This window comes from Haemorhous mexicanus, chromosome 1 (genome assembly GCF_027477595.1).
Source record: "Haemorhous mexicanus isolate bHaeMex1 chromosome 1, bHaeMex1.pri, whole genome shotgun sequence".
In the NCBI taxonomy this organism is placed as follows: domain Eukaryota; kingdom Metazoa; phylum Chordata; class Aves; order Passeriformes; family Fringillidae; genus Haemorhous; species Haemorhous mexicanus.
In genome coordinates, this window is record NC_082341.1 from 11,847,022 (window position 1) to 11,991,200 (window position 144,179).

Genomic DNA, 144,179 nt, shown 5'->3' on the forward strand with positions numbered 1-144,179 from the left:
TAGTTATTCATCAGTCATCTGATGAAAGACCTCTACTAGAATACACAAAATAAAGATAAACCTTTTGAAAGCTGATGTGTTTTAGCTGCAGCCCCACCACGTTCCATCCCTGAATACACTCTCCAAAGCAGTTGAACCCAATTTTACTGGAAGGTACAATAAAATTCTAGAAAGAACAGGTATGATTTTGTCACAGAATATTACAAAATAATCCTGGCTATAAATGAATCCCTAAGATTTAGGTCCATATCTGCAGCCCCAAGGTAGTCAGTGGGCTCACACTGAAAGGTGTGATCACATCAAAAGGGCAATCAAGTCTGAAAGTGTTCCAGGCTCCAGCACTGATGCCCACTTTGCCCTGTTAGCACTGCTCACTCTTCAATCCTGACATGGCACTATGCTAGGACGGGACAATCCTCAATTTTTCTCTTCCCTAGTGGCTGCAGGTATCTTATGGTAAATATTCAAGCCCTGTATCCAGAATCTACTGCTGAAAAGATGCTCCTGAGACAGCTCCAAGACAAGATAAAATGAGGCCTGTTTTACCACACACATATAGTTATTCTCAGACAAGTGGCAGAAGTTGCCCTCACTTCCAGCTGTTAGGTTCATTACAGCTCCTGATGATTTATGAATGGCACACAGAGAACTGACATCCACTAGAACAATTAAAGTAAAACTATTGAAGATGGGGATTTATTCTGTAAAGGGGCAAGCTGACAAAGTACTACAGATGAAAGTTACAAATATAATCTTTATGTAATTTCCAGAAGCTGGATGTACCTAAGGACTTCTAAAATTACAACAAATCCACCCAGAAAGAGCTTCAAAAACCTTTCTGTCAGCAAGGGATGCAGTGCTTAACATTTGGCCAAACTACCACAGAGAAACTTCAGGCAGTAAGATGAAGGAGCTCAGACAGGTATGAAAAAACAAGAACTGTACAGTTGGGTGCTAGGCCTGCTTTGATTTTTAATGGGATTTAAAACTCCCAGGGAGAAAATGTAACAACATTTTATTATTCTTTCTATTATTCTTATTACTACCACATTTTCTGATTTTGTAGGTATTAGCTCTCTTGGAAGTTAATTCCCTTCAGTAGCCCAAACCTTCAGTAAAATAAAACTTTCTGCAGATTACTTCATAGTACTTGGTGAGGCTTTGGGAATTAACATGTCTACAATACATACATGTGACATGTAATGTGTGCATGTATGAGTTTGTATTTTGTATTCTGAAGTAAATATAATAATTATAGAACTATAAACTAAAAAGTTCACAAAGAAAGTACAGTTAAACTTTTTTAATGTTCAATTACTACAAGTACACACAAACCACATGGAGTAATTTATATGAAAATCTACATTTGTACTGTAAATACAGAAGGCAATATTGTTCATATAAAAGAACAGTGTGCCCTGTATTGTAACACCTGCATGTTAATATTTACAAACTGTTATAGATAAACTTATTTTAAAATCAAGTAAGATAAAAATGAACATTTTGTTCTACAGACTTTAGGGTTTTTTTCTGTTTAAATAAAACCTTCAAAATGTGCCACCCACATGCAGGCTCTCTGTTGCCTGGAAATCAACACACCTGAAAGGATGGAATACTGAAAGAAGATAGTTTCACTCTGCATCATCTACTGAGAATAGGTGGTCAGAAATTAATAGAGGTGGAAGACTATTTAAAAGGGACTCAGCTGACAGAATGGTACCCCAGGAGTCCTACAGAAGTGCACAACCAGGAGCTGAGATTTATCCACAAGGTAGGCTTCTTTGATTCTATTTCTGCTTTTTTCTAGATGAAATTTATTTACTCATTTCATTTTTTCTGTTTTACTTTACTCCCGTAACACAAAATGAGTTTATGAAAAAACTCCAAATAAAATACAACATAATATTTAGAAGAAACTGCTCTAAATCATGTTATGAATTAGAGGTAGCAAAGTTACATGTTAATATGAATTACAGCAAACCACTGGAAATCTGGAAAAACTCATTTTTAATTCATTAATTAGTACAAAATAGTTTATATTTAGTCAAATTTACTACAGTAAATAATGCCAGTTTTCTATATACAATATGTATTTATGAAAATAAGTATTTCAGAAAAACAGAAATGGATTAAAAAAAACCCTGAATATGCAACCCTTAACATAAATAAATATAATTATATATATAATTATAAAGAAATATTTATAATTATATATATACATATATATAGAAAGAGTATTTTAAGAAGGGTTTCCCATACAATTTTTTTCTGTTTATTCATTGGATAAATGTATTTACCTTTCAAATATCCCACCATAAGGTCTGCCCTTGTTAGGTCTATCACAGAACATCCGTAAATACAGAGCACAGTGAACAATCACCTGCACTTGTGTTACTCAAAACTGTCAAACCTTCCTGATTTTATAAAGACTCCTGTCTTCATCTCCTAGTTCCAGAATTTGACAATGTATTGCCCTGGGAGCTGCTTCTTCCTCTTAACTGCCTGCCTTATTGCTACATCCCTCGGCAATCCCCAACGCAACAGCCACCAGTGCTTCCAAAGTGTGCCGTGGAGTGAGGTTTTACAGAAGATTGAGCAACTGGTAAGTGAGAGAGTAAAACACTGCCACAATCTATAGATGTCATTTTCCATCTTTCTTCAGTTTAGCTGGAAGGAATTCTCAGATGTGTAACTGCCAGATTACGATTTTTTCCCCCACATAATTAAAAAGTTATGAGTCAGATGTTCCTTCTCTCCAAAACCAAAAGTCTTAAATTTAGATTTTTTTTAGTTTGCACCATCCTGTTGAATATCTGACATTTTTGTGCCTTCCCAAGAAGGGTGCAGAGGCATCTGGGAGTCCTTCTAATTGGCCCCAGCTGAAACTGTAACTCCATAAAGTACTTTACCACAACATAAACTCACTGAAAGAAAAAGACATCCACAGTCACAAAGTTTTTGGTACAAATACTCTATACAGCTGGTTTTGAAATCAGCTATATAGAAAGTTTCCTTTCCCACTTTGGCTTCTTTTGTGGCCTGCCCTTTCCTCAACTCTATTGACGTCCCTGGAAAATTTGAAAAAAGTTAAAACAAGCAGTTATACTTCCCATTTCAGACAGGCTAAGGAAGCAAATGAATCCTCTTCAAACTCATGAGATATAAAGTCAGTGTTGTCAGTTTTACACTTCATTGTTAAGAAACAAACTGAGAAGTGACTTCTATGAATTTTTTACATAACAAACCTGGTCTAACACATGCTTATAGTTTCTCCATTATGTTTTCTTTAAGAACAAAAGAGGCTTTTCCTTGGAGTGTGAGGAAGTGAGCAATGCAGATTTGTGTTTCCCTGAGCAAATGCTGAAAGCAGTAAGTAGAAAAACACATGTACTTGACCTTGACATTATCTCATCATAGTAGCTCTACCTCACATAGCCTATGTATCTTGTCATGAGACTTCTACACTAGAGTTGTGCCACATTGTATTGCAGGCTTAAATGATAACTCTGACTGTTGACTTTTCAGTCTAAATTATTTTCTGAAGAGGTTATTTATGGAAATCACTGTTTTCTTCCTTCTCCTGCTTTTAAGTCACAATGCCACTTTCATAGGGAAAGGGTTAGATTTTGCTTGTTAGTCCTGCTGTTTAAAGGGGAAAAATAAGTTAGAATCAGTCTGGTAGCCTGGAAACCACCAGAACAGCACACTGGCCTCAGTTTCAATCAGAAGTAGATCTCATAAAGGCAATGCAGGGGTAATTCCATTCAGCACATACATCACTTCATGTGCCCAGCTCACTTTGCATCCAGATCTGCAATGCCACAAAATACGGTACTGGCTGAGAATGTGGTACTGTGTTGTCACCATATTGCAAAGCTCTCATACTTCCCCAGTGATTTCTCATGGGCAGCTCCTTACAGCACTGACTCCTTCAAAGCATGGCTAACAACTCCAGCTCTCTGCACAGCACAGCCAACAAACTCCAACTCTCTCCTCAACCAGCTAACCCACTCTTTTGCAGCACTCTTCTTACTGGACACAGCTGAGGCCTATTAAGGGCAGGCCTGTTCCTAATCTTTGGTGATTAGTACAGCTGCAAATCCTCAGGTGTGAGACTACCTTCTACACTATTTATACACTACCTTTATACACTATTTACACTACTACTTTATTTTCTTACATTCTATCCCTCCACAATAGTGCACCCCAGCAATTCTTTCTGCCTGTTTCCAGCTCATCTCTCCAATGGATCTTCTAAAAGGCACCCGGGGAACGGGTGCCATCCTTGCCCTAAAAGGGCAAAGGATGGCAATATTGGCCTCTCCTGTATTTCATCTTCTCCAAGGTAGAGGGAGCTACCCTTCATCAGATAGGGACTGTGCTTGGGAGGAAAGCCCTTTACAGTCTGATGTCTTCGGCCTGAATTCAAAACATCTGCTTTTGCTTGTTGGCTTTATATTGACTATTGCTTATGCATTGTAAATATCAAAGTAGATAAACGCAGCCCAAAGAGACAAAATAGATTAATTTTACAAAATAGGGGTCCTCCTTATGAAAGCAACTAGAATTGGAGCAACTCATGTATTGCAACTACAAATTGAACATACAATTCCCAATTTTCAAATAAATGCCATCTTTGCAGTGCATATTACTAGCTAGAATTTTTGTTCTGAAAAATTTAGAAAAGCACAGGAAAGCAGTGAAAATTGTTTAACAACTTACGATAATTGGACTCAGGTTGAAAAATTAACTGATGTTTAAGTGCAGACTTCAGAAACTGAATTTGTTTATATTTTTTTTTGTCATCACAGGTTAAATATGATAATGCAGCCATTGTTCATATATTGCATGAAATTGCTGAGTTTTTCAAGAAATCAGACACTCCTTTTCAAAATAAGGACACTTTTCTAAGAGAAATGTATGAGACTCATGCTCAGCTCAAGACATGTGTAAGTACAATTTATTCATTTATATGGCATGATATTTAAGTCAGGTATTCATGGTGAATAAAACTGACAATATGTATGTTGAAAATGCAATAGAAAACTTAAAATACTACATTTTTAAATAATGATACCTAAATCTTATGTCTGAAAGTAAAGGAAGGCATCTTTCAACTCTTTTACTGACCTGTATGATACAGGCAATTTTAAATTCACACCTTTTATTTACGAGCTTATTGAAAGATGTGATGCCTAAAAACCAGTATTTCACTTTCTTCTCCTTAAAGACTGCACTAGTTCTAAACAGAAGTACTTACTATTTTAACTAAATATCAGTTTCATGTGTTTTTCTTCAAGTACGTATGACTTCTGACAAGACAAGCTAACATAAAGAATTACATGCAAGCTGTAGGCAAAAAAGTCTTAGGTGTGCATTCAGCCTATTTCAGCTGAGTGAACTACTTAAACATATGTGCAAATAGTTAACTCAGTTGGGGTCAGCTTAAGAACTATTTACAGAGGACAAAGCCTCAGATTTACTGTAGCTTCCCTTGCAACTAATGCCTATGCCAGGCACCAGATCTGCCAACAAACCTGCAGGAGAGCAAAGCTGGGCATACAAACGTACACCCTACCCATCTGTGCTGCAGGGGAGGGAACCCCCTGCTCAGCTGTACAGGGCAGAGAGCTTTCCACGGCTGGACACTGACCTGAGCAGGAGCACAGGAGCACTGACCTCCAGACCCACTCTGCTGCTCCTGACCAGGCCAGGCTCCAGGACTAAGCATGTACAGCCTTGGACAATAACCACTGCTTTATATATATATATATATATATATATATATATATATACACACACACATACACATCAATAATTATTTTGCGTCACTGATTGAATGTAATCACCTCTGTACATCTGTAACACTGAATGTCAGTGACCACCAGTTACCCTGACATCTGTTTCCTTCAGACAGCACACTCTGACAAAACCACTATTGCCACAAAAGATCCATAGACCCTTGCCTTGCCCTGAACACTGGTATATTAATTTCCTCATCTCTCTGCAGACACCGTGTGTGCTGCACTACCTCTAGCATTAGCCCACTCAGCAGGCTTGCATATGGCAGCAGTGCTCTCAGTTGATAACCATGTCCATCAGAGGGCACTGTTTGAACTTTTATATACTAGTCATTATTCAAAATAACAGCTCTCCTCTCCCCTCCTCTCTCCTTCTCCTCCCCTCCCCTCCCCTCCAGCTGAAGCCCAGACGTAACACTAGCCATGAATCTCTAGTGAAAGACTGCTTCAAAAAAATGGAGGAATTTGTGGCCAAGGTAAGTTTTTTTGGCTGTTTCTTCACAACCTGTTTTAATTTAAGGAAGTCTAAAGATAAAAAGCAGCTTCTTATGCAAGAAGTCCCACTGCTGATCAAAGCTGCACATAGCTGTGAAATTGTGCCCCACTTCCATGCACTATAGATTTTCACTCATTGAAAATCTTCTGGTCCACACTCATGTTAGGGCCAATGTATCATCATGGGCTTTTAAAAAACATTTCATTTTAATTCAGCACCAAAACCTATGACAGTCTGTGCCTATTTAGAAAAACTTTACATCACATTGGCCAGGATTAGCTGTGTGTCTGTTGGTGGAAAAGAAATGGTCATCATATATACTAAAGAACATTTAAACTTTAGGTAGACTTCCTAAAATTAATATTAATTTTTTCCTAAATTTTTTTAAAATAATTATATGCTTCTTCTCAACTCACATTTTTCTTGCCATAATATTGGATGTAATTTTTTTGCAAATCATGTAATAGACACTTCTTAATAACCTTTTTTTTCACAGTCAAATGACCATTGCATTTGGCAAGAGATCCATGCACATTCCAGAGAGATACTCCAAAGAATTGAAAACTACTCTTTCAAGAGAAGAGCAAAACATTAGCAAAGTCAGTTTCTATCATATACTTCAAGGATCTTCTATCAAGTCAAGATGTAAAAATTAAAGGAAGAAGCAAATACACTGCTTGCCTTTAAGACTATAAACAGATTAACTTATTTTTGTCAAGATATTTTTCTACACTAATATAAAAACATAAGCCTTAATAAAAAGGATGCCAAACCCCCTATTTGAATATATTTGTATTTATTTGTTTTACAAAAACAAAGGTGATATTTTTCACAAAATAGGTATCATGGATAAGGCCCTCCAAAACTGTTTTCAAGCTAAAAAGTCAGCATATCAGTTACACTATTTGATTCCACATCCATCAAGCTATGGAAATACAAATCTCTGACAGCCTAAGGCTTTTCCAATGCACATCTCACATTTGCACTCTTGCACTTTTACCACTGCAGTCACAAGGCTCCCTAACCATTCATGTGTGAAAAGATCAGCCTCTTTCCACAACACTGTGCTGCCAGGCTGCCACAGCCATTCAGAAATTCTGAGATGGCAGTTTGGTCATCCAGATGCATATTTTATATATGTACAGATATTTTAAAAAACAAACACAACAAAACAAAACACCAAAAAAAAAAAAAAAAACCTCCTCATTCTGTTGTAAAGATTAGGCCCTCTCAACAGCAAAACACCTTTAAATGCTCACATGTATCTAATAGGCACTGGCAGCACTGCACACTGGCACATTTTTCCAAACAGCTCACTGATTATTTCAGAGCCTGTAGAAGAAGATAACATCTATGAAACTGACAGTTTTGAAGGAGAGAAAGGAGAGGTACAGTGAATGAACAGTGTTTCGTAACATCTTTTATCAATGTGGTATGCCTTATTCCTGTGGTTCCTGATTTCTAGGCAATGGTTTTCAAGTTGTCTCTTCAGACAAAGATGTTAAATCAGGAGACTGCAAAAGATTCTAATATTTACACTTAGATTGCACAAAGATGAAAAGAGTAAAAATATTTGTAATACCCTACGTGTGTCATTTTTCTTGCCATTTTTGGACATTGGTTGTTTGGTTTTAAATCTGGTTCGGGTCATTAGAGGCAGCCTAGCACCTCACTTCAGTGTGACTTTCCCAAAGCCACAAGATCCCTTCATATCTCCTTTCAAAAATGGCTTCAGAAAAAAACCCCAAACTTTTATCTTTTACAAAGAAATATAAGAGTAACCAGTTAATCAATATTAACCCTTTTGGACCATCACTTTGTCACCAAGTTTAACACAAAGCACAGTTGTGTTCTTTCATGACATATTCATTATACTGCCCTGTTCATGCATCATCTGAATTGGAAAGTGTTCACTCAGCTGAGACTTGATCAGTGTGCACTGTTCCAGCTGAAAAAAATAATCCCCTGAAGTCACACAGAAATCAGTACAAGAATCAAAATTCTTCAATGAATAAATTCCACTAAGCAAAATAATACATTAAAATAATGAACAGACTTTCCACATCTTTGAACTGAGAGCACATTTTGCATTTATTACTTTCTAAGGCAAATATTATTACATATTAGTGTTATTTTTATTTAAATCTGGCCTTTCCATCATAAATGGTAAAGTGCCAGTGTAAGCATATTATATACACTTATAGCATCAAATACTTAAAAAGAAAAATATAGTAATAATAATAATAAAGTCTTACTGTCACTTTCTAATGTGTTCCCTTGATTATATTTCAATTTAAAACATACACATATTAATTCTGTAACATTTAGACATTTGTAAACTGAGTTTGGGTACAATGATTATTCTATGCACATGTCTGAATATTTATTTTAAAAGTGGTCATAACCTGTTTTAATCAGATTGAAAAGCACAAAAAGCATTTAAAATATTGAATGCAGAAAGTATAAGGGGACAAAAACAACTTTGGAAAAATAAAGGAGTGAAGAAATGCACTGGGCTTTCAAGTTTCAGATAAAGAAGCATTTGATGAATGCACCATTTTTACAATATATATCCCAATTTTCTACCATACAGGAAGACTGACTAGTATTAGGAAATTTTTAAGCATCTAGCAGTGACACTGTGCACTTCAAATAGCCAAGGACAGACACTAGTTTCTGATGGAAAAGTTGGCAATTTCTAACTTTCTTTGGTCTTCAATGAATAAACCAACGTGTGCTCTCTTCATAGAAACACATTTTTCTGTGTATTCATGGATTTGCAGGCAAGTTAGAGCAATATATGAAATTAAAGCATCTGTTATATTCTTTTTGGGGACATCAATCACAAGTCATGGTCACAATCCACACTGTGTGCCAGACAGTGACAGAAAGTATGGACCAGCAGATATAAATATATTTTTAAAATTATATATATATATATATATATATATATATATATATGTATAATTTTTATTCCTCCATTCTCAGGAAAACTCTCTACAGCACAAGGTAGTCCAAAAATACCTGAGCTAACTTTAAAACACTTGGCCATAGCATGATCAAAAAACGAGCTAGAGATCAATACTTCCCTTAGGCTCTGAAGAGCAGAATAACAACAATTTTGGTTTTATACCACAAAAATTTAACATGACTCAAAAAATACCAATTCATAACTCACTATTTATGAGTGGTTTATTCAAATTTTTATTTTTCCTGACAAACAGCATTAGAATTGCTAAAAATTTTTGTGCTTTGTGGAAAAAAAGACAGAAGCTATTTAGCATCTTCTAAATCACTAATTCCGCAGTGAGAGATAAAAGAGAAGGCTGAAGGAAAAAGATTTTTAAAAGGAAGAGAAATAAAAATATGAAAGAATTATCATGTCAAACAGCCTACACTTTTTCTTGGAAAGCTGTAGATACAGGATTATATATATGTTATCTTATTTAGCATATGTTTGTGAAGTATTTCAACATGAAAGTATTTCAGAATATAAATAAAGCAAGCAGTCTGTGCATGCTATGAAACAACATCTTTGGGATAGACTAAATTTATTCTTTTTTCTTCCATTTGAAGTTACTAGCGTGCACAAATTTAAAACTACTCTTCTCTAGTACTCTTTTCAACTACTTATGTCCAGCAAATATGATTTTATCAGCCTAGAGGAAATTGTAATATCAAAATTTAAGCATAGTTTATTTTACCTGCTGGGTATTCACACTCAAAATTTCATCTTAAAAGCACCTTTGTAAAACCTTATTCCTCAGTAGCAGCCTTGATAACTACAAGTGTGTATACCCTCAGATGTAGCAAGAACAATCTTTTAAGTAAAGAACACATTTTAAGGTACAATACTGGAAACCGACCAGTAATACTGTATTATATTAAACACCATTTTTTCTGAGACCAGATTAATGAGTCTCTAATTTCAACCTGTGAAAGAGATGAGAGTGGTCATTTTTTCCAAAACATGTGTAGATCCATGATGACTTTGAAGGTTTTCACACCTGCATTCTTATTTCCATAGGCTTTTCCCAATATCATGTGATATAATTTGATTTTAAACTCTTCCCTATTCTGTATTGGATAATCAGCATCATTAAAAGTCTAATGGTACCCTCGTTATAGTCTGAACTGATTAATTTAATGAAGCACATAGCACAGTTTGATTTGTCACTCAGATTCAGCGTGAACATTTTAGTGTACCTGATATAACAAGAGCTTGTAGCTGTCCTTGACCCTGCTATCGCTCAGGAGAAAGGCACCTGGTGCCAAACAGGAATAGCAAGAATAGTTTAAATGGACATATTTATGCTATTAGCATATGACAGCCCAAATATACACTAGTTATTTGATGCTTGAAGTTTTAATCCACTCCATTTGCACAGAGGTATCTCAAGAGGGACAGGGAAGAGCAGCACGAGGCAAAGGCACATATGGGAAAATTCTGCTTACTGCTGATTTTACTCAGCTATAAAAACTGAGCTGTTTAGGTGATAACACTGGTGTCAGTTGTTGTTCAGTTTTTAACATGAACTCACAGCTGAAAACAAGAAGAAATGAGTGCCATAAACCAGCTTCTAGACCTTAATGAGAATACATGGCTTTCAGTTTAATTTGAGCTAACCACAACATTGGAAGAAAGCAGCCTCACATTGCCTTTTGATGTGATCTTCACTCAGACATACCAGAGGGAAAACCCTTACTACAGCACTGCCTGTTACAGGCTGGAGCAGCTATCTGTAGCTAAAAAGAAAAAAATAGCTGCTTTGAATTATACTCCAGAGGACTCTTTGTTCCTGATCATAACAGAGAGCTTCCATTTAGCTTAAGCTCGTATGAGTCAGTCCACACTGCATATCAAAACACTAATAGCTTATGGTGCTGTGATGAAGGGGTAATCTTATACTGTTTTGTTGGACTTTGCTAAGAACACACTCTTCACGTGAAAATCTTATTGCTGTAATCATCCTAAGTCTAATTTGCTTTAGATAATTTTGAAATACTTAGAGGAAAATTGTAAGGATTTTATAACAACTATGTTGCTCTTTCCAAGTTACTTTTAAGACTTGATCCACTGTGATACTACAACATTATTAAATTCCACTTCTTGAAACCACTCAAGTCCAGTACAAGTTGATAGTCCCATTGTCTCTAGCTAGCTTGGAATACCAAAATGTTTTTTCTAATGGAAACTGTTCACAAACAATGCTCTTTCTGACAAACAAAACAGCAGTTCTGCAATAAAGAAGCTTTATAGCTAAAGCTCTCTCCTTTCCATGTTTTTATATTCCCACCCCATCCTTTTTCCTTTACTTGCATTTTCCCTGAATATACCATAACTGCACATCAGAAAAACCTAGCAAAGTCTAGCTGAGATACCAAGTTGTTTTCCAAGTAAGACTTTTCTTGCAGTATGGAGTCCTGAAAATAATTCCACCACCAACAATCTGAGTTCATAAGACAGCCTCACTAGAAATACAGAATTTAGCCTGGAACCCCAGCTTCCCCTCTAGAAGGGCAGGTCTAGCACAGAGAAACATGTCTAGCTTTTGTCCAGCTCAGCAGATTCACAATTCTTTCTAGACTCTTTCTAGACAATTCTTTCTAGACTCAGCCTTGAAACTTCAATGGACACATGGCTTCAATGTCTCTACTGCTAAACTTGCATAGGGGTCACTTCAAAAGCCATCTAGATGGAGAATCCTGTGCAATATTTTCTAGGATGACCCTGCTTGAGCAGAGAGGTTGGACCAGATAACCTTCCAGCTTTAGCCGTTCTGTGGTCTGTGACTTTCTTTTGTCGCAGAACTGTTAATGTTGTTGGCTGGGGTGAACTATTGATGAGAATGAACATTCTTCTCCAGCTATTTAAACACTGTCCATCTTTTTGTTTTGTGGATAACTTCTGCTTCTCCAGAAATATAGTTGATATACGTAAAATTGCCAGCGAATATTAAACATTACAGATAAAATAATGAAAATACTATTGCCATATGGTACTCGCTTACATCTGAATTCTTTATTCCTGGTCAAAGAAATTTTCTTATTAAACTCTCATATCCTGAAAGATATAACTAGATGCAGCACTCATTTTTAAGTACATTTTATAGGTGGCAAAATTATTTAAAGCTAATATGTAAACTACTTCAAATTGTTATCTATGTTATTTCATAAGGTTTAACTTTGAAGGCCTAACCCAGAGCAGAGGGGAAACTGTGCTGCAGACCTGATGATGTGAACTCATTACAAGGTTGAAAATGTTGTAAAACTGAATTAGCTCCACGATAAAGGACCAGAGTACAAATCTCCCATTTGCCCTCCCCGTGTGATCCATGTGCTGGATCCGTGCTCAGCAGCCTCACCCTCCAACACCCACACTACACCTTTCCTCTTGAGGACAGTTATTGCTCTTTTTCCAAGTGTTTGCTGGCTGACAATGCTCAAAGGTGCCATGGAAGGGATTGCTGCTCCAGACTTGGCTGCGTGCTGCCAGACCTACTCCACAAATCATATTCACTTTCATTTTCAGTACTGGCCTAACTCTATGGCAAAATCCCCTCCTTTAATGACATCATCTACAGCAGCAGGCACTGTGGCCTCTTCTCAGGGTGCATGGCTTTTGGGAAATTGTGGCCCTAACACCTGCAAAGAAAATGCCTGTAATTTCAATAATTTTGGCCACTTCATGCTTCTAACAATTCTCTTCCCTGGACAAGGAGGTACCCCTTGGGTCTGAATCTGTCAGCTATAAAATGTTTCCTCTTTTCTCATTAATCACAATCCTGCACTGACTCATGCTGTTTGCACAGTAAGAATTTCCTAACAGGAGCTCAAGTTTTTAAAACTACACTGGTTCTTTCTTAAAACAAAATTATTTTCAGGCTGGCTGCAACTCGCTTGGCAGTGGAACCATGTGTGTAAGCCCCACCTGATGCTTTTAGCCTGCAACTGACATTCTTCCCTTCCATGGAAGATGCTATACCGTATTCCAAAGAATATCCTACACTGGGACACAGTGGAGGACATAAGTCACATGCATCTTCTGATTCCCTGGATGAAAAAGGTTGAAGAGAACTGCACCAAAACACTTGTGAATGCAATGGGAGACCTGTACCAACCATCCTCCAACACTGAGATTCTAAAGGCAAGATGCTGTGTGAGGCATTTGGCCTCAGCAGCAAATGGAGACACTCAAGGTCAAAGAAACACTCCCTTCCTGGAAGGGAAATGAGCAGCTTAAGAAAATTGACTGTAAACATTAAACATTAAATGTGCCCCATCTATGCCTGATCAAACCAATCACCATTCAATTTACTCACAAAACGCTGTCTATTTTCACATAATGATCCTAATGGTATTACTCAAATGTATTTTGAAAGGACTTTGGTCACTTGCAAAAACAATAAAATAAATCAATTTTTCTTCATGTAAATTCTAAGGGGATTCAAGGAACTATTATGCAAGTAAACAAAAAAGAAAAACAAAAAGGCAAGAAACCAGATATTTAATATGGTTGTATATGGATATTTAATATATTTGAGCACTGGCTCAAATTCTTAAATTCTTCAATTCTATGCTACACAGAAGTTTACAACATTATTAATTCTGTAAATAAAAGCAAAACCAATCTGATTTGGGCATTTTACTCAGCTCTCTTCCATAGTTTAAATACGTCACTTAAATTCTCTGTTATGACAGTCAAACTATTCCTAAACTGTAGGTTCTGGCATAAGCAATATGTTTGGGCTTTTTGGGCTTTTTTCTTTTTGGGGGGGGGGGGAGGATTATGCTTGACTTTTTTTTCAGGGGGGACGGTGGGGGTTGTGCAACAAAATCTGAGATTTTTCCAGTGTTGTTCTGTGCGAGGGATGCATACAAATGCATTTTTCCAAGGAATTCAATATTAAATACATCTTTGCTAACTTATTAAATTTCAGAGACAAGGAGAAATGGGATGTTATTAATTCCCCTCACAGGAAGAAAGCAGATCACATTGCATAGGGCATCCAGACTGGCTTCTTGCAAATGAAAATGGCTCTGCCAGTTATTACAGGCTATATTTTTAATTCTGTAAGGGGAAACATTGCATATTTTTCATCCTCTGTTATGATACTGAATCAATGCCATAAAAATATTTAGAAGTAAGAGTATAAAAATTTTAGCAGGTAACTACTATACTAAATCTAACAATGGGGGTGAAAAAAACTCCTGTTATTCTTATCTTCAGTTTAAGAAGAAAGGAGAAAAGAGGTTGGAAGAAAGTGGTGAAAGCAAGGAGAAAAAGAAAACGGATGATAAGAAAATACATGAAAGGAAGGAAAGGAAGGGCAAAGACTGCTCTTGAAATGCTAATTATTTGGATGGAATACTTTCACTGTGATCTCTAGGTACTTTTTATCTCTCTCAGAACCTACTGGCTGCTAGCACACGGGCAATGATGATCCCACTCAGCTCTGGTACCTAGTCTAGTCTCCTCAGTCCTGCAAACACAACCCTGTGGCACTGTACCCCCAGAGAGTTTTTGAAAGAGACAAAAATGTCCTCTACACTCTGGAACACATTCCATTTAGAGCAGTTATGATCTCCCTCCACCTCACTGCCCCCCCAGATCAATGTCTCCATTAGGCTTAGGCAATTTTTACTCCTCTTTCAATCTGAAGACACCACGCTGTACAAGAGCCTTTGGAGGACTAGGGTCACAGCAAGTACAATAAAATCTGCAGTCATGTATCATTCTGTCCATCTGAGCAGTCTATCACTAATGGCTGCCTGAGGTCTCCACAACCACCTAAGTTATTTTAAGCATTGCTGGAGCTGCCATTTTCAGGCAAGGCACAAAACTGCAAAGAAAACATGCACAATCTCTATTGCAAAGAGTGAAATCTATCCTCAAAGGTAAAGTAAACCAACAAGAAATATATATCAAATCCATTGCTTAACAGTACAAAAAAAAGCAATATAAATTCTTAAACTTCAGCAAAAGCATTTGCTAAGTAGGAAGTTGAGTATTTACGCTGCAATGGACAACAAGGTTATATATTTAACTCTCATGTATTACAAAACATAAAAATTGCAAACTATAAACCACAGTTAGTTTAATTTTAAATAAACTAAAATTTTCCAGTATCATGAGAACTGTTGAATATTTGGGGGAACTGCTGCACAAACAAGCATTTGTGAGGACTGCATTCTTAATTCATCATATCTGTAACCAGGTAACTACATTTATAATACTTCAACTATACTGCCATGATAACTCTGTAAAATTCTATTCTTTGTGGAAGGGAATAACCGTTGTGATCATTGTGATGCTTGCAAAACATCAGAGCTTACATTTAGGAATGGAGTTACACTAACCAATCAAATGAATGAGATCAGATCATTATTAATGGTAGCATTTTTGATATAGTTATGAGTACATAATTTTAAGTAGAAAAACATTCCTGTGATTTTTTGGTTGCTTTTCTTTTACACATAAAAATGATCCCCAATGTCATAAAAAAGGGGAAGAGCCTACTGTCTCCTTGAGCAGCCCTAAGTTGCACAAATCACGTACATTCTTTATCTCTCCACAGTTCTTTCAGTATCTCTCTACAGTTCTTTCAGACTTTTCCCCTTGCAGGTATTTCCATCAATCCTGCTAAAGGCAGGAACAGAGAAAGCTTCAAGCCAAATTATCCATTTGGCCCCAATCCACATAAGCACTTAGCTGATGTGTTCTGTATTCATGTCTTTTCAGAAACAAGTGGCTAAACATTATCCTAACCAAACTCTGTCAAGGAATATGGTATAACAAATCTTCAGAGAACTCCTTAATATCAAAACTCACTCTTTAACATCAGTGACCTCCATGTAATATTCCACAGTGCACACCTTTATACATATATATATATATAAATATATATAGCCTAACAATTCAGACGTGACTAGGAAGCGATGCTCAATGAGATAAGTCTTGTCCAAGTACATTGAAGATTTCCTCCACAATCTGCCCCCAATCAGGAGGACATTTTCTTGACGGGGACACTCCAACACTCCTGGTAAAGCTGTTCCAAGGATTGACTAATTTAGAACTACTGTACAAAAGGATAATACCACCCATAATCAATTAGGGCATTCAACTTTATTTTGAAAGTTCTGCATTTTATACAATGGTTTAAGGTTATTGTTCACCTTTTTACACTGAGCATCAAAGTAAATGAACATAATTTAAGAATTATCCATGAATAGTAAGAATTCTCCTTGGTATCTCAAATCCTTTTGCACTGCTTAAGAGAAAGCTGCAGAAAGAACTCCCACATTCTGAGGACACATGAGTAGTCTATATCCTTTAAATGCAGACTATGAACATGTATACATGGCCCTACCCATTTCCCAAAGAGACATTCACCTTTTGTGGCTCATACTACAGCAAGTTTGCAAATTATCCTGTGGTGACAAATGATGGCTCACTGTGGAAGTTTTCTAGGTGAGAAAGCCTTGCATATTCTTCTCCCCAAACCTGGAGAAATAGCTTAGTCAATTGTATGATTGATTAATTGACTTATTAGCACAATGTTTCCTCTTATTGAAGTGTTAGGCAGGTTTTTTTTCCTGTTTCTAAGGATTTTTTAAACCTCTGAGCAATTATGATGCATGTCTGACTAGCATGGCGCAATTTTTCCAAAAAGAGTGTATCTTATACCATGTATCTTTCACAGTAACACAGATCCTCTTTGGTCTGCAATAATTTTGGGTGGTTTTAAGTTCAGTTGTGAATTTTCCTACCTAATAAAACACAAAGAAGAATGCACTTTTCAATTAAGAAGGGGACTCCAGGTCACATCAAACCACAGAAAGATGAGGTTTTAGGGGTTTAGAACTTGGTTGGGTTTATTTTCAATAATCAAAATTTGAAAGTTAGATAACCTAGACATGTATAGCATGTTGTTTGATGGTAGCATTAAGCAGTAAATTTAGGAGCGGGCAGCAGGAGGAAGGAAAAACATAATGAACCTGTTGGACACAAATTAAAAATGCGTTGTGTCATTTAAGAAATCATACACTAATTTACTGGAGAACAAATAATATCAAGCCTAAAGACCATACTGACATATTTTCCATACAACTACTTATAGAACATTTTCCATAAAACCCTGGAGGCTTCAAAACTACTATAAGCTGAACAATAGCTTTTGGTTTTAAAGCTATGTAACAACATTCCCATTCAAAATGTTTTGGCTAGGAGTTAATTTGCTACTTATTTATCATGTTTTACATTTAGATTCCAAGATAAAAACAGAGCACAAGAAATTACTTCCACAAAATACTGTTCAATCATTGTCTTTTTTATTTTAATTAAGAACAGTTATAATTAAGTAAACACAGGAATTAAATTTGTGCTTTTCATTTACAGAAGGCCAGATTAAAGTACCATTAAAAACTCTTGTACTTTTATTTCAGTGAGAATTTACTCAATGCCTTAAATTTGTACCTAATATTTCAACTGAAGAATCAGTTACAGCAAATTCAAAGCAACACCCATTTGACATTCAAGAAAAAGTTGTAGCTCATGTTCAATACATAATTTTTTTTCATGATGAATATATGGTGATGTTTTGTCATTCCTCACTGAAAACAATTAAAAAATCCTCTATAGCTGACATATAGGACCAGGAAATATTGTCATACGGGAAGTAGGGGAGTATTATGAAAAAAACCAGTCAGTTCTCTTAAAGAAATCACTGTCACCATCTGCTCAGAAATGATACCTAAATGACTTATTAGTTCCTTCTTTTCATGCTTATCTGCACATTCCATGACTAGCCTGCATAATTTTAAAATGCCAGAATTTCTGTAAATTTTTCCATCTCATTTTCAGTTCTCTGCCTGGTTTTTGATAATACTAAAAGGTTCAATACACAGAATTTATTTGTCTTAATGATTCCTAAGTCTCATAAAAAAAAGACAGCTGAGCAGAAAAAACAACTCCTCCAAGCACCTCAGACAAACTTGGAAGTGTGGGCTTATGTACCACAGATGCCAGAGAATCCACACCCAAGAAAGGTCTAGCTGTAGAAAACTGTTTCAGCTGGCTGGAAATCCATTCATTCAGTTCTGGTATTCATGCTGTAATGTCATTCTCTTTGGGCATAACTGTTCTTCCCAGATGAACCTGATTTCAATGGAAAATGCTGTGTTGAATGTGGTACTGTGGTATCACACACAGAAGATGAACTACTGTACAGTTTAAAGCACCTGCAATGATGCTGGTGTAGCAAGGGGAGGTGGGTAGTAACCCAAAGCATGTTAAAGGCTCAATCAGGATTGTTTAGGTCATGATAAGATTCAAAGATAGGCAGATATGTTTGACCTATATGGTACAGAGAATAAACAGGCAATGTGAAAAGGATGCACCAGACCACCTGCAATGATCAATATCTGAGAACAGTCAAACTCACCTGTCCCCTCCCTATTCCAGGTAAACTAGTTCCATTTAGTATTTCAGTAACAGGACAATTATAGCACCTAATGTAGTGTGCAAATGATCTGCTGAGGCTTTATTCAGATACACAGTTTATCAGTCTGCATATCTGAACAGAGCCTATTCTCTTAGTGTCAGTATGATTTATACATGTGTACCTAGCTGCATTAACAATATCCCACAAAGCTAACACTGTTTTCCCCAACAATCTTCAACACTTAAGCCATGCAGTCACTCACTCTTAAGATTATAGGCAATTGTATTGCTGGAATACATTTAAGTATATCAAGACAGCCTCAGGAACAAAGAGTTCCAAATCCTTTCCTCTCCTCCCACCTCTAAAAACCCAACACAGCCAAAACACAATTTTTCCCCGACAGCTCTGCTGAAGAACAAGGAGTAGCTATAATAAATGATGAAAACATTGGCAGATTCCTTGTTACACCAGGGAGAAAAAATTAATCACTTACAAGTTTATGTGCACAATAGAGCAATTGAAGAAAAAAATACTTTCAGAAAATAGGAGCTCCTTAGCATCGAGGTTGTATTGGGAAACAAGAGGGATATGCCTACTTCCAGACAAAGTATGAATGCTTTAGCTACAGTGAATAGCCATTTTTTAGAAATAGCTGCACCAAGTAAACACAAACAGCAAGAAGTTGTCTTTGTCAAAGTGCTCCTGAGATGACAATGGTCCTTGGTCCATGGTGCTAAAATAGTCATAATAGCTTCTACCAGCAAAAGATCTTCTTGATTTTACAGGTTTTGGATCAAGCCCTGAATCACTCAAAGACCTCAATTCAGCTTTTGCAGAGCTATTCTCAAATAAAATAATGTGATTTTAAATCAAATCAAAATCTTTTGAATGTGGCATGACTTTGTGGATGTTCACACATAACAGAAGTTCACCTTTATTATAATCTGTGACTCAAGACCTCAAATTCAGGAAAGAATATAGCAATTTCCATATAGAGATATTAATGTTCATGGTATGCAATCTATTTATCAATGGATCGTTTCTGTTGTCAAATCACACTCATTATAGTCTCAGTGAAGATTTGCAGATATGTGCTGCCCACACGCTAGGTATAAATATCCATTTTCAGGTATGGCTTCAAACACTTATCTATGAGTAATTTTGACTGAACTACTCAAATGACTGTACTTCCACTTGCGTCTGTGTGAAAGCTGACAGGATGAGCACGTGTATTTTTACGATGTGAGTTGTCTGTGATGTGATGAAGACGTTGAATAAAACCAGTAATTAACACAGCAATTAAAATATAAAACTTGAGTCAGCATTTTGATGCTGTTCTGACTCTCTCCTGCCTTCCTTCATTATTTCGTGCAAGTAAGTCGGCCCGATTTCGCAAATACTTTTACTTATGCAAAGTACCACAAACAACAGTATAAAGGGTAATACAGCTTTATTTGCTTAAATTACCAAAACTCGGCGCTTTTAATGTTTCTGTGACTACGCACGCTGCTATGATCAAGAGAATTATTCTGCCAGCGTGGTGTTACAAGACAGGAGTTTAAGAGCGCACTTAAGTAGTACTACTTAGTCCTAACCACTCCCCAAGCAAAAGCATCAGTGCATAACAGGAGAACGAAAAGAAAGGCAGGAAGATTGCGATTCCCACCCAGAGCAATTCCTCCGAGCTGCTTTGCCTCTGTTGCTCTCTGACTCAAACTCTGTCTCTCAGCCGCTAATACTCACAGAACTCCTGCTCCTACCGGCGCCTGAACGCCCACTGCGGGGCTGAGAAGCTGACACACCTGAGGATGAGAGGCCAGAAGAGCAGAGCTCGGGGCCTCAGGGTGTCCCTGCCCGCCCCCATGACAAGAATCCTGCCAGAGGCGGGCAGGAGCCGTCTGTCCGTCTGTACCGCATTCCCAGCGGGAATGAGCCGCGCTCTCCGCTCCCTGCCGGAGCATTCCGAGCAGCAGCCGGGAGGGCCAGCGAGCCCGAGCCGCCCCGGAGGCATCGGGCTGCGAGGAACCGACACGAGGGAAGCAGATTCCCCCCTCGAGCCTCCGGCAGAGCCGTGAGGGCGACGGGAAGCCGCCGGAGAGCCTCCGCTGAAGGAGCTGCCCAGGGGAGCCGCAGGCGCGACGAAGACACGCGGCGTTCCTCAGCCGCTACTGCGGGGAGGATGAGCCAGCTCTAGCCAACACAACTCCCTCCCCCGCGCTGCCGCCGTGCCAAGGCGCCAGCCATGTTCCCGCATCGCCCCCACCTCGGGCGCCGGCAAGGAGAGGGGGAAGGGGAAGGACGGCGGGGAGGCGGCGCCGGGACTCCCGCCCCGCTGGGGCCGCGCCGCCGCCCCCTCCCACCTGCCCGCGCCCCGCGAGCGCCCCCACCCCTCCCGCGGCGCTCGCGGCCCCAGCTCGGCCGCTCATTGGCCGCGCCGCCCGCCCGTCAGTGCCGCTCCCGCAGGGCTGAGGGGGCGGGGCCGCGCCGCGCTGTCAGCGGCGCGCGGGGAGGGCGCGGCGGCGGGGCAGAGCGGGGGGCGGCGGGTGAGAGGCGCTTAAGAGCTGCTGCTCTGCGCGCTTGTTTTTTTTTTTCCCGGGCTTTTGCACACAGTCTTGCCCCTTCCCTCAGGTTTTCTGCAGAGATTTACCTGTCGGTAACCACACACCCACACCGGGCTGCTCGGGCTCTTTTCCCGCAGAGGCCGAACGCTCGGTACAGCGGAGCGGGGGCAGACCCCGGCGGCCAGGGGCTCCCTCAGCGACCGCGCTCCGCCTCGCCCGCCGGTGCCGCTCCTGCAGCGCCATGGATCACCAGCCCAAGTTCTTCGAGAACCTCTCGGGCGCCGGGAAGGCCATCGCGGTGCTGACCAGCGGCGGCGATGCCCAAGGTAGCGGCTCACGCCGTTTACTCCGGGAGCACGGGGAGGATGAGGGGAAGGAGCCGAGGGGGAAGCAGAACGCGGGGGAGGTGCGGGCAGTGTGGGGAGTGGGGCAGCAGCAGGAGAGGGCGAGGAGCCCCTCGAGGGCGGTGTGAGGGGCAGGAAGGAAGGGCCTCCCCGGCTGGCAGGGCGCCCATGCGGGAGCCTGGGGAAACAGCGTGGGCTGCTTCAGGGCTGGTGTCGGCAATCCGCGGTGCGGCACATGGAGGGAGTGGAGAGAGGGCTTTGGGAGCGGTTCACACGGGATTGCAGTGGTGCTCGGGTTCCTTTTTCCGTGCTGGCCTTCGACCCGGCTTTTCTACTAAGCGCATTTAAAAGATAAATAATTTTTGCACGGCCTCGGCGCTTGAGGTTCAAACATCCCTTCTTCCTTTCTCCCCTCTTCTTCCCTCTCTCTTCCTCCACGTTTCCTCTGCCCCAGGCTGGGCAAGGGAGAGTGTAGAAACGCTGCAGTAACTTTTACTATCAAGATGTCTCGTTCTCTCGAGAGATGGTGGGGTGAGGAGGGATGGCTGATGCGAGCGGGGGAGGAGGAGGTCGTGCTGCCCTGCACGGCGGGTGGGAGGCTTGGCTGAGCTGCTGGGGCTCTGCCAGCTCTCGCCTCATCTGCTTTTCACTTCGTTTTGGCACCAGCAACACATTTATGTTCCTACCCGTGGTTTAGAACGCTCAGATGGTGGTTTACTTTCCCCCCGTAGGAGTATGTTAGAAACGTGTCTCGCCTTCTTAAATCTCTTCAGTGAAGAGGAAGTCGTAGCTACTACAGGACAGGGCGAACAAAAGACCTGCAGACATTAAGAGGGATGGGAAAGAAAAGAGGCTTGATCACAATATACCTAGTCAAGAATCCATTTTTTTTCTGCACTTTCGTTTCCCCTTTCCTTCCAGAATATCGTAACGGGCCCTTTCCAACTCAGCATATTCTGTGGTAATAGTTTGAAGTTTCACTTAAGATTTCAAGCACGCAATGCTCCGTGCTGTTCAAGAGGACTCTTGCTCTGCTTTATACGAGGAGAGTTGTTCAATCAATGATAATTGCTTTTAGCACCTTCTCTTAATTTACGGTTGTTTTACTTTTTTTTTTTCGCCGGGACTGTCTCGAGAGTACTTTCACTTAAAGAAGAAGCGGCACTCATTCGCGTTTGTGAAGAGAATGGGGGGTGGGAGCCTCTCCTTTCGTTCTGCATGAGCTCGGTGGTTTAGGGACCCAGTCTCTCCCCAGATTTTACGCGGGGAGGTGCCGGGACGAGCCCGCGGCCGGGGCAGCCTCCCCTCTCCCCTTACCCGGGTTTCCCAGCGCGTCCATGAGGTGGTAGCTTGCATGGACCAGTGTCTCCGCGCTCCCTCCCTCCCTCCGCCGGTGTGTACGTGATCCGCTGCGAGTCGCTGCAGATTCCGCCTCTTTGCGTCATCTGGGCTGGGAGAAGCATCCTCCCTCCCCCTGCCCGCAGGAATAACGGGGAGCCCCCGGGTTTACCTAGGATTATCCGAAACTCTAATCGGAATGAAAGGGATTTGTTACCATTGAGGAGGAAAATGTTACAGTTCTGGAGGAAAAAACAAATCGATGCTTTTAAATGGCTTCTCTTACCCCTCGGTGGGGCTACACTTGTTCAAGTTTTATCCAGTTTGCTCTCATTAACATCAGTTCCACTGCTAAATGATTCTAGGAGGAACTGAGAATCAGAGCATCCCTGTCTTAATGGTCTAGTGGCCAAATCGCCATTTTAATTTAAAAGTGTGGCAGGGCACTGCCTGAAGCAGCAGTAGCGTGCTCAGCAAGAGGCTGAGCCCCGCAACTTGCTTCCGCGTGGCTGGAGATTATATAATGCAGCAGCAGATGCATCTCCTTTTATAAAGTACTAATCTTCACTGGCCACTGTGTGAATTAAGGCATTTGAAGGACTTGCAGAATCCACGGGTAACATCTAGACTTTACATCTGGCAGATTGCCACAGAAGCACTGAGAGTTCCAAAGTAACAGCCTGTGAAAGTTACTGTCTAAGGAGTGGGGTTGTCACAAAGACCAAAAAAAGTAAACTGGATGCCTTCCAAGCTGTTACACTGGCAGCATTGTTGTCCTAACTTTGAAGAACAAGGAAATAACCTTCCCAGCATTTTAGAACTTGATTATTTCACCTGAATCACACAACACAGTGTGACCGTAATTCCTTACTATCTTGGTAGCAGCAGAGGTGTGTAAAATAAGCAGCCTCAAGTCAGTTTGAAGGTTAGGAGTTAAACAAGGGACAGAATGAGTCATGCCCTGTCAAGGTCATTTGCCCTTTGGAGGACAGAGTGTCAATGTGTGAGAGAAGTGAAGTCCTGAAGTACATGAAGAAGGAAGTAAGCTGCTGTTGCTGCTATTTGAAAATAATCTGTCCAAGCAAAGTGTAGGTGAGGCAAAGCTACTGACTCAGAAATAGGCAAAAAAGTTCTAGTATTAGGAATAAAGTTCCAATCTTCTGTTTTGTTTTGTTTTGTTTTAGATACGCCAGACACTAAAAGTCTTCAAAATATCTGTAATCCAAACTAAACTCACAAGCAATTGAGTAGGAAAAACACCTGTTAAACACAAAATCTTAATAGGTGCCGGTATTTAGATTGGGCTGTAAGTCTGAGCATAGACTAAAATATATGTGAAATTATTTTAAGGTGAAATTGATCCCTTTCCTGTTATTTGTACTTCTAATAATTTAAAAGTAGAGTTATGTAAATTACACAAAGTTTTCTATTTATAGGGCATGTTAAGTTTTCAGTTAGTTCCCCGCATTGGTGCTACTTCCTTGAAAGTTTCATTTTTCTTTTTTGTTTTTCTATCTGTAGAATTTTAAAGACTGGTGAATATATGTGTGTCATACTGGACTTTTTTTCTTTGAGGAGTTGAAGAATTTATCAGTGATCTGTTTCACAGGAAAAAAAGATCTCTATTTAGTACACTTATAATATATATAATACTAAACTTGACAGTCTATCACTTCAGCTAACCAGCTGTTAAATTGTGACCTAAAAATGTACTTTCCACTGTAATCAGAAGTACCTTGAGAGACAAAAGAAGTTCTGACAATCAATTCTCAATATTTATGGGTTAGTTCAATTTCAGGAGTATTTCAAAATTGTACTGGTTGCAGCTCAGGAAGGTGGTTTAATAAATGGGGTTTAATAAGTCACGCTTCTCACTTTGTGGGATTCTCTGGCCATTCTGCTTCAGGACATGAAGTACACTGGTTGAATTTTCTGTGGGTTGAGTTTTCTGTGGGTTGCCAGTGGCTGCCACAGACAGTTTTGACCACCGTAGGTCACTGACGTTCACGCAGCCTCCCAAGAGCCTATTCTGGGACCGTGGGTAGGTACGGCTCGGCGGCAGGAAGCGTCGTGGGGAAGCTGCTGACAGAAGGTGATTGTGCTCTCCTGGGGAAGGATGTGCTTGTGGCTGTGGAGCTGCTGCCCAGCCACCTAACTCAAGGTCGTTGTCTTTGAATAGGGGGCCATGTTGTTTTGCAGATAAACTCAAAGATTCAGTGTTGAGGAGGACAGCATAAGTAAGGGATGTAATGGTCTGGAATATCATAGCCCAACCTGCTGAAATAAAGAGCTTTGTATCTCTATGTTCAAAGCATTCCAGGCTTTCCAAAAACCAAACCAAAGCCAAACCAAAGTTCCAAGGCTTTGTTAGTAGCGTAGATATACAAGTCTTGTCCTGGTGACATAGATTGGAAGAAGAAATCTTGGCACTGAACAAATGAAAAAGCTCAGATCTTTCAGCATATACTGGGTTAAAAACAGCTTAAAAGGAACCCTGAAGAAGCCTTTTGGATTCCAGAGCTTTGGAATACCATCGATCATGATTGTGGAAGCAGAGATTTACATGTTTCTGCTCTTGAAGCATTACAGGCTGAGGATGTATTTAATATAGTAGTGTAAATGCATTGATCTTGTCTGGGTGGCAAAATTTCTTTTTCCACCATAAGCTTTTCAACTAATACAGTAAAATATTTAAAAAAAAAAGTCACAAAATGAAAACAACCCATGCTCTTCTTATGTCATCAAAATTAGAGTTTATTTGTTAACACATATGTGATTTGAACATAGTCACAAGGAATTTTTAAGTTCTAGCTCCCCAAAAGGCACTTTTCCCAGCTAAGAAAAGTGCATGCAAATAGACATGTATATGAAATACATACATATGTCTATAGATACGATATTATAAGTACTATTTGTATGTAAAATTAAAGAATGTAGTTATTAATGGATGCATGTAACTATTTCAATGCATTTAGTATTTTTGAGAAGCTGCTTCATAATTAGTGGATTCAATGGTTGAAACTGGTCTCTTAAGATTTTTATTTTAATTTTTAAGCAGGAGATACATTTGCCATCTAGATGTTCTGCAGTTGTATATGTTTGTGCAGTAGAATGTTTTGATCTAATACAGTTGGTGTTCAGGAAAACTGTGTAATTTCTTCATGTATCTACACTAATTATTGTGATTATATGCAATAAAATCTGTAATGTAATTAAAAGTAAATGAAACAAATTCAAGTTGTGTTTTTATTGATTTGTTCAGTTCTTGTATTTGACTGCTTCCTTTTTGATGATTATAGGCTCTTACTGACATAACCATTTACATATTTGAAGAAAATCTTCCTGTTTGGTAATGTTTAGACATTTTCCTTAGTGAATTTTGCTATATAGTCTTTTAAGTCTGAATCTTTATTCAGGGTAGCGCTGAAACATATGTGCTAAGTCATTAAGCCTGCATTAAAGCCAATATTTATCTTTAAAATTGGTGATACTTAAGTATTTCTTGATGCTTGTCCAAGATGCATAGTTTTGATTTTGCTTTTGAATGGTTTATGTTACAGTTATTTATTTAAAGGCATGTCTAACTGACTAAAGCAAGGCAAACTTGGCTTCAACACAAACTAATGTCGAACCTCCTCTGTTGTAGTGGTGCATATGTACATGGACCAGGATGTAGGCACAAGAGAGAAGTACTCTTTAGGAGGCAGAGAGAGCCTCTGAAATAATTTAAAGATTTCTGCAGTACTATTTGTAACCCTGTTATGAAAACCAAGTGCTCCTTTTAAGGACAATTGAATAAACAAGATCAAGGACAATAAATTATCAACTTTTAAATTAATTCAGATGTTATGTAAAGCCCTGAAAGTAGTTGCATTGCACTTAATCTTTGCTGAGTCCAAAAGAGCAAAATAAATATTTACCTCTTTCCAAGGCTTTAAAGCAGTACCAGTAGTAATTCAGAAACATTTTAAAAATTTCTTAAAATATTATTTAAAAAAATACTGGTTTTACTTGTGGCTTTCTTTTGAAGATGCTATTCTAATCCTGTCTGTTTATCAAACTGCATCTATTATTCAGGACTAAATCCACAGTTAACCTGCTAAATCTCTTATAAAGTAACAAGCATGCGTAATAACATTTCATGGTAATTACAGTAATTCACAAATACTTTTGTAAGATTCCACAAATAATGAAATTTTATTAGACAGTTGTACAGAGGCTTCATGATTTTTTTTTTGTTTTTTCTCGAATTACTGCAGTTAAGACAGCCAAACTGTAGAAGTCTAAAGCTGCAATGTGTTAACTGTATTTTGTAGGTATCAAATTCTAATATCCTTTAGTCCTCAGCCTTTCTGAAATGTAAGCCAGGAGCTTGCCAGTAGACAACCAAGTCGTTTTTCTCGATAAAATAAAAATAAACAATAAAATATACAACACAAAATAACAATAAAATGTAGGTTACCTAAATTTATAAAACTGGAGTGGTAGTACTGGGAAGATGCTGTCTGTCTGTAATCTGTGGGGTTTCAGATATTTTTTCCTGGGTTTTTTCCTTTTCACAGAGCAGGCAAATTGTGAATTTTACCTATTTTTCATGCAAGAAACATGGAAACTGAAAGGTATACACTAAGAAATTATATGGCTGTATTGAGGATTTATATACAAACTTTCCACAAACAAACTAAACAACAACAATCCCCCTCCAAAAAAAACTCCCAAAAGCCAAAACAGAACTGCCAAAAAACCTCCGTACCAAGCAGCAACAGCAAAAAAGCCTCCCACACAACATGAGCTTTAATAGAAGCAAGCTGTGGGCTTTGGAGAAAGGAGTACCTTGTGCTGAGTGTTCCTGTTTGTGGAAAATGGCAGTGCTGTGATGAGTTGTCAGTTTGTTAAAATTAAAGGTCTTTGTCTCTCAGGGGTGTTAATTTTGTTATGAAAACTGTTTCACTGAGGAGATAACTTTGCTCTGTTTGATCTGAGATTTATCATGCAAACTTTCTTTTCATTACAGGCTGTCAGATGAGATTCTCTGTTTTTCTTTGGCATCATCCAGTTCTTTGTCTAAAGCTGTCCTTTTAGCCGTCTTGGCATTTGAAAACTTTTTCCAGCTATGCCACAAGGCCAACTCTGGCTGAAAGAATTCTTGCTACAATTTCCTAAAACAGAACTTATGTGAAAACAGTGTTACTTCTGATTTTTGTCTTAAGTGTAAGTGACATCTACACAAACAGCAAAATCAACTTTTTGGTTTTGGCAAACTTAATTTTTTTTTTCATGTTGAGCAAGTTCAGGGACTTTCTGGTGTGCTCATAAGTAATGAATCTTTGAGAAAAAATCAGCCTGATTCTTTAGACAGGTTGACTTTTACAGCTTAATATTTTTTGCAGTAAAGGTAGATACTGTAGGATTAGATCTTTGTGACTTGCTGTGTTGTTTATATATTCTAGTTACAAGCTTTTTATATCTGCAGAGAGGTGAGCACTTAACACCTGTGTCAAGCTGCAGAGCTTACCTGCTACTTGGCTGTTTTGATATTAAATGCAGTAGATTTGGAGAGCTGGTGCCTAGCACTTTGGGTTGTCATCCTTCTTGCCTCCATTTTTTTACTGATGTGCCAAGACTATCAGTGTAGCATTACTATTTCTCTCCTCTTGCTTTGTGTGATCTCTTATGTCTGTTTTGGTGGTATGGAGGCAATTAGTTGATTAGTTCTGGAAAGTTCCTGAATAATGGGTAAGGTAATGCAATATCTGAAGGAATGACTTATAGGAGAAATTCATTTGGCCTGTGTAGAGGGACCAGTGGAACTTTCACTGTTGCTCAGGAGTTTAAGTGTTTTACCATGGGAAAATGGAAGATTTTCCTGGATTATTGTTTGTCAGATGTCTTGTGAGCAGGGAATTCCAATCAGAGCTTTGCATTTTTGGGACCAAAGTGGTGTTCTGACACTTTTCTGCCAAATGAATCAATGTAATTTTATTTATATTAATTTACTGCTACTTTTGTCTTTTTAAATGAGCATCTGTCCAGGTCACCTTTGGCTCTGCTCCCCACAAAATGCCGTTTATACACGTGTTATATTGGAAATCCCAGAAAAACTGTTCAAATATAATTTCTCATTCGAAGAATCTAAATTTTAGCTTGCTGAAAGTTTTGCATTTCAGACTGGAAACTAACCATTATTGCAAAATGAATTTACTTCGTTGTTCAGTAGCTGTAACTTCTACAATGCTATTTTGCAGTCAGCAGCAATTTAATCTCTGATTAACACACACACTGGCATTCACATAATTATTGTAACAAAGAATAATTCTGAACCCTTCATACTCACAGGCTGCTTACACTGTCATTAAGCAAATTTCTGTTTTAATGGATACTGGTCATTGTCTTTCTTTAGGAATGAATTAATGTTCCTTTTCTTTTCAAGACACAATACTTTTGCTATACAAAAAGTGCTGGATGACTATAACAATGTGATTTTGCTTTTTCTTCCCAGGTATGAACGCTGCTGTGCGCGCTGTAGTACGCATGGGAATCTATGTAAATGCCAAAGTCTATTTTATTTATGAGGTTAGTTTTGTTTCATTCATTCTGTATTTTGTCTTCTGACTAAACTTGAGTTTTTGTAAAAATACCATGGAGACTAAATAGTATAAATTAAAAAATTTTGTAGGTGCTATTCCTTTTCACCGTGTGTTTTATTTAGTACTTTTTATTTTTATGGAAATTGACATCTCACAAGGTATATTCTTAAACTATATAATTTGAAAGTAATTTCTTAAATATATGGAATTCTTTGTGTGCCACCAAAGACTTGAAAGCAGTTGTCACCCTGTAGTGAGCTACATATCTGTGCACTTGTTGGATGTTTGGCCCCACTTATTGTACTTCATAAATATTTTCCTAAGCCTGTTTAAACTGCTGATTGTTGAATCCTTTGACTCCATTTTCCTAGAGTATGATAAGGATGTATCCTCACCCTCACTTCACAGATTGCACAGCTTGGTTTTGATCAAGAGTACTGTGGCACTGGTGCCATCTTGCCTGGCTTATAGGTTGCAACTGAAGAAACTCAACCAACAAACAAAATAAAGCCACATCAAAAACTTGACCTTCATTGGTCTGTCGTAACATCAGAATTTTGTGGTTGAAATTTGTAACTGTATGTGCAGAAATATTGTAAATTTCTGTAGCAATTATGCAATAAGAAAAAAATATGGGGCAAGTTTAATGTCAGTGCCAAGGTGATGTTCCATGTATTTGTCTTCCTGGAAGACTTTTGCAGTTAGGCTTCCTTGTAAAGGACTCTTCCAGTTTTTATACAATTTTTGTAGATTAAACAATACAGCAAATGTATTGATTCTGTTCCCATGGAATTCCTGTACGTTTCATTAGTAGTTTGAGGTTATTACAAATCATAACAAAAAATTTATATGAGAGAAATCTTGGTAGGTCCCCAGTAAAGTCTAACTTTAATATAAAAATATGGAGTTCTAGAATTCATAGAAGTGCTTAGAAAATGCTTTTATTTTAGTTTTGTGCATGGTAAATACAGAATTTATCTTTAAAAAGTAGCTGTTTATCCATTTTTTTCCCTGTCTGTTATTGCTATAGCTCATTTACTAATGAGATGCAAAGTATATTGAAATGCAAATAAGCGGAGGACTGTGCTCCAAAATTCTTTCCTACTACTGTGCTAGGGCAAGTTGCTCTGAATACTTAGTGTGTGCTAATTACATGGCCAATCTCTGGAATTCCTTCAGTGTTCAGCTGTTTTGCAGGCTCACTGAAATGGGTCAGATACTGCTCTGTAAGTAAGGAGGGTGTTTTGGGCATCTTTAAGGCCAGAACTTGGATTTGAATTTATTTTTTAATCAAGCTTAAGAATTGCCGTATTTTTTCACCTTTTAAACATATTTGGTATCACAGAGTGATAAATTTCAAGAGAAATTTGAATATTTGTTTGTTCTGGACTGGACTTATCAAAATAGTGCTATTTAAGTTAGGATGTTCCTGTGTTTGGTAGAGTTGGCCAGTGTGAAGTCACAGATAATTCTGAATGAAAAGTGATTGTGAAAAAATTAGTCATTGTTGGGAATTTTTAGTTTCCCATATATATTGTCCTTCTATCTTCAGTGTAACAGCAGGGTCTGTGAGGAAATACACATTTCATTGCAAGTATGTGCTTTGAAAAAGATCTTGTTTCTAGATTAGTCCATTCAGTTCTGTATTTTGTAACGTACTGGACACTAAGCTTTATTCTTCTCTGACTGGTGATAATTGAAATATGAAGTCAGTTTTCCTTCACAATGCCTACAAGTACTTCAGACAAACAGAGTTGCAAGCATTGAAATAAAACAGCTGTTTAATTTTACCCCTTTGAAATGGGAAACAGATGAAGGTGATAAGTGTAATAGAGGTAAAAATCTTCTGATACTTGTCACTAATGTTCCCTGTTCTAAGCCTTTGCGTGATGTATAAAGAGGGGATGTATTTTTGGGTATAGTTTGAGTTATTTAATGCTTTTAATAAGGTGTTCCCTCTGAGTTATAGTTTATTGAATGTGACTTGTGTGTGTTAAGCAAAGAGGATAGTGTATCTTAAGCCTTCATTTTGAGCATTTTAACACGTAGGTCAGGATAAAATGATATTTGTATTGAAGCTGCTCCGAAATAATGAAGGAAAAACCTGAAGTGACCGTATCCAAAAGAAGAAAAAAGTATTCTTATTTAGATCCAAAAACTGAGTTATAGGTCTTTTCAAGCTTACTTTGCTGTAGTCATCATACACTGTTTCTCCTGTAGCTGTGTCTGTCAAATGAACTTTTTTTGCACTGCAAAACCATATGTCTTCTACAGTTGTGGCCAGCTCTAGTAAAAAAGTAACTCTGTTTTCCTAAGTAAAAAAAGTAACTCTGTTTTCCTAAATCCATTTTTCTTCATCTTGTTATGAGAGATTACTAAGATAAATGAATTAAAATTGGTAATGATAAGATCTAAGTAATTTTCTAGCCTTTTTAAAATTGGCTTTATGAAAGCCCAAAGAAAGAAACAGTTACATACTGGACTTCATGGCCTATTTGGACTTCAAGTCCCAAAAGGGAAAAAAGAATAAAATCATGTGAAAATGAATACTAGAAGATAATTTATATAAAAGCTATTATTTGTTATGTATCTTTTTTATAGTTTATATAAAACCTGTGAAATTTTAGCTGTAAAATTTAAAAACCCCTGTGTTTCTTAATTCACTGAAGTTAGCACATTTCAAAATTTTGCTATTTATTGGAAATCTATACAGTTCTGCTAGCTTCACAGTTTTGTAGTTTTTAATATTTTATTTTAGTCTGTAGTTGTCCTTCTTGACTATCATCTCATTATTCCTCAAATCTACTCCAGTCTGAATTAAAATTTGAATACCCATGGATTAATTTCAGGATAATTCTCCTATGGAAATCTAGGAGCTGGAAGTGTGTGTAGAGTATCAAGCTGTTCTAGGGAGCTAGTTTAATTTTTTTTTTTCACTAATCAGAAACTATTAAAGTCAGGTTAATTTTTGTTTTGTCTTGTTTTTCCTTTTTAATTGAGAATGTGAACAAAAAGCGATGCCTCTCATTTATGGCAGCTCAATTTTAGAAACTTGAGTTCTTAAATAATTATACAAATAACCTGCCCTTTTTCCAGGATTGAAGCACATAGTTCCCAGTGGATGCGTGCTCTTGCTACTAAGCTATGGAGCTTTTAGATTCTGCATCTTGATAAGAGTCTTTTTCTCAAGAGGCCAGCATTGGGAGTGCAATGGTACGGCAGTCATGGATCTCTGTGAGGCAAACGTCGTGTCTTTTCTGTGGGGGTTTGTGCTCTCAGTGGCAATATTATTTTACGTTGTCGAGCAATGGCTAAGAATCCTCAGGTAGTACATTCACAAAACTGTTAAAGCCCCAAATGTCTCGCATGTAACACATGAAAAGATGATTGTTCTTTTTCAAAAGCTTTTGTCTTCAGAGTTCGGGCTGGAAGTCATGTTTGCTCCTGCCATGCTGTCCTGGAGTTGCAGTGTGTGTGAATGTACCCTGTGAGCATTGGACCCACAGAGATTTCTTCTTCTTCTTTGAATATTTAGGTTTTGGGTATGTGAAGGATTAAACATAAAATGGAGCTGATCTTCACACACTGTGTGCAGTATTTTTGACAGTTCATTTTTTCCATTCTTGCCCCACAGTTTTAGTGTCTCAGTACCCAAGCACCTATATTTTTAGGATCTAAGTAAGAATTTACTTTTTTAATATAAATTGACAGATTCCCACCCTCATGTTAAGGTCTGTAGTCACATCTGCCAGCGATTTTTGGTAACCATACAATTGGAGCAGTGGTAAACCTTCAAACATACATTGTCCAGTCCTCATCAGTGTTTATCTAACTAAAACAATATATGGAAATCATCATCATTTATACTCAGTTGTAATTAGTATTAATTTTTTCCCCAATGGCTTTTTTAAAAAGCTGTTCTAATTCTATAGCTTGTATCTTTTAGTGGTGTGGAAAACAATGTGACTGTTCTGTCTACTTTATTCAGAGGTAGCATATACATACTTTGCAGACAACTGAATTAAGAAAAGTTCATATAACAGTTCAAACAGATCATGATTCCAAAGGCTCCCTGCCCTTACCTTGTAGTGCGAGGAATTGTTAATACATCCTCAGTTCTCATTTGTCTGCACAAAGATGAACTCCTGATCAAAATGCACAAATTCCTTCTATTTCAAAGAAGCATGGTGCAGGAATGGGTCATAGCTCATCCTTAGCCTAGCTCTAAGGTGTTTCATGTCTTACAGACAACTCATCTGCTATTTTCTCATTGCTTTTTTCTGTGTTTAAGATTTGTTAATCTGAAAATTGGGAATTTTATTCCATCAGTCTTATTTATGTATATATTTCTTATATGTAATACTTCTTTGGATGCACTTTTGTTTTTCCTCTCAAGTTAAAGTGGAAGGTGAATGACTTGAGCACACATGTACTGGATGTATTTTTGTCAGCTCTCAGTGCAGCTTACTGTAGTCAGTGTTACAAACTGAATTAAGATGCAACATTATACTATTTACTGCCAGTGGATCTCTTGAGTTATTGTAGTTGTCAATAGAAATACTTAGAGGAAAAGCTTTCACTCCATTACTGAATGATATAAGGAACATTGAGTTCTATGTTTAAAAAAAAGCAAACAAGCAGAGCTGAGGATGAATGAACTTAGTAACTTACTAGCCATCATCAAGCTTAGTTGTATCTACTGTAATGTTTCTTTCTGATGATCTTTGCACTTTATCTGAGGGAGAATCTTTTTTAAGTTGCTGTAGATTATTATTCCTTTTCCACTTTGCTCTAATTTTAACAAATCGTGTAAATAATGGCTTAGCTGTTCAAGTCATTGTGTGTGTGTACATTAACATAGAAATAGTATGTCCTGTATGTAGGGGCCCACAGGGGAGCTGGGAATATAGTTCACCAGGAACTGTAGTCATGGGACAAGGAGTAATGGGGGCATACTGAAAGAGTGGAAATGTAGGGCAAAAAAATGAGGGTGGAAATCTATATGGAGGGAATTCTTTACTGTGGGAGTGGTGAGTCACTGGAACAGGTTTCCCAGAGGAGATGTGGATGCCCCAACCCTGGCAGTGCTCCAGGCCAGGTTGGAGGGGGCATTGAGCAGCCTGGTCTAGTGGGAGATGTCCCTGCTGATGGCTGGGGAACTGGAAGGTGGTGATCTTTTAAGGTCCTGTTCAGCCCACGCCATTCTGTGTATATACATTAGATGCATGTCAAAGTTATCTGGAGAGTGCACAAGATACTGAAAAGGTCTTTAGGATGGCAGAAATTAGAGACATAAGTACTTTTCCATCTGGATATTTTTTGCTATTGCTTTATCATATTGTCTCTAAATTAATCAGTCAAGTCTCACTGAGCAGAAACTTTCATGCTTTCCCCTTCGAATCTGTACTGGAATCCTGAAATGCCTAATTGAGTAACTGGTACTTTTGCTGTGTCCAGATTATCTTTACATTCTTATTTTCTCGTGCTGGTGAGGACTCAGTTTGACATAAAAAATCATATATATTATATGAATACTAGACCACTTTAGGCTTAGTATGTTTCCAAGTTACTGCTTATTGAGTAAATTCTGCATATACCCTAAATTGTGCCAAATTAAATTTTTCCAGTTTATAATGTCAGTTTTGCTGTTTTCTGAACTCCCTTCTTTTTCTAGTTCCTGACTTACTGAAAAAAAACTGCACAGAGAAAACATGTTAACTAATTGTTCCTTGGTGTGGGGAATATGTACACATAATTTTAAAATGGAGATATAAAAATTGTCATGGTTATTTTTCTTTAGTAGTTTTTCTTTTATTTTCTTTAACATGTTATGATTTTCCCTGTGGATTTAAACAGATGTCCAAAAGTTGAGTGGCAATTCCAGTTTTATTCTGGTGTCTTGTCAGTTAGGGTTTTCCAAACTTACGACTTGGCTGCTTTTTCTTTTATTTTCTTCTTTTAGTTTATTGTTTTGTGGTTTTTTTTTTTTTTTTTTTTTTTTTTTTTTCTTAATGTTCACAATATCACCTAATGGAAAAGAATCTGTAATTGCCATTCTGCTAGTATTTTTGTAGAGAGGTAATAAAACAAAGCCAGGCAAAACCCTTTAGCTGCTTTCTGGTAGTTTTCCTTCTTTCAGATAAGTGTAGTTCTTCTCATATTACGGCATGCAGTGGTTTCAGAAGACCATTTAAGTTAAGATATTAGGAATTTCTTAAAGGCATCACTAAAAATTATATTTTTTTCCTATTAATGTCTTTAATGTATTGTGTTACTGCCTCAAAAAAAAAAAAAAAAAAAAAAGGTTGTGTCATCTGGTTTCTTGTTCTTTCATGAAAAAATTTTGGTTATTGCTCTTTATCTTGTTTTGCTTATTACCAGAACTGGGGGAAAAAATGTACAATGTGTTACAAAGATTTCCTAAGTTAGTGGCCCCAGGCTGAGGTTATGCTTTTAAGGACATATTTTATAATGCATTTCAAAGTTCTTTGTAGATTTTTTGAAAAAAAAATTATTCTTAAAGGAGAAGCACATTACCGTTGTAGTTTTATAGCTGAGTAACCTCTGTAAAGTATTACCTTATCTTAACATTGTTTTGGAAACTGATCCTTTAGGAAGAGGGTTTGTTTTGCTTTTTTCCTCCATGAAAGAAGCAGTGGTGTCTTCTTGAATATTGTTTCATTGAAACTGAGTATTTTTAAATTCAGTGGTTTTTAATTAAAGATTTATTAAAGTGCACAAAGTGAGTATTACTGTAGTGGAAATTTGATGTAGTTTTTAAAATCAGACTTGTGAAATACTCTCCCTTTTACAGGGTTACCAGGGAATGGTTGATGGAGGTGATAATATTGTAGAAGTTTCATGGGAAAGTGTTTCGAGTATCCTGCAAGTGGTAAGTGCTAAAGGGGTGAGAGTGGGACCCAAAAGCTCTTTATTCAAACAAGAGCCAAAATTCTAGATCCAGGCAACCCCTGGAGTTATGTATTTGGACTGTGTGATGACTGAGTGACCAGCATGTACCACTTCCAGCAGAGCCTGATTTCTGCAGTGACACTTGCTTAAGATCTTGGTGTGGTCTTGAATTTGGAGCCCAGAAATAATCTTGAAAACCTTTGTTCTAGATTTGCAATGTCACATGTTATTAGCCTCCTAAAGCCATATTGGCAAGTCTATATTTAATAAAAAAGACATTATAGGGCCAAAACATGAAACAGCTGTGTTTTGTAAGGCAATTAATTTCTTACGAAACTGTTTTCTTTCTGTGTAAGTGGATTTAGAATTATAGCAACGGATGTAATTACAGTGCAGTTCTGCAGAGCTCAGATACTGCCAATGACTTTGTACATTTTTATTACAACATTCTGCAGTGTGGCCTTTTGGATCTCCTCAGCTTTTGCTCAGCATGGTAATGTTGTTGCCTCTTCCAGAGCAGGTGCTATGTTTGGCAAAGAGGCCTTACTGCTTGCCAAGCTTTCTGAAAACTACCTTCAGGTGAAGCGTGGGTTTCTTTGGAGTTTTTTGTAAAGCTAATGGATGTAAAACAGTTAGCAGAAACAATTTTTTTTTTTAAACCAATGCCCTGGAGTACTGTGAGGTATTTTGTCCTCTGTGTTTGGTTGTTTTTCTTTTCTTCTTTTTTTCCCCCATGTCTATCTTGCAGAATCTGTAAGTAGAATCATGGAACATACCAAGGTGACAGGGACCCATAGGGATCATTGAGTCCTAAGCTAAACAGTATGACTAAGAGCATCATCCAGATGTATCTTACGATGACAGGAAAATTGAGTTCTCTTGGCCAAGCTACACAAAAGCATAGGCAGGAGCAGGATGTAGGCTCCTGTATATGTGTAGTGTAAAAGAAAAACATCTTTCTGAGCTTTATTGCTGAATTACTTCAACAGACCGACAATGAACCTCAGCATGTATCTTACAGAATGTGTTTAGTTGCTTTGATGAGAAAGGTTTTGCAGCTCATTATATATTTCTGTTTGTTCAAAACAAGTAGCACTTTGTTGCAAGTACAGTTTCTTTTCCTTTTGCAGCTGTTTTCTTCTAAGTATGAAAATACCTAGTTTTAGAGACATTTTTTAATTCTGATTTTTTTTTTAGCATCTCTGTGTGTACACATTTACCTTTTTGTCTGGAGACAGCTGAATTTTATTCCACTTTCTTTTTTCTTTCCACTAGCAGCTATACAACACAGATGGCAAACTGGCCCAAGAGCTGAAACATCTATTGATAGAGTGAATTGTGTCAGTACAGCCACTACAGATTTGAAGTTCAAATCTAGGTTGATGTGACAGATTTACTGCAAGTTAAAGTGAAGGGAATGTTTATGCGAAAGTGATGTAATCATCTCCAAATTTGCTTGCAGGGAAAAAAAAATAGTTTTTTCAGTCTTAATTGATACTACTTTTTACTGTGATAATAAATAAGGCAAAAATTAAACTTCTTGAGTGACTGAACAACATAAACACTGAAGATGTATAAATGACATGTGTCCAGCAAGACACCCAGCAGTTTTCAGTGACAGGGCAGTTCAGTTATTTTTAAAAGTACCACTGTTTCCAAAAGAAGCTTTTTAATTCATATTAATAAATGCAGCAGATAATCAATAAAAAAGGAAATGTAGCATCAGTCTGGTCTATAAGGAATTAAAGGCATTTATTTCCATAATTGTGTGGAATGACAATGGATGCCAATTTTTAATTTCAGGGATACATTTTTTCTCTTATTGTCTGTGTATCTTGTGATATTAGGGGGAAAAATACCACACTGAGGCAAATTAATGTAAATACTTAACTAGTTAATATTTCACTTTTACTCTTAAATATAAGTTTAAATATAAGTAGCAACCTATTTATTTTAATACTGCTAAAATTAATCCAATGTAATTTAACATTTTCCTTCCAGAGTAGCTCTTTACCTGTCATTTGAGTGGTTTCTTTTTTTTTTTCCTTGTGTGTGTATGATATGTTCTTGAACATAAATTCCCGCAGGTTTGATAATTTGTATATCATTAGTTCACTTCACTGTAAAATTAAAAGACAGAGGTTATGCTACAAAACTCATCACTAATCCATCCTAGAAATGTACAGCAATATACTGAAACACTAACTAAAAGTTCTATTCTTCCCTCTCCTAGGGAGGCACGGTGATCGGCAGCGCGCGCTGCAAATCCTTCCGCACGCGCGAGGGCCGCCTGCAGGCTGCCGGCAACCTGGTGCAGAGAGGCATCACCAACCTCTGCGTGATCGGCGGCGACGGCAGCTTGACTGGTGCCAACCTCTTCCGGGAGGAGTGGAGCGGGCTGCTGGAAGAGCTGGCACAGAAAGGTCAGTGTGCCTTCAGGCCCCCTAGACTTCCCCTCCAGTCTGCAGGGAAGTTATGAACCCTAACTGCGGGTGTGCAGACTGTATCCAGAGGGTACATCTAAAGTTTAAAAATCGAATGTATTTATTCTAGGAAATCGTGTGGTTCTTCATAAAATAATAGCTCTTGGTTTCTGTACATCCGCTCGTGTGTATTATAACGGTCCAGAAAAGTCCAAATAAGTTACTGGGCGACAGTCTGTGTGGCTTTTGTCCTCTATTATGAATCGTTTTTAGGATCTGAACTTCTTACCTTTTGCTTGAAAAGCCCTATGCCCTCATATCCAATCTGAGGTGGTAATTCATTTCCTACAACAAGCTGCACATTTGTATGTTATTGAATTACGATGCTTTCCTTTCTGTATGTCATTATTTCTTTAAGATCAGAACATTAAGTGGCTGTTGATAGAAGTACAGCCAGCCCAGTAGTTGTACTGATAGCATCCAGGAGAATGTATAGAGAAGAGTAATGATTAAAATAATGCCTATTGATGCTATGTGTTACTCATAATACATAAAAACTCTGATATGTTCCATCCATTTCTGTCTTCGGAGCTTCCTGAACCAGACGCTGTTAGCAGTCCTTAATGAATTTCTCTTTCATGAATGTATACAATCTACTTGAAAGTATACAGAATTTTTCTGAAAACATTGTGTAGCAAGGAGTTCTGCAGCTTCACTGAATAATGAAGATAGTGAAGAATCTTCTTCTGTTTATTTTGATCCTGCTGGCTTCTAGCTCATTTGATATCCATAGTTTCTGTGTTAGAATAAACCATGAATGATCAAGCCTGCTTCCTCTCTGCATGCCACTTGAGATTTTACAGCTGTCTTATTTTCCCTTCATCATCTCTTTTTCTAGATGGAAGAATCCTAGTTTGCTTAGTTGTTCCTTATATGTAAGTTCTATATCTTTGATCATCTTTGTTGCCCTTCTCTGAACCTTTTCCAGTTCTACCCTGTTTTGAGGTGGGGAGGACCACAACTGCACCCAGTATTCAAGATGAGGGCAAACCATGGATCTACACAGTAGTATAATGATCTTTGTTTTGTTCTCTATTATTTTCTTAATATTTTCTAATATTTTGATTTTTTTTTTTACTGCTATTGAGCACTGAAGCTGATTTATTAATGAAAACAGCATTTTTATATTATGCTGGAAATAGTGTTATTTTGTTTGTGATGTTAGGATACATTTTTTCATATGTCTTAGTTTACATTTATCTGCAATGAATTCCATCTGATACTTTACTGCTCACTGTGTCTTGCTAGTCTTCATTTCTTCTCAAACATGCCATACGTTTAGATCCAAGTAATTCAGTTTGATCAGTGAACTTTGGCACTTTGCTGCTCGTTCCCTTTTCCAGGTTATTGCTGAGTGTGTTGAACAGCGCAGATCCCTGTAGAACTCCATTGGTTACCTTCCTAAGATACAAGAATTTGTGTTTACCAGTGCCCTCTGCCTCCTATTTTTTACCTTCTGTTTCACATTATTTACTCTATGAAAAGCCTTCTGTCTTGTACAGTGACTGCTTAGTTTCCTCAAAATCCTTTGGCAAAAGACTTTGTCAATGGCTTTTTAGAAATCTAAGTAGAATATGTCAACCAGATATTAAGTCACATTTGGAACTCTAGAAGAGGTTTGTAATGCATGGTATACATTCATAGAAAACATTATGATCTTCTTCACAATGTTGTATTTAACTTCATGGACATTAGTTATATTTTTTCATTATGGTTTCTGCTGTTTTTCTCTAATGTAGACATTAAACACACTGATCCATAGTTCTTGAATCTCATATTAAAAATTTGGCATTATATTTACTACCATCCCATCCACAGATACTAAGGTAGTTTTAAGTGCTTAAGCAGCTAAGGTGTTTCATCCTTGAGATCCTTTAGAACTCTTGGATGATGCAGCATTTTCATTGCTGTCTTGGGAGACACCGCTCAGACATAGAATAGGAGCTTTTCTGTTCTGTTTGCTTATTAATCATGAAATCAGAGCCTTTCAGTGTTGCAAAAGGGAAGTCTTCAAAAGTTGGATGCTTTTTTCTAACTGTTTACATATGCACATAATCATATCCAGTTTGCATCCTTTTGCTTCTTCATTGCATGTTCTACACTGAGACTACAGTTTGAAGGATACTGTTTTAATTTGAAACCATCAATTTTAAGGTTGGTAACAAAACTTGATAATTATTTGACATTTTGAGATGGACTGAAAAGCTCTTATTTCCTTCCTTACTGTAAGGAGTTCCGTGCAGAATTCTTTTGTTTGAATGTTTGACTGGCTTTTGTTTGTAGTTTTGACTAACCTTGTTACCTAAAATATCTAAACATTATTTAATGTTTGGATATTTTAGTTTATAAAAGTAGAGCACCCAAGCAATACGTCCTAATTTTTTTTTTAGTAGTCTTACAGTTCTTTCTCTGAATACTTCTTTACAGGAAAGATTGATGCAGAGGCTGTTAAGAAATATGCTTACCTTAACATTGTGGGAATGGTTGGATCCATAGACAATGACTTCTGTGGCACTGATATGACCATAGGTACTGACTCAGCTCTGCACAGAATAATTGAAGTTGTGGATGCCATCATGACCACTGCTCAGAGGTAAATTGAGCATATTACAGAGACTGATAACAAATACACATATGTTTAAACTTTTGTTTAAGTTCATTTTAAATAGAGGTTAGGTAGATGGGGAAGATATAATTTCTTTTTGGCTGCATGTTTCAAACGTCTTGGTTTCTTTTTTTCTTACTAACTGCTTTTTCATCATTCCTGTCATGGCAGCACTTCAAGTATGCAATCATAGAGACTTCATCAGCCTTAGGGGCAGACTTGGTTTCAATGTTTTTAGTCTTTTTCAGACATAGTCTGTTAGAGGAGATCCAGACACATGGTGAAGCGTACAAAAATAGCATCTGTCTTATATAAGCTTTATTTCAGTAAGAATGAAGCAATTAAATTTATTTTTTTTAAATACAGCTATACCATTACAGCTCTTAACTATGGGTCTGCATCATTTACATTTCCAATAAAGCTTTATATCTTCTCTCATAGCTGCCCATACATATTTTGCAAGAAAGTAGTGAAAATGAATTATGCATTGGAAGATACTTAATTTTAAATATATTATTTAATATGACAATGATTTTGTTTTCCTAATGTTTTTCTGTTTTGCTAAGAAATTCTGAGTTCAGTAATCATGGTAAACACAAGCCGCTTCATGATACTTGATTCAGTTAATTTGTTTTCTTATTTTGACAGCCATCAGAGGACATTTGTTCTGGAGGTTATGGGGAGACACTGTGGGTATGTATTGTCTTCAGCATTTTGTGATTATACAGGTACAATTATGAAAGAAATCAGAACCATAAAAGTCTAATCATTTGTTCTATTTTTTAGCTATCTAGCTCTGGTTAGTGCCTTAGCCTGTGGTGCAGATTGGGTGTTTATTCCTGAATACCCACCAGAAGAAGGCTGGGAAGATACAATGTGTGTTAAGCTTTCAGAGGTAATTTGTTAATGTGTTTGTGATTCCCTGATGTCTTTGTGGATGTTTATTTGAAAACAGTGATTAAAAAGTGTGATCAGGACTTCAAGCAAGTCTTTGGTTTTGGTGTCACATAAAGTTCTCTGTGATCTTGAACATTTCTTTTCTTGCACTTGGTGATTGTTTTGAGGAATCATATGACCCGCCCTGGGAATTGCATAAAATTATATCTATATAAGCAGTATGTGTATATTTCCTCAGCAGTTTGGTGTTGCACATTTTACTTCATCAGTAAAAAGATGTGTATGAAAATAAAAGGTGTGAGAACACATCACGTATGAGTGATCAAATACAAGAAATGTTTCCTCAAATCCTAGCAGCTTAATGTAGAGCAAAGGATTATAAAATTATGTTGTAAATTACTCTTGGGGTTTTTTTTAAACGACAAGAATGTGCTTTTATTTTTATTACAGAACCGTGCACGAAAGAAAAGGCTGAATATTATTATTGTAGCTGAAGGAGCTATTGATTGCCACAACAAACCTATAACATCAGAGAAGGTTAAGGAGGTAAGTGTCAGCATCCCTATGATACAAGATTTCTGTTGATAAGATGGGGCTTATTGTTAACAATAACATTTCTGTAGAGTAAATCTGTTCCTTTATGGTTGCTTATCACACCATTGTATTTTATGCTTGTGCTTTGTTATCTAAAATTCCATAGTCAAATTAAAGGGCAATATTTTCAGTGGTATTTAACTGGAACCTTTTGTTCTTGTAGTATAACACAGCAGTTCAAAAGCATCTGCTTAATGGATTACTTCATTGATAGTTTGAAATCAGCTCAAACCTGTATAATCCTATTTTCCTTTGTATGTCTTGTAAAATTTTTAATATTGGTCTGTTTCACAGTGAACTAATACTGTGTGCTTTGGACAAAGTCTTGTCCAAATGGTTGCTTTGCTAAAAAATTCATTGGTGTTTAAAATTAAGAAAATTTTTAAGCTGAATTTTTCTCCCTTTTTTTTTTTTAAGGGGTCATTAAGAAATAAATTGGGAAAAAGTCATTGGTGGAAAGGAGCTATGATACTTTGGCTTTACCTGGGGTTTATCTGTCCTGTGATTATGAAGTTCTGTTTTCCATAGCTGTCAGTTTTAGAGAAACCTTTGACTTCATTTGGAATGGCAGTTTTATGAAGTAACATTTTGCACTAAGTGGTGTTAAGTGTACATGATGCTAACATACATATAAATAATGATAATGATAAGCTCACTGTATTTTGAAATTTTATGCAGCTTGTGGTTCAGCGGCTTGGTTTTGACACCCGGGTAACCATTCTGGGCCATGTGCAAAGAGGTGGAACCCCTTCAGCTTTTGACAGAATTCTTGTGAGTATTCCCCAAATAACTGCTCATGGCACCACATAGGACAACTGCATTTTATAATTTACTTGGGATGAGATGGTTCTCTACCTGATTAATTTGACAAATCCAACTGTTACCTCACACTAGCTGTCTGAATTGCTCAAATTCAGAGTAGTGAAGCACTTTGTGTGAAGGAATCTATGCATAGGATCAAAATGTGAAGCTTAATTGTCCGTATTTACAGGTGTAAACAGCCCACAACTTTTTCACCTTACCAAGGAGTGATTTGTGTCAGCTTGACTTATGAAGAAATCAGGACCATTCCTGTGATTGGAGGCCTTGTGCATTTCAGTGCTTGCTTGAACACTCCAATGTTCTCTACTTGCAGGCCAGTCGTATGGGTGTGGAAGCCGTGCTTGCCCTTTTAGAAGCTACTCCAGATACCCCTGCTTGTGTTGTGTCCCTGTCTGGAAACCAGGCTGTCCGTCTGCCTCTGATGGAGTGCGTGCAGATGGTGAGGCTCTGGCAAAAAGCCAGTTTATGTTATTTATTTACTACAACAGACTACTATGTACAATAATGGCCTGTTCTCATTAGGACATTGATGGAATGTGAACAGCGCTTTCCCATATTTGGGAATGAATAATGAAGTTCATCTATGTTCTCTATGTGTTATTATTCACTATTCATTTGCAAACTATTAAGGAATAAGAAATACATAGCTTCTTAATTTTTTCTAAAATTTCATCTCAGATCTTCTGTTTTTATTATTACAACAAAGTCTTCAGATGCTTGCATCCATTTACATATCATACACAAGTCAGGTTTCTTCACTAAAACTGCACAGCTTAAACTGAAAGAAGAATATGCATAACAGATACATTGATTTCTTTGTCCCATTAGGCCTTTAGGTATTTGTTTCTACTTCTTCTCCTCAACCCTAATCTGTGCTATGAGAGGAGGTAGCTCATAAATTAAGGAATTATCAATATTTCTTTTTTTACTGTGGAAATACATATGAACACATGGAATATATTAAATAATTGAACTCCTGTGTTTTTTAAACATACTGAGTAATCAACTTGTTTTTCAAGACTCAAGAAGTCCAGAAAGCCATGGATGAGGGAAGATTTCTTGAGGCTGTGAGGCTTCGTGGAAGGTATGGCCAATAGCTTATATCAGTTTATTTGCTGTAGAAAAGCATAATTGCTTTGCTGTTATGCTAGCACGTGACATTTTATTTTAAATATTTTACTAACTGTATGGTTTTATGGCTTTGAGAATGAGAGGAGACAGAAGAATTGCCTAAATAGAATAATTGAAATTCTTACCTGCACCAGAACATGCAAAACAAAGCAAATTGTAATTTTCTGCTGTGTCAGAATGGAAGCTGTTCCTAGGCTAACTGGTCACAAAGCAAAAAGCTGCTGTGCTGTATGACCTGACTGGTAACTGTCATAAGTTTGTTTATTCATGAATTTGAGGCCAGTCCTGTAAGCTTGTTTGTAAGTAGTTGGTAGTTTTCCCAGCAGTAATGTTGGAGGAGATATTCTTCAGTCCTGTCAGGGGAGTGATTTCTGTTTCAAGTCATCTGATAATAAAATGCTTTCTCTAGAAAACTAATTTGTTAACTGTATAGTTATTTTAATTTTATGACTCTTATCTTAAAGAATTGAATATTTTTCATTTTTCTCTCATTTCCAGTTTTTGACATGTTTTCCATTTGCAACAACGATGGTCTTAATGTTTTTTAATGTTTCTGAAAAATTCAAGTGTTCCTTTAAAATAGATGTGAGTTTAAGATTTTACTATTTTAATTGTTTATCTTCTTTGCTCATTTGTTTAGGAGCTTTGAAAACAACCTTAACACGTACAAATTACTGTCGCACAAAAAGCCAGATGCTGAGCTTCCAAAGGTGAGGGGGTTTGTTGAATGTGCAATGCATGTCTGCTTTTAGAATCTATTCATAACACCCTTCAAACCTCTATTATAGCATAGGTTACAAATTAAATATTATGGAGATGCTTGAAGCATACTAGTTTATTCTAATAATAAGTAACATTTTTAAAGTGAAATAAAATTGTAACTAGAAAATCGCTGTAGACAGTTTCCTTCTGTCTTGGATGTACAGCTGGTCCCAATTGTTAAAATGTCTTGTCCTAATAGTTACTGTTTTGCCCTCTGTTTCTTACCATGGAGAGAAAGAGAAGTGATAGTTTAAGATTATGATTAAGGCTCTGAAAGTCTTTAGATGAAGGAGGGTTCTATATTAAAAGAATTCTAAACCTTTCTTTTGAAGGGTAAAACCACGCAAGGGCAAGGGCAAATACAGCAATTTATGGGAAGCAGTACTGAGGACAGATCCATCACCTTTATGTGAAATCAGTCACTCTGCATAGTATAGTTGAAATTAAATAAATGGACATTTAGTTTCTTTATAGTTCCTAACATTTGTATAAGAGGAAATTTGGATTTATTTAGGAAGCAGACACTAAATTTTGTGTGCAAACCAATCTTAGAACGGACTTATTTTTGGTTTTATTAGAAGTTTATTGAAAATTCTGTTTGATCAGTTGGTGACTATGTCATCTCACTTCTTAATTCCTCTTTTAATTGTGGTTTGTGACCATTTGTTACCTTATTTGCATAATGATGTTGCTGTTATACTTTCTAGAAATCTTTTTCCCAAATAAATATTTGAGTAATGGTTACTGGTGGTAGCTTCTCAATATTATTAAGGAGCAAAATTGCATTGTCTATATAGTAAGGATTTCAGACTGACCTTCAAGAGATCAAGGAATTCAGGGTTTTTTTAGGGGGATATGTAACATTTTCTTTGTCAGATCAGTTGTTTGGGTGGTGGGGTTTTTTAATACAGCAATTCAAATCCAGGACTGTTAGCACTGGGCTTTTGTATTTTTATTTTTTTTTTTAATACTTCTGTAGTACCTTCTGTGATAAATGGCATTAGAAGGAAATGTAGGCCATGTGTAATTACTAACTACTCAGATTTGACCATACTAACAAAATCTGTGTGCCTTCAGTAAAAGAGGTTGAATAGGAATTAAAAAGTAGATGAAATGTGCATGTCACAGGAATTGAGGAAAGAGCTAAGCTGGTCGGATCAGAAGAGCCAGCTGAATGCTCTGCTTCAGCAGTGCTTCTGCACACATTATATTTTGCTGTTTGTGGTTACATTGCATTTTTCTACAATCCTTCAACTGTACCAGAACCGAAAAAAAAAACCCTCAAAAAAACCCCTACATATACTCTGGTTTGTGTCTCTTTTATTGTGTTTTTTTTGGGGGGGTTGTTGTTGGTTTGGGGTTTTTTGGTTTTGTTTGCTTGTTTTGGTTTTTAATCAGATGAGATTCCATGATAGTTACTTAACAACTGTTCTATTTTTTTGTTTTGTTTTTTTTTGTTCTCATCTTCCAGAATAAAGCTAAATAACTTCTACCTCTTCTGCAGGACCAAATTGTTATAATTGTCATTCAAAAATGTTTTTAAAACTTCCATAACGTGAAAATGTGTGGTGTTGGGAAAGATCCTGAGTGCTCGTGTTTGCTAATGTATTGTCAGCTGCTTGAAAAACCTGGCCAATAGCTTAATTTTAAAACTTGTCTGGTCCTCTCTACTTTGTACTGATAACACACGCATAAACATTGTGGTGCTTGAGTCAGTTCCTACCTTTTTTTTTCTTTTCCTATTGTTGGTGTGTTTACAAAAAAACCCCCAAAAATAAGTCTTGCTTTAGTAACATGAAGCTGGTTGAATAACAGTGGGCAGGTTTGGCGGAGCTCTGAGCAGCCTGGTCCAGTGAAAGGTGTCCCTGGCCGTATCAGGGTGTTGGAAGGAGATGATCTTTGTGGTCCTTCCAACCAGACTATTCTGTAATTTTATTTTATGTTTCTTGAACCTGGGCTAGAATATAAAACCCTGAATAATTTAACTTGTAAACCAAATGGAATTATGATAAAGTCTTATTTAAGAACAAACATTCAGTTTTTACATTGTTTGTCTCTTGGATATTCTGCAAGTGGGGAAATGTATCTGCACCTTGCAGTTAACTTTAAATTTTCAACATATTTAGGAGCTTTGAATTTTTTTTTTCCTGCATTCCAGTATTTAGCAACTGCATATGATGTACAAATTAACTATGGTGTAGAAATCAAAGTCCTTACTAAATATAATTTTTATCTTGCAGTCTAATTTTAATGTGGCAGTTTTAAATGTGGGGGCCCCTGCAGCTGGAATGAACGCCGCCGTGAGGGCTGCAGTGAGAGTTGGCATGACTGAAGGTCACAAAATATTTGCTGTCATTGATGGTTTTGAAGGGTTCGCTAGAGGGAAGGTCAGTGCCACGTGTGTGCGTTACCAAGTGCTCGGTACCCCATCCCACACCACCACCTTTGTTCATGTTCTTGGAAGGTATGCTCTGTCATAACTGCTGAGGGAACTGGCTCTCTAAGTGCTTTTATTCATAAAGATATGTAAAATCTAGATTGTAATTGTATTTCTCAACTAGTCAAGTCTGTAGAGTAATTTATTCTGAGTGGATCTAATCACATGATGCGGATCTACAAAATAGTTCAGATGAATCCTGCCTTTGAGTTTTGGTCAATGTTTAGCGTATTGAAGTTTTTTCACAGAGTAGCAGAATTATCTCTGATTCTGAACAATGAGCTATTGCACACGTAAGAAACTTTGCTGTAATAAACTTTGTAATGGTGCTTATTGAGGGAGGAAGCTTTTCTTTCCTTAGGTAAGTTAGATTCGTCTATTCACCTGTTTTTAAATGTTATGCATTGGTTGGTGTACTGAAGAGAAACTGAATGCAAGACTAATGATTTTGGTGCCTGGCTGGAGCCACAGATCCCAAAACTTACATCAAAGACCTAACTTTAGATTTTTTTTAACTTCACATTCAGAAGGAGAGGATGTGAAAATAGGATTGAGATATGAAACACAGACAGGGTTCATCTTGGTCTGGAAGAAGAATGGAAAGGACTTGCAGCCTAATGCAAGGCAGCAAAGCAATTAGGGTATCCAGGGTCCCCAAAAGAGATTGTAGTAATTCAAGAGAAATAGAGTTAAGCTCTGGATGCTGTTTTCTTCCTTGGCCTTTAGTTTTAGTGATGTCAGTCCCCAGCAACTACTTTCAGCAGCTTTTCATGAAGTAGTACCTGTTTGCTACAACTCAAGAGAAGTAATTGGATAATCACTTAACAAAATCTCTGTTTTTACTTTTATTCAAAGATAAAGGAAATTTCCTGGGGAGATGTTGGAGGCTGGACTGGTCAAGGAGGATCAATTCTCGGTACAAAACGGTAACATCAATATTTTTGTCAATTGATATGATGAACTGTAGTGCTTTATATAACCACTGGGTGTTCTTAAGTCCTTGATTTTTGTACATTGGGTTTTCTTGAGTTTGTTTTTTTGTTCAAATCCTTGTCTTCCAACTCGGGTATCTTTATAGTGCTAAACCAGCTCTGAAAAGTGGGAGTTGGGACCTCAACTTAAAAATTTCCTGGGGTCCTTACACTTTAAAGGATTTCAAACCTGCTGTTTCTTTACATTTGTCATGAGTCCTTATTGTTTGTCTGGAGGAGCTACTTGTATGGATAAATATATAAAACAAAAGCCATTGTGTTGCCTGCTGACTTTATGGTTTCAGCTTAGTAATGAGTTCTTAGTGCTTCAGAGTCTGTAAATTGTTTTTATTTTTCTTTTGGTTTAATGATTTTTAGTACTCTTCCTGCAAAATATTTGGAGAAGATTGCTGACCAGATGCGCACTAACAACATTAACGCCCTTATGGTTATTGGTGGATTTGAGGTACACTGAAATATCTAATTATGTCTAAGTAGACTAGAATTTCTAACAAAATTAATAGTTTGGTTTGATTTTTACCCAATCTTCATGTAAGATGCATTTGGTTCTATGTGTATTTGATGCACGACATAGATAGTGTTTAGAATCATGTGTTGTCGACCAGTGGTTCTCTGGAAAGCTGGCATTTAAGACAGTGAGTAGAACTGCTAAACAGATGTGCTAAATGGATAAATGAGATAGTGTTATAGGTTTTTTAATTAAAATAAGCTAATGACTTCTGTTTTGCAAGTTTCAGTCTATACTGTATCAACACTCAGAATATCCTTGCAGAAGTCCTTGACTCTTACTAGAAATTGCACTATGGTTCCTTATTTAAGCCACTCCTCTCACATAGTGCATGTCAAGATCTGTAATGGATCTAGAGAAGTATTTTTTTTCCCTGTATTTCATATTTGCTTTGTTCTAAAAAAAACAATTAATTTTGGAAATTTTGATTCAGGAAAGTATTTTGCCTACTCCTTGCAGAGAAGAATGTGCTCATTGCTTTGTGATAAAGAACTTATGTTCTTTTTTTGTCCAAGCTGTTAGCTATGACCCTAGTTCAGGAATATTAAGATTTTTAAATCAGGAGTAAACAGTACCTGAAGATTGGGAAACTAGTTTGTTTTGTTGAAAACCAACTTTCTGTGCCTAATTTATTCATTTTCAAGAGACCATATGCTCTGTTTATTGTTTTCAAATAAATGCCTGTTTCTAATGCTTTCTTTTTTGTCTGTGTTAGATTTTAGTGGTTCCTTAGTGCTCTGACTTGCTGAAGTGTGCTGTGGTAGAAATGGCTTCCCCTGTGGCCCTTCTCATTTTGTCACTCCCAACTCTGCCCTTCCTTTATTCATCCTAATTTTTCACCTGATGCCTGTGCCCAACAGGCTTACCTTGGACTTCTGGAATTGTCAGCAGCCCGGGAGAAATATGACGAATTCTGTGTTCCAATGGTTATGGTTCCTGCAACTGTATCTAACAATGTACCGGGTTCAGATTTCAGCATTGGTGCAGATACTGCTCTGAACACTATAACTGATGTAAGTCTGCTCTGGTGTGTGCATATACTAACAAAGCTGTTGTTTAAACTTACTCAATTGGCTACTACTTGATATTTTTGTAGACCAGAACTTCAGAAATGTGATCTGGGAAATTATAATTACTTGATGTGGCCACAGTCATGGCACCACTTTAGAAAAGAGAAAGTCTGGGATCCCAAATGCTTCCACTTAGTTTCTGCTGAAATTACAATGACCCCTAATTTTTTGAAACCTAAAGCTGAGACTTGGATGATCATATGCACTGCAGAGGGGAAAAAAATCCCTGTTCATAATATCGAGTTGTAGTATACCCAGCTTCAACAAACCCTGAAGAAAGGTTGCTCTGTTGAGAAAGAGATTCTTAGTTATGTAACATCTTCACTCCTCTAAGAGTATATGTAAAATCCATATTTCTCAATAATTGGCATTACATTTATTCTCCCAATAGCAGATTTATTGAAAAGAGTTGAGACATGTTAAGTAATTTTTAAAAAATCAAATCTAATAATACAACGTAAAGTAAAAATTGAATGTTTAATCTCTCATTAGGAAAAAGCTTCTCTTCTTCAACTGTGATAGAGCACTGGAAAAAGCTGCCCAGGGAGGTAGTGCAGTCTCCTGTGTAGGTAATCCAAACCCTCCTGGACTGTCCCAGTGTCACTTGCTCAGGTGTTCCTGCCTTGGCAGGGGGTTGGACCGCATGACCTCCAGAGGTCCCTTCCAGCCCCCGCCATTCCTCAATTCTCTAACACTAATTTCAGGTGAACAGAAAGCTTAGTCAGTCGGACAAAAAGAGTTTCAAGTTGCTTTTGAAAATTAAATTACAGTTCTCTTATCACTTACATTTATTTGAAAATTTTAATCATGATAGCTTTTTAATTTCAAGGATTCTTCAGATGCCACCAACTTTGAATACACTACCATAATTTTTTTTTTCCACCATTCCAACATAAATAATTTTAACTTCTGTTAGGAAAAATCAGCTTCCTGAAGTATTGCCTTGAATAAGATTGTAAGCTAACTAAAATTCACTGAATTGTTTATTGACAACTTGGGTTATATATCAAACAACTTGATGTTGTTTCCAGTTCTGGTAAATAAAAATATCTGTCCAAAATGACTGATCATGAACAAAGGTGAGTAAAATGATTGTGCATAACATCTGCTTTCCCTCTTTTCTTTTCTTCATAAACTTTGTTAACAAAACTGACTTCTTTTTATAGGTTTTTTCATGCAAAGGGGCTATATAGTAGTCAGTCAGTCTGTGTTGCTGTGGTTTGCTTTTCTATTTAGGTTTCTAGGTGTCATTTGCCTTCATTAGATAAAATGTTTGTATTTTCAATGCAAAAGTTGAAAACTTTTCAAAAGCTTTTTTTTTTTTTTTTTGGTAATGGCTTTCTTCTGGTTGTTTTGCATTTAATTTTGCCTAGAATTTTCTCTGGATTAAATATGAAAATTAATGGCTTTGCAGGATTTATATTCAATTAAGTGGAAAATTAAATTTGGGTTTGTTTTTTGGAGGGAGCAGACTTTTGCGTTCGGAAAACATCTTTTCAGTTTTTGCTCTGATTGTTTGAACATGATTCATAAAAACTCCCAGTGAAAAATACATCCTTTCATTCTTGTGCCATTCTCAAATCAGGTGCAGTTGCAGCTATGCCCCTGTTAAATGTGACCAGATAAGCTCAGTACATGTCATACAATTGACAGTGGTAAACAAAAGTAGGAGGTGGACATGAACATCCATTTTATCAAGTTTATAGATAGGTTTTATTCCTGTTACTGCAGTTAGGTCAATAAATGCATCATAGTTTGCAGTGCTGTCAGAGCACCAAAAGTGCTCAGTTTTTCAGTGCTGTCTGAACACCAATGTGTCATCACACTTAGTGTTTCTGTGGTACAGTTCTTACTTGCATGAGCTTGCCTACCTCTAGTCAGGTAAGTACAATTGTGCTGGTAATCAGGGATTGTTGCTCTTTGGCATCGTTAGGCACTTGTCAGTTGCTTTAACTTGTCAAGTGTAAATAGTATGCTGTAACATTGGCTGATAAAATGTGTTAAATTTATTGATAAAATGTGTTAATTCTGCATTTAAAAAGAAAAACAAAAAACAGATTTAACAGATAGATAACTTCTGAATGAGAGATTAGTAAAGAGTGTGCTCCTCACAAAGGCATAAACATTTCTCAATAACTACTTTAGATTCTATAATAGATCATGGGGACCCTTCTGAAATATTCAATTTTTCCACTTCTTTTTTAAAATCTTGGCTTCAAATTTTATTTTTCTTTTGAAATGTGTTTTAAATTTATGATAAACTGTATTTTTCACTTCACTTTTCAGAATATTAGAAAAACTGCTAATGACAACATAAAGTACCTGGGAAAAGCTGGATGTTTCTACCTAAGGAGGATGTGCTTAAGGCTGGTCTATATAGGCATAAAAAGTTATCCTTGTAGGATTGCAGGATAAGAACATGAACTTCAAATTTCCTATTAAATGAAACATCACTAAAATAACTACTATAATAAAAATATCTGTATTTTCAAGTATGTTGCTAATTCAATGAAATGAATAGGATGTAATTTTAGATGTCAGACCTCAGGAATGTGACGGCCTTGAAATGAAAGGAAAGGTATCAGCTAGATAAGAATAATGAAGCCTGAAAAAGGGAGAGGCTAAAACTTTATACTGGGTTTCTTTGACAATCTCATCTCTCTTTTCACCAAGGGAAAAGGGGGTACAGACTGATCATTTCATTTTGTGGGGGAAAAAAAAAAAACCAGCGTTCCCTGAGGAACAGAGAAAGCTACAGTCAGATGCCTTAAGGCAGTCTCCACACATTTCCTGTGGAAAACAGATGTCTGTACCCTCCCAGTAGCGTGTGTGGCTCCACATTATTCTGAACCAGGAAGCTGAAAATTAGCCTTGGCCACTAGCTAACCTGTTAATTTTTCATCTCCTTCAGTCCTAGTTACAGCTGATGTAGAGTAAGGGCAATAACTCCATTCCCTTCAGTGGCCATTTTTATTTAGATCATCTTAAAGTCAACAAACAGTAGTCTTTTCTTGACTGCAGAATTTTTATAAAGTATCCTTGGTTATGTTGGTTACGGCAACAACCTTTTTAGTAACACAAATCCAATAAAAGGGTAGGAAATTATTAAACCATTTTATTAACATAGTGCAGTATCCCTCTGTGGCCTTACTGTAGTAATTTAAAAAAAATACTAGCATAGCAATTGCTAAAACCATTGATCACTTATTTACCCTTTATAATTAAGTGACCATATATTAAAAGCATTTTCATGTTTTGCCACAGTGATGCAAAGATGTTGCATATAATCATCTAATGCTCATGCTTGGTGAAGGTACAGTCATTGGATATGTTGGCTGAAATCACTTGCATTAAATAAAATGGCAATATTTAATGCAAGTAAAACATATCATAACTGCATCTTAACATACCATACATGCAGACTAACCAGTTATGTTAGTTATTGCTCTACATCTCCCTTTGACTTGTTTTTCCAGAAGTCTTAATATAAAACCTTTTAGAGAAACTCATGTTCTGCAGATCTCCAGGAAGCTGTGTGGTTTTACCAAACCACTGTTATTTTTTATGTCTTTATTCTTTTAATAGAAATAAAAGATCCAAGCAGCCTGGGCCAGGAAATTACTGAAATTTCCTAAGTGAAGTCTCAACCACGCATAAAATCAAATCCCAATTAACCCCTCCCATTTGTTGCTCCTGGCTGTACTTCTGAGCTCTTTGGGTCTGAAAGTGCCATCTTTTAGGCTGTGTTTCAACTTCAAACTGAAAGAATAGCACTGAGCCGTTTCATTTGCAAAACAGTGAGAAGAGAGAGGTTTTTTAGAAAGTCAGTTTGCATTTATGCACCTACAGCCATAAATATCCTGTCTTCTCACTGAACAGGATCTGCTCTGTCTAGGACAAAAGCTCAGAAGGAGAACTCTCACAGGTAGGGGATTTACCCATAATTTTCTTCTAAGTTTTTCCTTAAGCCAGTCACTGTGCAGATATGCCTGGAGATACCTCAGTAGGTATCTAATTTTGATCTGCAGTAATTGGCTTTTCTTAACCAATTTGAGAAATCAAGAAAATGAGACTTCTGTGAACATCAGTTTCTGGGAGAAAGTCATGAAAACATTGTGTACTGCATAATCAGGCTTTCTGATGGAGACCAACATAGGCAGTTTGAAAAATTGCCACATTTCATTGCTAAAGAGTTTAGATTAGAAATAATTGGAATAATGTAATATATATTTACTTAAAACAGCTGCAAAATCTTAACATTTATTTTGACATCCACTAGGAGCACCTAATCCTTTTGACATGATAATATATTTTGCAGAGTTTAGAGTCTTTCCAAGAACCTAAAACTGCTTTTCAAAGAATCCTTGAACTATACTTGCAAACTTTATTAACCCATCCATGTGCATATGTTCCTGGATTTTTCTAGGCCTACATCCAGTCTGTGTTCACAGAGGCAGATGTGTGATGTTGATAGAAACTTTGAAGGGATGGGTGAACTTTTTTTTTCCTTTCTCTTGGTGGAAATAGATGTGTGTCTTGACTTTCTAGGATAACATAGTTTTTTAAAAGTGTCTTTCTTTAAGCATTTTCTTCAAGTGGCAAGGGTTTTAATAGTTAACTTTTTAAGCTCCTTAGCATGTTTCAGACTCTGTTATTTAAGTTCTTTCTTGTGGAATGATTTCCAGTCTAGCTTTTTGCTATCCTTTCCTTGCCATCTGCTTCAAACCTCTCTGCTGTACACACTTCACCTTCAGTCTGTACTAACTTGTACTAATCCTCTGCATTTCTTCAAAGAGCATTGTGCCAATGCAACCCCAGTGCACTGTTGTGGTATGTACAGGATATTTTCACCTCCCTCCCCCCCAAAATAATTTCACCAATTGTATTTACTTGGGCCAATGGACAGCCACATTTACCATCACATGCCAGGAGTCATTAGCAGAGCAGTCCAAAGACAAGGAATGTTTCACTCACACTTTTACCACTGCTTCAGGCCTTTGAAAGTTGTCTGCAGCTCTACGAGGCGCGTGCCAGCTTTGAGGAGTTTAGCGTTCCTATTTGTGTGTTGCCTGCTACTATTAGCAACAATGTGCCAGGCACAGACTATAGCCTTGGTGCTGACACTGCCTTGAATGCTATTGTGGAGGTAAGACTGCGTATCTTTTAAAAGTTAAGATGATAAAATGCATAAGATGAGGATACTTAAAGACTTTGAAATGTCTGGTTTTCTTTAATAACTCAGTTACTTGTGTTTTTTAATGGTTAATAGTTCAGTTTTCCAAGACTGATTAAAGGTTAACCTTAGAAAATATTATGTTAAAGGCTTAATTTTTGGGTAATCTCTTTAGTTCTTCAAGACTCCTGCATTAGTGCTTAGGGTATTTGCTTTTACTGAGAATCAAATGTTTTGCTTTCTTCAATTTAATTTTTATCTAGTTTTTACATATTACTTAGCTAAAAGAAGAAAGCACATATTTTATAAATAAATGCCCCATTTGTTGGATGAACTATTGACTGAGCTCAGTGCAGTAGAGCATTTTAAGAACATGATTAACACTAAACACATGAATAATCCCATAGACTCCATTAGGCTTAACATACATTAAGTGCATATAAATGCATGGATAGTATAAGCAGTTAAGTCTGTCACTGATGTTCAGCTAAACAGTGCAGGGTCAGAACAGTTACTGTTCTAGTTTTAGTCTACCATAGTTTTTCCCTTGGATACAACTGTTTTATGAGCCCTTTCAGTCCTATTTACTCTGCTTAAGACACAGCAAAGGGAACTGAGCTGAGATGTAATGCAAACAAATGAGTAAATCTTAGCAGCTCTGAGTTTTATCAAACCCATCATTAGCAAGCCATATAACTAATCATAAAGTAATTTGCCAAGGAAGTAAAATCAAGACTACAGATCCAGGGGGTTGGGAAAAGCAGGTTTGCTTTCCTGCTTTATACAGTGTTCTTACACAGCAAGTGAAAAAGCTCAGTAGTTAACTGGAGAGCTGTGGCAGAAAACAGGGTGGCCTGGCCTTTGGGGGCTGCATGCAGCATCCCTGGGCTGAGATGTCCTAAGGTGTCGTATGGGCTCATCATGTAGCAATGTTCATAGGCAGGACATGGGTACTTTACCACTCCTTTAGCTTTTTTCCCTTTTGGCCTGACATGTAGAGAAGTAGCTAAGTCTTATAATTGTGAATGATGCACCTTCAAAAGAGGTAACTTTGGAAACACAGTGGGGCAACAGATGATTGCATATAGTGCTTCCTCCTATGTAATTGTTTTTGGTACTAATTTAATTACAGTTTGTATAGATATCAGTGATGCTTTCTGTAAAAAAATATGGTTGCATCATTTGAATTTTATTGTCATTAGGATGTTTAGTTAATGCTAATAGCAGAACACTTGATTTGGTGTTTCAGACATTAGGATTTCTCATTAAGCTGGGTCAGTTCATGTGAAAGCTCAACTAGCAATAGAATTCCAAAAAGAGTTCTCATGCCTTGTTCATGATGTCTGAAACCTGCACCAGGCATTTGAGGTTTGGCTTTTCCAACCTGTAGTGTAGTGTATGAATTAATTATTCATTTAAGTCTACCTGTGCCAATTTCATATTTGGGTATTTCTGTCACAGTAATTCTGAGAAAGCAAGAGTAGTAGAAAGTTTGTACTCATTCTCTTGTACGGCCAAGGATAGAAACCCTTCTAAGTAGATTTCAAGTGATTAGTCCCATAGGCAATGACTGATTTACCTCCTTGCTTAGTACTTGGAGATTCTCAAAAGGCAGAAAATTTTGTTCTCCTGCCAGCAGGTGGAAAATCTTTTTATAAATCTTGGGGTTGACAAATATGTGAAGTCTCTCAAAATGGTGGGAATCTTCACATGTATCTTTATTGTCTAAAGACAAAGATTGTTTTAAAAAGTAAGTTAAAACACATAGTACCTATCCAGTTTCAGGCAGCTCTTTAAAAAATGAGTTAAATTGCTCCAGTGCTACAGTATTCTGCAAAAATTTTCATGAAACAATGTCTGCAAGGAGAAAGTAAAGTTCTTGGTGACACTGGTAATACCCAAGACACGTAAGTAAAAGTGTCATTTTGAAAAACTGACAGAAAGTCAACATAGACTTTAGTGACATAATTTTTTTATGGAAATACTTCTCTGCTTGGGAAAACAGAATATCCATATTCTGAATAAATTCATGTGAATGCTGCATTTTGTGTGTAAGCACATAAATGCATATATGCAAATACATAAAATATGTATAAATTAAATTACATGTATCTTTTGCCAGCTTGACCTTAATACATGCATACACTGGTCTTAGTCTTTAAATGCATTAAACTGTAACATGTTAGAAGTTCTAGAGTTTTTATATTAAGTTTTCTCATATATCAGGTAATGATTTGTTCTTTGATGTGTTAGGTATGGTTTTAAGGGCCATATTGCTCACAATCTGAATTTCAGATTGTAGTAGTATTTTCAGTTAGCTGAATGAAGTTCTGGTTTTAAAAAACTCTGAATTAAAAATACCACAAGTATTACAGCACCTATAGCTACTCATTCAAAAAATCAGTAAGTCATGGGGATTTTTTAATGTTACCATAATTCAGGTTGCAAGATGGCAAACTTTCCAGGTACTTTCATTTACATTTTTATTAAGCAGAACTGGTGTTGGGACACTACATCAGTTTCACAAAATTCTTCCTCTCACAAAGTGTGATATATCCTATTTATTTATTTGTTTCTAAGACAAAGAAGAAAATAGGGCCTCTTTATTTCTCTGACTTGCTTTCTGAAAGGAAAATAAATTAATCAATAACTTTAAAATAACTTCAAATGGTAGAAAAATTCATTCCAGGAGGTGAGTTTGTCAAATAAATTACTGAGTGTTACTAAAACCTAAAGGTGGATAATAAACTAGGTTTCTTTCTGCATTTTCCTGAGTTACAATGTTTTCCTAAGATTCCTAGGTCTTGCTACACTGGAGATTGCCTCTGTCTCTGTTACTTTCTGCTTCTCTTAGGCAGCTGTAATAAATATTGGTGTTACCAGGCTTCATGTAAGTAACAGATCTCCGTGTAGAGAACATTCCTTATGCTGGTCAGAGTAAGGTGCAAGTGGAGGTTTCAGTCTTGTTACAGTAACTATGTTCCTGTTAGTAAAAAAACAAAAGCATTTTAAAACATGCACCAGTACTGCTTGAAAGAATTATATTTATGTGGAATTCATTACTGGAAAGTAATTGGGCAGTTCATGCTCAGGACTTAAAAAGTTCAGTATAGATGGGAATGCAGTCAATACTAAGAAGAAGTAAGCTTAAGTAATGAATAAAGAGGAGAAGTTTCATACCACAACTTGAAAAGCTTCATTATATCTGCTTGTATCTGTGTTAGAAAATGCAGATACACAACAGTTAATGCCACTACAAACCAAAATAAACTCTTGTTTTGGTATTTGCAGGAAGCAAGTAGATGTTAAGAATTGCTAGTAGAAAAACATTTTATTTCTACCCTGGTAGAAATAAAAATATATTATTTCTAAGAAATCCTTTATTGGATAATTATTATAATTACATGGCCTATGCTGTTTCGGAATTCTTTAAAGATTCATTCTTTATATAAATGCTTTATTTTTAACTTTTTTGTTACCAGTAGGTGACACAAAGTTGCATGACATACAAAAACGTAAGCAATGAGGGGTTGTAGTGCATACTCAGGCTGTGGTGTCTCTGAGCAGACGTGTGACCGCATCAAGCAGTCGGCCAGCGGCACCAAGCGCCGCGTGTTCATCATCGAGACCATGGGCGGCTACTGCGGCTACCTGGCCAACATGGGGGCCCTGGCAGCAGGAGCTGATGCTGCCTACATCTTCGAAGAGCAGTTTGATATCAGAGAGCTCCAGGTATTCAGCACCTTTTGCTCATTCCTAAATAGATCTAAAGTTGTTGTAGGTGTGTATCATAATGTGTATACTTGAAGTAGATGGCTTATGAAAGAAAGAATGGCTGAGGTTGGACCTAAAATCTGGCTTGTCATGACAGTTCCTGTGCAATAACATTATATGAAGGAGTGTAGACACAATCACTGTTGACACTGAAGTTTATTATTGATTGCTCTGTGCTAGAGATGACTGCTGGGGATACTTCTCCTCAGAGACACCTTTAGCTCGCAGGCAGTTGCAGGCAGGCACTTGGAATGGACCCATACGAAGTAGGAACTTGGTTTACCTCTAGTGAAAAAAGTTCAGGCGATGGTGAAGAGAAAATGAGCGGGTTCTGCCGGAGAGTTAAATCCAGAGTTTATTCCAAGGTGACACAGTTCTGAATCTCAGTACAGTTCCGACAGACCCCGACCACATGGCCTCAACGCCTTTTAAGCTCACCGGGAGGTGGGAGGGAGAGGATAGGTAAGCCACCAACCAGGTGGGAGGGGGAGGGTCTCAGGGGACAATGACACCTGGACAGGCCAATGACTCCAGGTCTGAAAAGCATCTTTTGAACTTCTGCCAATCACATGATGCCCTAGCTGGAATGTGGAACTGGACAGACAGCCATTAGGAAGAGGGCAGGGGGGAAACAAGGAGAAAGCAGAGCTTCACACCACAACAGTTTATAGTAAGATGACAAAAATAATTGTAGTGGCCATTAAGCACTACTAGATTAATTGTTTCATTTTTAGTCTTCTGACTGAAATTCAAATTAATTGAACAGACCTGAGTAGTTTTAAAATAAAGCCAAAACCAAGAGAACAGTAGTTTTTCATTATGGCAGAGTTGTATTTAAAGGCTGTTCAGGACAAGAACTGACCGGTATGTCAGGTTTATTAGATACTGACTCTGTTACCCCAGCTATTCAGAGCATGTCTGGAAGTGTTACTAAAATAAAGCCCTCAGGCTTTAGGGATTACGGATTATGGTGTAGTACATACACAAGCTGACATGGAACTTGTCTGCTGTGAGGACTTTATACTTCTGAGATGGTTAGTGCAAGCTGCAGTTATGGACAAACACAAAGCTAAAAGGATAGAAATTTCCTGAGAAGCACAGAGATGTGAAATGAATCAGAATTTATCCCCATGCAGTTGTTGGCAGGACTGGAAGTAAGGGCAGGCTGTAAACTTCAGTGGCAATTTGTGTATTTTTATGTATATCAAGCTGGATGCTGTACCAGTATAGAATATAAAAGCCTCCTTTGATTTAATGAAATCTGTTATTTCTGATATAGAGAAATATGTTACTTTTAACCCAAGATGAATTTCCATACACAGCATGTTATCCTGCATCTCCAAAAATCTTGGTAATTTCAATTTGCACATAATGCTTTATGTGGAATATTCGACAGAAGTTCTCATGAAATGTAGGCTCATTAAAGTTGTTTCAGATAGAGTTCTGTATGGATCTTTAAGAATACTTTTGTTTCTAGGCTAATGTGGAACACTTGACTGAAAAAATGAAAACCAGTATCCAGCGTGGTCTAGTGCTGAGGTAAGTAAAAGTAGTTGTAATAGATGGCATCAGTGATACTGAGCATTCCCAGCCAGGTAGGCTGCTTGGCCACTTGCAATGACACTCCAAGTCCATATTCCTCGATTGTTCCTTTAACCTGAGATTTTTAGTAAAGCCGTTGCTCCAAAAGGCAACCTGTATGGGACCTGCCTGGAAGTGCAAGTCTAAAACTTCTTTCTCTGTAAATATATTTGCTCTGCAATCTAATACTTCATCCTGTTTTCAGTCTGTTTTCTCATTGGGTTTGTCTTTTATTCCAGATTCCTTCTTACTAAAGGTAGTGTGTCACACTGTGGCCTTTACTGTAAAAACCCTAAAAATGATAAGCCTGTTACATAAAAGTGAGTGTATGTGATCAGATGAAAATGTCCCAGCCAGGATCACTGCTATCAAGAAAAGGGAAAAGACTTGTCATTCTGTAGCTGCAAAGACATCCAGTGCTTTAGAGTAAATATGCTAACTATCTGGCCTTAATTGTTACAGAAATGAGAATTGCAATGAGAACTACACAACTGATTTCATTTATCAGCTGTATTCTGAAGAAGGAAAAGGAGTATTTGACTGTCGAAAAAATGTATTGGGCCATATGCAGCAGGTAAATACAACCCTACAGTTCCAGACAGCACTGACTTTGTATGCACAAAGTATATACACTACATTATTCAAGCATTTGAAACAAGTTGACTCAAGATTAAGGAAAAAGAAATGTGGATTTTTATTTGTAGGCAACTCAGAAGGATTTTTTAGCATCAGGTTTTATTGCAAACCCTTTTCAAAAATCTAGGAAAAACGCATTAGATTCTTTATGAGTTTCATTTTTATTCCTCTTCTGTCTATATTAATAGATAATTCCACATTTTGTCTTATATTTAATTGTAGTACCTTCTTCATAATACAATTATCTGCCCACCCATAATGTCTCTGCCTCTTCAACCCTCTTGAAGAGCAGAGATTTCATTAAGAAAATCTATGCAGATGGGTGTTTTTGTGGAAGAAACAGGAGCTACTCCTTTGGCCTGTGCTGTCTGCATGGCTTTATCTCACTGTGCAGCAGGGTGGTGGGCAAAGAGAGAGTTCCTGATTTGGCTACACTTATCACCAAGGCTGACCTTGAGGAAAATGCACAGTCCCCTCCATTCTTCTAAATGAGAAGTAATATTGATTCTCTGGGAATTCCACAGGTGCTGAACACAAATTGTAAAACACCTTAGACTGACTAATGGGGTGGGGCTTTTGGTTTGTTTTTTTAAGTGGGGGAAATGGAAATAAGAGGTAGAGCAGGCCATTAGCAGAGATAACTGCTAAAACAAACACTAATCCTGCTTTGATAAGCTAACCCAGAATTCAATTTTTGCACAGGGTGGAGCACCTTCACCATTTGATAGAAATTTTGGGACAAAAATTTCAGCAAAAGCTATGCAGTGGATCTCCAAAAAACTGAAGGAAACCTACCGGAAAGGTGCAGAAATGTTTGGTGCAGTCTCTTGTTACTGTCTTTGTCTGTCAGTATGTAAGACTCCTCCACTTTGCAAACATAGGATTATTTGTTAGTCAACATACTTCTTCCCATCTTAGTGTTTTTATTATTCAGTAGTGCCTTGCTGTGCTTTTTGCTGCATGAGCATTTCCACTTGAGTGAGGTCAATAATTCAGATAGCTGTTTCATCATCCTCTTAAACAAAATAGCCAGTGATGGAAGGTTTTCATGCATGCAAGATTTGATGCTTATGTAGTTACATTTGTTCTTTTTTGTTTCATGCTGCCTTCATGGAGACAGAAGGAGGTAATATTTAGTCTTTGAGAATTGTTATAAAGCACTACTTCCTAAAATCTGATCTAAAACTGGTTGCTAAAATTCAATTATTTTGTTGTTTAACTGCACTGTTATTTCATTGCTAATCACTGAAGTTAAGCTAAAAAGTGAAGATCTAATCCTATTAAAGCACTAATTTGATGTTATATCAATCTATTAAAAAATTAGTAGCTGAAATTAGGCTACTGTTAAGTTTTTGTTTAGTTTAATTACAGAAAAGCAGTATTTGCCCTTATACTTGTAAGAAAGATGCTGAATTACTTCATTCTATTTAGGAAAAGTATTTGCCAATACCGATGACTCAGTCTGTTTGCTGGGAATGAGGAGACGGAACCTTGTTTTCCAGCCTGTGGCTGAGCTGAAGAGTGAAACAGACTTTGTGTACGTATGCACTGCCTGGTGGTAAACACCTCACCACAGCCTGCCTTGCACCACTTCAAACAAACACTTCCCCACGCCTTACTGCTTTTGCCTTAGGCCTGAATTTTGCCAGATCCCCTTGGATTGTTCACTTCTCTCTTGCTTTGTGCTTTTACTTCATCCTCCTTACACTTGAAAGTCTCAGTGAAGTCCAGAACTGCTGTCCTTTTAAGTAACTTCCATGTGATTCCTTTGCCTTAATGCCTAGAGTTACTTCTGTTTCAGTTCAGTGGGGCAGCATTTTTGTGCCAAATTTGGCATTATGCTTAACATCTTGCAATAAGACCTGTTCATTTCTTTGGGATTCTGTCCTTGATTCTTCTCATTTTGTGTCTGTTTTACATGCCCCCATGACAGTCAATGCCTGATTCCATTCCTAAGGAAGGTGTTTGCCTTACCCCATGTATTTCACCTCCCTGTTTCCCCCCCAGACACAGGATTCCCAAGGAGCAGTGGTGGCTGAAGCTGCGACCGCTGATGAAGATCCTGGCCAAGTACAAGACCAGCTACGACGTGTCAGACTCAGGCCAGCTGGAACACGTGGCCATGCTCCCAAAGGAAGCTGAGAGCGGAGCCATCTAAACACACCACATTTAGATCGTTGTCATAGATGCACATTGTGAGTAACAATGCTTTAGAATCGTTAAAGCTTTGTTTTGTAACATTTAAATTATTGTTCCAGCACTTTATGTGAAACAAGACGTTCAGCTGTCACACAGATTTTGTCCTGTTTGTGTGTTATATTTGAAACAAACCCTTGCATCTAATGGAAAACACCAGTACCGATACAGCCCCTTAACAAGCAAGTGCAACACCGTTCTATGCACTCCGTAAGTTACTCATCTACTGCACTTTGTTTCAGAGTACTTACACCCAAAAATAAGTGTAGATGGCTAGTTCTTGTGTTGAGTTACAGGATGTGCTTAATGTTTCTGAAGTGAAATAAAATACTGTTGCAAACATCACGTGTGTATTCACTTGCTTTTAAGCAGCTGGGGGAATAACACTTGAAGGATTCTCTATAGACTCCAGTGAAGGAAAAAGAAACTCCCCTTTTCCTTCCTCAGCTCTGCAGGAAGTAGCCAGTCACACCAGGGCAAGTATTTTTTCATTGCTGCTTCAGGATCAGGCTAGGAGTTGGAATAATTTCCCCTTGTACAGGAAAGATAAAACTAGTTCTTGGGGGTGGGAGTGGTGAAGAACAGCTTTAGTGAGGTGAGATTCATAAGGGTGTAACCTGGCCCTTGCTTCATGTTTCCTTTTTCTCAGAGCTTCTTTAAGGTTAACACCCCCAATACTGATCGGAAAGGGTAAGGAGGCTGAAAACAGCCAAAAATGTTTTCTCATGCTAGTTTATGTTAGCTGGACCATGACAAGAAGGTAAATACTAAATCATGGCATACTAAAATCTGACTGAATGTTGCCCAAACTGTCAAGCTAAACTGAACTTTATGCAAAATAGGCTCTTCTGATTGATTAGGGATTTTCCCACGGCACTGCACACTCATCTTGGTGGAATGTACTGTTTCAGGCTGCTCAGGCTGGAGGTGGCTTATGCAAAGACCGCTGAAATTACCACACCACAGAATGAAATCCGTCAGTATGAGAGACAGCTCTTTATATACCCAACAGCAGACATGATTTCAAACAAAACACCATTTAAAACTAGAGTTTTACATATACAAAAATATTTCATTTATATAGTATTCATATGTGATTGGAGGAGTGGGGCTGCAGTAAAAGATTAAGGTCTGTCTTTACATGCTCTGCATGGCAATTCTTGCTCTCAAATACTGGATGGTTATAAAATTTTTCACATTGTTTTTTAAGAAGGGGAGCTTCTAACTGGTTTGGTGAGCACTGTTAAAAACCAGCAATGAATATTTCAGTTGGACCATAGCACTGCTAAAAGTTACTAAAAACCCCTAATGTTGTAGTCACACAGATTGCAGCTGAACACCCAGAGAAAAGCCAAAGTCATCGTTTGACCCATGAGGGATCTTTGGTGATATCTGCATTTTCTGGGCCAAGTACAGCTTGACCACGAGTGCTCTTCCCAGCTGCAAGGTACCTGGAAATAAAAAAAAAAAAAAAAAAAAACATAAATAAGTGAGAAACTGCTACATTTGGTTAACCACAGCTCTGCTGTCAAAGTTAAAAATACTCCCATCTCGGGAAGTGTCCTTTGCTATGTACAACTTGTATTGTGCCCACTCACCACAACAGTCTCCTTAACCCCTTACTTGGCTGTAGTGGAATTCTTACATCTACAGTGGAATTCAGAAGTCACACACAAAATGCTACAAGTGGAGTAGAACCAGCTCATATAGTGCACTCATACCTACTCATATAGTCTACCCAGACAGTTTCTGGGCCTTTCAAAAGTAAATCAAACCCAATCTCCCACAAACTCAGAGTGTTGGAGGGAATTACATCTGCTAAACATGCAATAAACAGGATATATTTAACATATCCTTTTCTAGGTTACAGAAGAAAATAGTGAAAGTAGAACAAGGGAAGAAAACCAGTAACTTAAATATGACAACTGAGCACAGGCTTACTTGTTTGATACATCAACCAAGTTATCACTGTTGACAGCAAAAAGTTGTTCTCTGTGTGACTGCTTCATTTCATCTGAAATGCCATACAAGAAATGACCCATTCCTAGGGAAAAGAAAACAAAACCACACACTGCACTGGTGCACTGGAATCTGTCACAGCCACATGCAGGAATGAGAGCAACCTACAATAGGAATGTGTGCTCAAAAGGAATAGAGGCTTCCATCAAACCATCATGCTGCAAGAATATCCAACTGAATCAAGCAGAGTAAGTTAAAAGCAGGGTGAGGTAGTAACAGTTTCCTATTTAGGAAAAAACAAATTCTATTTTGGCAAATGATTTAGTTTGTCAAAAATCTGAACGTAACGGTGGTCCAGGAAACTTAGACATAATTCATTCTGAAGAGAGTCTGTTCTAACAACTTTTTAAACCAACTGCATTTCATGAAGCTTCTGTTTTTGGAACTATTTTATTTCCAATCAGTTGTGATGTATCTGCAATGTGAAAGTTTGCTCACAGAAATCTGCATACAAATGCTTAAATGTTTTGTTCGAGTATTTGCCCACAGCATTTTAATTGCTCCTTGAACAACCAGAGAACTTCAAAATAATCACATAAAAGGTTTTTGTCAGGCAAATAACCATAGGGAAATAAACGTGGCTGGGAGGATTTGAGTCAACTTAGTCCAACCTCCTACCCAAGGCAGGGCTGACTTCCCAGCCAGGTAAGGTTTTCACATCCATCTGCAAAAGCATGAAGGGACAGGCATTCCTTGCACCAGTTCCCAGGCCTCTGGACAGAGCTCTCCTATTCAGTGCTCTGTTAAGATCTGTGTTCAAATGCCAAAGAATGTTCATCATCCCTCTTTGACACCAACACCCAGTGTGCAGGCACTGCACTCATGTCCACCTTGCACCCACTGCTTTTTAACTGCCCAGACCAAAACCAGATTCTGACAGGTAAAAGCTTAATTTGAAGTGTTCTTGTTTAAAAAGTCAGTGCTAATACAAGCACATTTTTTAACATAATGCTGGTCTTAACCTTGCAATTCCTTTGTGTATGAGAAGGAAACACGTTTTAACAGGGCAAGTTTTGGACTGAAATTCAGCTAGAGAGCAAGGGAGGAAAATGAGGACAGCAGAGCTACATGTCAGTAAACTGAAAAGATATTACCCATGCATCAGGAATGTGCAAATCTGCAAAGAAGCTAAAAACACCCTCCACCCCAGCAGACAGACTTCTGTGCTTTAACTTCTTCAGAGAACATATGCACAAAGGGCTAATGACATTCACAGTCAATATGCCTGCTTGAGTCAGGAAAGTAATCCCTCAGCTCTTTTTGAATCAGAGGACCATTTCTTTTCATTTGTCTGCATATAATGCTCTCTAAACCTAAAATAATTTCCTCAATCTACCTCCATGTGACACAGAGGAGCAGTAACACAAAACTTCAGCAGAACCTGAGTGGATGAGGTGTTTCTGAAAAGGAACATCAGGAAACAGTAGATTCACCAAAACTGCCATTATCTCTCATCTTCCAAACACCAATATTATCATCTAACACAGTTTAGCAAACTATTTTCTTCCCTTTAAACTGAAATTAAAAAGCAAACAGACACTGACAGGCCTGGGAGGATGATGAGAATGTACCTTTGTCTGAAGGAGCTATTGGTGCATCCACAGCAGCAAACACTGCTAGTTTAGCTTCATCAATATCTTGCTGGGTGAATTCTCCAGATTTGGCCCATTCGACTGCTTTTTCAAATGTTTTCAAGGTGGCTAATGAATTTGGATCTCTTAGAAGAAAAAGAAAATATAAAAATTGATTACTTCAGTCTTAAAAAATGAAAAACCAAAACTCCTTTAATTTCACTTCATTCATAATTTACTATGCATCACACATGGGGAAAAACAAATTATAAACTTCATTTTTTTTGGTACAAAAAGAGGTTCTGGGGTTTGGTTTTACATTTCTTTTCCAGAAGAAAGTAGTGTTACAAACCAAGCAGATTCAGAATTTTAGATACACAGGTACAGAAGTTCAGCTGCCTAAAAGTAGTTCCAAGATGGCGTAAAGAGAAGTGGTGTAATAAAAGCAGGTCAGGTAAGCCAGTGCTGTTCACAGTGGGCTCAAAAAGCACCACTGCCATTACTGCCCACACTAGGAATATTTATGATATGCCCTATCTTCTCTCAGTTGCTTTTCTTGCCACACCTGTTTTTACTCTCTGTAAAACAGGTGCCACAGGTTAGCTACTAGTGGCAAGTTGAGGACTACTGCCAGGACAAGTCCTACCAAGTTGAAACTTCACAGAAAGGCCAGACTGCTCAAACCTCAGTCAGGAACCCTGACCAAGCACTGTGCCAGCCTGCCTCTGGGCTAGGAAAACAACTGAAGCCAGGACTCCATCCACCCAACAGTGCTAGTGGGGATTACAACTACAATACCTCCAGCTGAAATTTCATCAGAAAGTGCCTTGGTAAGCTAAATACAGGGTAACTGTTCTGGACTGGCAAAAGAGAAGAAGAGAAAAGAAGGAGCAAGCAGTTCTAGCTTATCACCAGCAATACTTTCTGATGAATCTCTGATGATTTCAGCCAGTTGCTTTAAGGAAGATGTATATTTTCAAAGTCAGAACCTTAGGGAATATCACCATTCTACTTCATGGTCTCAAATTTAGAGTAATCTTAAATTTCTTTTTCTAGGGCCTCCTTAACCCAGAAATAAACAAGTGCAATCCAGTTATACATAAATCTGAGACTGAGACAGCAAACACCAAAGTGCAGAGGTGCAGCAGTGGTTGCTACCAGCAGAGATAAATTAAGATTTCCCAAGGATACAAACAAGATAAAGCAAGGATGGTTTTATTAGGCAATCTAACTTCATCAGCACTGAATCACTCACTTAATTTCATCCCTTTTATTTCACTCTTCCTGAAAGACTGCTATAAGGAAGTCAAAAATAAGACACAGCAAAATGTAGAAAGTGGTCCCCTCAACCATTAAGAGGAAATAAATGCACTGTTACCTGTAGGAGTAGAATGTGAATATGCCATTTTGACTAAGTTTAGCACCTCCACCATAAGCTCCTCCTTTCTCTCTGATTTCTGTATGTAGGAATTTAGCTGTCATCAACCGTGCGAGAATTCGAAGGCTGAAATGAGAGAAATAGAAGCAGTGAGGATGTGAACTGGGCAACAGTAATAGTCTCAACTGCCTCTAAAGCTCACCCAGATCCCCATTTGCAATGCACTGCTGCTTGTAATCTATGACACTTTCAACAGCAATGCTCACTATTTAATAACAGCTGAATAATGTCACATCACTGTAAGAGAGACGCTGAACTTTGTTACATGCAACAGGACTGTCAACTCAGGACACGTCCAAGTAGGCAGGACTGTTTATTCCAAGGTAGGGGACAGCAGCCCCTCATTACTTAATCTCTCAGCATCTGCAGGGCTGCTGTGGGCCCAGCCGTGCAACATGCTGTGTAAAGATTTTGTGACAAATGCACTGCAAATGATCTTCTATCAACAGTCCATTTTCTGCTTTGTGCTGTGCAGTGCAGAGAAGCTCCCTGATGTTCTGCTTCCCACCTGGCATAGTCTGCAGCCGTGTAGGGAACCGTTCGAATGCATTCCCCGATATAGTTCACTGGGAAGGGAAGTACAAAATGGGTCTTCATCTGGCATGGCTTGAAAGTAGGATCCTAGGAGAAGAACATTTTATTGTCACAGTTAGCAGCAAATACAATTTACCCATCTGAGAACTCTCACTTTTTTGAGAACTGGGAAATTCTGCCAAACATACAGATAAACAAATCCTAAAGCTGCCACTTATCCTACCCTGCAACCAGTGACATTTCCCTTGTGCCTGTATGAGCAAACCAGTACAAAGAATTGCCTTGGAAAACTAAAGGAGAGGGACACCATACATCACCTATCCATCCTTGCACCCCCCCTTCTCAGTTCTGCAGATTCTGAATCACTACCCAGGAGTTTGGATTTAGCCATGGATTTACTTTAATTGAAACATGTGTTCATTAACTCTCCACTTGTGTCACACACGTACATGTCACCACATCATATCCCAACCCATCCATTCTAGACGTTGAAAACAGAGTCAGGAAGTGTGTACCCACAAAAAAAGTAAGGTATTTATGACAGCAGCTGTAGTGTAAATTCCTGCTCAAGCATCCCCTGAAACAGACTCAATTCTTCCTTACAACCTCACTTCCAAACTTCCAGTCCCCTTCATGTCTCTGGGCCTCTCTGAGCTTGCTCCTTTGCCTCTTTCACACATGCATCTGTTTGTGTGCTCACTTAGGCACAAGCAGATCCCCACACACCTCCAGTGCCACTATTTCAGAACTCCCCATCCTTTCTTAAATTCAGAAATCCCATTCCCAGACCCTCATACAACCCTGACTGGGCCAAGCAGAGCAGTGTATTTGCAGCACTGGGCTGAGCTCTCCCTGCCCCTCTCTTCTAAACGGAGAGCTCAGGGTATGCTCTTCATTGCTGTACCCAAATACAGATCCTCATCTTCACCTAATTTTCACTAATGCTCTTCTGTGAGGTGTCACTCACATTCAGAATCATTTAGGGAGGAGACCAAGGAAAAGAAGGGAGTAAGTGGCACTGATTGAGTTTGATGGTTAATTGTGGAACTGAAGGGCATGAATTATGTTTCAGTGCTTCTGTAACAGTTTAAGATGGACTATTACCCTGTAACACCAATATCCCCCACCAATAATGTACTTACATTAACTAATTTCCTTGTGATCTGCAAACCAGTAAGCCTTTCACTTCCCACAGGTTTCACTTCTGAAGATTTCTACAAGAGAGACAGTTCTTTTATTAAAAGATGACTTAACAATTTAGACCAAGACTACTGCAAATGCAGCTACTTCCACTCAAACCTCTCTAAGGCAATCATCAAACCATGCCTTCACAAACATAAGCAAGGTACTCAATTGTTTCTTCATATTTCCTAAACAAATGCCAAATTATTTTTTTTCCAAGAGTACTCTGGCACTGAGAGACACTGAGACCTAGATTAAATGAGGCCCATAAAGTTACAAACTATCATTTCACTCACGGGTAAGGAACTGGGACCTTATTTCAGTTTCATTAGAAATTAAGACAGATCTGCATAGTGACAGAGCAGATCCTTTGTCAACTCCACTGAATCAAGCATATTTTGTGCCAAATGTCCTGAACACCCTGATAACAAAACAAACTCACATGCAACTGAGGAACTGCACATCATGCCCTATTTGCTTTTGGCCACCACTTCAAGTAAAGCTCAGCTATAAGTTTTATGCAACAAGGAAAGGAAGAAATTCTTTTTCCACATCCCACACTGAAGCAGTAAGGCTTCAGGGTAAGGTTTAACAGCTCATCTCCTGCATTTCTATTGTCCACCGTGCTGCAGTGAAGACACTCCATGGCAACACCCAGAGCAGCTGATCACAGAGATGTCTGGCAGATTTCTTCACACATCTCTACATGGACACAACATCTGAGTTCAAACTTTTCTGGTTGCACAATGGTATTGACATGATCAAGTCAACGGTGTTTGATGCCCTAATCACAAATGACAATTTCTCACCTCAATCACATGTGGACGAACAGGTTTTCTCTCTTTTTTACTTCTGGCTATGCCCTTTAGAAATTTCTCTACTTCTTTAGATGCTTCTGGTATCTGCTGAGGTGCTGCATTCACGGAACATCTGTCAAAAACACATATCAAGTTTTTAAGTATGGTTTTATGTTTTCAGGGAGTCTTTTATAATTTGTACCACTTTGTCTTTCTAAACATTTTCTATTAAATCATCAGAATGTTATGTCAGTGATCTCAGGTAATCATTACCAGAGAGAAAGGCAAAATATTCAATCTAGCATCTGATGTGAAAAAAAAAAAAAAAATTTACAATCCAATTGTTGCTGTTTCGCTAGTCCTAGAACACTTTCAGACCAAAAGTTGAGCAGTAGCAGTCAAACCACTTCTGTGCAAAAGAGAGGACTAGCTTAGTTTTGCAAATAAAAATGTCTCTGAAGGAAAATAATGCCCTCTATATCTTCTCTTTACAGTCAGGCCTAACATGGTTTTGAACACTACAGATATTTGCATAATTTAATTTATCATTTCATGCTTTAAAAACCAAAACTTTGCAACTTATGTCACTTTAAACAGACCCATTTTTGGAACTAATGCATCTGACAATTAACTCCTTATGTGCTCTCTTTACTTTTTCCAATAAATGCATAAAGCAAGTTTCAGAATGTCACTGCTTTCCTTTTAGGAGTGAAACAAAAATCCAAACCCAACTATATTTAACTGTTACAAAACAATATAACAGTATTTGTCTAATGGGCACCCTGAAAGGGAAAACAAAAGGCAGATTTTTGACTGTTTCTGTAAAACTGCACAGGTCACTAACAAGCTTTAAGTACAACTCTTACCTACAAAATTTGCTGTAAGTTTCTCAAACCATTTAAAAACTGAACAAAATGAGCTACCATAGCTACTGCTTTGTAAGCAAGGGGAATTTAAATTAAACATGTCTGTAGTTTTTCCATGAACATCCCATTTCATAAACCCCAGTACACCATGAGGTGCACTGAGAAAAGCATATTCACAGGCCATGGCCTCTCCTTAACCAAAACTCCCCTTTCTTTTTAGCTCACCTGATGTTGTCACTGTTTAATAAATACTTCTTAATGCGTGGTAGTTTGCGTAGCACTGGTTTAATATCAGGCATTTCTGCTATTCTCTTCATCAACTTCACCTGTGCAGGAAGGGAAGGCAGAAAGACCACAGATTAAATCAACAGGAAGAATTAACAAAAACCAGCCTGTAACTCCACAGTCAAGGATTTGGGCCTTGCTGAAGGGCATTATTAACTTCTCACCTGATCCATCCCACTGAACATTTCCTGCAGCTCTCCAGAAGGTGTAAGGTTTTTGCTGGCTCTAATAGAGGCATATAAATGCCCACAATCTGGAATGCCATTTGACAGCTCCTGGGCAGTCTTCTTAACCAGTACTCTGAAATGTTCTTCCTCCTCGAATCTTGGGCTGAAAAGGAACACAAACAGATCTCATGCAAAAGGACACCAATGAAATTTATTTTACTGAATCACTCATCATCCCAAATTCAACAAAGTGCATTTAAACCGTTGATTGTCCATTTAATCCACTATATAGTCATGCTTTTGGTGCAATAAGTAAATTTAGAAAGACAGAGATAGAATTATGAAAAAAAATCCCAAAGTAGGGCCGCTAAGAAGAGAAGAATGGTTGGGGGAAGAGTGAAAAAGAGAACCCCAAAACACATGCAAGCCCACAAACAAACAAAACCCAATGTACTGTACTTGTTAAATATTTCACTCCATAAATTCATCATGTCTGGCAGATTTCTATCCAAGCACAGAGATGAAAAGAGCACACCCTGAAGAAAAAAAATAAACAAAACACAAAAAACCCTTCACACAAGACAACCACAGCAATGGCCCAAAAAATGCACAGTAACTTCTCATGGACGTGATACAATGATGCCAATCTAATGCTACACATTACAAAGTCACTCTAATGCAGGCTGTACTACTGAAATGAGAGCAGACAAGAAATGTGATTGCTCTTCTCACAAAGCAAGCCTGGCATTTCCTCAATTTCTTCTTCTCAACAACAAGCAGCAGTTCAGACACAAAATTTTGTATTTTTTCCCATAAAGTGCAAGTTCTGTTCTAGAGTGCATCTTTCTCCAAAGGAATTCCCTTAATTTAACTCCAGGATCCATACAGAGCAGACCCCCAGCAAATTTGCAAAAATCTCAAGAAATATTGCAGAACTGTTATGCCTAACACATAGATCTAATGATGCTGCCAACAGTGACATAACACATTAACAGCAAACTCTGTGTGTAACACCACACCTTTCTGTTCCCTCCCTCTGCTTCCAAAGTATTTTGGAGCACTCAAAAATGTGGTGGCAGATGCTAGTGAAGCACTGCCTTAGACATCAAGCACTCCCCTTAACAAAAAACACTAAGTTACTGTAATTATCTAATTTATATCTTACAAGGACTTTCAATGCATGTTAGCTTGACCTGGAAGCCCTGACTGACCCTTAACTACAGAACTGTTACTGAAGTGCAACATCTGCAAGGTTATGATTAATTTACCTGTTCGTAGACATCCAGGTGTGAATCATCTGGAATGATATGTGGGCTGACAGACATACCCCCTGTTTTTAGTTCTATTTTCTGGGCTTGTTCCCTGTAATCAAGGGCTCCACATCCCATCCTGTGAAAAACAAGGGAGATTTGTTTCCCTTTTCAGTTTATGCCAAACCAAAATCCATGCAGCATTAGTAAATTAGTGTGTTTAGGACAATACTAATTTAGCAACTAAACAATTTGGAGCATTATGAAGCAAACATAATACTTCATGTCTTATAAAAGCTTCCCAGCAAGCTTTTCAATTAAAGCATCCTGCTAATTTAAAATGCTGTATTAAAAAGCATGCCTTATGTGCAGGCTTGCTACCAACATCCTTAAGAACTACATTAATAACATAAGCTGCTCTCATCAATAAAAGCAAATTCCTCCCAGCCCAGGTCACTTGTTCTGCTCTGTACTCCTCTTTCCCCTGTGATGGGGTCACTCTTTCTGTCCCCACAAGGCAAAGTGGCACCAGAAGTCTATTCAAGCAAAAACTTTAACCTCAGCTAGGCTATTTCTCATTTATAGAAATTTTCCAGTCTTTTGAGGGAACACTTGTGTTGACACTGGGCAAAAAGACTGGTGGAGAAGGGGAAACAATTTAGCAACACTGGGGAATAAAGAAGACATTTTTTCTGCAGGAAACCAACTTATCAGCCTTTCCCTTTTATAGTAAAAACTGATGCTGAATTATTGAAGTCAGTATTAGTATTTTGGCAAGCTCTATTACAGCCTGTTGCTTCAGCTTTTAAGATAGCAAACCTCTCACCTGGTAATGACATTGCAGAAGAGTGGCACATATGGCTTGAGCTCCTCAGGAAGTGTGTTCAGGCTGGAAACAGCTCGGAAATAAACCACCCCATTGGTTGGCTGAGCACAGTACTGGACAGGAATGTCATCAGCTGGGATAAAAAAACAAAAGCAAAGAATAACCAGCAGCTTCCTACTACAAACACACAAAAGTAAAATGATTTCTTACAAGAACATCCCATTAAGAATAATTTTCTGTTTCTGTTCTGAAATTTTCTGTTTCAGAGCCACTTCTTGTTTAAATTTTGCACATTATACTGAATGCTGGACCAAAGGGTTTTTTCTGTTTCTGTCCATAGTAAGGTAATGGACACCTGGACAATTTGAAAAGAGAATTCTTCTAACAAGAGAAATAACAAATCAAGTAAGTAGTAACTTGCTCCAGAACAAGTCAAAAAGTTCTTCTTCCTTATTTTTGCCTTCATCCGTTCAAAAATTGAAGAAACCAGCTTCTTGTACTGTACACTCTTCCTGAACCAGGCCATCAGAATATAGACACCAGAATTTTCCCCAAAACAGGTAATTTTTTGCATCAAAATTAAACAGTCTTGACACTTGCTGATAAAACAGAAAAATGTCTGATAGAAATATACTAAAGAACAGTATTTACCTGCAAAATTTTGACAGAAATGTAACAAAATTCAGAACTACCATCTCCTATCAGTCCCTGAGGAAAGCGCTAGCAAAGCAGGGACAAATATGCACTAAAATTATGAGGAATTACAGTAACTTTTTTTTTTTCCCATGGCTCCTGTATGTCATATTCTGTAAAAAACAGGTTGGGAGGGACTGCAGTAAGGAAAGCTTGCTGCCCTAGCTGCCAAGAGTTCTGCAACCTGGGTAAGCCTTTGGAAAGTGAGGAGATTGCCAGTCAGAGACTGCCCTGACTGCAGGGCAAAGTGGGAGCATGCCTGCAGCAGGGAGCTGCCATCAGGAGCTCCTGCCAGCCCTGGGAAGGCCGGGAGGCTCTTCCATGTCCACGCTGCCCCTCAGAGGCAACAGCTCTGTGGATCCACTGCCATGTCTGCCAGAGGTGCTGGGCTGGAGTGGAAGAAAAAGAGCACAACTATGGGCCACAAAGCCAGTCCATGTGCTGGGCAAGGGGCCACAGCCAGGCCAGCAGCCAGGGAACAACCCAACAGTGCTGCTCTTTGGGACAGGAGACAGTGGAGACACCAACCTGTGAGTGCTGTCTCCAGCACAGTGAAGGGGATTTGGGGCTCGATGTCAGACACTTTTAAAGCTGGGAGACAAGAGGTATCCTGAGGTTTGCTTTGAAGAGCAATTAATTCTAAACCTAGTAAGAAGAGAATAGCAAACTGTTATTTTCAGCTTGTAGTGAAAGTGCTGTCAAGACCTAAAACCTACTGAGATGATGCAGACCAGAAAAACTCAAGAGTCAAGTTTGGAGTCTTCTATCGGCAATTTTTGCAAATATTTTCCTAAAGCAAATTCTGCAGATTATCATGTAACAACAGCAAAGAAAACACTCTTGTTAGATTCTCTTTCCAATCCCCTCTTCACAACCTGTTTACAGTAACATGCAATTTAATCTTTAAGTGACACCTGCCAGTCTGTCCTGTCACTCAGCTCTGCAAGCATCGACCCAGACCTGGCAGATAAGAAGCTTCTTTCTAACCCAATCCGTTCCAGTTCTTAGTCAAGTGCTCTGTCAGAACACTGATGCAGCTAAATTGTTGTGATTACTTTCACATTTCAGACTTTCAGATACTAGCTGGTCACCTCTGAGTACTCTCCAATTTATCTCTGTAAGTAGAAAGCCTCCTCTGATTTCTTGCTCCCCTATCTCCTGTCACACACCAAAGCTTCAGAAGATTAATGCCACGTTTTTGGAGGATTTCTGTGACTAGACACAGCTTTAACAAAATTAGATGACTGCCCACAGTTTTCAAGCATAAGTTATTCTCCAGAGTAAGTTAAACCCAGCATTACTTTTATAGTTGGCTTTTTAACCAGAAAATATAAGAAATAGAATTACAAAATATAAGTTTTACAGGAGCATGGAGCAGACCTCATGCTCATAAATAAACAGCTTCAAGGCACATGGTAGGTAAATATCTGAAGGGAGGGTGACAAGAGGATGGAGCCAGGCTCTGCTTGGTGGTGCTGAGCAAAAAGACAGGAAGCAACAGGCACAAACTGATGCACAAAAAAGTTCCAACTGAACACGAGGAAGAACTTTTTTACTGTGCAGTGACCACAGAACAGAACAGATTGCCCACAGAGGGTGTGTAGTCTCTCTCACTGCACATATTCCAGAACCCCCTGCAAGCAATCCTGTGCCATGTGCTCTAGGATGTCCCTGCCTGAGCAAGGAGGTTGGCCCAGATGACCCACTGTGGTCCCTTCCAACCTGACCCATTCTGGGATTCTGTGAATTCATCTTCCACTCAGTGCAGGTTAACATAGGAAAGAATACACAGATTGATATTTTAAAACAATTTCTTTCATCCTGCTCTAATGAAGACATTGAGCATTCTATTTTTGACTGTTCAAACTAATGAAATATACCAAACATACACTGTAGTGTAAGCACTGCCCTGCATACCCTGTAACACAAACACACAAATCTGCAATGAAAAAACCCCACCCCTTTCAGAGCAAATGCTGGAGAGCACCTGAGAATTTAAGATATTCTACAGAACAACAGCTAAAAACCATTATACAAATAAAAATGTAAAAAAGCAAGTTAACCTTTTTCAAAGATTTGTGTTTTTTCTTCTTCAGAAAGTGCTTTGACCTTTTTTTCCAGCTTTTCTGCTTCCATTTTAGCTTGTTTATCATGGTAGTCTTCTTCTGGACTCATTGACAGAGTCAATTTGTGCGGATTATCCTGCAGAAATATACCCCAAAAGAAAGCATTAATTCTGAGGGCAACTTCCTTGCCTCAGCTTATTGCTCCATCAGCAGCAGATAAACAGCCTGTGCATCATTTGGCTTGCACGTTATCAAAAACATCACAACCACACAGACTGAACCCTTGGTTTCATACAGAACAAGCTGCTGTGGGGAAGAGGCTGCTCACCACTAGAACAAGCACCAACAGCCTTCTGCTAAGTTTCACTCTAGAGTCAGAATCCCTCAACAGCACACAGTACTCATCAGTTTAATTAAATCCAGGTAAAACAACTGTACATAATACTACATGCCATAAGTTTTATCTGGAGGGTGTTTTAAGATGGGGAAATTCTGTTAAATGCAGGAGGGTTTGAGTAAACAGTTCTTTCAACCTGCCCAAGCTTGAGTGCACAGAGATCCCAAATGATGAAGAATGTGCATGCCCCATCCTGCTCAGAAACGCTTTACACATCAGCCTCACTGCCACAGAACTCCAGGCATTACGCAAGTGTCATTACTGCCGTTGAATTTTTCTTTGTTTACACCAGACTGTGGAATTTTAATACCAAAATTACTCAAGCAGCTTCCATTTTCCACAATAGGAAAGGGAGGCCAGCCAAAAGACAGTGACCTCAAAAAATGTCCACGTCAATGTACGAGTTGAACAGCAACATCTGGCACTGACAGACACCAATGACTTGCAACAATGTAATCAGATTCTGTTCTATGAGTTTATCTCCCCCGTGCCTGCATGCAAAAACTACAGAAACCTGAGTACAGAGTTAAAGAGAGAAATGTGAGATTAACCAGCCACAGTAAAATGGACAGGATTAATAGCATTCTCCCCCTTGCTCCCTGCCTGCCTGCTTTAATAATTTCCCAGCACAAAGTACAACAGTGCATAACCTTATGATGTAAGAACATCCAATTATCCTCATCATTTCCTACCGAGATGTGCCTTTGCCTCAGCCCCCTCAACAGAACGGTACAGTAAAGCACATTCACAAAAATACTGCAACTGTATTTCTTCCCTAGAGAAGCCAAAACTTTAACAGCTCCCTACTACCTCCAGACACTAGTAAATGTTCTTAGAAAAAGTGGTTTCAAGTGATGCTTCTGACTCTTGGTTTTTTTTGAGTATATTAGAATCTAGCTTTACTCCAATCAGGGTGACAGTTACTTTTAATAAATCTGCCTTGCAAAACAAGCAAGGTGACTAGGAAAAAAAACCCAAACAAAAAACCTACCAAGAAAAGCAAGCAAACAAAACAAAGCCAAAAAAACCAAACAAACCCCACAAAAAAAAACCACACCACTTTTGCATTGCTACCACTGGATTGTTTTTTCTGGAATTATCTAATTCAGGACTCCAGAACTATTCAGCATTATAATGCCTTTACTAGATATTTTTTATTTCTGCAAAAACTCCAGAAGAACATATGGAGAGGAAAAGAAAAGAAAGAGAAGAAAGTAATTGGCACTGACAGCAGGATTCAGACAGCAGTTCAATGAACATGAGGAACACCAAGACAATCTTACTTGAAACCAAATCCTTTGCAAGGAAAATGAGCTACATCTTACTATGTCAATAATAAAGAACACACTAGGTCCAAAATTCTCTGTTCACATCTGAACTTCTCATCAGGAAGATGATGTGCCCTTCTACAGGAATCACAGTTTGGTAAAACATTAGCATTTTATCAGTATTCTATTAAATGTGGTTCCAATTGACCAGCCAGAAAATTTTTTCCCCTTTGAAATGTGGAAACTTAAACCATTAAAACTAACATGTTTCATTTGAACATGTTGCTGCTCAAGCCACACCTAGAAACAGGCAATATGGTGATAAAAAATTAGCCTTCAGTTTGACTTCAAATACAAAATTGTGATTTAAAAATTAATACAAGATAACTTTCTGTAGGTTTGCCTACCTTGAAGTATGTTTTAACTTTTTCCTGAAGAAATCTGGGATTTTCTTTAAGACACTGCTTGAACTGAGAGACTTTATCTGCAATCTTCAGAAGCTCCACTGGATCCCCATCTTGATTCCAGCATGAGGCTATGTACTGAATGGGAAAGAACAATTAGGAGAGCAGGACAATCCATCTGCATTTCTCCAACTGACAGCATCAGGGTTCCAAAACCACCTTAACACTTATACTTGCATAGCAGACACAGAGTGAGTAATCTTAACGTGGCTGTAGGGGGAAAACCATTGTTCAGATAAAGGTTCTATTCCATCATCACCTATCCCCTGTTCTCTCCATTGTTGCCTCTAATTGCACCATACCAAACCACCATTTTTTTAATTATTACCTTTTTTTTTTTTGCATAGCTGTGCATATCTAGAAATACACTGTAATATTATTTAGTCCCTCACATTAAAATTAATTTTTCAGCTCAAGAAAAAAGGAAAACAGAAACAGGTGTAGAGACCAAGTAGTACATACATACTACAGTTGTGTATCAGCTAGATGAAATGATTTATAGGAAGGTGACTCAAACACATAAAGAATGCAAATTAGATGAGACTTTGGAGAAAGAAAATACTAAATAACCAGAAATATCCCCAGGTTATTTCTTTAATTTTCTAATTTGAGTTTGCTCAAGTTGCTACTGAAAGTTTTCCAAAACAACACAAGTGCAAGATATCAAAAGTTTCTCCATTTCTACTCTGTGTGAATAGGGAAAAACACAAAACAAAGCAAAGTATAAAATCCCTGTCAAATCCACTTCTCTTTTCTTACCTCTTCAATTACAAGCAACTTCATAAGCCTTCAGCATTTTTCAGCAATAACTATTTTTACCTATTCTGTAGAAATTCTCTAATATGATACCAAGCAGAGTATTATTTTAGAACATGCTCGAGCTAATTGTGGACATGCAAGCAGTTGCAGTCCAATGGCCAGCATCCAAAGGGAGATCAGGAACAAGCACTGCCTGTCCCTCAGGGGTCTGTAATGGGTACAATACTATTGAACTACTTTATTTATTACACTGCCAGTGGCACTGAAGGGACTTGCAGCAGGTTTGCAGATGACACCAAGCTGAGAGGTGTGGTGGACACTCTGGAGGGAAGGGATGCCATCCAGAGGGACATGGACAGGCACGAGGAGAGCACCTACATGAAACAAGGCCAAGTGCAAGGTCCTGCACTGGGGCAATGACCAATAATCAGTACAAGTTTAGTGATTTAAGGTTTGAAAGCAGACCTGTAGAGAAGGGCTTGGGGATAGTGGTGGTTGAGAAATTGGAATTGAGCCCACAACGAATGCTCCCAGCCCTGAGAGCCAATTGCATCCTGGGATGCACCAAAAGAATCAGAGCCAGCAGGGTGAGGGAGGTGATGCTGCCCCTCTACCTCACTCCCATTAGAGCCAGCCTGAGGTACTACATCCAGCTCTGAGGCCTGCAGTGCAAGACAGACATTGACCTGTCAGAGAAGGTCAGAGGAGGACCACAAAAATGATCAAAGTGCTGGAACACCTCTCCTACAAAGGCTGAGACTTGAGGTTGTTCAGCCTGGAGAGTGAAAAGGCTTTGGAGGGACCTTACTGTGGCCTTTCCATATATGAAGGGGGCTTATAAAAGGACTTTTTACACATCCTGTACAGACAGGACAAGAAGCAATGGTTTTAAACTAAAAGACAGCGGATTTAGACTGGACATAAAGAAATTCTTTACTATGAGGGTGGTGAGACAGTGGAACAGGTCGCTGACAGAAGCTGTGGGTGCTCCATTCCCTGGAAGTGTTTGAAGACAAGTCAAAAGTGCTCTGAGTAACTGAATTTAGTGAATGATGGCCCTGGTTATGGCAGGGAAGTTGGACCTGGATGATCTTCAGAAGTCCCTTCCAAAACAAACCATTCTATGATATCTATGATCACTTTAGTTATAACTAGGTCCCTGTAGGCCCTCTTCAAAGCCAACTTCTAAAACATGACTTCAGGGAAATAAACTGAAACAATACTCCCACAGAGGAGAGTTATAACACTAAATGCTACAAAACAGGTTTTTAAAAGCAAGAAATATTCAAGAGGGTTTCTTTTCTACAATGAAGGTGTAGCAGCTGAATCAACTTCAAGACTTAAAAATATTGAGGGATAAAGTTATCTGCATAAATATTTCATCAGACAGAATTACTCACAACATCTGAAGACATGCCAGAAAGTACTGACTATTAAAGTCAGGCATATTTGGCCAGATTTATTATGAAACATGACAGGCACCTAAATATCCACAATTTGCCTATTTGGCTGTATGGCAATCTGATCTGAAACAGCTTTTGTTTGTGCTCACCCATTTACAAATCTCCTGTTAATCCAGGGCTCAGCTTTGCCTAACTGTATATATCTAGGAATGAAACCCTGCTGATGCAAAGAATATACATCACCTGAAAGACAGAAAGCAAAAGAGCCACTGAGGAGCTGAAGTTGCTGCAGAGCAGAAAGGAAGAGAGAAGATTAAGGAATGAGTGGCTGGAGGAGACTCTGATTTCCACAGTGACTGCAAATACTGCACCTCACTCATTCCAAATATAAGATGATTTGCAGACTCCTTCAAGACACAACATACTGCTGTGGAATGGATTTTCTGCAACAGTCTGGTATTAAAATTTGAGGCAAAGAACTGCATTACTGTACATTTTCACTTGTGAATCTAGAAATTAACTTACAGCAGTACAATCCTGAAGTCCACAGAAAAATACAGTCCTTCTATTTGGCTTTTAGAAAACACACAGGCATCTAGCCAAAACACACAGTTCCCAGAGCCAGTATGATATGCCCCTCACAGAATAACCAGTGCTACTGCAATCAAAGCTGCTATTGAGGCAAAGACAACAGGCTCACTGCCTGATTAACTCATACAGTGGGTAGTCCACAGACAGTTTGACAGCTACTGAAAAGAAAAATGTACACAATATGACAAAGGAAGAGCCCTTAAGTGGAAAGTTTTACCTATCAGGAGCTGAAAAAATGACCCTGTATTTTATAAAGACATAGGTAGTAGATTTTTTCAACTGTTCTTAAAAGAAACACACACACAGACTTACAGATGTCAGGGCAAGTCCAAAACTCGTCGACTGATGCTTCAACTGTATTTCAATTTTGTGAAGAAGAGCTTCAATTCTATCTTCCTCAAATCCTTTCCTTTGGGAAGGGGTGATGAGAGAAGGAAATCATATCCATTAACTGATCACTTTAAGTGAAGTTATGAAAATGAATTATTAGATCAATAAAGGAAGCATTACAATATAATGTCTTTCATATTGAATAAAAATTGATATGGAATAATGTAATCATGTTGTATCATTTAGAGAAACTGAACTAACATCATTAAACTCCTGAAGGTTACACTGATGAGAACAAACTACAATAAAGGAAGTAGAAGACACAAGTTGCAAGAGTATTGAACAATATTACTTCTGCTTTGATGCCTTTATTGTAATATAACTAGATCTTTAAGGCAAGTCTGTAATAATAAAAGTCTGTATTATTACAAGCCTACATATTATTATATTAACTATGAATATTCTTCAAAATTTAGCATTACTCACGCAATAACTTCATCAACTGTTCTGTCAATGATCTGTTTCACAGTATCAATGTCTCTTTCAGCAATACCCTGCAGACCCACACTGAAATAAGCTTCTCTTGTTGAGCCATTAAACCTAGAGAAAAACATAATCAACTCAGTGACAAGTACTAGAACATAAGCATTAAAGCTGCCAACAAAGGCAGGAGAAGGGAAAAAATATCCATTGTTTCCACCCATACACACAAGATTTAAACGCTAGATAGAAAGTAAAATAATTACCAAAGAGGAAAGAAATGGAACTTAAAAGCATTTTTTGTTCAATTTCAGCAGTAGTGGCCACTGAAGAAAACCCACAGCATATGGTTTTAGAGAAAGAAAAACAGCTACAGAAGTAAAGCTGGTATTTTCTGTTCATCTTCCCATTCATCTGTAATTTCTTTCAGGTACAGAAGTCTTTTTAAGGTGGAAATTTTAGCTGTGTGTAACACCAAACACATATATTTTACTTAAGCAGGTGAGTGGAACAGTACTTCTAAAGCAGTATTTGTTAAGTAAGTGGTTAAGGAGAAGTTTTCCACATTTACTGCAATTGTTATCAACTGTATTAAAAAAATTTATAATAGTAAAGACAATTCTGTCCAAGCTGTCAGGCAGGGTTAACCACAAAGCTCATCTTTACAGAGACAAAATGGCACTTGCAGAAATACAGAACACCTAGCAGTTCAAAGCCAACAAACAAAAAGCAATGGGTGCTCATTGTAAAAAACATGTCTAAAAACCACAGAAGGAATGCAGTGACAGGCTCAGGCCCTGGATTCTGCAATACTCATCTCTGGACTCAAACTTGTGCTTGTAGATTCATCACTACAGAGTCACTAAGACAAATTAAAGCCAGCTCACTGAACAGTTCAACTTTATGTCAATCCAGCCAACCTGGAAAAGAACCAGCTGACAAAAAAATACAACATAATCCCTACTTCAGTGTCTAAAAAAGGATTTCTACTGCCATGCTTTGGAATGTTAAGATGCCTACATGACACAGGACTTGCACAAAGCCAACTACTTCACGTAGAGACAGGTCAAGCCAGGCAGAGTAAGACACTAAAATTATGGGTGAGCACAGTAAGGTTTTCCACTCAAAACACCTGAGAATATACATCACCTGATTTTATACATCATTCTCCAGAGCCACTGGAGAAAAAGGCATTATTTTTGTCATCCCCAAGTCTAAAAATCAGGCAGATGAATCATGCCTGGAAAGCACTTCCTTCTTTGTGCTGACAAAAAAGGCAAAATGTGATGAGCAGCTGAGGCCATGTTCAGTGCAGATAATGCACCCACCCTCAGCCTGCAGCGCGCTCAGGAGATGGGCTGGGAGCTGCAGCTGCAAGCAAGGACTGGGAGCTCCAGTTGGAGCAAGTGTCAGCTGAAATACCCTTTTGTAATGACCCTGAGACTAGCTCAGTTGGTTAGAGCATGGTGCTAATATCACTGAGGTAGTGGGTTCAATCCCTGTATGGGCCATTTTTTTAAGAGAGGCACTCGATGATCCTTCCAACTAACAATACTCTGTGCAATATTCTGTACTGAGGTGATGGCAAGTTAACAGCACCTGATTGCACAGACACTTTTGTGACAAGCCTAACCACTATTAAACCATAGAATTAAAGCAATTAAAGCAACGTGGTTACAGAGAATAGCTCACAAACACTTCAGAGTAATACTTAAATGTCCAGGATGAAAAATTTAGGCACTGAAGGTATTCCATATTTTATCCTATCTATCAATTTTTATGGTTCACAAGCTGTAAACAATACAACTTTAATTAAACCAACTTAGCCTCTATCTAAGTTCTTTGATGAGGCAAAAGTTACATCTGAGAATACTTTACAGTTCATTTTAAGAGGAGAAATTCTTAAAATGTTTTAATATTAAAATAAGATTACTCTGGTGTAAATTGCCAGTCTAAGAGATGAGTTCTTCCAACTTAGAAGTGCTTTTTAGTTTTTCTAACGCTGCTTGTAGCGATGAAATGTGAATTGCAACACTTACCCAACATCAGGAGAAAAATCTGTACCAACACCAGACTCAATTAAGGCTTTGTAAAAAGGAGAATTAGGCCCATCAACCAACAGTGAAGACAACAGGCTTAGGGTAAATGTTTCAAAAGTGTCTGTAATACTGAAGAAAAACAATTAGTTCTTAAAAACAATATGTGACACCCAGTATCACTGAGTCAATTTCAAAAGAACTAGAAAACAAAGGTAGAGGGAGCAAGGGAGAAGTAATTGTCAGCTGTGAAGCCCACATCAGACCTTAGGGAAATAAGAGGGCTCTGCATCTTTCACTTGTTATAACTACCAGGAAAGCAATTTAAACTGGGCTGCAAGGGGAGATAAGTTTGTAGCAGGGTCATACAGAAGATCTTGCACATGGCAGGAAACTGAAAGGAAGACAACGTTTTCAAATGTCTCATCCACAGAACAGTTCTGTAAAGTAACACCTGATTTTTCTTGTGTCTATCTGCTAAAGCAAATTATTCTGCAATAAATTTTTATTTACTAAAGCAGGACTGATCTATTTTCCCATGGCATTATTTTCTTTAGAAATAATATTTATCAAGAGGGACTGGGGACAAGAAACATGCCTGCACCTTGCTTGAAGATCTAAAATGAAGCTTTTATTCAGAATTTCATTTTAATATACTTACTCTGTCAACAAGTAGCTGACACTGACAGTGGTCTGCTTGGAAGGATCAGCAGCAAAGGAGTCTAAGCCACATGTTACCCTGTGTTCTCTCTACAAAGTACAATAAATGATACACAATAAACTCACGGCAGAAGTTACAAACAAAAAATAACTTGCATCTTCATAGCATCATCTTTCCAATTATTTAAAATAATTTCACAGATGCTCATGAATAAATTCAAGATCCATGAGCAAATACATAAACACACACTATCTTGAAAAATGAGTGTCATCTCAATGTTTAAAAGTGGACAGTATAGGAGAGATTGAAGAAAGTCTGGCCATAAATAACATTCTGAGCTATTTTTGAAAGAAATGTTTACACTTCTGGACAAGCCAGGGAGGAAAAGGAGGAGGGGGAGGAAGAGAACATGAAAACTGTTTTTGACACCAATGTTTGAAAGATAGATATCATTAGAAAGCATATTTCCTGACACTAAGAACCAGTACTTCTTTCAATAGCCCTAAATGCTTTCCATTACTAAGTGCTTCGGTGTTTCAAATGACAAGGGACTTGAAAATTGGAAATAAGAAAAACAAACAACTGCAGGTAATCATTACATTACTGAAAGTCAAAAGTAACTGTAGTTTGTCCCCAGTGTAACCAAAAATAAAAATACTTCAGGTCATTTACACAATTCTAAACAAATTAGTAACTCCAGCAGGTGAGGTTAAAATATTAAACAAGGGGGCTTTTGGGTTTAGTGGTTTTTGTTTGTTGGTTTTACTTACAGGCTTATCCCAGAGTTTCTGTTTTGGGATGTCAGTATTTGACTCAATTCTTTCAAATTTTGCCAATGCTTCCTCGTGTATTTGCTTCAGATGTTGCTCCAGTGGAAAATTACCATAAGTGAAAAATCTGCATTTCAAATAAAATTTTGGGAGTAAGTACTTGATTTAATATGAAATTTACAGTAGCTACCTGTATTATACTCTGAATTTCATGTACTTTCCAGTAATTCTGTTACATCTGGAGTGAAAAATAGTTTGATGAGTCTTCAACCTATGCAACATAAATAAAACTCACAAACTCTTGATAAAAATCCACATTTCTCAGCTTGAGGGCCTGAAAACACCTTATTATTTTCATTATGTTCAGGTTTATTACATTCAAATTTGTTCAGTTGCAGGAATATACAATGTTCCAGAAAAAAAAGTATTAGTAATTGAAGCCAGAAACCCAATGCTCCTAATTTCCAGAAGACAAAATTCTTATGGTCCTCACACTCTAAGTATCAGTCCTCACACTGATCCACGTCCTAGGTTTTGTCTGTCTATAAAACATGGCTGGGTTCCATGGGTCACTCCACCAAACACATTCCCACACCTAAAAGACTTCCACTGGACCATATATGAGCAAGAGCTTTGCCTCAGGTAAATCTCATCCCCTGACTAAAATCTCAACATCAGTACAGCAGGATACTTGGGATGATGAGAAAAATCAACAGATTGTAAAGCCACTGTCATGACACAAGCTGATGTTCCACAAGTGAATTAATCAGAATAACAGATTGGCTACAAAGTTAATACAGGAGAAAGAATTATTTCTCTGCATGTAACATTCAAATTGCCTTCCAGCTTAAACACCTTATTAATATCAACCAAATCAGTACCTGAATCAAATGACTATCTATTATTTAGAACTCACTACAGTAATATGTGATGCAGCAGGAAATGAAATCATTCATTTGTAAATTCTCACTCAATCTGTGTTACCTCAAAGAGGACAGGAACCCTTAGATTAATCTCTGCTACTTGTACCTTAACTCCCTAACATTATTGCTAAGTACTTAATGCTATGCTCCCTTTCCCCCCAGCTCATATGAGTTCAGGTCAACCAATCCCCAAAACAAATCTGCATGATCAGGCAAACAGACACATCTGAAAAAATGAGCCACCCTTCTTTCCAGCTTTCAATTCATTCTTCACTGCTCTTTCTAGAAAAAATTTGTTGCCTCCCCGCTGTTGTAACTCCTGTAGGGCACAGGTTATCTTTGTGGCTGGTGGATAAAAACACTGTGCTTCTGGTTTTCTCCTCACAAAAGTACAAAGAAAGCACTAACCCAGTAACCTAGGAAGTTAAGTCACCAGTCTCACATACCTGGAATTGCTTGGATGATAATGTGTGGCATGGAACTGCTTAAGCTGCTCCCATGTAAGGTCAGGAATACATAATGGATCTCCACCAGAAATTACACCGTAAGTGTGATCAGGAAGGATTTTGTTCTGCAGGTGCTGTGCAAATATCCTCTCATTATCTGTCTTAATAGGAAAACATCACATTTCAGTGAAAGCCATCAAAACACATTTAAAAGAGAAAAGGTGCTCAACAATAAGACCTCAGAGCTCTAACTTACACAACCTCCTCACATGCAATGCAATGTACTTTAATAAAATGAGCTATGGTTCCATACTAATGTAAGAGAGTATTTTACAATAAAATCCATTAACAAAGTGCCTTTCTATATGTAAAGAAACTTTTGACAAGCTAACTTCAAAAAAAAAAAAATCTACGCAACAGTGTTGACTTTACTGAGGCCCTAAATTTTCAAAAGGAGGAATGGAAATCTCTGGTCCAATAATGTCATTGATAACCTACAGCTGAAACTACTTCATCTGTAAGAACTCAAACCAAACATCCACAAAACTTACAAATGCCCCTTTCATTTCATTAAAAACAACTCCTTTGAAGACTAGAGGTGTCTGAGGATCAGATGGGTTCTCATGTTCTAACCTCCAACCTTCTTGCCTGAAAAATTAATAACAGAAAATGTTGAGAGTTTGAAGGTTTTGCTGATTTGGGGGTGGGGGAGAAGCTTTTATTTTTTTTTTTAAATTTAAGGTTTGCATACATCTCAAACCGTCTTACCAGAAATCTAGCTGACGTAAACATGGAAAGAAAGCTGCATCCAAGTACACTGACAGGAGGTTCTGAAAGTCCTTGGGATTTTGTGTTGAAAATGGATAGAGTGTGTAATCACTAGCTGCATACAAATAAACATAAAAATAATCAGAACTTTAGAAAGTCTAAGACATGTTTTGCCCTTGTGGATTTTTAATTTCTCAGCCATATAAATAACTGGAAGAGAAGAAATGTACTAAATGAACTGTATTTTTGCTGAGGAATGCACGTTTAACACTGCAGCTATTTTACCACGAAAACTTTGCTTTAGCCATATATCCATACAAATAATTAAATGTAGTTTTGGATACTATAAAGCTCCAGCTCTACTGGGACTTTGTAACTGACAAATGAAAAAGACTTATTTTGTTTTCTTGCTTTATTAGCTTTTTAATGCCTCACAACATTCACACCCAATAATAACAGCTCTCCAAAGCCAAATAAAGGAGAGCCAACAGACAGCTCTACTGCAATAAAACCTCATGCACCTTAAGTGGCATTATTTCCTTTGGACTTACCCGTGAATGCATTCATAAAAGTGGACAGTGACCTGTTTAACATTTTAAAGAAGGGATCTCTGCAGGGATACTTCTGGGAACCACAGAGCACCGTGTGCTCCAGAATGTGAGGGACCCCGGTGCTGTCCATGGGAGTGGTGCGGAACTGGATACTGCAAGAGAGCACAGAGAAGAATGCAGTCACTGTGAGAAGTGCACCCACTCCTGCCTGCACCTGTGATTTATGGAGCATCATCACTGCCTAATAGCTAACATGGCACACACCAGATGCAGAGTTTGACTTCTTCAGACTCCTGAGTGCTCAGCCATCTTTTTCAGAGGGAGTATAGCCTTTGCACTTCTATTTCTGGAGTTAGCACAGAAGTTTTCAGCATACAAGTAAACACATTTATTTTTATCCAAAAGGCTCAAATAAAACAACTTCATGGAAGGTTATTGTTGCATAATCTCTGTCTCTGAAAGTTTTCAAGGGAGGAACTGGACCTGAATTAAACACTGATCCTGTTTTGAGCAGCAGACTGAACAAGAGACTTCACGATATCTCTTCCAACCTGAAAAATTCTAAGAAGCCCTAAGAAGGAAGTACTGTCCTCCCTGTTATCACAGAATAATCCAGCCATGATGCCAGAATACAACTGAAAAAACAGGAGGTGATGTGGAGATTGAATGTGCGATACCCACATTAATGTCTTACCTGAACAGATTACTGGAGTCCTCCCGAGCCACATGTAAATACCTGGCTCCTGTACCATCATGACTAAGCTTCACTGCAGTCAGGAACAGCTCAGGAACAGCTGTCACCTGCATTGGAAGAAAACATCTGTATTGCAGTGTGACTTCAACTAGGTCAAATGGTGCATGATTTAGGAATTACAGTTTCTTGGTCTTATACATAATCCTGGCTTACATAGTAAAAAAAAAAAAAAAAATTGCTCCTGTGGTTTAAGGGGAAAAATAATTATGTGAATGAAAAATAAAATTTAAATGAAATTTTTAACCCAATGAAAGTATACTACCACCGCGGAACCATACTCTTACGGTACAGATAAAAATTCAATCCAAAATACAAAAAGAAAAGGCATAAATTCAAAAGTCAGTGGCTAAGGCAGATATAGAAAAAGCAAGGACCCTGTTATACCAATAACTCTGTCACTAGCAATCACTTCTCACAAATAACTTTTACTCTCCACTCCTGCTTTTTTCCTTTGAAAAGGTAGAAAGAAATTCAACATATTTCCATGGCAGCTTTCCAACACAGGTATTAAAAGCATCTTAAGAAATAACGTATTACTTGAATAGGTTTATCAAAACACGTTCACACAGTGAAGTCGTCTTATCTGTCAGGACTGTTCAGAAGGCCACACCGAATGGTCACATCTGCAGCAGACACATCTGCAGCTCGTGGGGTTTATTACTTACTCTAGAATTAACTCCCTATAAGAATATGCACTAATGGCACCTAAAGTATTTGTCTGCAAAGAAGTAACGACGAGGAACTCCTGAATCATTTTTACGACTGTCCACCCAAAGCAAGTATTTAATGCGCAGACGCCTGGCCTCACCCAGTGCCTTCTAAGCCCGGGGAAGTTTATGTACACAAACAGAGCAAACGCCAGCGGCGGCGGCGCTCACCTGCTTCACGGTGAAGCCGTGGATCTGCTCGCCCACCCGGTACTGCAGCGCTCTCTCGTTCGCGGCAATGCTCTTCCACCTCCACGCCCTGCGGCTCAGCGACCTGAAACGACACAATTCCCTCTGAACAAACGCGCTCCTGCCGGCGGTGCCGCAGCCGCGACAGACACCGGCCCCAGCGCTCCAGCGAGGGCTCCCCCCGGCGAGCAGGGCCCTGTGCCCGGGCAGAGGCTCGGAGCTCCGCGCCCCTCTGCCGAGCGCAAGGAGCCGGGGCCGCGCAGGGCAAGGGTCCCCGCCCGCTCCGCGCTCGCTCACCGGCCGCGGCCCAGCAGCCCCCGGTAGCGGCTCCACATGGCTGCGCGGGGCCAGGCGGGCCGGGCCGCACGGCCGAGCGCAGCGCAGCGGCCACGGGCGCAGGCGCCGCCGCCCCGCCCGCATTGGCGGCGGCCCCGCAGCTCCGCCCCGGCTCGGCAGCGGGGCCTGCCCGGCTGGCGCTGGGTCTGTGTTTGTCCGTGCTCCGTTTGCCATTCTGGGGCGGGGGGTGGGATGGCAGGAGGATCTCTTGGAAACACCTCTGCGTTGTTCACGAAGTTCTCAGGAGAATCGGTAGCTCCGTTGGTTGTGAAAGGAGCGACCTTTGAGCAGAGGTTATTGCTTGCTTTTCCAGATTAAAAAAAACAACAAAACAAAACACCCGAGATCATTGTACTCCGAGGGCTGCCTCGCTGCTCGCCCATGCCTTGCCGGTGTATCGATATATTAATGCAAAGACGTGGTGAGGAAAACGGGCGAGGTCACCATCAGCATGTGGGGACCTAAAGCCGCTTTAATGCCCGGCGGCTGTGCCGGGGTGTGCGGAGCCCCTGCAGCCTCACGATGCCGCTGCACGGTCCAGATAAGCTTGGAAACATCCATGTCACTGTCCTGGTGGGACCTCACTGCGGCTGCACAGGATGTTGCATTCACCAGGAAAGTGCTTGTACGTGCCTAGGCTTTTATGACTTCTGTTTTATAAATAAGTAACATTTTGAGATAGTCACTTGAAATTTGATTTCATGCTGCATGTTCATGAGGTTGCCCAGAAGGAAGGAACCTGTGAAGTACGGCCACCAAATTGCCAATACCTTGTTCCGGGATATACGAGCCTTGTTACCTGATTTAGACGTAAGATGCCTGCCTGGTGCCAAATGAGAGTAGATGGGATCTTATATATGTAGTAAAAGGTAGGTGCTTGGCAGGTCTAACGCCTCTTGTTCTCAATTCTATGATGCTAACAACAACAACAACAAAAAAAGGAATTTAAAGTATGCTGGGAATTTTTGTGTCCACCGTCTCTGATCTCTTCTCTGGCCGGAGTTGCCTGACTCCAGCTGCTGCTGCGGTCAGTCACTGTAGAGATTTTATCACCCTGTGGCGACTCTGGAATCACATTAGCCCTCCTGCCCGCATGCTGTCCTCCCCAGCGGCCACATGGCTCCTGATTGCTCCAAGACCATTCATTTTCTCTGGCTGCCTCATTTGTGTTTTCCATGTAATTTTCCCATTTCATCAATTTTTAAATTAAATTAAAAAGCCAATAGCTTGCCATAGCTAAAGTCTGGGTGTTGTGCATTAACCCACATAACCTGTCATCTATCTTAATTCTTACTTTCCTCATTCTTTTTTTAAGGTTAGTGAAAAGATCTAATAGCTTCCGTAAGGCTTAGATCCTGTATACTAGCAAATGCAAGTTGTTTGCTACCTGTTGTTATTATACCTGATTTCTTCATTACCTTCTATCTGTTCACCTCCTTTCTTTGTCCTGTTTTTATGTATTTGTTTCTGATTAGGTTGAAATAACACCCTTTTTTATAGGGCCTGCTTTCAGTATATGTTTCTTTTCAGTATATGCTTATGTTTCCAGAAGTTATGTCTAACACTGTGAAGAACCCGTCATGATAGGAACTTGAACATTTTTTCAAATTAAAACCAGGCAATGATGTAAACATATAATGAACAATGTTCTCAAAAGAATGAACATATTAAAAAAAAGTATTTTTGAGCATGCATAGACCCATGAGGTTACACTGCATAGTTCAGTTTTCAAATATTTCTAAATGTTTTCATATGCTTATGGTTTATTGTTGGTGTCAACAAGGTTAATTTGTAGCAATTTTTGTATTCAAGGATATACTGTTGTTTCTGTTGACTGCTCATCTCCTTCATTTTCCTAACAGTTTGCTAATCTGACCATAAGCTACTGTCTCTCTTTACAGATTTCTTGTCATCAATATTTAGTTTTCTTCATGGCTTATAACATTCATCTTAATGGAACATCAGGCTGGCATTCTGCTGCAGACATTTATTTACTTTTAGTTGATGTGTATATTGGAAGGATGATTTTCTGGCTGTCTGTTTTCATATCACTGACATAGCGTTTGACAGGCAACCTTTCACAAACTTCACCAGTCTGAGCTAGCAGAGTTTCAAAATAAATCAAACATCATCCCTAAACTTCATCACAACATGGAAGTCTTTTATACGATCCTTTAGACAACTTTAAAATATTTTTTCTTTCTTCTGTTAGTGTCTCGGATATGTTTTGTACATCAAAGCTTTTCTTCTGTGAAACAAACAAACTGGTGTATTACAGTACTTTTTTTTTTTTCATTTTCTTACTGTGTAAGATCTCTGGTGATAATGTATGAGTAGTGCATTATATTATTTGTAAAATATAGTCACACACATATATATGTAACATGAGTTTTGCATCTTAAGAAAAGAGTAATTCAGAAAAACCACTGGTATGTGAAAATGTAACATATTTAACATTAGTTTTGTTGACTTGTCTTGATAAATGGCATAAATCCATTTTGACCAGATTTTGCTTTCAGTTATTTAGCAACAAATTCTATGTAAATGCAATTGTGTCAAATGAGCTTTTCCAATGGTGAGAATGAGATGATAATTTAATTCTCCATATTTGAGTAGAGAGATACTTTTGCTTAGTATTATTTTCCTTCAAAAGATTTTGTTTTCAATCACATGTTTATCAAACATGTGATATTTGGTCTAAAAAGTCCCATGCCTACACAAGCTGTTTCTTTCAAAAAAATTCAATATAATCTATTCAGGAATAGAAATGCTATTTTATGTTTAACCAAGAAGTTCCATTCTTTATCCTCTGCAGCAGAGGTTGGTCCCTTCCACTTGACAAATGCGTATTATATTCATAGACATTGAGGCCCAAAGTTGCCAAATTAAAATATCTGAAAAGGAGAGAGACTCTCTGCCTACTGGCTCTTTCCTGAAGGCCATGAGTAAAGGCTCTGTTCGTGAGTGAAGGGGGTTTATGACAATGGTGTTAGTGGGTTGAGAATGAACTTTAGCATCCCAGATCCAGCCCTTCTTTCCTCCAGTTCCCTGCAATCACCACCCATCACCTTCCTGAGAGAGGATCGGCTAATAATAAGTCTTGGAGAGGATAGGAGCATTATTCCAGCTTCAGCTGTGCCTTGAGCATCACAGAACCCTACTAGTACCCTTTGCTTTTGTACTAATTTTGTTTCTAGAATTTATCATAGAATCATACAACAGTTTGTGTTGGAAGGGACTTTAATGATCATCTAAATTCCAGCAACCCAAGGGCAGGGACACCTTCCACTATGCCCAAAGCCCCATCCAGCCTAGCCCTGAACACTTCCAGAGATGGGGCTTCCACAGCTGCACTGGGCAATCCACTGGGCAGTGCCTCACCACCCTCACAGCAAGGAACTTTTTCTTAAAATCTAATCTAAACTTCCCTCTTTCAGCTTATGGCCATTACCCCTTCTGCTACCCCTACATGCCTTTACAAAAAGCCCCTCTCTAGATTTCTTGTAGACTCCCTTTAGGAATGTTCATTTCTATCCTTAAGTGTATTTTCTTCAATAACAAAACCTCAGTAAGCCAAGGATTTTGTATCACAACTGTCAGACAACATTCAGTGGGGTGCTGAAATCAATATTTTACAAAGCCACATGGAGAGGAACCCCATGCCTCAGCACACCTTCTCATTTACCCTGTCTGTATTTTTTTCCAGACAGGTTTGCAAGAGGCAGAGACAGAAGCTGATGGTTATACTGCTGATTCTTTTCTTCTTCCTTCCTAATTTCACAAGTCTCTATTTAGCCTGAAACTTAGGATCTGGGGCTTTCCCAGGGATTGTCTGCCCACTAGCAGTCTCCTGTCTGTAGCATTTGGAAGATAATGAGACACATACATGTTAAAGAGAGGGGAATGTTCCCCATAAAGACTTCACAGTAGAAATCAGAATTAAAACAAAGCCCAATGTTTAGGGTGATGATTTTTGTACAATTTATTTCAAGAGATCCCATAAGGTAGAAATAGGCTTTGCACTGGGCTTGGTGTCCCCATGCAGGACTACAGCTGGCACATGCAGACCCTGCTTTGTACTGTCCTGCTACAGTGCCAGAAGTAGATTTGTTCCCAAACAATCATTTGAAAGAAGGAAAAAAGGAAACTCATGTGCCTTGCTAAAAGCCTGGATAAGGTAGTATATCAGAAGTGCATCTGTGTTTTAGGGTTATTGTAAGCAGACCAGAATACCTGGTTAGGGTCAAAACAAAAATCTTAATAGTTTACATTTCAAATAATTTTATAACCTCTTTGAAAATCTCAAAATATAACATTTTGATCCCTTATTCTACTAACAAATAGTGTGACAGTGAGGAATTCAGGGACAGGAAGGTAAAGGGGAAGTAAGGGTTTGGGTCAAGGTTGACAAAAAGTACATGGTCCTGTAATTTTATGCATACATATAAGTGAGGTCACATATCAATGTTATTTGCACAAACCAGGATATTATGAAGGAATAAATGAAAAACATTGCTACAGAATATCACAAATGTAGAAATGGAAAGTTGCTCAACACTTCTGTTTCTCAGGAGTTAAGCAGAACTTTGTGCACAACTTGAATGCTGCCTCCAAATTACAATTTAGTGTTTGTTCAAACTCTGTATGAGTCACTTGTAAACAAGAGCAGCTGAAGGGGTATTGTTCTGTTTGGAAGGACTTTCCTTGACTGGTTGCTTGTAATACCCAGAAATATTCTGCAATGTGGCTTACCTATTCTCACCAGACCTTTCATTTACCCTTTCACAAACATTTTTGGAATATCTCCACTTAACATTAGTAATGTTACTTGCTGTAGTGAGGTAGCTTTAACATAGATTATCATGAGTTACTTTGAATTCTATTTTTCTCAATAGAAAAAAAAGCCGAAAGCCTCACTGATGAGAAATTTCACTGTTGTTGTCACAGACCTGTTCATAAACTATATCCACAACACCAAGAAGAGGATAAACATATTCTCAATACTGCAGAGTGATCTAGGTTTTATGAATTATCTTTTAACCTTGGTTGGATTATATTTAATTTCTCAACTTCTTTGTTGAGCCACAGTGAGACAAACCAGGGTAGAGATTAATGCTGTGCAGATGTGCTCTCTCACATAACTCTAACAGGGTTCATCAGTCTTGCTCCTGTCACCCTGCTGACAGAGAGCCTTTATTAAGTCCTTAGCAGTGCAGATACACAAATAGCACAGCTACAGGCCAAAGCAAACTCTTTGTGTGCAGGAATAACAATGTCTGAATAAAGGAGTTGTGGAGTTCATGCTAGAATTTTCATTTTCAAAGGGAGCTCACTGCCTATATCTGCAAAATTGTATTCTAGGTCCCATGGAGATGTAATAATGGAAAAAAAGGTGAAATACTTGCCTGCACTATAAGTGAAACATATATTGAGGATAAGTGAGATCTAGTCCATATCTGATGCTGTCCAGAATAGATGGAAAATTGCTCTGCATCTATTTATGTTTCAACTACCTCAATCTGGAAATAAATTTTTCACATTATCTCTTACCTTTCATTTTGGGAGGAGGACTGAAATGAGAGAAAAAGTATTTAACCCTCCCATTTCTTGAAATTTTTGCATACTCAAGTGTCACAGCATAAGTCACAGTCAAGATGGCCACAATACACAGAGTGCCACCATACAATTTCAGAAAGCTTCAACCCATACACAGTAACACCTTACCACTTCAGACAGCTTCAGGTGTCTGCCCGTTCAGAGTTAATATCACACCAGAAAGTTGCAAGCATGGGCTCCTCTTGTTCTTTAGCCCAACCTTTTACACCCCCCATGTTCATGCACTGCAATGGGTGCCCTCTGTTCCCTGTGGTGGTTGGTCAGTGCCCCTGGGCACTCCATGGCTCATTGCTGTCAGTGCTGCTCACCTGCTTCTCACAGCTGTAAACAGTGGGGATGAGGCTCAGCCACAGCCCCACCCCCAATCACCACAAACTGTGTACCTGCACTTAACTATCAAAGTTACAGGGTGTCCCTGTAATGAAAAGTTAAGCTGCAAAGCCAGAGAGAGAAGATTGTATAAATTAAGATACTTGGGCTGTGGTCTCCTCAGGTCACTGTGTGGCTTTACAATATAACTGAGGAGAGGGAATTTTAGTTTAAATTATCTGAAATAGTGAGAGCTGTTACTCTGCTGCTTACTGGGGCAGTGCTTTTATAATATGAACCTGTGCTTCATCCCTCTGTGTGTGTAAAAAGGGCCTTGAAGGAATCTGAAGTGCAAAGCCCTGGCATTAAGTTAATAGTTGTATAAGGTGATGGCAGCCTAACCCTGTAAAGTCCTGTTCTAGTTGCCCTTTAGAAAAGGTTTTTGAGCAACCTATCTCCATAATTTTACCAGGTTTCATTTCAAGACTAAGTTATTCACTTCAAAAGCCTGAGAGTAAATTAATGTTTATATGATCTGAAACATCAGGGGATGGTATTGCCAGTCTGTACTCCAATAGCCAGAGGAACAATTCCTTACTTATCTTCAGCTTTCCTTATTATGTCTGAACACATAGTGTACTCAGCTGGGTGAATTCAAACATGCTGAAGTAGGAGTGACAGTAAAAATGCCATATTTTCCACTGTGACTACCTAAGGTATCAGATGTTTGTTATGTGAAGAGACAGGTGCTTACATAAGTTGTGTACATTACATTGAAGTGAAGACATTCCCTGTTATCTGTCCCCATATTGCAGTGTTGTCAAAGCCTCTCATCCCTACTCTGATTTTTCATTTCCTGTGCTAGCAGTGTAAAATCATAGAATCATTTTGTTTGGAAAATACTTTTAAGATTATCAAATCCAACCATTACTGTCACATTGCCAAGTCCACCACTAAACCATGTCCCAAAGCAGCACATCTACATGTCTTCTAAATTCCTCCAGAACTGGTGACTCAACCACTTCTCTGTTCCAGTGATAGACAACCGTTTCCATTAAGATGTTTTTCCTAATACCCAATCTAAACTTCCCCTGATGGAGCTTAAGGAGATTTCCTCTCATCTCTTGTCACTGGGAGAAGAGGCTGATCCCCACCTGGCTGCACCCTCCTTTCATGGAGCTGTAGGGAGCAATGAGGTCTCCTCTGAGCCTCCTTTTCTTCAGGCTGAGCCCCCCAGGTTCCTCAGCTGCTCCTCATGGAACTTGTGCTGCAGACCCTTCCCCAGCTCCGTTCCCTTCTCTGGACACAATCCAGCACCTCAGTTCTTCCTTGTCAGGAGAGGCCCAAACGGAGCGCAGGGTTCGAGGTGCGGCCTCACCCGTGTGGAGTGAGGGGAGCAATACCTTCCTCAGTCTTGCTGGCCACACAAATTGTGCTGGGTTTGACTGAGGTAGAATTAATTGTCTTCACAGGGGCGGCTGTGGGGTTGTATTTTGGATTTTGCTGAACACAGGATTGATAATTTAGCGATGTTGAGCAGGGCTTACATTTGAGCCAAGGCCTTCTCCGCATTTTATACGGCCACAGTGGTCAGGAGGCTGGGGAGCCTGGGAGGGGGGCCAGGACAGGTGGCCACAGCCAGGACAGGTGACCCCAATTGACCAAAGGGACATTCCAGACCGTGTAACATCGTTCTCAGTATATAAAGTGGGGGAAGAAGGAGAAAAAGGGGAGTTTGGAGTGATGGGGCCTTCACAAGTCACTCTTGTGTGTGATGGGACCCTGCTCTCCTGGAGATGGCTGAACACCTGCCTGCCATGGGAAACACCAAAAACACCAAATTAATTCCTTGTTTTTCTTTCCTTTTTTTTTTTTTGCTTTCACTGGGTCTTTATCACAACCCACAAGTTTGACCCTTTTGATTTGCTTCCCCATCCCACAGGTGGGACAGTGAGGGAGCGGCTGTGTGGGGCTTTGTTGTTGGCTGGGGCAAAACCACAACGCAAACCGTGATGCCACTGGCCATCTTGGCTACCTGAGCACCATGTAGGCCAGCTGGGCAATCACATGCTGCAGCTGATATGGAGTGATGCATGGGCTGATTGCTCAGCAAAGTGCCCAGCAAAGGGATAGACTCTTTGTGCTTTTCCCTCATCTGAGCACTCAGCTTTTCCATTGCTCATCTTGTCTCTTTAAACAAAACATTGAATCTAATATCCCTGGGACTTCTGCTCTCATCAGCTTCCATTGCAATTAGTTGGCAGAGGAGAGGGGAGCTCAGTGATAGGCAGGAAAAGCATGAGCTGCAAGTCTAATTTTCTTAGCAAGCCAAGATGTACAAAGGATATCCAGTTAAAGTAATCAAAACATTCTCCAGTTCACTGACTCTTTCTGAAAAACAAGGCATGTTATATTCTAAGTAGTACTTGGATTTAGATTTTGTACTGGGTCTTAAACAGCTGTTTAAAATGCAGCACAAAATGCAACTTGACTTGCACTTTATTATTGTAAACAAATGCTAAACAGAAACCATCTGTATCTTCTCCTGTTAATGTCTACATGGTGCTGCAGTTGGCCAGCTCTTATAAACACATTGTAGACACGAGTCACAATTTCAAGTCTTGTTAAATGTCTTTTTGGTGTCATCATTTTGTACCATTGCAATTAAACTTTAAAATGCGGGTCATTTTTCTGAAGATTTGGAGTCAAACACTTCAGAAATGTTGAAGGTTGTGCATTATTTTATTTTAACTTGCTCAAAACCCTTGTTTTCAATTAATTCTCAAGTCTCATGGGTCAAACTATTTCTGCTAACTTACATATGCCATAGTAAGTCATATACTGAAATAAACAGCATTTCATTAAGTATAAACCAGTGCAATATTGTCCCATGGCTTTTGTTCTTTATGGTTCTTTCTCCATAGCTGCAGTTACAGTGGCAGCTGACTGGAAGGAGAGCTGCACAAGTACTGCTACCACCAGAAAAGCATCCTTCTGACAGAGCTGCAGCTTCTGCAATCCTTGAGTTTCAGGCAAGGTACAGGCATTCCTGTAAATCTCCTGGGAGCTACACCTAGGTAAGGTTGCAGAACTGAGGCAGGGTTTTTATCATGAACATTTCACTTCTACTTACAGTTTTCAGGACATGTAAGTCTCTCTCCTTTGAATTATCCATAAAGTCTTCAAATAGGCAACATGACCTAATGTACTGAATGATCTCATGCTTTGTCAGATGTAAAATATTATCCAAAGTGAATGACATGAGATGATTTGAAGTTTTGAAAAGATGTCTCTGAAATGTATGAACATATTTGTTTCATCTTCCACATGTAACCCAAATAAAGAGCCCATTACGATGTACTCCACACAGTATACAGTTCATTAGGTTCAGCAACATGTCTCTCCCTTCGTGTATTAAAGCAAAGTATTCTCTTTCATCTCTGTTCCTGATAAAGACCTGCCACCTTTTACTGCTTAATAATTGAAGGCAACCTACAGAAGCTGTGTTGGATGACTGCCTGCAACAATAATATGAAAATTGAGTTAATATTATTGATGGCTTTAGTAGTTATTAAAACTGAAGACTGTATGTCATGACTCCAGGAATCTTAACTTTGCCACTGACTTACAAAAAGAAGCCCTGACCTTGCTGAGGTTAATGGTGACTTCTGCATCACTATAATCTCTACTTCACCAAGTCTCTCAGTCTCATTATTTCTCAAAGGATTCATGAGTTAAGGTTGCTATTCTTATTTGTTTTATATATAATAGGATTGCATTAATTGATCAGTAATTTAGGAACAATATTAATTTCTTTGTCAGAAACCTATGTGTTGACATATATAGGTGAAACTTTTTCTGGAGTTCTGGGAAAATTGGCACACTTTTTAGAGAAATGCAAATTTATTTGTATGCATTTGAAATTCAAATACATGTTGCTCTTAATCCTTTATTATGACTTTCAAAACGAGGAAATTTTTTGAAATATTTATTTTACATAAGTGGGTTTCCTTCTAGTTTAAACACAGACTAAGTCACCTCTGTGGTGATTTTATACATTTTGAAAACTTTGGGGTTTTTTTGTGTTAGTTTTCTTGGCAACATGAAAAGTAATTCAGCAGTGAATCTTTCTCAAGAGCAGTGAATTCTCTAAAGCTTGCTTTTTTGCTCATTTTGACCAAAAACATAGCAAAGGCAGTGTTAAAAGAACCCATGATGTTAGCTTGTAGCTACAGCCTCCTGCATTGTTAAAACAAACAAATGAGGAGCATTTCAGTGTGGATTTCATCCACATGTATGGGGAATGTACATGTCTCACAGCTTTCTATCCCTTTGCAATGTCACCTCCCGTGTCTTTCACAAACAAATGGAGAATGAAGAGGATGTGAAAAAATGCTGATCAAATCAAGGACCACTCTGCAAATAGGGTCAACACAGCAAGGTTTCAGTTACAGGTTTGTCTTTCATTTTATCAGGAGAAACTGGACTGAACTATGACTAATGGGGTATGAAGTCACAAACAGAAAAATTCCAGCCTGAAGTTGTGAGGCTATGACAAAAGGGAACTAAAAAGAGATTGGGAGACTCTAATTAAAAAATGTGCAGCTGGAAATATGGAATCCTTGGAGCCTCCAAATCTTACTGACAATAAAATATATATAATATTTTTCACTTTACCTGTTCTATATACTTCACATTTCTGTGCTTAGCAAGTCAGAAAAAAGCACTCTGTTTCTGGAGCATCAAATATTGTTTTTAATTTTCCCTATAAGATGAATACCCAATAAAAACATCAAGGCCAGGCAGCATGTGTCAGTACACTATGTCTCTAGAGTGACAACTGAGCACAAAAGTGAACAGGATAATAACTTTGACTTATTCAACTCTTAAACATAACTTAGGGTGCAATTGCATCCAGATGAGGCAATGTCTCATACAGTGCTGCTCTGGGCCAAAGCTTTTGCCCTCTTGCAGTTTGTGTGCCATTATTGTGATAAGCTCTTCTATTGTGGTTTACTCAAGCACATACAGTTTGTCATTCAAAACAGAACCAACAGAGCTTTCAATAAATGCAATAATGTACATCCTGAATGTCAGATACAGCATCAACCATTAGAAAAATCACCATACGTGGAAAAATCTTTGAATATACATGCCCCAGGCCTGTTTACAGATACATTTCTTCCAGTAATTTATCTATTAAAAGTAGAGCTCACCAAATTCAAATTTTGCCTTCAGATAACTGTGTTTAGCTAAAATAAACTATTTAACTGTGTGCTGTGGATATATCAAGCACCCATGTATGCTGTCCATGTGCAAACTATTTAAATAAATTAGCAAACATGCCAAGAATACATCCAGTTTGAGATTATAGATTATATATATTATAGATTATAGAATATCAATTATAGAATATAGATTCTGTTATCTTAATTTTGGCCCCAAACCTTCTTCTGGTACATCAACAATTTCCAGAGGAAGGTTTGATGGAATTAAATTACAAGAAGGGCTTCATTTATTTGCAAAACTGAACAGTTATATTTTTTGCTTAACACATTGTTCAAAAATAGAAGATATAAAGTTGAGCTAGGAATTCAAATACATTTTCATTTTCAAAAATAACAATTTTGCACAAATAGGCTTTGAAATAATATCTCATGGGTAAGCTTGTTTTGAGAGAAGATTAATTGGAGAATTACATAATGTTGTTAGTAAGCAATTAAAATTCAACAGAGCCTTAAAATTTACACCTTAGGGAACGCTGGTCAAATTTACACATCTTTCAAAAATAAAAGTACAAACTGCTTCCAAAATGCTATTACATGCCATGCATATTTAAGAGTTTTCTGCTAAATGATCCGTTTAGCATTGCTTAAATTATCTTGGGAATACTCTTTTAGTTTGGTGACTTTGGAACTGTCAAAAAATTATTTGTCCTCCACAACTGAACAGGTTTTGTTGCACACAATCCATTCCTTGGATGACAATTTTACTTTCTTCACACATTAATGGTTCATTTTTTTTGAGGAACCAGTACTGACAGTGGAGAATTTTAGGTTGATGTGATAGTAGATGTTGGATTAGTGAAAAGTTGTAAAACTCCCCCATCTTCAACGCCTTTGGAGACTGTGGAAAAGGTAGAAGGAAGACTAATAGAATGCAAGACAAATCTGGTGGGTATTTGTGCTATTCATAGGGTAATTAAAGCTGGTCAGAGAGCAAAGAAGGAGAGGAAAGCTAAACTGAGGCTATGTCATGGGAAGGGGTGATATCAGTTTTAGGTGAGATCGGGGATCATGGCAGACTTAATGCTCCAGAAATGGTATTGGAAAGTGACACCTGCTCTGATTTGTTCCAGGAAAGTCACAGTTTGCAAGTTTGTAGCTTCAGAAGCTCCTGAATGCTCTTACAGATAGCTTTAGAGTTCAGACTGATAGTGTTAGTGTTCAGTTTTTGCAATGGATTTCATGGTTTAACCTCAGACAGCAACCAAGCCCCACACAGCTGCTCACGCACCCTTCCCCAGTGGGATACGAAAGAGAAAACTGGGAGAGTAAATGTGAGGAAACTCATGGGTTAAGATAAAGACAGTTTAATAGGGGGGGAAAAAGCTGCATGTGCAAGCAGAGGAAAGCAAGGAATTCCTTCCCTGCTTCCCATGTGCAGGCAGGTGTTCAGCCATGCCCAGGAAAGCAGGGTTCCATCATGTGTCATGGTGACTTGGCATGACAAGCTCCACCACTGTGAATGTTCCCCCCACCACCTTCCTCCCACAGCTTTGTACGCTGAGCATGGTGCCACATGGTGTGGGACATCCCTTGGGTTAGCTGGGATCAGCTGTCCCCTCCAGCTGTCCCCTTTTCTTGTCCACCAGACCCCTTGGTGGTGGAGCAGGGTGAGAAGCAGAAAAGGCTTTGACTACGAGCATTGCTCAGCCATAGCTGGAACATCCATGTGTTAGCAACAGTTTCCAGCTCAAAAGCAAAGCACAGACCCATACTAGCTATTGGGAGGAAAATTAACTCTGTCCCAGCCAGAACCAGCATGGACAGCTCCCAGGCCTGCACACAGGCCTGTCCTGCCAGCACCCCTGCAGCCCAGGAATTTCCATGACTTGAGCCTTTTCACACATGAGCTGCAGTGAAGAATTTGTGAGCCCAAGAGACCCAGGTTGGTTGTTGGTCACCAAGCCTCAGGAGAATGAGGCTCCCCTCATATCTTAAAACCTCCTGGATAAAGGATTGTGTCCTGTTTTGCAGCATTACTTCTACCCCAGTCTTATTTAAAGCTGATGCCATCACCCTTTTTTTATGGCAAAGCCTTGGCTTAACCTCCACTTTCTTGTCAGTCACCCTGCTGGTTTTAGCTTCCCTCCTTTTGCTGCTCCAATTGCATTATCAATTGGGCTGCCTTCAGGAGGAGCTTTTGTTTGACACAGTTGGCAGTGAGACAAGCCGAGCACTTAGAGCTCATTAGGTGGGTGGGATTAGATTCTAAAGCTAAAATCTGACACTGCAGCAAAGTGATAGAACAATGCTATTCACAACCTTCTCTGAAAATTGAAGGCAGTTATTGCATGTGCAATTTATGATTTGCTGTCTTAAAAGATCTCAGTGGAGATGTGGTTTTCCACTGAAATTATTCAAAATTTTTAATATGTGGTCTAGGCTGAATTTTTTTGCTGTTTATCTTTCTAGAAAACTGTCCATGCCATGACAGAACTTTGCAATGTGATTGTTTTAACTTGAAACTGAAAGCAAAATCTAGGTTTGCAAATGGAGCAAAAAAGTGTATTTTAAAGTGCCAAAAAACCGCTGCCATCACTGAAAAACCAAGCTGAAGGTATTCTGTAACAGGACCAAAAATAGATGGTATTTTTCCTAAATGAAGAAGAACAGTATCTCCTTTTTCACAGCATAGTGAAGATAAGGCCATGTTTGTGTGATACAAGACAACACCGTGTTCCAGATCCCTCTGCCAGCTTCAAGTTGTTTGGTGTGGCTGAAGGGCAGAGCACATTCCCATGCAGAGATACTCATCTGAGTTACAGAAACAGTGTGATTCTCACAAACATCTTCTTAAGACAAGGGGCAGTGTGACACTGGTATATTTGTAATGCTTTTAGTTTTGTGGCTGGCCTGTCCATCCTGCACTGCTTGGTGCACACATACCTGGAGTTTATGTGAAGAATGGAGCTATGATATAGCATGAAAAGGCCACAAAGAGATGGAGCATCCTATGTGCACATTTGGCTTAAACAGCACATAGTAAATAAGAGCCCAATGTTGAGTGTCCTGAGAGTTACCAGAAATATCAGTTTATGGTGAACTAGCTATTATCAGCACTAAATAACATTGTGGAAAAAAACAGTGCATGATCAAAGACAGTGTTCATTAATTAATAATTAGTTAACCATCTTTAGTCTTATATTTTCTGTGTGCTGGGTTTTTTATACCAGTTAAAGTTTCTAAACTTAGTTTCGTGAAATAAAATGCAAAGACTGGTATCTAATGAGTATTTCTCTAACGGAGGCAGGACATATGAGAAATGTCCCACTCATCAGTCTGGGCAGGAATAATCTACAAGGAAGATAACTGAATTATGAAGAAAAAACCTGAAGAGTCGAAGCCAAGACTGCAGAGTCTCTTTAAAACTTCCTGGCTGTTACAGCTCCAAAGGGAATCACAAATGAGAAAAGAGTGGAGACCTCTCAGCTTCAGATGTAAGAAAACAAAGTTAGAGCTCTCACTGATCAGTGAATACTGCCCTGTGCAAAACATCATTCTTTAATTAAAACTCTTCCTGTCTGCCAAGGGAGAGGACACCATGCGGTTTCGCTGGCAGCTAACTTTAACCAATAGATTGTAGCATTCTCTATATACAATATTTTCTTAAAGAACCGGAAGGTTGTGGTTGAAAGGAATGAATGTTTCTGCCCTTTGCACCCTTGAACAGAGGGAAACACTAATTGTCCATGAGGAAACAGCCAGCTTGGTTTTCCCATGGCCACTCAAGCTGTTGCACATCTGCACAGAATTAAAAGTTATAATTTCCAACCAAATATGCATACATACGTAAACTGTGCATTTATTAGTTGTGGTTGTGTTTAAAGGCCATGATTAAAGATTGCAATCTTCTTGCCTAAAGGACTTCACATGCAAATGAAAGGACAGTTTTTGTCCCCAAACTGGATGAAGGAAATTCAGTTGGAATGTTTCCCCATTTTGAACTATGGTTAAGCAATGCCTTGAAAAAAATGTAATGAAAACATTCTCCATCATTTTCAATTGCAGTTTTCCAATTAAATCAGTGCACAATTTATTTGGCAATTAGCACACAATGATGTCTGTCCCTGCTGGTAAAAAAATATCAGTTTGACTTTGCCATGATGAAAGCTTTTACTTTTCAAGCGTTGATGCACTCACATGTTTGGAACTAGGCTGATATCAGATATGTCCAGCTGGAATATACATCCCACTCGCTGATGGAATCTAGTGAGGGGTGTTTTCCGTGGGCGAAGTTCACCAGAAAGGAAATGGAAAAGGGGCCAATATCAAAAGGCATTTCGAGCTGCACAGAGAATACTCCATATGTTAGATTCTGAAATCAGCAGGCAGGGTGCTGAATGACACAGGGTGGCAGCACAGATCAACAATACTGCCTTCTGCCCATAGAAAGCATAATAAATCCCCGTGTCCTTGCAGAAATTTGTGATTTTTATAAGGGCTATTTTGTTAATGGCTTATTGTCACTGTGTGATAGTTTTCCTTAAAAGATTGTTCACCTCAAGTTGGATTGAAGTCAAGGTAATTACTCTGGCTCGTTCTTGTGCTAAATTAAGTCATTACTGGGTAAAGAAACAAGTTCCTAGGGTGGATGAAGTTACACATTCCAGGTGAAATCCTGAAACATTGTTGAAATCAAATGAATGGGGTTTTTTGGACTTTAATGAGACCTGGATTTCAATACTAGTCTAGGAGTTTCAGCAGATCAAAGGAAAGGGGAGTAAGATTCAGGCATTTAAGTCATGTAAGTCACTTAGGTTATAGGACAGTGTTGCAGAGGAGGGTTCTAATTTGTTTGAAAATTCTAATCTCAAATCCACATTCAGCCACTTGCCTCAATGACCTCATTCCTAGAAGTTTTGCATGTTTGCACTCCCTGTTGTCTGAATGCAAATATGTTGAGAAAGTGTGTGATGTTACCTTTAGGCAGCACTGTTACTGGAATTTCTGTCCCTTAAAGGGTTCAGTTTGAGAATGTAATATATTGTTTTAATTTCCACATATTCCTGTTGTGTAATGATGTCCAAAAGGCAAAATTAACTTGTAACTTTCAGCAGAACTAAACTTTAGATTTATTTCTCCATGTCTAGGATGCAGAAATTTGGGTTAATATTTGTACTCATAATGACTGCCTTGTCCATCTGGGTTTCCAGATCACAAAGACATATGCAGCTTCTTAACTTTAAGCATACTAATTTTGCCATTGCAATCACATGAAATTACTCCCATGTTTTGAGTGCATGTTGGCAGAATCAAGGACCTTAAGAACACTGTGAGGCAGTGATCATTCTCTAAATTCTGTGACTCAGTGGGAAGTAATAAATGTGTAATGTCCTTGCATTTTCCAGCCACAATGTCAGCTTTGCTTTAATTTAATCCATTGTATTTATTGTCTCAGGAACAAAAGTCTCATTTATTAGTAATTTTGAAAAGGAAAAAGAAAAGGGTTTTCTTCCATTTGCTTAGTCATTTATTATTCTTTAATGTGCTTTCAGCTCTTGTCCATTGTGAAAAACACTATAGTAACTGGACATACAATGAAATTATGACATCTCAGGAGAAAAGAGACTGAAATCTGTGCAAATGAGAGAAGAAAGGATTTTTAGCCACTTTTCATAACTCTTTTCATTCATTTTCATTGATATCTATTGAGAAGCTCTGTCTATTAAGCATTATATGAGAAAATAGGTTTTACTTTTTTGTATAGCTAACACTGAAAATAGGTGCTTTTTTTCAGATTTGATTTCTTGTCTTTTGAATTAAAAACCAAAACACTTCACCCATCCTTTAAATGCTGCAGTGAAGATAAAGGTCAAGTGCTTTATCTTCATATAAAGATGATTACAATAATCTCCTTACTCATTCCCTTCAAAAAGCTGACTTTTCAGTGCCCTCCATATCTTTTGTGCAGTCCTTTGCTTCTGGACATCCTTGTTTCATTCCCATATACTGGGTATGAATACACGAACCCTGCTTTGGTCCAAATGACTGCACATTGCACCCACTATCATTAGATACAGGGAAGATAATAAATGGAAAAGAAGTTAGCTATAAGAGGGAAGAATTCTGCCACGAGTTGAGGCAGTCTGTGTCAATGTCAAGAGGAGGAAGGACATTTTCATGGCATATATTATGCATCTATAAACACTTCCTTGAATGTACATTCTGAGCACATAATCTCTATGACAGAGGTTGTAAGGGATTTTTAACTTTTATTCCTCAGGGCTTCATCCTGCAATGTGATGTTGAAAGGCTGCAACTCGTTCTGAAATCATGAAAGTGGTGCCAAAACGTTAGCCGATTTTAATACTTGTAGATCCATTCAAGCCTTTCTCCTTTCAGTAACAGTTTACCCCAGCAAAAATCCTAGCCCTTAGAAAAAAGAATTTAACAGTTCCAGAAGCTGCTCATTTAATACAGAATCAGATCAGTAGGCATCAACAGCACCATGAAGCATATTCCCAAGAGAGGAGTTGGGATTTCATACATCTTGAGTGTCTGTCAGAATTCTGGTGCTAAAAAAGTAAGCACAATTCAGAGAGACAGAAAAACCTGAGCAGTAACTACTTTGTTGCTAATATTAAGGTGGCATCTGATATTTGAAGGTCTAATCCTGTTATATGATGATACACTCAGATTAGACAGTAAATGAATTTTTAAAATAGCCAAAATGGCTAGGGATAATTACAACTAAATTGTCCTCAGTACTATTTAAAGAATCATTAAGATAATAAAGATCATTAGAAAATTGCCCAAAATAGCCCCAGCAACATTTTCTCACCTCCAAGTAAAAGTACCCAAGATGATTCCATCAGCACATCAGAGCACTGAGAATTTCTATGGAGATGTGAGGTGTAATGGATAATCTGACAAATGTAACTATTATGGTTTGAGCACATCACCAAAATAGCTCCCTGCCTTCTGGAAAGTAACAGTACGTTTTAGAATAGCTCAGACTCAATTCATATTGATCCACATAAAGAATAATGACCAACCACACTGTTTCAGTAGAATTAATCCAATCTCTTTCCCTACTTCTCTTGTTGAAGCCTCAAGAGAGAATTATTGATTTCTTATACTGTTATGCTCATTCACTCACTGTGTGGCAATGACCTACTTTCTGTTTAACACAGTAAAGGCAGAACTCTGACTGCACGAACATACAGCATTAGGCTTATGCGTATAGAGCTGTGATTGTCAGAGATAAAATCTGACATCCAATAAGTCTTTGATCTTGAAAGGAAATGGTGCTTATTTGCATCTAAGTGCTTGCAAGCAGTTGCAGGTAATCCAAATGGAGAATCAAAGCCAGAGAAGCTTTTTGTGAGTAATTCACATTTTAAAATTCTAGGCAAAAAGCAGCTTGGTTTTGATTTGCTCAGAGAAGCATGGGCACTAAATTTGTTGAAGTTTATAAAAGCAGCTCCTTTCCAAGTCCCTGTGACCTTGCCTTTGGCCATTGCAAAATAAATGCTAATTAATGGAGCAGAAAGTGATATTTATTTGTTCCTTGGAAGTCTCTTACTTGAGAAGGATGCAACCTGGAGGGGATGTTGATATTGATTATTATAAAAAAGAAAATAGCATGTTTCCTCGCATGTTGCAATCTTGCATATGTGCTGGGGAGAATGGAAAGCCAGGTGATGAATAACAGAAGGATTTGGCTCAAAGGTTTGTGGAGTGCACATCAGCATTCCTCAGGATTGTGGGCAATGAGCAGTGTGAGTGACACATGGCTTTATGGCAGGACTGCTTTGGTACTGGGCAAAGCTGTCATAATCCTGCATGCTTTGTGCCAAGAAAATTGATTTACCTGAAATGTGGAAAATTGGATGATCCCACTTTCAATTAATGATGTCCTTCATGTGAAGGTAGGAAAAAGGCTCTAAAATAAAAAAAAATTGAGATTTGAAAATTTGGGTTGAGAAGAACCAAACTTTCACTGCAAAAATCCTCTGTAAATGGAATTTTCATTGATGATTTTTTTTTTTGTCTTCTTTTGTTTTGTTGGTGTTTTGGGTTGGGGTGTTGTTTTTTGTTTTTGATTTGTTGCTGTTGGTTTTTCTTTTTTTTACAGAAAGGCCATTTAAAAATAAAATGAAGCATTTTGCTCAGAGGTACTAGACAATACTTTGTGACACAAATAAGGCTTGCTTTGATTGAATTCATATTGCAAGGCAGTAATGTAATAATTTTATTCTCAGTCAGCATTCCTCAGTGTCTTCATAAAATTCCTGGTGAAGCTGGGCATTTTCAGCCTAGATAAAGTTATCAAGCAAGCTCTAAATGAGTATTTAGGACTGATCTACATGAGAACCTTTAGCCAAAAACAGAGTTTAGTTCCTTGTCCTGGTGTGCATGTCCTAGTTTTCTACTGTTATAAGCTTGTAAATCATGGCTACATGGATATTATATAAATGTATGTGTCAAAAGTTTCTTTATTTTTCTACTGAATTTTTTAAAGAAAAGTAACATTTTTATCTACTCAAAAACAAAGGAACTATGAAAAATGAAAAAAAAATTGGGTTTTATATAGTCTGGGGGAAAAATATCAACAAAAATTATATTTTTTCAATTTCTAGAATCTAAAAAATTAATTTTATTCCCTTTAAATTGATCTCTCTCTTATGTTTAACAAAAATGAAGCCATCTCCTGAAAATAAAAAACTTCCATAATAAATGAAAAGCAGTATTGCTACAAGACATTTCTAGTGACAGATCCTTAGATTTACTTTTAATGTGCATATATGAAAACATATTTTTAGAAGTTCAGAGCTGTGCCTCTGTAGCTGCTATTTGCCCTCTGTTACTTGACAACCAAGTCTTTTACAGTGCATCAAAGAACAGGATCACTAGCCATTTTTCACATGCCAAGTTTCAAATACAAGTTTATCTGTTTTTTGAGTGATCTTTCTGGGAGCAAAAGTGCTCATATCACTTTTTTTTTCACAGTTCAGAAGCAGCAAGGCTTTTCACCTTCTCATAATTCAAAATACTTTACCAACTTTACTCATGCTGTAAAAGTTAATTAGCAGCTATTACAGCATTCCTTTCACTTTCTGACAAGACATATAGGTGTGTGTATATATACATATATAATTATAGTTTTACATCCTTTCATTCAGTGCATTGCATCATCTGAACCTGCATGGTAAATGACAATTATTGTCTCTGTGTTTTCTAGTGGTATTAATGTTCAAAGTCACAGCAAACTGTCCTTCATATAAAGAAGTTTAATCCTAGAGTAATTAGGTTCTTCTTTCATCTTCTCTCACAAAACAGAAAAGGAGGAAAAAAAATCCAAACCACTAAAAACATGCAGGCATTAAGTCAGTCTTTCTGTGATGACTGTAAGTGAACAAATAGACCACAAACTTTCTGGAGCAGTCAGGAGAAATCCTTTCATATGGGGTGGATCTCAGAAACCCTGTTTGCAAATGTCATGTATGAAATGGATGATGTGGAAGCCAGGCTGCTCCACTGCAGCAGCTTCACCAAAATCTGTCTTGTTTTGCAAAGACACGTGTCTGCTAAAGAAGGCAGGAGCCTCCCCTGAAATGGAAAAATGTAAATTCTCTCCCTCTGAATTGTTATTTGAAATTAAGGGGCTCTCAGGAAAAAATATGGGAGAAGGAATAACAGTTCTTTACTAGGGAAGAAGAGAAAAAGATTAAATAAACAATGCAGTAAACTAAAACAACACTGAGAGTCAGAACACGACCTGACACCCTGTTGGTCAGGGTGTTGGTAACAGTCCAATTGGAATTGTGGCTGCAGTCCTCCTGAAGTGTCAGGTGTGGTTCTGTTGGAGCAGGGATCCTGTAAAAGGCTGTAGTCTTCCTCTGAAGATCCAGTGGAAGAGGCAGCTTCTCCTCTGTTCACTGGTGCTTTCCAGGTTGATTGAAAACAATCAGCTGGAAAGACCTGCCTACACAGGCAAATGGCACAAGTGGCCCTTGCTAAGATGTGTAATTTCCCTCTTATTATGCTAATTAAAGAAAATTGCCCTCAATAGTACAAAATGATATATCTATATTGGTTCAATTTAACTACTGTTCCATAGCTGCAAAGGCAGTCCACAAAAGCAAATAAAAAGATATTCAGGTAGAATTTGTGGAGAGTGTTCAAGCAGCTCTCCAAAAGAAGGGCTGAGATTTAGTGTTTCCACACTACAGATCCTGCTTTATGCTGTTCAAGGGATTTTCTACACTGCTTTTCTGATTTTGTAATAAAACACTTGCTGACTGTCCTGATAAATCTGATTCAATGAAGACAGTATTACAAAGTGAAAAATGCTGTATCCTTTGACAAAGAGAAAGCACATATTTTTTGTGAGAATTATGTAATTTCACTTCCCAAGAACAACAACAAATAAAATAAAAATCTTTTTTAGGTTTGTCCCAGGCTACTGAAGATTCAGTGGGCATCTTTTAAGTTAATATTAATAAAACTTCACTCTAAACTGCCTTAACTCTGATTTAAAGGGAGTAAAACAAGCTATTCAGCAACTACATTATACAGTGTGGAAAATATAATGGCTGTTGTCAGAACCATAGTTTTGTATTCCCTGAATAATTTCCAAACTATCATTGTATCTTTGGGATACACTTTCATGTAATTTCCATTTGTTTTAGGAGACTAGAAAGCAGAGCAAAATTTATGGTTATAGAAGTGTTCTTATTTATTTTGAGAAAAAAAATCATTGTAGGAATAAAATGTAACTTGATTGACTGCAATAATCACAGTTTATATTCCAGCAGCAGCCATGAAAAAATCAACCTTTTCTGGATGCTGCTGTAAAACACTATCCTTTTTTCTCTAAGTGTGGGAGATCATAAACTTACATAAAAAGGGGTGCAGCACTTTATTTAGCTGTATGGTGACTTGGTAACTATTGGGGTGCAATTTTTCCATGGGTGTGTTAAGTATAGATGTTAGGTTTGGCAACCATAAAGTTTATGGCATTTGTGGGAAGATCCACTTCACATTGTGTTAGTGTTTTCCTAGAACTGTGGGCAGGAGCCTAAAAACACATCCACCACCAGCAAATGAACTAGAGTGATAAAATAATGACAATGTCATTGCTGACAGTCCTAGAGAAAGTGCCAAGAAAAGTTAAAGTTGGGCTTTAACCTGTGAGCTTAAGCCCATGTGGGAAGTGGAAGGAATCCCAGCAATTCCAGCTTGGGAGCACACCTAGAGCAGCAGAAGGACCCTGCACACTCTTCAACTCTTGGAAAAAGATTCCATTTTGAAATCACTTAAATCTTGTTCTGCTTGTATGGCCAACAAGTCATCCAGTAAGTGCCAGTTAAAAAGTGGTTTCCTGTTCAAAGAATGAGGTGCAAGGTGTCAATGAATTCATAACTAGCCCCTGAGAGGTTGCACTTTGATTAGGTTTTAATTGGTAATCAAAGTAGAAAGATTCTGTCCAGTTGCTGGTTTCTGAAATCATTAAAACTCCCACCTCTGGTCAAAACTTATCATCTTCAGCTCATATTTCAAGTTAAATGAATATTTGGAAACCTCATTTAAAGCAAAGTGACATCAGGATGAATGAATTAATTTATTTTGTAGCATTGGCAGGAAAAAAAGAAATGGGAAAAGTAAAATATTTCAGCTTTGCTGGCAAGAGATGCATAAAGGATCTCTTTTGCTTTCAAATCAGTAGTTTGACTTTTAAATAATGCATGTAAATTCTGCACTGGGTTCCAGTCAGATCACCTGGTTTTTTAAGTAACAGGGTTTTTTTTTAAAGGTCTCCTGTTTCTCAGTAGCTGGAATTCACACTTGTTTTCTGTCTGTGCTCTCATTGAAGTTTTATCTGTCTGCACCTTTGGTGGATTTTTTTTAAATTTTAAATTTTAAATTTTTTAAATTTGTTGCTTTTTGATTTTATATTGTTTTGTTTGGGGTTTTTGTGGCTGTACTATCTATGTCAAGATTTGGTTTTTACACTTAGAGCACTCCTGTTAGGATTTTTTTTTAGTTATTTTGCATATAAATTATCACAATGCAAAATGGAAATTCTCCAAGGTCCCCCTTCAAGAGCTATAAATTCAGAAAAGATTATACCACTTCCTGCCTGCCTGTGTCATTCCTATGCCAAATCATTTATATTTGTGGGTTGTTTTTTTTTTTTTTCTGCACAAATAGCAGCCACTCAGCTGCTGTGTAGCTCTCTTGGAGAGCAAGCTAAGCACTAGGGATAGGTGGAACATGCACAGTTCTGCAAAGCCTTCAAAGGGAATGGATGTGTATTTGTCTGGGGCAGGTCTTGGTCTCTGCACAAGGTCAACATTGTAAGGCACAAACAGACCTAGGGATCTGAACCACACCATGAATGTGCAGCATTCCCTGCTACAAACTGGAGGGAATCTGTTAGGAAAAAAGGAGATATATCATAGTAATGCCATTTATCCATTAGCTGTCCAGTTGATTCGTCTCATATTGTAAATATTGGCAAAAATCAAACTGCTCTGATGAGAGGAAAAAAAATGAGGTGTTTGTGAACTAAAAGCAAGGCATCAAGATTTACAAGAGGTTGTTTTGTGCTGACAGGAGTAAATGATCTTAGAGTGACTTCTAGGTAAAATTGTGCAGTTACAGATGTTTCTCTTGGAAGAGACCTACCTAATCTCTTACAAAATCGATTTTTAAGATTTCTTATGTTACCTTTCTTGAACTTTATTTGGTGTAAAGACTAGCTCTAATAATACCATGAAGACAAAGAGATATCAAGAGAGACAAACCTGAGCTCTTTAGTGAGATGATAGAAATTTATTATTCACAGCTGCATACACACGATTTTGAGTTCTAACAGCCAGCAATTAGTTTAAACAGTAATACCACCAAGGGAAGCATAACTTAGTTAAAATTTACATTTAAATGAGATCATTTGGAGAAATCAAATGCAGAACAATCTGTTATTTTTATATAACATTTCATAGTAGATTTTCTTAGCAAGGTACTCCTCACAATATAGTTTTATTACTTGCTGGAAATTGCTGTGATTCATTGGTATGTGTAGCAAAAAAAAAGTCTCACTAACCATTTGTTCATTAACAACCTGATGCAGAAAATTATCTCTGTTCAGGAAAGCATATTAGCCACGTTTAACTTAACTTTATTTAGCTTGGCCCTGCTGAAAACTAAGCACATACTTAAGTGTTTTTCTGAACATAGATTGAAATTCCAAAAGCATTTTGTTGCTCTCTTCAATCATTTTCTCAACTTACAGAGACAGAAACTGTTTCTGTTATGAAGCTTTTGAATTTGTCAGCTATTTTGAATGCTTTTAACCAGTTAAAAACAATGATACATCACCTTTCACTAAGACTTGGTGGGGACTTTTATGTCAGATAGGAATCTCTTGGGATTTAATTGTGAATTTTAGAATTAGAACAAAATGAAAATTGGATATTCCATATTCTGGGAAGCCCCTTAATTTCAGTCCTTTTTTTAAAAATCTAAATTTTTGGCCATTATTAGAATTAAAATGATTCACAGAATAAAAATTTTCTAAATAAAGATTATTGACATTCCCAAGTGAAAATAAGTCCATTCAGTTTTGTCTTGATGTTAAGCATTAAACTGCATCTTCCAATGAAGGAAGAGTATTTATAGGGTATCAGCAATCTTTTTTTCAAATTTCCCTACATAGCTGAACTTTCTGTCTGGATTTTTAACATAGAATATGTAATTTTTAAGGACTCTGGAAAGTAACTGTCTTTCCTTCTTTGCAAAACAAATGTCCAGCTATTAGCTTTAGCAGGATCCAGGCAAGGAACAGGATCCAGACTAGGGGAGAGATTTTGGGGCATTGCACTCTGGAAAAACACCTTGCAAAGAGATTGGCAGAGCAGGACCCTTAACCCCGAGCTCCCTGGGGAGCCAGGAGCCATCCATCCAGCCTGGGAAAATACAGAGGATTCTGTTCTGGGAGCTGATTCCTGGAGTGCCTTTTCCTGAGCTGGCAGGTAGCAGGCCTGCAGGCAGCATGCAAAGGCACTGACAGGAATGTGGCTTGTGGAGTTTATCAACAAAAATACTGTCAGCCAGGACTGTATCCCCATCTGGAAGGACTGCAAGAGTGTGCCTGTATCCATGAGACCCCTCTCTGCTGAATAAACTGGGTATGACAGAGTAGACCAGAGCATGTAATGGATGACTTCATTATCCATTCTGCACCTAGAATGAGCAAATGTTTCCTAGAGGACAGAGTAAGATGGGTTCGTGACAGAAAGCATTTATATAAAGACTTGATGGAACAGCTAATAATGAAAAACAGTTACATACACAGAATAAGAAGGTCCAGGACACAAAGGTAGCTGAATTGAATTCATATTAATAGTGAAGAGCTCTGTGATCTATTAATTATGGAAGAATCTACTCTTTCATTTCTTATTTTTATCACTATTATTTCTTATTTTTCTCCCTTTTTTCTTCCTCTGTCTTACTGCAGTGGTTTTTAATACATCAGTGGCATGGCATTTTCTGACTAAAAGCTAAACTGGGCTTCTTGAGCTTTCCTCTCACCACTAGACAATGCTAATAAAACCTCTCTTGAAAAGCATGAGGTAAACCTATTTTGAGATGGGTAATTGGATGGGGATCAAAAAGGCCTGTGCCAGCAAAAAAGTTTAAATACATAAAAGCGAATGGCCAAGGCCAAAAATGATGTAACTTAATGAAAACTTGGCCATCCTCAAACCCGAAACCCAGACTCATCAGTCATTCCTGATCACTGCTGCAAGCTCCAGTGTAATAAAACAGAGTTTTAAACAGTCTCATTTTGACATGTTTATGCATTTGTGATGCACTCTTGTCTCTATTTGAAAACGACCCACTGGCAGTGTCAGCAGACAGAGAGACCAGGATGGGACAGCCTTGGAGGCACTCATTTCTAATGGTCAGCTGTGTGCCTGGTCAAGAGGGAGCAGGGCACAAGAGGCAGCCAGCTCCCATATCCCCTGTGCTGGCCTCGTGCCTTGGTGTACCCAGCTGCCACTTACAGAAACACTAAAAATCGTGGTTAAAATGTCCCTCTGAGGAATTTTAATAGCTGGCAACAAAGCTCTAAGTGGAATCATTTGTTCAATTGAAAAGTTTCTTTTAATTATCAAGTCAGTTTTCATTGCAACCTCTTAAATGTGTAGTTTCAATGTTTGTTTTCTTTCAACTGGACAGGTCCTTGTGTAAAACACAGCTTTTCTCTCTTTGCTGTAGGCAGAGTGACAGCTTGTCAGGTTTTATTACAACAGTTGCCAGCAGTTTTCGTTCAGAGTTAGCGGAAACCTGAATTGGAATAACTTCCCAGGCTTTAGCGTTTCCTTTGTGCAGCACAGACGCGTTGTGCAACCAGGCGGTCAGGCTGGAGTGGGGTGTGATAAATATTTGGCTACCTGACTTGATCAGCTGATACCAACTGGGCAAACCCATAAGTGTGAAAATGCTGCAGGATGGATGACTCACTCTGGTTTGGGGCAGCAACCTCCTGGCTTTGTTGGGCTTTGGCTCAGACCCTGAGCTCCCAGCAGACTTTCAGATATCACTTCTGCTGAGCATCTGGAGAAAGGAGTGGGTGAGTTAAATTAGAGTTGACTCCTTGCTAGGATAGAATTTTACTGCAGGTTGTTCACATGAAAGAAAAAATTATCTGCAATGGCTACACCAGCCATGGCTCTTTAGAAGCAAGATTTCTTCCTTATGTCATACATGCAAGGAAAGGCTTTCTGCTCGCTGCTGCAGCTGGCAAGTCCCTTGCCAGTGGATCCAAACAGGACTTGAATTACCATTTGCCATCCCCAAATCTGCGAGCAAGGGATACATCTGCCTGCCTTCAACTTTTTCTGTCCTGAAGTAAATTGATAGAGTGTGGCTTTGAGAGAAAACTGATATTTGTAGAAACATATGCTGTTTCCTTGCACACAAACCTGCCTCCCTCACACAAGCAGAAATAGTTGTTCTTATAAGAACTGTGGGTGAGGTAAATATACACTAGATCTGCAATTTCAAGAATTCATACCCATAAAAGTTGAAGTCATACAAAGGCATATTTGAAACATTGAACTTGATTTTAATAGCATGGCCATTGCTGTCTGTAAGGAATATTTCAGTCTGCATACCTCCAGAACTGGACTTGAATTTTTCGGTATTTATAAAGAAAAATTAAAACTGACTCATTTTTAGGGTATATGTCATTTTGAAGAACTTTCAAAAATAAAAGCATCCTACTGTGAACATTTATAAACCAAAATAAAAATTGTATTTTAACTAGAATGTAGAACTAAATAGAACTAAAATGCATTTTAACTAGAATTCTGTCATATTAATGTCTGTTCTATTAAAACAGTCTGGCAAATAAATTTCAGTTGTTTCAGTGGAAAATGAAAATTGTGCATCTTCTTGACTCTTAAAAATTGCCGACATTTTGCTTTCTGTTCTGTAATAGAAAGAAAATTTTTCAGGTCTCATTTGGAAATTTTTAGAATTCATATAGTATTGACTAATTATTTTCCTTTCAGCATTCTCACTTCTTAGATATTCTATAATCATGGAGTGAAACTCAGCAAGCATTACATTAAACCAGCTGAAACCAGGAAAATCTGTGTCAAGGAGGTGCTTTGCAGTACAGAAAGGACACAGTTTTCCACTGTTCTTTGCTTGCACTTTTAAGGAATTGGTCCTATGTGCACTGCATGAAAAGAATTATGTTTGTCTTTTCTCAAGCATACAAAGTTATTGTACTGCAGATGCTGGATAGACATTGCTGACTAATCCAACTGTGCTGCAGGTGAACAGAGCAGGACAGAAAAGATTTTTTCTTCTCTGGGAAATCATGTTCTGACTTCAAAAGATTCCACAAATATTGATGCCCAAGTGAAGGTGGGGATGCCCAATGACTCATAAGTGAGCAGGGGCAGCAGAAGCCATTGATCTGTCCTTTGGTTTAGACAGGATGGTGAATAAATGCAAATATGGTCTTCACTTGTCTTCTTTAAGGGAGCTTTGCTCCTCCTGAACTCTCCCAGGGTTGTGTGGAAGAGCCGGAATCGATGGCAGGCTGTGTGCTCACCGTGGTTCCTGAGCTCATTTCTGCTTCAGCAAACAAGAACCTGGTGCACAGACTGACACAGGGTACGTTGCTGAATGGTGATGGGAGCAGAGATTAAATCACATGAGGTTATGTTCCTCACTCCTGGATTTTGCTTCTATCTATTTGAAGTGCAAAATAAACTGGACGTGTTCATAAAAAGTTTCAGCAAATGCTGTTATATCTTGGCTCTTATTTTTTGTGTGTGATGATCAAATAGAGACAGATGGAATCTGGTGGTGATTTAAGACATTGATGTGGCCACAGATTGTGCTGTAAACCATATTATAATCCATGTTTCATATGGAAGCTGAAATTCTAGACTGAATAACGGTTTTACTGTTCAAATACAGTGCATTCACTGTCATTTATAACATAAAAGGACAACTGCAGAGTAAGAAAATAAATAAATATATGGGGTTACTTGTAGGAAAGCAGAATATTTATCTATTTGAGCTTGAAAAGGTGTCTCAGGCTGTGATTTAAGAGGGTAATGATTGCAATAAATCAAATGAAACAGGGGCCTAGATTAAAGATGAGAAAGCTAACATGGCCAAGATAAATGCATTTGAGTAAAGTTACTTATTTGTGATGATTGCAAGATTGGGTTCTGCAGCTGGTGTAAGACCCATCCTTAATTTTCCTGCTAGCAAAACAGGTTTATAGGCACCGTGTTACTTGTTCTATAACTCCATAAATCTTGTATTTTAACTAGAATTCTGTCATATTAATGTCTGTTCTATTAAAACAGTCTGGCAAATAAATTTCAATGTCTGGAACATGCTGAGGTGTATCATGAACTGTCAAATCCTTGTACCCACAATTCTAATTCAACCATTTAATTGCCTGTGGCCATGGGACTCACAATACCTGGAGGTAAATCAAACATACTGTATGGACATGTGTACATTTATACATTTAAATGTCTGTATATGAATAAGTAGGTTTGTACATTTATCTGTATTTTTTTACATAATAACAACAAGATTCATTTTCCTTATTGAGGCCATTGTCTGAAACTTTATTGCTAATATTTTCCATCCTTGGTATCATTGGAGACTTAAAAAAAAAAAAACACAAGAACACAAATGTTTATAACTTTATTATTTTGTATGCTTCAGCTATTTTATCTGATGTAAGTATTTTAAAATTATTTCATTTTTAATCTTCTTTTATACAATGAATAGAGCAGTGGAGAAACTCATAACAGAAATTGAAAGCACTGGGATAAAAAGACAAATAAGGGAATGTGATAAAAATATGCAAAATAATAAAAAGTATAGAAGAAATAGATCAGGAGCATCTGTTCTCCCTGACTCATAACACAAGAATATGGGGTCTTTTATGAAATTAAAAGGTGGCAAATTCAAAACAGATAAAAAGAAATATATTGTTGCACAGAGCTGGTAAATATTAAAGCTTCTTAGAAAGTATGCTATTAAGGCTAAAAACTCAGTAAGATTAAAAGGTATCTGGGTGTTTATGTAGTTCCCAGGAATGTCCCCATCAACAATAGTGAATGATATTATAAATTCTGAAAGATTTAATAAGCTTCTTGCCACAGGTTTGTTACAATCTTTATCTGTCATAGCTCTGGGCTCTGTCTGGCAGGCTTTGTGTTTCTTGTGTTATGTGATCACCTGCTTCTGGTGATTCCCTGGGAAAGAGCTGCAAGTGAGACTGCTGTTCCTATGAGAAAATATGGTCTTTTTGGATAATACTGATATTCAAGGAGCTTCTTTGTATTCCTTAGAGGCTCTTATTATAAAAATGTTATGTTTTATACAGAGTTGTATAAAGAGCTCATTGGCTGAAGCTACAGGCAGGTTCAGAGCCTGAGGTACCTCTGTGTCCAGTGTTTTTTCCTCACCACCGAGGAGCTGGGGGGGGGAGGAATGAACCAGAGCTTCCAAGGGCTGAGTCTTCACTCATCCCTCTTTCCAGGCAGGTGATGAAAGTTTATAACACCTGACTCATGAGTCTTGTGGTACAGCTGAGATTAAGGGGGCTTGGGGGCTGCAGAAGCATGGATTTACTTGGGCATCTTTGACGGAGAAAGACTGAAATGTAAAGTTGGGGTAAGACATAGAAATATACTGAAATACACAGATTATGAGTCATGGATTTTCAAGGATATGAGCAAATTTTAAAAATCCAGCCTCTGTGGGTTTAAATTTTAAAAAATATATATTCAAGGAACACAGTTTATAGATTTATAAAACTGTGAACTTTTGAAAGTGGAGGTAATTGGGGGGTTGGATTTACAAAGAAGTACAGGGGGATTAGTCAGGTCCTTTTTATTTAAATTAACAAGTGAATTATTACACTCTCTCAAGAGCACTAAAAATTAGATGACATTTTAAATAGACAGTCTATAGTGAAAATATCTTAGACGAAATTTTAATCCCAGTCTATATTATTCCAACCTTGGCAGTGTTCCCTTTGTCTCTGGGCTGTTGACTGACTGCTGTGCTTGGGCCTCACATTCATCTGAGTAGATGTAAGCATCTACCTTGGACATGAACAGTCTGGATAGTGACAAGCAGAGGACATGGGGCATAAGTCCTCAGAGTATTCTCCTGTACTCATTGGCCTTTTTGACTGACAGCTTTGGCAAGTGTTCATTGTCTTCTAATTCTCCACTAGGAAGAAGAACCATTCCCAAACCATTCATTCATAACTTTTGCTCAGAGCATGAAATACTTCAAATCATTTTCTTGCCTTATTACTCTGAATTTTCTTTAAGTTTTTAACAATAGATAGAGATCCTAAGAGCTCAGGAATTACTTGAAAATATGCCTCTTCTTCAAAATTTTGCCTCTTCTTCTTTGTCCGTTCCTCCTTACTAAAAACTGAACTGCAAACTTCCATTCCATAATGTTTCACTCACTTTTTTTCTAGTGAATTCCTAAGCAGCTCTTACTACCAGTTGTTAATCTTAGCCAAGTCTTCAGACTTGAAATATTGGCACATCCTGGACTTTAAGCACTGACTTGTCCCAAAGCGTTTATTATAAACAGATGATAATTAAGATTCATATGATAATTAAGGTTTAATGACCATTCATTATAATCCATGTGCCAGATGCAAATTTACTTCCAGTGGAGTGAAGTCAATATAGAGTGAAAGGAAGCAGTGATGGTAAACAAGCATCACATTTATCATGGCATAGTGAAAAATTCCCAGTATCAAGTTGTACATAGTGAGGTTCTTCAAACACACAATTGGTCACAATTCACTTTATAGGTGTGGATTAGTTGTCATTTATTACTCCTTTGTTTAACTACTCTGCAAGCAAATGAGTTCAGGTCTGATATTATACATAGAATAATTATTATTTCAAACCTTTCGTTATTTCTCTGTGTTCATTATTTTTCTCAACTTTTCTTTATTTTCAAAAGCTGTTGATGTCTACCAAAGAGACACTTGGTAGTCTCAAGCTGAGGACCTTTTGCTAGGTTCTCAACTTGAGAACCTAGCAAAAGCCTTCTTCACTTTTAGCATGACAGTCATCCGACAGATGTCACAAATAACAAAATTAGTCTTCAAATGTTTCCTTTCTCCCACACTAATATGTGGAATGCTAAGCATATGCAGAATCCTTGCTGAGCCTCTCAGTTCAGTTTTTGGTATTTAAGAGGAGAACTTCCCTTAATTATTCAAACAAATTTACTCCTTGTTTAATCAATTCTCAGAGATCAAGTCTCCAGATAGAATTCCAAGTGTGAAGTTTTGGTGCTCCAGTAGATTATGTCCGTTAAGACTGTGGGGAATTCTGTACCAGAGACAATAAAATAAGCCTATTTCAGTGTACATTTTGTGAAATTTAAATTCAGGAATGATGCCATAAATGCTAAGAGCATTTGTCCTACAAATCAAATGAAACTGCTGACTGCAATAAAAAGTGACTGCAGCCTTTGAGAAAATGGGGAAAATCATATGGGACTGAATAGCCTAGCACCAAGGAACATAAAAGAGATGGAAATGTTTGCAAAAAAATAGCATCACGCTTTGTAGAAGGATAAATGTTTACATGGGTGCTGGGTGCTTGCTTAAATCACTGCTAGAATTCTTTTCCCACAGCATCTAGAATCAACAGCCTGAATTGAGAAGAATTTAAAAGGGCTGTTTGGTTTCAGAAGATATGTCTGGGAAAATTTACCATGTCTACAAATGCATTTCAAGTAAAATGTTAGTAAGCATAAGAATAATTCTGTTCTGGTGGATGACTTTTTCATTTTTAACCCTGCATGTACTCCTAAATTTAGTTGCAGTCCACTTCCTTACAGCTATAGATGCCCTAAGTTCATATGTACGTAGAAGCAGATTAGTTAAATTATATTTATGATTTTTCTAAAATGAAACAATTTCCTATCATAATGACGTTGAGGGGCTTTGGAGTAGAAGAACTCACCCTCTTTTCTCTGACTGAGGAGCGAAGAACATAACTGTGACTTTAATGGAATACAAGTCTTCAATAAGGGAATGTTCTTAATATAACCATCACATGCCTTCTGATTTACTCCAGTCTGCCTTGTACAGTTCCATTGAAATGAGTTAGTTCCAACTTCCTGCAGTTTTCCTCAGGTATTTTACAGCAATGGGGTTTTTTCTTGCAATGAGACTATTTCTTGCTCATTAGCATGCAATTCCTATGTTATGAATGATGATAAAAGTACTAAAATAATTATTCCATTTTACAAGCTTGGGTTCATGATAATGAATATTTTAAAATAGTCAGAGAATGAGATAACATTTGGTTACCATCCAGACACTGTCTTGCCCTTCAGAATATGGCCACATATTGTATACTGGTCATGAGTCAGAAACGAGAGGTATTTTTATAGCTAATGTGAAAGGCCATAATCTTTGCACAGTATTTTTCTTTTCAAAGCAATCTTTATAGATTATTTGGTTTGATTGTAAAGGTAAACATGTATGTCTGAGTAATAATTGTAAAAAAACCCACAAAGGCATTCCCCTTCTTCTTTGTAAGTGGAAGGTGGGTGAGGGTTTAACCTCAGAAGAGCTGACCTAGGGAATGGTGACTTACTGGGCTGTGCAATCATGCTTATGGAAGAGTTCCAGCTTTGAGGAAATCTGGCAGTAGGACACAGACAGAGTTTTATGCTGATGATCAAACATGGCAAAGGTTCTGGTGCTTGTAAATTCCAGTCACATTATCTCTTCCTGAAAAATGACTTGTTTTGACAGTGCCTCACTAAATACATGCCTCCTAAATTAGGTGCCTGGGCTCTGGAGGAATGGATATGGGATGGGGCTTTGAGAAATGGTAAAATCTAAACTCTACTCCACTACTGACCTGTTCTGTGTCCAGAGGCAAGGTCATCAACTCTCAGTCTCAATTTCCCCCTTGCAAATATTCTCTGGTCATCTAAACTAAGCATTTATTTCGGATAATTAAAATTGTCTCATTGCAGGGCATTGTGAGAATTGTTTGAATGTTATTTTACTATTCAAAATGTAACATTTAGTATCAAATACTCATTTACTCCTGGCTTCTTTGAGTTCAAGGACTCTCAATCTCAGTTTATTTATGTAGTTACACCAAAAGCCATCAATCTTTTTCCTTTTTTTTTTGCAGGGGAGGGGTGTGTGTGTGTATTTGCATTAGAAATCTTTAACTGCAGGTAAATAGTTAAAGATGTTGAATGTGTAAAGTGCTCAAATATGATTTGTGATATATCAGTCTTTCTTGTTGTATGAAATTCTAGCTGCTTCTGTATTTTTCGAAGGTTTTAGGAGATTACTGGCTCAGATCCTCAGCTGGTTTCAACTGCCATAGCTCCAACGAAGTCAGTGACGGTGTCTTTTAATTCAGGCCTGCAGGACCAAAGCATGACGGTGGCCAACTGCATCAAACTGTCATATTTCACATCATTCTGTATCAAAGCTAAATGCAAATGCTGCATTGCACATGATACATTGTCAGGAGTCAGTCAAATCCATCCAACTTACATCAGCAGATTAGCTTGCTCAATTCATATAACCAAACATCCAGCGCTTACAAAAACCTCCAAGAAATTAAAAGAAACAAACTGTAGGGGACAGTGAAACCACAGAACAGAGGTACGGACTGGCCCTACATGTGGCTGCAGTGGGGAGACAGGGATGCCTGGGGTTTAACTCTGTTGCTGTCACTGATTTATTGAGTGACCTTGGAAATGTCTTTGTGCCATAGTGACCATCTGTAGCACCACTTAAATACCTTGCCAGCTTAATTGCTGCTTCTAAAGCATTGTAAGACCCTTTGGTGAAAGACATCATGTCTGTTTAATGTCACACTGTTTCACTTGAAATCCAGAAATGTTCAGAATATGCAATGCTGAATGTAATGCTGTTCAAAACCATATGTCTAATTTCAATAATTCACTGTAAGTACCTAGGGAAAATGCTATGCAATAAAATCCCATGTTAGCCTTCCTCAGATACAGTAACTGTAAGTTATCTCAGATGTCTGTAGATTTCAATCTGAGGGCTCAAATCCAGTTGCTTTAGTAATTTATAAATTACAGATCTCATCCGGCTCCCACTGAAATCAAAGGAAGGGCTTCCCCTGATTTTGCAGGATGCTGGAACTGGCCTAAAAAGAATATTTGAGAACCACAGCCATTAAGAGAAATTCATGCAGCACCATCATGTTACACAAAAGAGCAGAGATGCACAACCAGTCCTGGGATGGTGGATACTCAGTTTTTAATGGCAATTAAAAGGTATTGGTGTAGGTGGGCTAAAGGTAGAGTGAAATAAGATTACCTACACTATGTTGTCTGAGGTGGACTGCTACTTTTCATATGAAATAATGCATATGATAGTGTAATTCAGCTGGTTATGATAGGAAACCTTCAGGTCTCAGTGACTAATTTGTTACAGCAAGTCCATATGAGTGTGGATCCAATATTTTAGTTTAAGTACAAAGAAACCTTGTAAGTCTCTCACAAAGTGCCCCTGTCAAATCTCAGAGAGAAATTCTGCTTTTTACAGTGTGTTTTATTTGTACTTGGGGGCATGTTCCTAATTACAGTTGTGGGAGTAATTTGTAGAGCGTATGCAATTTGAAAAATAGAGCTTTTCTTTCTGCTGACAGAAATATTTGCAAGTGGATGATGATGTCCTCCAGTGTCTGCTCTGAGGTTCACTTGGTGAATCTCTCTTCCAGGCACTTCACAGAAAGCAATTTCAAATGCCAGAATAAAAGGCATCTTTGCCTCCTGACCCCCCATTAGGCTCTTGTTGCATACTGAAAGAATGAGAGGAAAAGTTTGGCTGTGGTACACACCAAGCTGAAATTTTTGCAAGATGGTGTAATTGGAAGGCTTTTAAATTTATAGCATTTGTCCCTTTGTATCCTCTCCTTTTTTCTAGTTTCATTCTTCCGGAAAAATAATATGTTCTGCTTCTCCTTGCTATGGCAGAGCTGCTGCTAAGAGTTCTGTCACATTTGCCTAAACAATTGCAATAAACACCATTATTAATCACTACATTATAAATCATTTCTAAAACACGAAAAAGAGTCTATAAAAGTATACTTTGTTTTGTTTGCAATATATTGTCCTTCCTCAATGGCTAAAGTTCTTTGCTGTACAGAAATTGTACCTACCAGGCTCCAGAAAACACAGTGACCCAATGCTCTTCTGTTCAGGTCACAGCCAAAGGACCTCAGCATAGACTGACAAAGGACAGATAATCTGTCATAATAGAGCTTGTCTTTGCCATCCTTAAGGTATAAAAGGGCTCTAAAGAAGGCAAAAGTGGTCTCCAGAGGATACTTTATGAGAGCTTGTACACAAACAGTCTTACAGGTCTGGCTGAACACTAGTGGACATTTTAGGGGTTTTCAGGAACATTCTGAATGCTGAATAATGCTACTCTCCTGTGCCCTTTGGGCACCAAGGGGAGCAAATCTGTCTTGTACTAAGAGGTGGAAGGATTCTTACAGCCCCTGCATTTGTATAATGAGAATAAAGCTGCAGTCTGTTCCTGTGCTCTCCCCTTGCCAAAAAATTGCACAGATTAATAACAAGAAATATTCAACCAGAGTCTTAGACAAAGGAACCTCATGTACCCATTGGCAACATTGGATCTAGCCAGGTATTGGTCAGTCTGGTCCAAAGAACAGTGTCCTAATGTCCTAATTTTGCTGCTGATTATTCTTGTTGCTGATTTATTAAATCAGAGGTTATTTTAGGCAAATCCATCTTGTAATCCAAGGTCTGTCAGAAGGCTCCTGTCTGGAAGAAGCAGAGGCTAGAAGTAAGTGCTACTTAAGTCTACTTGTAGGAATAATTTCCCTTTTAATATCATATTATATATCAGGTGCCTGCCATGCATCAGCAATATAAAAGCTGGAGTAATCAAATTTAGAATAGGATGAAAGCAAAGCATGTTACTTAGCTCTGTCACATGCTGTTTCTATACTGTGTACAATGGCAGCAGGCACTGAAAGTAGAAGTACATGACTTTAAATTTTATTTAGCATTTGCCTGGAGTGGATTTTCATTTAGCAATGTAGAGAGAGACTCCTACCCATTCATGCATATAGCTCTTACTTACAGTGCTGTGAATGACACAAGTCCCTGTGTAAGAGAACATATTTTCTTCCAAACAGAACTATACAAGTGATGATTTTGGTTGCTTAGAGATAACAACAGTAACAGATAGTCCCAGACTTTGCCTACTGGCTTTCTTCAGCTTGTCTGTGATTTTATTTATTTATTTAAACAATTGTTTATTTATATTGGAGGCTTTTTTGAATAACCCGGCACAGCACAGCAGCAGGGACTTGAGCTCCCGGGCAGCCCCGGGGTTTAGTGGGTGCCGGGCTGGCTGTAGGAGCATTCCACTAGGTGACAGTGTGGTCCTCGGAATCCTCGCCGTGAAGTGATGGGAGGTATTGAACCTTGTTAGGACTGTAATCATCGTTTGAAGAAAAATGTCCCCCAGAATAATCGCTAGGAAAACTGCATACAAATTGCATTGTCTTTTCAGGAAAAAAAAAAAAAAAATCCCCCATGAGTTTAAAATGTGTTAAAAATGGAACTCAAATTCATACAAGTAACATGATGATTATTATGTCTCACCTCAAGAGTCCCAAGCATTTAACTGAGGTTACAAACAGAATTAATATAAAAGAGTATTAAAAACAACCCCCTTGCCCCCCCTGCAGTATTTCTTTTTTTTTTTTTTTTTTTTTTTTTTTGGAAGTAGGAGGTATTTGAGATTAATGGGGAAGGGTGGTGAGGAAAATGGAGGGAACCATTCCATCTCTCCTGGTGGAAGAGGCAGAGAATCAAAGTATATTTATCTTTGGGGGGGATTATCAGAAGATGGCTACAGAAGAGATGCACCTGAATGCTGTCCTGCAAAATGGGTCAGCCAGACTGGAATGTGAGAAGGGTTACTGGGGAGATGCAGGTTCTTGGAGATTTCCCTTCCATCCAGAGAAATGAGATGTGAAATTAGCCTGTCATTCAGCAGAGTTCTCTGGCCTTCTTCTGCAAATCAGAAGGAAGCTGAGATTCAAAATGAGCAAGCTGATCATGCAAACCCACTTAGGAGGAAGCAGTGTGATGTGCTGGAGGATCAAGGTATAGGAAAAGCACTGTGATTCCAAATCCGGAAGGCATTTTCACACTGACGAGTTGTGGAGATGAGTTGTGCTCTTGCTTTCAGCAAGACCACATGGTGTGTTTCCACTACATGCACTGAAATACCTGACTGAATTAGAGTGAGTGACAGAAATAAGGTAACAGGATTGAGAGGAGTGTGAGATCCTGCAACCTCCTGAAACTCATGGATCCTCTGCAAATTATTCATCACCTGAATGAAACACTTTGTGCCATAAAACTGCCTCTCTTTACATTAGTCGGCAGGGTGATTTCCTCTAAGGTGACTTCATAACAGTACTAACATTTCAAGTCATCCTGTGGCTTCACCAACATCAGCATTTTCTCATCAGTAAATTTAGTCACAGCTCTTTATGTTGTTTTTTTTTCCCCTCCCCCTTTTTTGGCTGCTGCTGTGAGTATTCTGGGTATGGATGTGATATTCGGGAAGTTGTGTGTGTGCAGTGTGATTGCTGATATCAAGCGCGCTTCCCAAAAGCACCAGATGCGGTTCTAAATCAAGCTGAGCCTCCAGGCTTTGGGAAGTGGTTGATATCACAGAGCCTCAGGAAGACTGTAAAGAAGGATGTTGCCAAATGGCACGCATCCAATTAGCTTCCTCTGTGGCTTATATAGGAGAATTAGGGGAGACTTGTGGATATGGGAGACTTGTGGATGTGGATTCTTCAGATTTTTTTCTTTTTTTTTTCTTTTCTTTTTTTTTTTTTTATTTAAGAGAGTGTACAACAAGCTATATGTTCTGGTCAAGTTATATATACTGAGAGCCATTGTGCCTCAAATGTCCTACTGTTGACTCTAGGTAATAATGGTGTTACATTCTTAAGAATCAAAGACACAATATAATTAGAAGAGGTATTATTTTGTGTTTAGCAGAGCACTAAATTAATGATATATGGGCATGATTCCACTGGTGCACATCCCTGTTACCATGGCAACAATATTATGTCATGTGAGTCTGTCCTTGGTGTTACTTAGAGCAGCAAGGTTTCAGCAAGCTCCTCATTTATTTCAGAGACCTAAATAGCCACTTTCTCTGTGTGCGGAATGAAATCGGTTTTATTAAAGCTACAAATGTTATATATTCCATTAATTGCTTCTTTTATGTTATCGTGTTAATTTACTTTACTTACATGGAGCATTAGCATTAACATAAAACAGATAATTAGTGAACTGCAAATGACTAATGCACCCATATTGTGCAAATTCCTCTTTTCATATTCAAAGCACTACCATGTGCTTCAACTTCTTCAACCCCAACCATTAACCTCAAGCGTTTGCAGACCAAAAAAGGAGATGGAGTCGGTCCAAGAGGAAACATTCCCAGCTCCAGAAACACTATCTGCTGATTCACAAAGAAAGAATTTCAGAAATGCAGCCTCTCTCCTTCCCCCATCAGTTCTTCTCCCAGCTTCTAAATAAAATAAAACAAACAGTTTTTAGAAGGATTCCTGCTCGGGGCACATGGTGTCAGGTTCGGTTCTCTGTTTTTCTGCTCAGAAAACAAAGTTCTTTGATCAGGATCACTGTGATTATTGTCAGACTGACAGAGAATTGCAGTTTCAGTAGGGGTGTATCCTAAAAACCATTACCAGATTAGATTCTGATTATTTTGATTTATTGTTCTGTTTTTCCAAATGTACTTTGATTTGCAGTAGTAATCTCTGAAATGTCTGGATCAATGTCAGCGCACAGCCCCCTCTCCCAGGTTGAGGAATTGCCGGCAGATGGCAGCTGCCCGCTGCTGCTCCTCATCATGCATTTTTCATAAAATATGCGAAAGTAAACCAAAGGTACATCTACTGTGTGTGTGCTGGGGGGAGGAGGAGAGGAAATGTTTTGCAAGTCAGAATATACAATTAAAGGAAAATGCCTCTTTTTTTTTTTCCTTCATAACGTAGATGTGTTCATCAGATTTGTTCTGTTAGTCCTGTTTGTATGAAGAAATGCTGAATCCTGTTTAAAACAAAATGAATCCCTTCCCCCACTTCAAGCTTTGGATACTTTGGAAAAATGCTGCATCTCCCAACTACCAGCTGGTCAATCAATTTATCTTGTCACTTACAGCTGGGAAGTTCATCTATTAATAAAAGAGATATCATGTACCAAAAGACGATTAATGATAACCGTGGATCAACGTACATACTGTACATAAAAGCATCCTCCTCCTTCTCCTTTCAAAATAGAGTTGTAGAAGAACTATAACACAAATTTTTGAATCATCCACTGTTTGTTAATTCCTGGAAATACAGGGCAAGGTTCTCAGTCTGTGTAAGTCAGTGTATCTCTAATGAAGACAGCTGGAATGACAGTGATTTAGATCAACAGAAAATGTGACTCACAGGCTTATCTGCAGCTTTTCTTACTGTTACATCTCCCTCCCTGGAGTCCTTTGCTTTCCAAAAAATTCAGTATCACCCACTGCTAAAATGGATCATGAAAGGCAAAATAAGGTAAAGAAAGAGATTCTTTATATGCAATAAAGAGTGACATTTATAATTTCTGAGAAGATCTGTTGCCTTTCTTAGTAATTTCCCCATTCTGGGTCACTGCAAAAGGTTAACACCTTCTGTGCAGGGAGCTTTCTGCATGCCACAGAGCTGTCCTTTGTCACAGGAAAAGGAAGATAGAGTATCATAGTGAATAAATTCTTGTTTTACCCGTGTCCTTTCACTTTGCTGCAGTCGGGTAAAATAATGATGGTCAAAAACCCCATGTGCAGAAATCAACATTATTCTGAGAAAGAGGCCCACTTACCCTGTCCTTCCTCATCCTTCAGTCATCCTTCAGCCTGATTTGATGCTAAGGTCAATGGGAAAAGCCTGTTGTCATGTGACTGAAAACTGGGATCTAAAATAATGGTTTTTTCCCAGCTCTTTTTCCTTCTTCTCTCTTTCCTGCCACCACATCCTCTGTTTTCATGATAATAGCCACTGAGACTATCTCCATTTTGCTAATGACTGAGTATCCCTTATTCCTCAGACATTAATTTAAGCCAAGGAAGAAGATTGTTTACATGAAGAATGTACAGCTGTGTACAGTAGCTATGCCACATAATGTAAGTTTAATTTATACAAATGGCCCTATTGATTTTATTTTGGTTGCTCAAGCTTTTGTAGTCCAGGCTTTCCAGTGCTAATGTAATAAGGGCTGTATGGCAAATAAACCTTTCTGCTTCCTCCTCTGTAGTTCAGCCTCCTTCTTATAAATCTCTCCTTAAAAGTTTTGTTAGTCTGATGTCCATTAAATGACCCTGACAGAAACTAATGTCACAAAGGTTCCATCTTTCCATTCCCATTTGCCTGATAGAAAGTGAAATATCTGTTCTGGCTGCATACATGCTGTTACTAAACAAATAGAAAAAGAAGGAGGTCCATATTCCTATCCCACATTTATTTCTTCCCCCTCCGATAAAATACCTTGATGTGTGAAATGGTAAAAGTGTTAAAGGGCAAATTACCAATCCCATAGGTATTTCTAAGAATAAGAAATAAATACCAATAACATTCATATTCCCTTGAGCAAGCTTCCTAAAATTAAATTCTTTGGTATGTCTGCCTTTCTTCTTTCCTCTTCTCACTGAGGAACGTTAAACATTGTATTATTTAGTTAAATCATTTTAGTTAGGTCATTACTGCAGGCTACGTAGGTTAGATGGTTATGAGTTTCCTTTTGTAGATTTGCAGTTCCTTTTTAGTTACTACTGACAGTTCCCCATTACCACAGGGCACATTCTCATTGGAAGGTTGGTTGTGCAGTGGATTTTATTAATGGTCTTAATCTGCTGTCGTGTCAGTCAGTGCATTTGCCAAGTGGTGTTACAAGGGTTGACTGAATCTTGCAGGGACTATGAGAGTAAGAAATGTCTGTAAGGGAGCCACTTCCTATAAAGACTGGGGTTTTTGACAGAAATACTAGGAAGACCACACAAAAAATAGCAGTGGGATCCTGTGTAAATTTCCTTTAACTTTTGGAATCTGTGAACTTTGAGAGACTCTTTCAGTTTTTGTTAGTAAGCCATTTCCCATTTTATTTTCCTTATTTTAAATATAACCTGAGACAAACAAAGCTTTATATGGTAAAGCAGGTAGGTACTTTGATGAAAAGTTAACAGGGGAGATACTTTAAAAATTAATGAGATACCTCACTTGGCATTAGTTGACTAATACCTCTTGAAATATTCACCCTTTATACAGCTTACCAGAGAGTTCATGTGAAATAAAAATATCTGGACTTTGAATTCCTGAGGGCCAAGGCAGTTCTTCAGTTTGGAGATCTTTCTGTGATGATTTTTCTATTTAAATAAAACATAAATCCTGACTGTTAAGAGGTAAGGTGTTAGTCAGATTATATTACTGTGCCTCAGAAACACTGCATGCAGCCTGATCATGTATATAATTATATTGACTTCAGGTTTCAAAGACCAAAAAGAACTGCCTGTTTTAAAGGGTTGGAAGTCAACATGAAGAATATCTGAGGCTCTAAAGCAAATTCTGAACTGAAAGTCATCTACCTCTGCAGAGCTATGCTTGAGAAGAAAGTTCCTAACAGGCATCCCCATGAAGTTTTGCTACAAAAGATTGATTGCTACAAAAGATTGATTGCCTCAATTTCCTCAAAGGAATCGTATTTTATCCAAAATATTGTCAACATTTTTTGGTAAAAAAAAAAAAAGGAGTATTCTTTATGTAATTCCAAACAAAGCAGTGGGTCACAAATGAATAACAGCATTTTAAGCTGAAGCTATGAGCTGTTTATGTGTCTTTAGATGAGAAGATTTACTGTAGAAGGGGCTAGACATAAATAAAATAGAAAGAGAAATTGGAATTTGGAGTAGAGAATAATACCAACTCTCTTGTTGTGAAAACAGAGCACAAGTATTTGAAAACAAGATCATGATTTCTTGAAGCCCAGAAAATTCTTGATTTGGAGGACTGGAACATTTCTCATCTAAATGAAAGCACATTTATTTTATGTTCAGTCAGTTGTTGATATCTACTGAAACATCACAAAAGAGGATATAATATAGCTGTGAACACAGTTCTTTCAGTAGAGATACCTGGTTTTGTATGAACTGATCACCAAATTGACCTCTGGGTGGCCACCCTGACAATAATAAAAATACTTTGTTAGCAAGCACTAACTCCCACTGTTGGATGCAGCAGGGTCTTCGAGATATTTTTAAGCAATCTAGGCACTTAGTTTTTTATTGTTCTTCATAATCATTTAAATTCCATTGGTTTTGAGTCCTTCTTATTCCTTTGCCAGAGAGTCTCCCTTGTTGCTCTGCCAAAGACTCGAGAGGTTTCTGGACTGTTGTACAGCAGGCATGACAGAAGGTTAATAACAAAAATAACCCACCTTGGCAAAACATCAAATTAGATTAAAGGAGCCGCCTAATTCTATGCATTTGCCAAGTAACCTGGCACAAAACCAGGATGAATGGTTACAACTTGTATTAGTGTTTCTTGAAAAAAAAATCTCAGCTGAAAATTCAGAGCTGCTTTGAACCTTGAGAACACCTATCTAGGATTTACAATCCATTTCAAAAGGGAAGTGAAAGAGATTTAACTGATAATGAATGAACAGAATTAAAACAGCAAACCTGGGACACTGTTGAATTTATCAAGTCCTTCCTTGCATCAAATGCACCACAAGATATTGTGACTGCTCAAGTAATTGCTCCTCTGCATCTCCTTTCAAAGCTTAAGACAAAGTTTTCTTTGCCTCCTGTTGGTGTTAGCAGCTACAGGGCAATGTTAGTATTAGAGAAATCTGAGTCTCCAATACTTCTCACACCTGACAGCATTCACATTTGGACTTGAGAAATCTGAGTCTCCAATACTTCTCACACCTGACAGCATTCACATTTGGACTTGATCCTCCTTGTGGGTCCCTTCCAATGCTGAACACTCTGTGGTTCTGATTATTTATTTATTTATTTATTTATTTATTTATTTATTTCATCCAGAGTGTGGTTGGGCACTGGAACAGTCTCCCCAGGGAAATGGTCACAGCACCAAGCCTAACAGAGTTCCATAAGCATTTGGACAATGCTCTCAGCACAGGGGGATTCTTGGGGTTTTCCCATGCAGGGGCAGGGGCACATTGTGCTATCATGATCCTTGTGGGCCTCTTTTAGCTCAGGATATTCTATGATTTTCTCCTGGACCTTGCTTTTCCTTAGAAAATAGAGAATGATCACTCACAATCTGCAAGGTTGCCAGGTTCAAGCTACCCAGCACTTCTTATAGAAATCCTGAGTAGAAATAGTCAGTGGCCACATCTTAGACAACTTCAGTATTTGTGTAAGTTACTGTAGCCTCTGAAAGCTACCAGTGGATTATTATGCTGCCCATCGCCTAAATAATCCTTCATATATTGCCCAACACAATGGTTTGTAATGACAGCATTTTCTGGATGTCATAAGGTTTTCATTAAACACTCTTTTGAAGAAGGAAGAGAAGTGGTTAGATACTATGAGAGGGGTTTAGATATTGTGACTTTGATATTGCTCTGTGGCCAACTGGTTGAGGAAGGCACTTCTTCCCCTCTGTCCTGCTCTCGTGAGCTCCCATCTGCAGTGCTATTTACAGTTCTGGTGCTTGCAACATAAGAAGGTCATGGACATGCTAGGGCAAGTCCAGAGGAGGCCACAAAAATGAGCAGAGGATTGGATCACCTCTCCTGTGAAGACTTGCTAAGACAGTTGGGGTTGTTCGGCCTGGAGAAGGCTCCAGGAAGATGTTATAGCACCTTCCACTACCTAAAGATACTACAAAGGCATTTTGGGATTGGCCAAGAGGGGAATCTCTTCAAAATATGGAGATCAGGATTAGGTTAGATATATGGAAGAAATTCTTTACTGTGAGGGTGCTAGGCACAAGTTGCCCAGAGATACTCTATTCCTGGAAGTGTTCAGAGTCAGGTTGGATAGGGATCTGAGTAACCTGGTACAGTGGAAGGTGTTCCTGCACGTGGAAGGGGGTTTGGAACCAGACCTTTAAGGTCCCTTCCAATCCAGACTTTTCTATGATTCTGTGTTCTTTCTAGGAAAGTACCTCTTTCTTTTGTGACACATAGAACATATCACATGGTTTGAGAGAAGATCAAATGGATTGAGTTCATGGCCATCCCAATATTAAAAACTCATTTATTGCACTTTGCACTTTTCAGTTTTTCTCCAAAAGCTGCCTGTTTTTGCTGATTGTTTACCAACATGGGGCAGTGTGAATGTTCTGTGTCACGTGGCTATTTTGAACTAACAAAAATGCCTAAAACCTTTTTTCTGAATCTGATATGGTCCATTAAGCATGAGGCAACATGCTCTATTTTTATATCAGTGACACTATTCAGTAAGTATTAAATTTGTTTTACTGCTTAACACATGGTCTGCATTTATGAATTTAACCTCCTTTTAAGGACAACTTGCTTTTTTGGCTGAGCTGCTCTCCTTCTATTATTATTACTGGCTTTACAGTTTCACCTACATCTTTTGCTGTTAGGAACACTGTACAAAAACACAGTAAGAAATAAAAAATCAAGTTGTGAAAAGCTATATTCCCACCTATTAATGGTTTACTTTGGGTTATCCTTGTTTGGCTGAGATATCTTATGTATGTTGTTTCCATAGCATAGTTCATGTGGTGCTGCTCACGTGTGAAATGGGGAGATTTTGTAGTTTCTACTGCCAATTTTTTTTCTCTTTTTCTCTGTGACAGATTTTGTGAGGGCAGTTAGGAGTTGAGGTGAGGCAAAAAATTTGGACAAAAAAATGGACAAAAAAATTGTGGTATATTCCCTTTAGCACATAACACTGCTTAACATTTTTACCAATGACCTGGACAATGGGACAAAGCATAACCCCAACAAAGTTTACAATTGGCATCAAAACAGGGAGATGAGGTGATAGTACAGAAGAGGGATGTCAACCAACAAGAGAATTAGAAAATTAATCAAGTCCCACAAACAGCAGTGCAAAGCCCTGAACCTGGAATAGAAGAACTCCATGTAGCAGTCCAGGCTGGGAAATGACTGTCCAATTGGCAGCTCTGCCAAAAGGGCCTGGAAGCTTTCATAAATAAACACCTGGACATGGATTAGTAGTGAGTCCTTGCAGCCATGAAGGCTAACAGTATGATGGGCCGTATTGACAAAAGAACAACCAGCAGGTAGAAGGAAAATGTTTTGTTTTCTCTACACAGCTCTTGGAAGGGCACTTTGGGAGCAGAGTTTTCCTGTAGGAGTGAGTACAGCAGGGAGTCCCCACCATGGACCTGGGCTGGAACATTTGCTGTGCGCCTAACTGGACGCAGCCGTGAGAAGTTCAGGTTAATTTTTAAGTTACCTCTGCTTTGAGTCTGAGTCTGGATAAGGTGACCTTCAGAGGTCTTTGCCAACATAAATGATTCTATTCTTTATGACTTTAAGTTATTACATGAAATTAATGAAAAGTCTCATTCAGTCCAGTACATTAGTGTCAAAAAGACCAATCCTCTTCTGAAAAGACGATATTCATCTATTATTAACAGACACTGCTATTTCAGTATTAATGACTCATGGAACAGGCCTTTCCTGGCATCTGATGACCTGTTTAATGCCTGAGAAGTACCTGAGAGCCCTTTGCTTGGTTTGTCACTAGTTGGCATAAAATGACCAACTTGGAGAGCACAGGTGCTATTGGAAACACTAAGGATGTCAAAAGGAAAAAAATGCATTAATTGGACTAAATTCTGTTAGGAGTATGATCATGTCAAGAGAGTTGAATGTGTGTTACCAAAAGCAGGTTTGGGCCACAGTTCTTTTTCAAATATGTTTTATTTTTTGAATAGCCGAAAGTAGATCCTCACATTGCTAGGGCTATTGTGTTTCTAATAGACAGTCACAAACCTTCCTGATAATTGAAAATCTATTGAAAATCTATTGAATTTGTCCTATAAGTGCTAAGGACTGATGTTTTAAAGAGCAGGATAGTAGGATTCTATTCACGTTATCACACCTCTTGTTCATCTTTCCCTTCAGCCACCCATTGCCTTCCTCCATTCTAAATATGAAAGATGTAGCTACTCCATTATATATACCAGGTAGGTAAAAAGGTGACTGGGTGAGCTATACTATGGCTCTTGGTCCATAACAAGTTGAGTATTGAAGGAGTTTATCCTGAGATTTGTCATGTTTCACAGCTCTGTCTGTGACCTGAAGGTGGCAACTCTCATTTTGTTGGCAGATGACACCAAAGGAAGAAGAGAGCAGCCATGCAGAGGGACTTGCACAGGGGACTGGGCCAACAGGAACTGAGTGAAATCCAGACAGATAAGAAGCATTATCAAAATGTCATTGCCTCTGTCTATATTTGTGTGTTTGGATAACTGTGCAGGTATATTGGGCTTGGTCAGGATTCCTGTGACATTAAAGCACATGACTTGAGCTAAGCCACATGCCAGGGCAGATTTTATCTACAAGGATATTATATTCAGCTGTGAGGTGCATGTTCTGATTGTTAGCTCAGAGCCACCCAGCAATGCAATGAACCAGAACTTAGTCTAACCACAGGTACTTCAGCATGCTGGCAAAACATGCCACTGAGGGAATCCTCTCTGTCTGGAACAAAACATGCAGGATCTCAAAAAGTCTGTGGGAGGACTTCAGAAAGGGCTCTACAGACAATCAAAGGTGTGAAGTGGCTTCCCAACAAGGTGTGGCTACGTAGGCTATGATTCTTCAGTCTGCAAAAAAGGCAGCTGAGGTATGATAGAGGACTGTGATACAGCATGCACAGGACCAGTTGTTTACTCTTTCCTTAAAGAGCTGGGAGGCGTGTAGTGAAACCAGCATGACTGAGGTTCAAAACAAGGAAGACTGTTCTTCCTGTAGATGCAATTAAGCTGTGAAATTCCTGATAACAGAATGATGTAATATTTCCATAGGCCAAAAGGTTAAATTAATCCAGGACTACTGGACATAAAACTGAAGAGTTCCATGATTTGTGCTCAGCTGGTGGCCAGGAGCCTTCCAGGGAAAAGAACAGTCTGCACTTCCTCTAGGACTGCAGAATTGTGTGGATATCTGCTTCTGACCACCAAGAGAGACAACTGGAATCAGTGTACCTTTTGTGTGCCCACTCATGGATAGCTGTGTGCTGGAAGCAGAATCTTGCATTTAAAAGGGAAGACTGTTTACTTAGAAGGTTTATCTGAGTCATGTCAGATTAATAGCATGTGTTTGGAAACAACTCAAAAGACAGAAATCTCAGTCAGAACTGTGAAGGAGCAGATCTCATTCTGAAGAAATGATATGGCCTGTGGTAAAAGTAAACAAAAGGCTGTATTCAGCTGTGACACTCATGCAGCATTCTCTCTGAAGTCCCAGGATCCAGGCGTGCATCAAATCCTAGGCAAAAATAGATAAACAACAAAAATAGATCCAAAGGTGAGGGGAATCATCTTATTCACAGGACAAGCTGCAGTGTTTGTTTCCTGTATAATACTTTTTCACTGAATCCTGAAAAATAGATTATACAATCCATACCTAGTTAGTAATGAAGGGTAATAATGGATATTTTCTCTTAAATATGATTTTTTCAGATAATTTGCATTCAGGATGATTAAAAAAAAATTACTTCTCTGAAGATGACCTGTTAAAAATGGTCACAACCAGGGGTGAAGAGCTGGATTGATAACTACTATTTCAGTTCCAGGGAATGCCTTGGTTTCTACGCCAGCTTGACAAACAAGAAGATCAATAGATGCTCAAATACTTAATGGCATTTTAGGCTCTTTAAAGTAATTTGAGAAAAACTTTGATTATGTATTAATTAGGTAGGTTTATATTTATATTTAAATAGGTCTGAGAATTGAAAAGATATTTAATTGGGATGTAATGATAAATTGAAGTTGAAGCTCTAAATAGCAAATGGTGCAAATTCAAATCAGACTGAATCTTCTGACTTCCAGAGAAGTGTGTTAAACTAGTGTGTAGATGCAAAAGCAGTTCCTTACTTCCCATCTGCCAATTATGTACAGAATTCATTTGCCAGTGATGGTGAAAATATGTGATATATAGTATAAATTATTGCAATATTCAGAATTTTCTGAAGTGAGCTTTACGGGTAAAGGTGCATGGTGGAAAAAATGCAGCTGTGATAATTTTTACTTGCTTGAGAAATTTCTTTCCAAAGTACAGGTAGTTCTGTGTTGAAGTTTCAAAGCATGTTTCCAGCCATGGCACAACATTCTTTATAAGAGTTTTTGTAGATGAATTCCTTGTCCTTGTGGCAGTCCACTGTATAATCCCTGTGCTCCCTTTTGTGCCCTACTGTGCAATTTTTTCTGACTTCCATTACCAGAAAGGAATTGTGATATAAAAATTAATTCCTAGGCCCCTGACAGGGAAAGGCCCAAAGGCATTACCCTCCAAAACAACTCATCAAGGTAATTTATTTCCACATTTTTTTTAAAGAGTGAGTGGCTACCAGCAGGTAACTTAACTTTTGGTGTATTATAGGACTTCCATTTTGCAGCTGGTGGTGCTAATGATTTATCTGCCGTGTTTGTGGATGATGTTTTATAGGCTGAGTTTATATAGGAATTGCATTAGACACTCTGGAAGGTTTAATTTAAGAGGAATGCAAAGAAATACAAAATTCTGGAAGGCCATGGGGAAAAAATACCCAGGCAGATGAAACAAAAAATGTCAAGTATTTGACTTTTTTTGTTCATTGGTTTGTCTACTACCTTGTTAATAACATCACTAAAAGACTCTATTAAAGAAAATGTAAAAGTTGCTGTGTACAGGAATTTGAAGATCATTATTTTCAACAGTACATTGTTTCTCAGATGCAGTTTTTGATATTATACACCACACAAATCCCTAAGCGATCATAATCTGTAACTCAGTTTCCATTTATACCTAAAAAGCTCTGACATCTGTTTAAACACCAGTATCTTCACAAATACATAGAAATTTTACTCCTGCTGGGTATCAAGTGAAAGAATCTGAAATTTAAAATGACACTGATCCTAACAAGCAGCTTCTAGTGATTTAAGAATCATTGAATCACAGAACTATTTAGGGTGGAAAAGAACTTTGATATCCTCAAGTCCAACCACTGACCCAGGACTTGCAAGCCCACCCTTTAACTGCATCCTAAAGCAGAGCATTAAACATCTTTTGAATCACTCCAGGACTGGTGACCCAACCACTGCTCTGGGCACCCTGTGCCAGTGCTTGACAACCCTCTTGGGAAATTTCTTTTTTCTAATTTCCAATCTAGACCTCTCCTGGCCCAACCTGAGGCCATTTCCACTTGTCCTATCACTTTTTACTTGGGAGAAGAGGCTGATCCCCACCTGGAGGAAGGGGCAGACACCTCAGGAAGAGTACAAAAATGTTGTGGGGTTTTGAAGGTAGAAAATTAGAAGGGCCAAAATTCAACTTGAACCTAATTTGTCTACTACTGTAAAAGACAATAAAAATGTTTCTATAAATACATTGGCAACAAAAGGAGGCCTATGGAGAATCTCCATCTTTTACTGAATGTGGGGGGAAGCAACAGTGATGAGGAAAGGACTGAGGTACTTAATGCCTTCTTTGCCTCAGTTTTAAATAAAGACCAGTTAATTTTGGAGTACCCAGCCCCCGAGCTGGAAGGCAGGGATGAGGAGGAAAATGAAGCTCATCATCCAAGGGGAAATTGCTGTGAACTGCTGCTCCACTAAGCCACACACACATGTCCATGGGCCTGGATGGTGTCCAAACGAGGGTTCCAAAGGTGCTGTGGAGGTGCTCACTGAGCCACATTCCACCATTCACCAGCAGATCTGGTTAACCAGGGAGGTCCCTGTTGGCTGATGTTTGACAAATGGGATGTCCATCTACAGGAAGGGCTGTATGAGGGCACCTACAGCCTGTCAGCCTGGCCATGGTGACAGGGGAAGGTTGTGGAGTCACATGTGTCACCAAGTGACACTCACAGGGCAACACGCTGATATTGGCATTTAAAAGGATTTGTCCTTCAAAGTTTCTTCTTTTTTTCAGTGGCTTTACATTCTTACTGAAGTACTTCAAATTGACATACAATCTTTTGACTGAATATTGAGATAATTTGATTAAACTTTTGAGCCTTTTTTCCTTGTAGTTTGTTGTGACAGGCAATTAGGCTTCTTTTCAATGACTCATCAGCTCTTGTGAACAAACAGCATCAGCAAGGCAGAGAACTGAGCTCTGAGAGTAATAAATGAACTGATACAACTAAATTTAAAAAATGCAACTTCTTCGTCACTCTTTGGCCCTTGTGTCTTACCTTTTATATGCACAGTTTGTAATTATTTCCTTGGCTTAGGGCTAGGGATGCTGTAGAAATATACACACACACAAAAACATGATAATGTCAAGCAATTTACTCAAATAAATCAAACAGAGCTGCAATTCTATGCCCTGACTGTGAATTTCTATCACCCCTCATTGAGCAGTATGTATGGTTTACAGGGGTCATAGTGTTCGTTTTACCATGAATCCAGAAACTGTTGGTCCTGCCTTGTAAGCCCATAACATTTGATCTTCAAGATCAATCTGTTGGTTTGTAGCAGTATGTCAACTATAAGCCATCTTGCTGATTTATTTTTTTTCTTTTTGAATTATTTTAGGAGCCCAGAAAGGAGATGTGGAGATTACATTTGGTCGAGATAGAGAACTAAGCGAGGAAATACTGCTTTCAGGCTTTATCCAGTTAATAAATTTATTTTGCTAACAACTTTAGTTGTTAGCATATTAATTTATGTCTAAAGGCACTTGTCTTAACATCTTATGCTTACAGGCAAATGTCATACCTGCTTTTCAGTGGAGAGCTGATAGCTGGGTGTTCGGTGAAGTTCAAGATTATCCCTGTCATTGTCTGCATATTATTTCATTGTGGTCAAAATCAGAGGTGAGGCATTAGTGGAAGTATGGCATTTTAAAGCTCCCTGACAACTGCTCTCCTGCATGAGATATTATTATCATTGTTTTCCATGACTATTGTTATCATGTCACCATATCGTGTTTACTTTGTCCTCTTTCTCACCTTGACATGCGCTGGGCTGTAATTCTGCTTGATCCCAACCTGGCAAGACTGCATTTTTATGCTGTGCAGGAAATAGGAAAAATATTATCTCTTTTACAGGCACATTTGCAAAGATTTGGTGTTGTGCTGCAGTCAGTTTGACTTTGCTTGGAGCAAGAGTTGATGGCAAGGCTCCTGTAACCTTCTTCCCAGGCTGACTGGGCTGTACCCAGACAGGCCTATTGCTCTGAAAGCAGGGGCATCTGTGGTCAGCAAAATTTGCTTTTCTCTGGGTGAGCTTTTTCTGGGGTCCTGAACTGGCAATCTGCAAGGACTTCTTGGAAATTCCAAGTATTCAATCTGAGTCCTCCACCAAGTCTCCTTTCAGCCTCAAGGCTGCAATTGTTCCATCTGCATGTTAGGAAGACAAAGCTCAGTTTACCCCACGATTTGTGCTTTCATGTTTGAGCTTTAAAAACTGAGGTGCCCTCCTAAAATCCATGCCATTACTCTCATTCAGAG

At 38.4% G+C, this 144,179-nt stretch overlaps 2 protein-coding genes and 1 long non-coding RNA gene across 6 annotated transcripts; 1 reads left to right on the forward strand and 2 right to left on the reverse strand.

Moving 5' to 3' along the window:
- Positions 1 to 21,253: 21,253 nt before the first annotated feature.
- PFKP (phosphofructokinase, platelet) lies at positions 21,254 to 64,488 on the forward strand. Of its 3 annotated transcripts, XM_059840045.1 has the most exons (23): positions 21,254 to 21,627; positions 29,483 to 29,556; positions 36,385 to 36,462; positions 38,716 to 38,905; positions 41,393 to 41,558; positions 42,219 to 42,263; positions 42,357 to 42,465; positions 42,918 to 43,013; positions 43,740 to 43,832; positions 44,197 to 44,322; positions 44,903 to 44,967; positions 45,655 to 45,724; positions 48,017 to 48,163; positions 49,069 to 49,139; positions 49,563 to 49,650; positions 50,574 to 50,726; positions 55,777 to 55,929; positions 59,524 to 59,688; positions 61,208 to 61,269; positions 61,774 to 61,885; positions 62,650 to 62,749; positions 63,379 to 63,484; positions 63,955 to 64,488. In XM_059840045.1, the coding sequence occupies exons 1-23, from the start codon at positions 21,543 to 21,545 to the stop codon at positions 64,103 to 64,105; spliced, it is 2,505 nt and encodes an 834-aa protein (XP_059696028.1). In that variant the 5' UTR covers positions 21,254 to 21,542; the 3' UTR covers positions 64,106 to 64,488. The 3 variants fall into 3 exon arrangements, with proteins under 3 accessions (XP_059696028.1, XP_059696046.1, XP_059696038.1); XM_059840063.1 differs by lacking the exon at positions 50,574 to 50,726; XM_059840055.1 differs by lacking the exon at positions 55,777 to 55,929 and having other exon boundaries at positions 21,255 to 21,627.
- On the reverse strand, positions 21,318 to 23,075 carry LOC132324083 (uncharacterized). Its single transcript, XR_009485513.1, has 2 exons — positions 22,963 to 23,075; positions 21,318 to 22,463 (listed from the first exon to the last, which is right to left on the reverse strand). It is a non-coding gene; the product is annotated as an uncharacterized LOC132324083 (long non-coding RNA).
- A 632-nt stretch (positions 64,489 to 65,120) lies between the features above and the next one.
- On the reverse strand, positions 65,121 to 91,738 carry PITRM1 (pitrilysin metallopeptidase 1). Of its 2 annotated transcripts, XM_059840025.1 has the most exons (27): positions 91,632 to 91,738; positions 91,317 to 91,419; positions 90,379 to 90,485; positions 89,685 to 89,836; positions 89,134 to 89,248; positions 88,917 to 89,013; positions 88,366 to 88,526; positions 86,997 to 87,123; positions 86,227 to 86,315; positions 85,569 to 85,697; positions 83,536 to 83,649; positions 83,032 to 83,128; positions 79,910 to 80,044; positions 77,835 to 77,973; positions 76,300 to 76,416; positions 75,079 to 75,211; positions 74,271 to 74,391; positions 73,462 to 73,538; positions 73,000 to 73,165; positions 72,776 to 72,876; positions 71,697 to 71,817; positions 70,848 to 70,919; positions 69,680 to 69,792; positions 69,112 to 69,237; positions 67,734 to 67,879; positions 66,085 to 66,187; positions 65,121 to 65,594 (listed from the first exon to the last, which is right to left on the reverse strand). In XM_059840025.1, exons 1-27 carry the CDS (start codon positions 91,667 to 91,669, stop codon positions 65,501 to 65,503), a joined length of 3,093 nt encoding a protein of 1,030 aa, XP_059696008.1. In that variant the 5' UTR covers positions 91,670 to 91,738; the 3' UTR covers positions 65,121 to 65,500. The 2 variants fall into 2 exon arrangements, with proteins under 2 accessions (XP_059696008.1, XP_059696017.1); XM_059840034.1 differs by lacking the exon at positions 70,848 to 70,919 and having other exon boundaries at positions 91,632 to 91,677.
- Between the last annotated feature and the right edge of the window lie 52,441 nt (positions 91,739 to 144,179).

Bases quoted from the DNA above. Each gene is read 5' to 3' on its own strand.
- PFKP (XM_059840045.1), top strand. From the start codon at position 21,543: ATGGATCACCAGCCCAAGTTCTTCGAGAACCTCTCGGGCGCCGGGAAG. The intron at 41,559-42,218 runs GTAAATTGAGCA...TTATTTTGACAG, and splicing joins ATCATGACCACTGCTCAGAG to CCATCAGAGGACATTTGTTC. The intron at 59,689-61,207 runs GTATTCAGCACC...TTTTGTTTCTAG, and splicing joins TTGATATCAGAGAGCTCCAG to GCTAATGTGGAACACTTGAC.
- PITRM1 (XM_059840025.1), bottom strand. From the start codon at position 91,669: ATGTGGAGCCGCTACCGGGGGCTGCTGGGCCGCGGCCG. The intron at 67,880-69,111 runs GTAACAGTGCAT...TTTTCTTCTAAG, and splicing joins TTCACATTCTACTCCTACAG to AGATCCAAATTCATTAGCCA. The intron at 66,188-67,733 runs GTACATTCTCAT...TCTTTTCCCTAG, and splicing joins AATAGCTCCTTCAGACAAAG to GAATGGGTCATTTCTTGTAT.